Below are 144,179 nucleotides of genomic sequence, written 5' to 3' on the forward strand. Positions count from 1 at the left end.
ATTGTAAAGTGTCCATTTCAGCTATGCTTGCAAAGAACCATACAGTACAAAAATTATTATTATTGATAACAGGCAGGCTTGCAGATAAGGTCCTGTTTTTTTAAAAAACCTGCCTCAACTGATAACACCTCAGAAATGTTTCATGACCCTGGTTGCAATTTTTACAACTGGGAAGATTTCAGGAATGTTTATCTTGCTGGAGAAGTTACTGGATTCCAAGAGGATAATAAAATTGCAAGTGTCCAAAATTTTATGCTGTTGCTACAGTCCTCTGCTGTTCAAAATGGGCAATTAGCCATGTTAGCAATATTGCACCTTCATGTTTAAAGACAGTATACCTCTGAATACTTGGGGAGCGGATGGCACTGTGGTCTAAACCACTGAGCCTCTTGGGCTTGCTGATCAGAAGGTCAGCAGTTTGAATCCCTGTGATGGAGTGAGCTCCCTTTGCTCTGTCCCAGCTTCTGCCAACCTAGCAGTTCAAAAGCATACCAGCGCAAGTAGATAAATAGGTACTGCTGCGGTGGGAAGGTAAATGGCGTTTCCATGCACTCTGGTTTCCGTCACAGTGTTCCGTTGTGCCAGAAGCAGTTTAGTTATGCTGGCCACATGATCTGGAAAGCTGTCTGTGGACAAACACCAGTTCCCTTGGCCTGAAAGCGAGATGAGCGCCACAACCCCATAGTCGCCTTTGACTGGACTTAACTGTCCAGGGCTCCTTTACCTTTTACCTTTACCTCTTAATACTACATGCTACGTAGCAATAGCACTAGGACGACTCCAGCCTTCACATGCTCCTTGTAGGCTTCCTGGCTGGTAACAGTGGGAAGCAAAATCCTGGACTAGATGGAAGTTGAGAGTTATAAGATTGCTTTAGCTACTAGTGTTGGAATCCACCATCTTAATAGTTGTTGGCAATCCACACAATTAACAAAAAACTAATCAAAACAATGGCATGGGAATGTATGTATGTATGTAAGGTAAAGTAAAGTAAAGGTAAAGGGACCCCTGACCATTAGGTCCAGTCGTGACCGACTCTGGGGTTGTGGTGCTCATCTCACTTTATTGGCTGAGGGAGCCGGCGTACAGCTTCCGGGTCATGTGGCCAGCATGACTAAGCCGCTTCTGGCGAACCAGAGCAGCACACAGAAACGCCATTTACCTTCCTTCCAGAGCGGTACCTATTTATCTACTTGCACTTTGACATGCTTTCGAACTGCTAGGTTGGCAGGAGCAGGGACCGAACAACAGGAGCTCACCCTGTTGTGGGGATTCGAACCGCCGACCTTCTGATCGGCAAGTCCTAGGCTCTGTGGTTTAACCCATTGTGCCACCCGGGTCCCTTATGTATGTATGTATGTGTGTATGTCAAATAGTTATCCTTTATTAGGCATAGCAAACCACACATTATCAAACAGATACTGTATACAAATTGTGCAAAATATGAGCTCAACATAACAAGGTATGTATGTATGTATGTATGTATGTATGTATGTATGTATATTTACTTGAAAGTAGTCCTCTTTTATTTAATGGAACATCTGAGCAACAATGCTTAGGATCACAGGCTAAGTGGCAATGGCAAGTCATGACAGATTATTCCACCAAGGATTAATCTTGCCAATCAGAATGAAGTACCTTTGGATTCTTTCAAAACTCTCTCATGTTTCGCAAGTCAGAAAACGAATCCTTGACAAACTCGTTTACTGACACTGTCATTCACTGGGAGTCTGCTTGGCCATCCTCTCCTTCAAAGCAACTGTGACGCCCTGCAGCATCTAAACCAGAACAAACAGCTTTGCTAGGCAATCTAAAAATATCTTGACAAGTTCAACCATCCTACTTTAAACCCTTGAGCACTTGCCACATTAACGGATCCTGCAACTGTGAATTTTGCTGCAGTGCATTAGGTCATATGCTTGCATATCCCAAACTAAGCAAGCTGCTGTGGACACCTCACCATGAAAACAAAGGCCTGAGCACCATGGGTCTGAAACCCTTGATGATGGATGAAGTTCAACTAATGATGGCATTTAAGTGGGTCAAGACGGTAAATAATGTGAGTTATGGATGGTACGCAGCATTTTTTTCCATCTGTTGTATAAATTTTAGATCCAAATGTGAGAGGTCTCCCAGCAATTGCCATTGTTCAGTGACAGCATATCAGAAACATGATATGCAAAAAAAGGAAAGAGCACTACCTCCTTCACTCCTCCCACCTCTCTCTCACCCCAAGCTCACGATGCCTGTGATAGCAGTGAGCTATCTGCATCCCTTTCATTCAAACCCAACAGGTGTGCTTGAAAGGGATGCAGATTTACCAGTGGTCCTCCAACAGTCCTACTGTTGCCCAGCTGGGGTTTGGATTGTACCCTGAGTTCTGACCCACACATTCATCCTGGAAGTGTGAGTCAGGCCAGTTCATATTTGAATTTGCCACCGTCAGATTCCACAATCTGTCAGGGGACAGTTTAGGCTACCAGAATGGTGTAGTTAAAAGGACAGGACTACTGCACTTTGACAGTTGTGTAGAAGAGGACATTTCATCTTAAGGTGTGGCTCAGGAATCTAAGTAGAGTTCTGACCCATCTAGTTCAGCATCCTCACTATGGGAAGCTCCCTAGAAGGGCATGAGATCAATAGTCACTTGCTGAAATGCCCTCTTCTACACAACTGTTAAAGGTGCAAGGACCCTTTTCTGTTTTTTTTTTATTTGGCCACCCAATAAATATCCTTAGCACCCAGACTTTTCTTTGAAAGTGGGGAGAGACTGGAGTTGGAAGAGTGAACAGAGGTTATGCTGACAGTTCATGGGTAGTGTCACCACAAAACACCCTCAAAGCACTGACTAGTCACTAATATTTTAAGACTTAGGTGAGCAACTTCCTATCCAAAGTGACAATTGTTGTCGGATGGGAAAGAAACTCAACCTTCTAAAGTTCTGAAATGTTGCTGCTCGCCATGTCATTTGTCTTGCCTTGTCAGATGCAACGTGGCTTACTCTGAGGCAAAATGAAATCTGACTAATTTTTTATTTATATGGCAGATAGTTTAGCTAGGAAATTTGGGGAAAGAGTTGTTGCTAATAAAAAAAAAAGCACATTAACACTTGCAGACAGGGGAGATAATTTTTAAAAGTGTGCTGCATGTTTTTCTTCCTTTCTTCCAAAACATTTTTTTTTAAAAGGAAATATTTTTAAATCTGGTGGGAGAGGGGCAGAATAGGATGACATTTTCTGGCAAGATATTCCATTCCAAGAGCATGAATCCTGTCATACTTCAGAAAGATAGCCTCAATGTTTTCCCCACAAGGACAACTTCTACAATTTTGGGGTAGGTAAAAAAGGAATCTCCTTAGTGTTTGACTGAAAATTGCAGAGAAGTGTGATGGCCTGGGATTCGGACTCGGAGGCTGAACCTGAGGAATCCCAGCCTGCACAGGAGTCCCCGCCTCCAGAACCTGCTGAGCTGGGGCTGGGGCTTGAGCCTGAAGGGTCCTCACCTGTGCTGGATCCTCAGGTGCAGGCACCAGCTGAGTCTGCTCTGGTTCCTGAGGTGATGGAGGACCCATTGCCTGCAGGTGCTCCACTCTCAGCCCCGTCAGGGGAAGCTGAGATTGCCTCTGGGTCCGGTAACCCTCCAGCCTCTCCTGAGCTGCAGAGGCTCAGGGCAGAAAGGCGAAGAGAACTAAGTTCCCGCAGGAGGAGTGCTCGCCTCCAGGCCAGGAGAGGCGAGTCACCTGTGGACCGGGGCAGCTCTATGCCTTGGGGCAAATAAAAGCCAGCCAGCCCCAGTCCCAGGTTGCGGGAGCAACATTGTTGGTAGCCTGTTCCTGCCTGCACCCTGTCCTGCTCTTCTGCTAGAGTTCCTTTTTAAAATAAAAAATAAAAAATATTTATTACTTTTAAAACTTACAAGAAAAAAAGAGAGAAAAAAAAACGAGAAGAAAAAACAAAAGAGAGGAAAAAAAACAATACAATACAATATATAAACAATACAAAACGCAACCTTAACACATTAAACTAAACAAAACAAGACAACAACAATTTAAAAACATACATCATACCATTTCAATACTCTATCTTTCATTCCCTTGTTTCATCGACCTCCTCTCACCTTCCTTTTTGTATTCCACTTCTGTTAATTGTTTCAGCAATTCCTTTCCATCTTCCTCTATTCTTTGTCATATAGATGTCTTAACATATTTTTAACCTTATTTTCCATTAATGCTAAAGTACTTATTTATGCTTAACTCCTTATAACATTTTTACTAAAGCCATAAAATTTCATTCCAACATTTTTCTAACACTCATTAATTTTACAGTATTTCTATGTATAGACTTTAAACTTTTCCAATCTTCTTCCACCATCTCTTCTCCCTGGTCTCGGATTCTGCCAGTCATTTCCGTCAATTCCCTATAGTTCATCAACCTGGAGATCTTCTGTCCGAGGCTCTTAACTCTTCTCCAAGTCCCTTCTGCAGGTCTTCTTCATATTCTTTGATGCTGAAGAGCAGATCTCGGGGAGACTCCAACCTAACAATGCTTTTATTCCTTATCGATAGGTCAGCCAACTTTCCATAGTTAAAACTTAGGTCCATATAATATTTCAGGACATGTTTCAAAATTCCTCCAAATCCAAAGGCCCCCACAACTCCAATCACCTCCTGACCCAAATCCAGGTCCCAACGGTCAGTAAATCCCTGCATGAAGGGATCTATCCAACTTTCCTTCTCCAGTCCAAGCAGGGCTCCAATCCTCAAAATCTGACTTTTTCTATATTCAATCATAAAAGGCCTCAACTTATAGTCCACAATTTGCCTCTGTAAGGCTGGGGCTCCCACTTGTATTACTTTAGGTTCAACAACAACAACTTTCTCCTTCGTCTTCTCCCCAATTTGTCCTGTCGAAGTAGATTCCTGTGTCAAATCCTGAATAATTTCTGTATTGATGTTCACTTTTTGTCCCAAATTAATCACTTTTTGTCCCAAGTTATCAATTTTAGTAGTCATAACATCCGTCTTCTTGTGGAGCTGTTCCAGCGAATAGCTTATCTTACATAATGCAGTCACTAAGGCGTCTTCTGTCGACATTCTTAAATGGTCCAAGGTCAATCTCTGATTCTCACAGTTTCTTATCTTGCAGCTGGAGATTCCCCAGCTCCACTCTTGTAACAGTTTCAAAAGCTCCCTCTAGAGGGAAACAGTCTCCACTTGTATCAATCCTTTCAAGCACAGTTTAAGCAATAAAATTAGTTTCAATTTTCAGTTACTTTTCCTCCTTTTTAAACGCACAAGAGGACAATGGAAACAATATATTTCTCTTATTTAGCTAGCTGTCAACATACGTTCTGTTCACAGTCAATGAACTCTCCCAAGACGTCAATCTTACTGGCAGCCCGTTTCCAGGTTCAGAGCGGTGGTAATTTGATTTTCATCACTCTCTCCTGCAGGCTTACTAGGTCCAAAATTTCCCCCCTCTTCCCCTGCTTCCAAGGGGGGTTTAATGATTTTAACCGATGGAAATTTAATCCTTTACGAAAGGCTTTCCAAGACTTTAGCTTGCAGCGTCTTTGCTTCAATCTATTTACAAAAGAGGAAGGCGGACTTCCTGTTTGAAACCTTCCCGTTCGGTGCCAAATTAAGATGTTTAAAGATCCAATTTTCCGTTCTACTCACGGGTAGTTGTTTAAAGTCCAATTGTCCACAGGAAAAAGTCAGCGCTCTCCGGCAACAGCAATGCGGCTTCACTCCGTGAAAGAAGCAGTCAATTCGAAGTACCGCGCCACTCACCCCACTTCGCTCCGGATCCCTGAAACCAGGTTTCCCCGCGAGTAGGGGAGGCGCAAAAGGTGCCAGCCGAATCCCACGTCCACAGGCTTCTCCCGCCTGCGGTTTTTAGTGGGTCTCCGCCTTCGCCGTGGCGGCCAGACCCTGATTTCCATGGAGCGGATTCCTCCCGATCAGAGGAATTCCGCCATTGCCGGAGGCGCTAACCCGGAAGTCCTCCTTCTGCCAGAGTTCCTGACCTCACCCTGCCTTGGACCCGGCTTCAGCTTTGACGGACAGCCTCCTTACCGTACCCTCGACCTCGGACTGGACTCGGACCTTGCCACACAGTTAACCCTCGGGACCAGCACACCTTGGGTGCCAGGTGCTAACAACAACAACAACACCCCATCTTTCCCCCTGATTGGACTTAATGCAGCTTACAGATAAAAACAATAACTTTTCCCAACAAGGACCATGTCATCTGATACCTTGTGGTGGCAATTTGGCAGATGTGAGGAGCATCCAGCTTGTGTATTGCCCTTTAAGAAACCACAAGGACTCCAGTGGAATTAATTGGTATAACAGGGAGTAGATATATCAAAAGGCTGAAGTGCCCTTTTCCACCCTCCACATTCAATAAATTAAACTGCGTAGTGTTCCTAGTGCCAGGGCAGAGAGACTCTCAGCATACCATACCACGAGTGCCCTGCAATGAAATCGATACTGCTGGGAGTAATTAGTCATGCATGGTGCCATAGCAGGCAGTCTCTGAGCATACTCAGAGTTCCCTGCCAAAAGAAACGAGATATGTAATGATAGTGTAAGACAAGGCTTTTTGTCAGCAGGAGCTCACCGGACTCAGTTCTGGCACCTCTCAGGTGGGCGCTGTTGGCATTATAAGAGAGCAAGAGAGGCATTCATGGTGAGTTCTGGCACCTCTTTTTCTAGAAAAATAGCACTGGTGCAAGGGAAGGACTCCTGGCCTGGGCATTGACTGAGTGAAACATAACTAACTGTGCCTGAGTATTTTGTGCTACTGGACTATGGTATATTAATAAGCCTGCAAGACTTTCCCTTTTCTTTTTAAAGGAATGTGGTGGGTACTGAAAGGGGATGGAGGAAAAATAATAATGCGTGGTAGCTAAAGAGGAGATACCCTCCCTGTGTATAGATAGCAATGATTTAATAACTGCTCATGCTGTCTGTGTAGTGTGCTGGTATGGCAGGGTTGCCATATTTCAAACAGTGAAAATCCAGATAGAAAAAAATGCCGTTTTTGAGCTATTTTTATGGAAAATCGGCAAAAATGGCACTGCTGCCATGAGTTGCCATACGTCCGGATTTTCCTGGGCATGTAGCTGATTTCTGCCCAGACACTGCTGCCAAATGCAGTATTCCGGATACATCCAGGAAATTCTGGATGCATGGCAACCCTAGAATATGGACACTTGCAAAGCGACATCTGAAAAAGCGCTTTCAGAAAACTCCAAACCAAAAAAGAAAATAAAACTCCAAACCACAGCACTTCAAAGGCTGAAGTGTGCACGTAGCCCAAGTGTGGGAATTGGGGAAAGTGTAATGATGAGGCTTCATGGCACTTGTGACGAGCTCCATTGTGTTGACTGATCGAGTGGCTTTTTCAAACGCCTCAGTTGTCTCTGATATCCACCCGTAGCCGGTTGTAGCAGATGGGCGACGCAGTGCCTGTGGACAGGCTGATGAAACTACCTTAATTTGGATGCTTTGCTGCCCCTCTCTTGGGCTTGGCTGCCCCATCTGCCTCCGTTTAGAGCAGTCCCTGCATCTTTATTCCACTTGATGACTCCCTAATCGAAACAACACTCTAAATGAGTCAGTGGGAGTGTCAGGAGGACTGGGAATCAGGGAACAGTTTTGTTTTTGTTTGGTCTGTTGGGATCATCATTTACAAACTTCAGATGCACATTGACAAAAAAATGCCCTTGCTGTGTTGGTGGCAGTGCTTTTATCAATCTTCAAGGGACAGGCATCCATGCTTTACTTCTGCTGTTACAGCCGATTCAATTTTTACAGCAGCAATGCATGCTACAGAGATAAATCAAAAGCTACCATTTTTACTGAGTCACAAATACAACAGCATCTGATACTGTTTTTCTTTTAAAATGTTCTTAATGTTTCTACAGTAGAAAGGCCGGGGCTCCTGTTTGGTGGAGTCTGTTTACAAGCAGTTGCTCCAGGGTGTTCGGGAAGAGTCCTAGAGACTTAAGTAGGTCCTTGATAAGACCAGACTACTGCAGAGTGGGCAGCTTAGTGAGAATTTGCTGGTTGTCTCAGTTGCAGAAAAACAGATTACCAGCTTGATCCTGCACATGTCTGCCACGTTTCTGGCTCTCTTAGGAAAGCATCATACTCCTGGTATTTAACCAAGACGTAGGTTGTGTACGCATGTAACCTTTAAAACACACAGGACTTTTTTTCATAGTGTGCTTTTGACCATAGCAGGTTGCAATTGTACACACCTTTGCACAATGACGTCATCTCAAGCAGAAGCTCCTGGCAGTGTTGTCTGAACACACAAGTGGGTGTGTTTTCAAATTTTTCAAATTCTTTTCATAATATTTTGAAAGAGAAGGGCTGGACACTGGTCTGTATGTGTTGGTATTCAGAGGCAGCAGAGTTATTCTGCTGCTTCCTGGTTTGCTGATTTCATTAACAGGCAAGTGAAACATGGTGAAGGGGCAGGCCCTTCTTACCCACAGAGGCTAGTGGCACGGGGCGCCAGGGCGCCAAGTTCTGGTGGGTGCCAGGCAAGAGTCTGGGGAGCCCCGAACAAGCATGCTGAGTGAGCAAGGGTGTGCGCGCCGCTCCCGCCGAGCGCCGGCTCGTTTTTTCCCCTTTTAGCCTGCAGACACCGAATTCTGCGGGGCGCCAGAAGGCTAAAAGGGAAAAAACCAAGCCAACGCTTGGTGGGAGCAGCGCACACACCCTCGTTCACTCGGTGTGCTGCCTGCTGTGGCCACTGCAGCACGAAGCGGCCAGCTGAGCCGGGAGGCGCCATGTCCATCCTCCGCCTCTTCCCTGCTGGAGGAGCCACCCTCCAGCTGCTGTCCTCCTCCTCCAGCCCTAAAAAAAGGTCGAGAACTCTGGTAAATGGGAGGGAGCGCCAGAGGTATCTTTGCACAATGGCACTGGATATGCTTAAGACGGCCCTGTGAAGTGGAGTGGCACAGCCCTGACATGTCAGTCGGCCTGCCTAAGGTGAGGTGGCCTAAGAAAGTGCTTTCCGCGTATGATGTAGGAAGCAAGCACATGAGAAGTCCATTCCCAGCACAAAGTGGATTGTAGCCATCCCAGCAGAAGGTGCTTCATATTGACCAATAGGGTGGAGCAGGGATGACATCATGTGTACAAAGCCTTGCAAGGGTGCCTGCACACAGCCCCAAAATGGAAAGTGCTGGAGGTCCCTTGTAAGGAGGACTGACAACTTAAGAAGATAGAATATAGAATCTAACCTATAGAATAAGGTCTAACGTATAGAATAAGAGAGCAAGAAGGACATGCATTTAAAGAGGAGTGGAAAACTTTTCTTGTAACTTGAATGTATTGGTTTGGGTCCTAGCTTCCAGAGCAGGAGAAAACATCTTCCATGTGGCAGCCCTATAGATATTTGAAGATGCCTGTCTTATCTCCTCTTATCTCCTCTTTACTAGGCTAAACATACTCTACTCTCTCAACTGTTCCTCATAAGGCTTGGTTTCCAGATCCTTGATCATCTTGGTTGCCCTCCTCTGCACACATTCCAGTTTGTCAATATCCTTCTTAACTTGTGAGTCAAAACAGAGCTATTTAGAAAAATCAGATGAGCAAAACTAGGTCGTGCTCTATTATACCACTTAAAAGAGCAGCACTTTCTTGTTAACTCTACATTTTTTAAAAATAATGGATGTGCTGAACTCTAATTGATAGAAAATTGCTTCCCTGGGTCTCAACAAAGTAATTTTTAAAATATTTTGGTACAGTATGTTGAGTAAGATTGTGTGTGTGGATCAATTTGCCCCTCTTAATGTTTGATTGTAATGTTCCATACTCATATTTCATCCCTGTTCAGCTCTCTAACTTACCTTTTTCTTATTTCCCTCTCTTCATGCTTACCTTCAGCCTGTGGCACAGAAATTTGTTGCATCAAATTTGGGTTATGTTTCCTTAGGCAACAAGGTGCCTAAGTTTCAGTACACAGCTCATAACATCTAACAGCCTTAGCCTGGAGGCCTGAATCTCTCTCTCTCCCCCCCCCCTTCTCCAGCCCTTAGACCTCTGGCTTTCTGCCCCAGGAGAAGCACCAGCTGCATTTTAAAACAGTATAGCTTATAAAGCCTTGCTTTTCAGATTTGTAGCTTCTTTTTGTATTTTACAGCTTCATACTGCAAGCCAATTGAAGAAAAACATGTTTTCTTTATACCAGTAATTCCAGAATTCTTCCAGGTATCATAAAAGGAATCTATTTATTCTTTTCCAGACTTCTATACCTAGCATCTCTTTCCCCCCCTGTTTGCAGTAATTTCTTAGAGATGTTCTCACAATCAGCTCAGCCTTGGGCAACGGAGACTGCAAAAGCCAATCTGTACTGAGCCTGCCGTGTCTGTTTTTCTGTCATAGCGTTTAGCTATGGAAAAGCTATCAAGCTTTCAGCTCAGTATTGGCCCTCCCAATAGTGGACTCCTAACTCCTATCAGCCCCAGCCATCACAGGCAAACATTGGGAGGGCCACAGGCTCTCCATGTCTGGTTTAGCTAGTTGACACCATTAGCTGATCATGTGGTCAAAAACTGTACAGACAGCTGGAAGCAGATTTCATTTTGGAATGCTATCAGCTCCCTGATCAAAATTACCTTAAAATGAATGCTGTGTGTTAGGACTCCTAGCTATCTGGATACTTATTCCTTAACAGTGACTAAGGTTATGTACACATGAGTGTCTTAAAATGCAATGAGTGCCCTCCCCACCAGTACATTCCAAGTCACATGCTGTTGTATACACCAGAGAGCAGGTGGAGAAGTCTTCGCCTGACATGCATTACCCTGTTTGGTTCCCCTGCACATGCAACCTATTAATGAAGCTATAATCTGCACATGTGCCATTATCCATGCATGCTCAATGGCTGTCTCAAACACACACACACCTCTCAGATTTAACTGCAAAGTGAATGTGGATTAAGATTTCCTGATGCCAGCATTTCTCAAGGCTACGACTCTGTATCGAGGGGTAATGTGTGTACACAGATTCAGAAGCCGGCCATGAGAACACCGTGGAGCTAGAGTAAACAGCAATGTGTTTACAAATGGCTGGGCATTTGTATCTCTGGGCTAGATATTAACTTCTTGCCTATATATATATATATATATCCATTGTCTAGAAATTCTGAAAGAAACTTTAGCCAGAGTTGGTTGATCAGGTGACAATTATTGGCTCAAAATCATGGCTTTGCAGCTTATTTACAGATTATGATGCCAAGTCCCAAAAGACCAGAGACATTATGAGATTGTCTATTGTGTTTCTGCTTAAATGATGTTATTACTTTATCATAGAGGGTTCTGTTCATCCAAAATTATCTATGGTCTTTATACCAAGCATAGCTGCAGAAAGGATTGCTTTTTTGGCAATGTACCCTACTGCTTCATTCCTCAGAATTATAGTCAGGCTGTGAAAGTAGTTCATTCTTTGTGTCTATGTGTGTGGAAGCAGCTGAGTTGATCGGAGATCGGCGTTCACATGGAATGGTCTGCCGCAGGCTGATGAAAAGAAAAGGGTGGTTGTTACCAATGTTGCTATTATGAAAGTACATGGAAACATAGGAAGCTGCTGAGTCAGGTTGCTGGTCTATCTAACTCAGAATTGCCAACACTGACTGGTAGTGGCTCTCCAGGATTTCAGATAGGGGTCTCTCCCAGCCTGACTGAGGAAGGAGGCTGATGGGGATGGTCCCTCAGCAGAGCTGATGGAATGGTCCTTCATCCCCACCTCCCCCTTTGCTGTCACCTGATGGAATGGCTGCCGCTAGGTGACAACTGAGGGAGAGGAGCTTAATGGAGCCACCCAGGAAAAGAGAAGAAAAAATGAACGTGGCACATAAACAAGAATGGATGACAACCAGTTAAAAGGACCTTTTAGTCAGTACGTCCATTTGCAGTTGTTTGTGAATAATAATAATAATAAATCATCATAATCATAATAATTCAGAAGGTTTGTTTTTAAGCTCCGTTAACTATGAACCCCCAAATCCAGTCTCCTCAGAGGTGGGGACCTTCAGGCCTGGGGGCTGAATATTGTATGGCACTTGGGGCTCTCTCTGGGCCCCTCCCCAAGCCGTGTCCTTCAGATGCCCACACCTTCCTTCTGTCTAGCTGGAATGTGTCCTTGGATTGTGACAATGGCCCTTGCTCTGCTTTGGTGGAGAGCTGTGTACATGTGGGAGTGGGTATAGAAAGTCCTGTCTTCTGTGTAGGTGGGATGGAATGGACAGTCACATCCATTGCACTGCCCACTTCTTCTACTAGCCCTACTCACGGCAGACATAGGTAGCCCTCCAGCTGGAAAAAGAGTTCCTCATCCTTCTTATGGATACATACTACAGCTAACATGATCAGAGAAGGGGGTTTCTGCAATTGACACAGTCTTATGCCTGTTCTAAGAATCTTCTCGCCACCCACAGCCTGTGTAAGCAAGTCCTTGTATTTAAAATGAATAGGTATGGTAGGCAGCACCTTTGATCAAAACGTTTAAAATCTTTTGATTGAATCCATTCATTGGCTCCACGTTGCGGCCCTGTTGAAAATGATAGCATGCTCTGTTAGGTTACAATGGGAGGTTTGGTATTCACAAGGCAGCATTCAGAAATTAAAACATGAGATTTTATTTTGTTCAGAAATGAAAACACAGGATTTTAAAACGCATCATGTTCCATTATGAATCCCCAGAGCCAGCCAGTCTCCCATTTATGATGATTTATATTTTCTGCGGCTTCCGTAGGGAGCAGACCAACCTATCAATGTTTTCTCCCCTTAATTACTTCCACTCTTATTTAATACAAAAATAAGTAATGCTTTTGGAATATAGGGGTATTTTCTTTACAAAGGAATATGGTAAAAAAGAAGAAGAACCCCAGTCTTATTGTGTTTGTGTGTTTGTGTGTGTGTGTGTGTGTGTGTGTGTGTGCGAGAGAGAGAGAGAGAGAGAGAGAGAGAGAGAGAGAGAGAGAGAACTCTCTCACACATTCAAAATACATGTGAGAGAGCCACAGGGCTGACACAATTAACCAGTCTGGGGCAGGGTTGTGGGAGAATTCCACCAAAATGGAAACAGAAGAGGAAACTACCAATGTTTGCTGATTCTTCCCATGGCTGTAATGGAAATAAATCCAGTGAATGTGATTGGTAATAATTGCAGTTGTTTTCACTTCACAAAAAATATGTAATGATATGTAACTGATGACATGATATGAATGACATAGTTTTCTAGGAAGCCAAATTGCAGCAGAATGGAAACAGTGCTGCTTGCGACACATACAGGGCAAAATGGAGGCTGGTGCCTTCTTATATCCTGGCCAGCTGTCACACTTCCCCATCAACTGTGAGCTCAGCATACATGAGAAGGGACTGTATGCACATACCATTACCTTGGGTTCCATGAGGGAAGAAAAGGCATGGTATAAATGTAATAAACTAAGTACTGACCTCTAATATATATATGGCATATAAAATAACTCATCCACAAACGTGTAATTCTGATTAGCCCATGGGAACAGTCATCTTCCCCTCCCTGGACCATGATTTTGGGGGAAAACAACATATATTCATGTATGGTTGTCACTAACCCACCCAAAAGTCATTTGACTTTCTTTCTGCCCCCACAAAAAACTCCCACTTCCAGGAGAGTTTGCTTTGAACACTATTTAAATTACAGTAACTATTTCTAAATCTGCTTCTGTAAATATACATTAGCATATACCAGTACTATGGAAATCTGAATTCTTATTTGTCCCTATAGCAATGGCTGTGTTTGGTTTTAAATTATGTACCTCTTGTAACCTTTTACACCACAGGTGGAGACATGTTTTTTAGTTTGAGGACCCCTGAAAATGTCCCCCCCCAATATAATATTGAACCTCTGCCTTTGACAGAAGGTTTTGGCTTCCAGTGTGTGCAGGCTCACCCACTTATACTAAATGATAACTTTGTTACACATTGGGTGGTGTGTTCATGATAGCACAAACCAATGGAGGGAGTTTATGTGTGATAGGCTTGTAGGGAATGGACTAATTATAATTAAAACCTTGCATTATCACTACAATTACTTCAGTATCTATTGTTTCAAGCAATTTGAGTGTGTGGCTTTGCTGACTTTTCTTTGTTATGGTCATTTTTGCTTAGACAGTGGAATAATTTTTTTACTCCAGTCTCATACACACACACACACACACACACACACACACACACAAGAGTTCCATTGTCTCACAGATAAATTTGGATAGGTTTGTGATGTCTATCCATTTTCTGAGTGAGATTGGGGATTTTGAGCCTCTGTTTACATTTATGAACACTGGATGAGATTTCTGAGCTCCAATATATTGGGTGTTGTTGTTGTTGTTCTGTGTTAGTGCTTAGTGTTCCTTTTTATTGTGTGACAGAAAGAAAACATTGCATTGGACTATAATTGGAAACTTATATGGTTTTATTAATGATTGTTTTAAGTACTTTGGGTTTTCATTATTAATGCCGTTGCTATGACTACCCTGAGATTATTTCAGTACCTTATGTCGAGGTACAGTGATCCATGCCAAACCGGCTACAAGCACAGCACTTCATAGAGAAACATGCCGAACTCAGATGATTGAATCCATTCATTGGCTCCACGTTGCGGCCCTGTTGAAAATGATAGCATGCTCTGTTAGGTTACAATGGGAGGTTTGGTATTCACAAGGCAGCATTCAGAAATTAAAACATGAGATTTTATTTTGTTCAGAAATGAAAACACAGGATTTTAAAACGCATCATGTTCCATTATGAATCCCCAGAGCCAGCCAGTCTCCCATTTATGATGATTTATATTTTCTGCGGCTTCCGTAGGGAGCAGACCAACCTATCAATGTTTTCTCCCCTTAATTACTTCCACTCTTATTTAATACAAAAATAAGTAATGCTTTTGGAATATAGGGGTATTTTCTTTACAAAGGAATATGGTAAAAAAGAAGAAGAACCCCAGTCTTATTGTGTTTGTGTGTTTGTGTGTGTGTGTGTGTGTGTGTGTGTGTGCGAGAGAGAGAGAGAGAGAGAGAGAGAGAGAGAGAGAGAGAGAGAATCTGGCAAGCATACATTTGCATCAGTGTTGGCCAACCTGCCTCCCTCTGCTGTAGATGTTGAACTCCAACTCTCTTCAGCTCTCCAGCCAGCATGGTCAAGGGATGACAGGAGCTATCCAAGAGCCTATTCCTATGTATGCTTACTCATAAGTAAATCCTTCTAAATTCAATGGAGTTTGGCCTTGGCAACATAAGAATAGAATTGCAGTGAAATAGTCAATGACTGCAGAGTTCTGGGGGTTGTTTTGTTGTTGTTGTTGTCGTCGTCTTTATTATGTATTTTATCTTCTCCTTTTTATTTCTACGTTGTGAACCTCCCTGTGATCTTTGGATGAAGGGCGGTTTGCAAATTTAATAAAGAACAACAATAATAGCACCAGTTTATCTTGTAAATATCATACTAAATATTGTAAATATCATAAGGGTCTAGAAGGCAATTAGATATCACCAGTTTTATGTTACGTGAAGAGAAATAATAGCACGCTCCTGAACAGGAGTAAATAAAACCAGGTTTATCTACACAATCACTGAGATGCTATATTCTTCAGCGTATCAGTGACACAACGGCATAATGCAGAATTAAGACATTTCCAAAATGAATGACCATTTTGATATGGGTACTATACTATGCATTTTGGTGGTTCTGGATTTCAAGGGCTATCAAAAATTCAGGCTTGCTAGATACCAATGTGTATATTAAGATTCCTTGTGTAGAGATACTGCAGTAATTCCAACATTCACCAAAAGGTAATGTCTAAATTACCCTCATTGCTAGCTTCTACTTCCATTTAAATTCCTTCCTAGAACAACCTACCGCATCCTTTCATTATCCTTTACTTATGAGTTAAATTACATTGTCAACAATATCTATTCACCTCTATATGACCTTGGTGCCTTAAGTATAGCCCTAAGGAACACATAATTATATTCTTGTGTTAGTGAGACATAATAAAGACAATCTAGACCGCTAGTCTCAACCAACACATGATTTGATCCATGGGACTTTGCACCATGCATTTTGCACCTTTCTTTGCCATCATTCAACCTTTTTATAGGCACAAAACAAACAATACACGACGGCAGCAAGGACCATTGAAAAGGGTGGAAAGGGGCAATAACATCTTCACCACCGACATGCAGGGTACTTCGAGTCTGTTGCTAATTTGGAGTGCGGTTCAGTCACACACTAGCAAATTCAAGTTGCACAGCTATGCTTGATTGGGAGCTCTTGCACAACAAACCTTCTTTGTGCAAGAAGGAAAGTGAGAGGAAACTATTGGAAAGTGCGGGATAACACTTGCTTTGATGCAGTATCATCTACCTCCCGACAAACAAATCAGTATGAATGCAGATTAAATAGCCAACAACTCAGGATGAATGCAGAATAAACAGGACACCTGGAAGCAGCTAAATATAGCATTTATGCCAATGAAGTAGAAACATGACTGTGAAAATGTGTTGGCTACAAATTACAATGCCCCCCTTCCTTCCATACGTAGGATTATTTTGGAAGAGTCTTTAGGAAGAGTGACACTGGAGACATGCTGTGCAGTTTGCCTGCACCTTAAAGTTTTTCTTTTTTTTATTTATAGAAACTTGAGCAGGGATCTTTATATTGACAATATTCAAATCAGAAATATTCACTTGATGCAAAGACTGTAGGGCTGCTGGTTTCAGTCTGAATATACAGTGGTACCTCGGGTTACATACGCTTCAGGTTACAGACTCCGCTAACCCAGAAATAGTACCTCGGGTTAAGAACTTTGCTTCAGGATGAGAACAGAAATCGTGCAGCAGCAGAGCAGCAGCAGGAGGAGGCCCCATTAGCTAAAGTGGTGCTTCAGGTTAAGAACAGTTTCAGGTTAAGAACGGACCTCCGGAACGAATTAAGTACTTAACCCGAGGTACCACTGTATATGCTTGAAAAAGAAATTAATTATGGGTACAATCCAGTGCCTACTTTTCTGGAAGCAAGCACCACTGAATAGTAGGGCTGACTTCTAAGTAAACATGCACAGAACTAGACTACCTAGGTAACAGAACCCAAGCCATGAAGATCCTCTGCAGGCATAAAATACTGCTTTGATGATGTTTATATCCAAGATAACATGTTTGTTTCTGGCTCATTTTATTTGGCCTAAATGCTAGGGACAAATGGAGGCCCAGCACCACCATTGTTGGCTGCTTGTGAGCTTCCAGAGGCATCTGTCTGGTTCCTCTTGGAAACGTAACACTGGACCGGAAAGACCTTGGTCTAATCCGGCAGAACAGTTCTTATGTTCTTATGTTCTTTGCCTTGGGGGAGACGAAAACAACCCAACGATCTGTTAAATATTCAATCGAGACTTCTGTTTTTAACTTAGCCACATGGCTATGACTCAAAGGAAACAAGTCAATAACTAGTAATGTCTCTCGCGCTCACAAACACATTCACACACCCCATTTGCAAAAGTGAGAGCCATGTGATAATTTGCATCCTCAGGTGGCCTAGAGCACTTTACCAAACTCTGGTCCAAAAACTTCTCTCCTAAGAATTTCTTTTTTTACTGAATTCTTCCAACCACTGCACACATTCAACAGTTAGTCCCTGACAGAGGCAGGCTCTTGTTGCATTCAAATTCTCTCTTCTCCACCCCAACCCCAGCAAGAGATGTCAAAAGGTAAAAGATTGCAGTTGCCGATAGTGGCTTTTCATCTGTTCAAATTGCACAACTAAAGATTTCCAGTCAAGCTGCAGTTGGTTAGATCCATGAAAAATTAATAAATAACGGAAAAAATATTGAGGCACTGAATTTTTTTGAGGGGGTGGGAAGGTGCATTCCTCTACTAAATGAGCTGGAAGGAAATTTTCTGTGGGCATTCTATTTGGAGTTAGGAATAATATAATTAATAACTACAAAAAATACCAGTGACATTCCCATTGATATTACATTGCGGATAATGGGCTTCTTCCCTCTAGAGCAGGAGTGGACCAGGGCTTCATTCCTCCCTCCCAACAGAAAACTTTCCATTTCACAAGTTCATTAGTAAAAATAAATGGATGCCAGGGACAGATAAATATTAGGCAAGCTTGGCAGTTTCAGCGTGTTTAGCAGTTGTTTACTAAATACAAGAAAAATAAATATGCTAAATTAGATCGCTCTCTAGGGCATCACACAATTTTTAAAAAAATGAAAACCACCCTATGTAAACTACTCTAAGATATATAGGGGAAATTCCCAGTTCACCCCCCCCCCGAAAACCAGCATCCCTGAGAGCAGGTAGGTGCAACATTTTAAATGTTCCTACCTTCATCTACTCCCTGCTCCAAATATTCTGCCTGAAGAAGCCTGCTTTGTTTTCCTGACTAGTATGGGCTACTCCAAGACTCATCTTCTTGATTTGTCTACTCTTTCAATGCTATGTAAATCTGGAACTTCTCAGATGCCACAGCAAGTTCCTAGGCAGCATATTATGATGGTTACTGCAGAGACTGATGGGTGAGAGAAGGAGGGGGATAAGTGTGGTAGTTGATGTGAAGATACCAGCTGCCTTTGGGCCTGGTCCAGAGGTGGCAGCTGGTGCAAAATGCTGTGACTAGACTCTTGTTGGGGACAAACTATTGCTAACACATAACTCTAGTGCTCAGAAGTCTGTACTGGATGCTCATATGCTACTGGGCCAGGTTCATGGTTTTTTTTTGGCATCACTTCACAAGGCCCTTAACAATTTGGGTCCACCCAATCTCTTAGGTCTTCAGTGGAGTCACTGTTAATGGTCCCCCCATGGCTCAGATCCACTGGGAGCAATGCATTTAGCATTGTGGGCCCAATATTACACAGCTCCCTTCTAACTGAGGTCAGACAGGACTCTTCCCTACTGAACTTCTGGAACCTACTGAAGGCATTTTCTTTCCCCCCCCTTTTTTAGATCCATCAGACATTTTAATTGATGCTTGATTTTATAAGTCTAACTGACTTTTCATTTTTGTATCATATCTTTGTGAACTGCTTAGGGACTATTGTGGTTAAGTACGGCTGTCATATTTCAAAAAGTGAAAATCCGGACACAAAAGTTGCTGAGTATTTTTTTTTTTTTACATATGTAGGGATTTTCCAGGACATTTAAGCGATTTTCACCAAAGTGACTGAATCCTGTCTACGTCCAGGAAGTTCCAGGCGTATGGCAACATTGAGTTAAGTGGTATATAAATTGTTTCAATAAATGCCACCTGTCCCTTTTGGTCCAGGACTAGACCCTTTGGGCCAATGCTACATGCTACAGCAGGTGAGCAGTGAAGCCTATGACTGAATACTGTCAAACTTTTTTTGAGCCCAAACCAGGATGTGCGTCTTCTGGGACACACTCCCAAGAGAGCCACATGACCTGTACCTCACTCTCACCCTGAAAAAAGTGCTTTTTTCAGGGCAAGATCTTGCGTGGCACCCCAAAATGTGCCGAGTTCTTGTGGCTGCCGAGATCTCATTTGAAGGTATGTGACTGGTGTAGCTGATGTAGCAAGCTTTCTCATTCATAGTTTGCTCTCCTTCCTACGTCTTGAGTGTGCTTCAGAAATAACTTGGCCATTGCCTAGTCCACAAAACCCTAAGCAGCTCCTCTGAGTTTTAAAGAATTTGCACTGTGAGTGGGAGAGAGTTGCATAATGAGACTATTTTGTTTACATTATATATGAGCCTGGAAGTCTGCCATTGGAAAAGTCCTACACAACTCATGCTGCATTAGGGAAACACTAGGGTGTGTGTACATCAGATAAAGGAGATGGAGCCTTCGAGCAGAAGGCCAGAACTTGCCCAAACAAGAAAATTACATCTACCGTGTCCCATTTTCCCCAAAGAGAAAAAAGTACCGTAATTATAAAAGGAATACACTGTGTGTGTGTGTGTGTGTGTGTGCGCGCAATCTAGGGTTGGCCCCAGGCAGCACCTATTCATGCCTTCACTCTGGGATCTTGACACTCCCTTTCAGATTTCAGTTTCACGTACATAGGAAACGTTTTGTGCTATCCTTACGATGCAGCATTTCAGATAATGAGTAGAGCATACTGGTAATTTGCTTACACCCACCTGCTTTAATTTAAGGCTCCTTGCTCTTATGTAAATGGTTTTGGCATCAGTAACGCACACAAAAAAGTGTGGTTGGTTACAAAACAATACAAAGACAGTATAATTTTAGGGGCTATTTCCGGTTGTCTAGGCAGCCATTAACAAATATTTAGTGTTGGGCTGTACACTGCACAGAAAAACGCAGGCACCTGCAATTTTAATGCTCAGTTCATGCTGACAGCAATAAAACTCAAGTGCTGCAGATTTTGAGGAACATTAATATCTATATGGGTTATTCAGATGAACTTGAGAAAATCAAACTGGTATTGATAATCCAGAATGGACATGCATGTAATTACTGTGGCTTATCAGAAAAAAAGAAATAAGCCACCCCTATCACAGTTTATTGCTAATTTACAATTTGGTTGTTGAATGAGGTTGTAATTCAGCAAACACTTGGAACAGAGAGAATTGGTTGTATTTATACACATGAATTTTCTATGCTCCTGTTTCAGTGCTTGAGAGAAAACGAGGTCTCTTTAATTTCATTTATATAATTCTCAAGGCAGAACGTAACTTTCAAGTTTATCTCTCTCTTAGAAATAAGAGTGCACCATACCTTGCTGCTGCACCAGCAGCAGAAAGTGTGAACGGGGGAAATATTTGCACTTGCAACTATACACAGGTTAGGTTTGGATGTGCAGTTGGGAAGCCTGCACAATCTGGAGTCCCAATTGCACATGCCCAGAGTACATACAGATGAACAAACATGAAGTTCTGTTTACATACTTTCAGCTATATGTAGGAGGTTGGAAGACTGGGCAAGCCTTTGGATGCAATCCTCCATGCATTGAGTCAACACATTTTAGGAAGTGAGTATTTGGCTGTGTGTGCTTCAGTGGAATAAAACATAGCTAGGCCATTCATTCTACCTGTCCAGATCAAAGCTGGTTTCAGGGGAGAAATGGATCAATATTCAGTACAGTGGTACCTTGGTTGTCAAACGGCTTGGCTCCAGAACAAATTGGATCCCGAACGCCGCAAACTCGGAAGTGAGTGTTCCAGTTTGCAATTTTTTTTTGGAAGCCAACATCTGATGCAACTTCTGCGGCTTCCACTTGAGTGCAGGAAACTCCTGCAGCCAATCAGAAGCTGCGCCTTGGTTTTCGGATGTTTGCTGGGAGTCAAATGGACTCCTGGAGTGGATTAAGTTCAACAACCAAAGTGCCACTGTATTTCATAGGAAACGACAAGGTAGATAGAAATTGTGGCTAATGTGTGAACCAACCAACAGTGTGGGAGCCCACTGGATGCACAGCAAATGGGAGTATGTACACAGCCTAGGGCTTATAGCTGTACCTCCTCTACCTAGGGGTCCCTGGTCTCGGGAGTTGGCTCTGAGATTCATTTTCTTGCTGTTTATTTAACTTATTTAACTGTTTACAAAATATTTCAAGCTCATCAGATAATCCTGTATTATTACTTTTGAATCTTGGGTTCAGGGTTTTGTAGCAGTGAAACTGGCTGTAATGATTACAAAACACTACAGTCATATTTCATGTTACATTTGCTTCATGATACGTTTTTTCAGGTTGTGTCCTGTGGTGACCCGGAAGTACCGGAAAGGGTTACTTCCGGGTTACGCCACTCGCGCATGCTCAGAAGCGTTAAATCGCGCCACACACCTGTGCAGATACGGCACTTCAGGTTGGGGGCTTTTCATGTTGCGAACAGGCCTCTGGAAAGAGCCAAACATTGCATAAGTTCCCTCCTTTTTGGGGTCAATATTGATCTGGATTTTCCTATTCACACCTTTGAGGCCACTGCATCTCTCGCTTACTTTAGGGGCCCTGCCTTAGGTATTAGGTTCCTGCCAGGAAATATTTTGCAGGTGCATGACATAGCAAGACTCTTCCCCATAGCCCTCACAAGATCCCACCCCACAAGGTCACTCCACCCCACGCTAAGAATGTCAGGCTTGAGGATGCTGGAGACCTGGCGATCTTATTCCCAAGCCTTAAATAATGCTCATTTTCTCTCCCATCAACAGTAGCACTGATACTATTCAAAATCATATTTATGAGTTAGTTATTGAATCGGACTCAGTGGGACTTGATGAAAGGAAGTTGTTCCAGGACTGCAGCCAAAATTTGCTAAATGAAACCCTTCATTGGAGTGAGGCATGCCACTGAGAGCTCTGTAATATGTTTGAGACATGCGATATTAACACTGTGGCATAGCAAAAGCACTCACTAAGAGGGAAAGAACAGCATGTGGCTATGTCATCTGCCACAGTGTGCTGCGTGAGAGAGAAAAACAACAACCTGCAGGAAGGACAAGTTTTGCCGAATGCAAACACGAAAACGATCCCAGTATCAAAACGCGTAAGGATATCTTGAGTACATTTCAGAGTTACTTCCAAGCAAATGCATACAATTATAATTATATGCAACTATTAAAATAGATGAAACCATCCGGAATGTTAGGCCCACTGTTTCCAGAGGAGTGGGTGTCGACGACTTCGTCTTCTTCTTCTCCTTCTCCTTCTTCTTCTTCTTCTTCTGTGTGCCCCTTTGCTTCCCCCTGGAAAAACCTGCAATTTAGCCCCGAATTGGAGCAAATGGCAATTGGGATTGCCGTTTCTCCTGATTTATTGCTAAAAAGTGTGTTTACCGGCGGAAAGAGGCAGGGCAAAGGCAAAACCACTGAGACCTGTGCCTAGACAAGCGGGGAAACAGCAAATAGGAAAGTAGCTGTGCTCTGAAGTTCCTACCCTGCCCACCTGTCAAATAAGGCTGGCCAAGGGTTTGGGAGAGTGTTCTGGTTCAGTGGCCAGAAAACATTCCCTACCCCTGCTCTAACCATTGCAACTATATCTAGATCAGTAAGGTAACAGATGGGAATGTTTTTGAACACTTAAAAGATGCTATGTAAATGTTTCTATGATTAGATTTTGAAGGTTACTCCATTCTATTTGGTCATTGATTTGGGGGTAATCTTTATGCTCGCTTTGATTACATACTTGCTGATTCAGAGAGCATTGCATTTGGATCCAGGCCATCTTAATCCTCTGTTTTAAATGGATATTAGCCTCAGTCTGTGTATTTGGTCTATCCCAATTCCAGTCATTTAATTAATTAGCAAAGTTTGCATTGACTTTGACTGAAAGAACATTTCATCTTTAACAGCCGGGATTGTTAAATGCTAATAGATGACTTAAAATACAATATTTTGCTATTTTTTATTTATTAAATTATTATTTACCCACTGAAATTTTAAAAGTAAAGGACCCAATCCTTTTAAAGTCAAACACTTGTGCCCCCCATTGATTTGAACAGAAAAATTACGTAGAATTAAATAACTAAAGTAGATGTGAGTGAACACATAAGCTTCAATCTACTGAAATAAATGTGAAAAGTATCAAGTACATTGTGGACCAAGAAATCCTTTCATTTAGTCCTCAGATTTTATTTTATTTTCAGTCAAATCCAGCTTGTTAGCTCTCAATGCAAAGTCAGCATAATTTATCAACATACAACACTGCTGAAGAATGGTAGAATTCCATTAAACTGTAGATATTAGTTTTAGGACAAAATAATCCATCTTCAGGGTCTAAGGTAGGATGAAGATATCATTTTTTATTGGTTTGAAAAAAACATCACCTTAAAAAAAAAACACCCACAGAGCCTAATTTTTCAGAAAATACTGGCAGGAATGTGATTCACCAATTCAATCCTGAGACTGAGTGGTCAGTGATCAAATGCATCAGCAATAATTCATTTCCACCAAGAAATGGAAGATTAAATTTACATTAGTTTTACCAGGCATAGGCACACATCTATCTTTTGTTGTGCATTAGCTAAGTTTTTATCTATGTATGAGAAATGGAGAAAGTGAAAGGATAGGCAACGTGTTCAGCACTTTTGAAATCTATCGCGATGGAAGGTTGCAGATGATTGGCATATTTATGGTTGCGTAACTGCAATCTGCATATCATTTTAATGCATATAGGAGACACCAAACCAGAGAAGAAGAAGAAGAAGAAGAAGAAGAAGAAGAAGAAGAAGAAGAAGAAGAAGAAATGCCAATGAAATTGCAAGCCTAGGGTCTGGACTAAATGTTCTGATGTATCACAATGCCTGCTTCAAACATGAGGATCCTCAGAGTTTTCTTTGGCTCCAGTTTTAAAGCAAACCATAAAAGAACCCACCTCTAATGTCTCCCTCCATTTGAGCCTCCAAAACTTCATTCCAACTCCGATCCCCCAATTCCAATCTCCCAATATTTTAAATGTCACAAACTGAAGTACTAGAGCTCCAATGATAGTAAACCACTATGAGGGGGAAAGAGAAGATTCTCCTCCCTTTGGTAGTACAGTGGTACCTTGGTTTTCAAACTTAATCCGTTCTGGAAGTCCGTTCCAAAACCAAAGTGTTCCAAAACCAAGGTGCGCTTTCCCATAGAAAGTAATGCAAAATGGATTAATCTGTTCCAGACTTTTAAAAACAACCTCCAAAACAGCAATTTAACATGAATTTTACTATCTAACAAGACCATCGATCCATAAAATGAAAGCAATAATCAATGTACTGTACTATAAAATAAGATAGTATTATAGATGATAATTTTTTTTTAAAAAAAATTCTTTCTTAACTGCACTGATGATAGTCATTGTTTGGCTTTTACCCATTTCTGCAGTCACACAATCAATCAATCAGTAGCTGAACTGGGTTCCACACTCACAAAAACAAATTAACCCAAAAAGCCTCAAAAACAAAAATGCAAAATGAATAGAAAAAACAAAAGTGCCAAACTTAATTTGTTCCAGAAGTCTGTTTGACTTCCAAAATGTTCAAAAACCAAGACACAGCTTCTGATTGGTGCAGATGCCCCAGAAACAATAGCCGACAGCTGCATCGAATGTTCGGCTTCCGAAAAATGTTTGAAAACTGGAACACTTTTTCGGCGTTTGAGTACTAAGGCGTTTGAGAACCAAAGCACCACTATACATAGTATGCTGAGTTATAGTGTCTCCAGGCTGCTTGTGCCCCTGGGTAAAGCTAACTTTGCCAGGCCACTAGAGGGGAGAGCCCGTCCTGACTCAGAAGCCTGCTGATGCCAGAGTGCTGGCTGACCCACAATTAGATTTAAAGAATGGGGAAGGAGTTCAGGTCCCTGGTGGGAAAAAGGATTCAGACTGGCACAAAAATAAGCTACTTTATTTCCTGGTTTTAGAGAAATTGCTTGGCTTACTTTCAAGCCAATACAATGTTGGGCAGAAGGGTTTGCCCATCTCTGTTGGTATATAGCGTGCATAATAATGGTTTCCTTAAGTCTTGAAAGGACTTCATGTAACAAAAAACCCAACCCAAATCTGAACAACACTGCCTCCATTCGGGAGGCAGCATTCATATCTCTACTTGTTGAAAGCCTGTCAAACTTGATTGGCAGGTTGGAGAGTTCCAGTGCTTCCCCACTCACCAGCTCTCTTCTCCCTCGCACCCACTCATCATGCCCACTCCCAAAGTAGAGGTGCTGGTCTGACTCTGTCTCTTGCACATGGTTTGCATCAAAAGTCATCTCAGTTCTCTCAGGGCTGCATGAGCATCTTGACATGCCTCTGACTCACCTTGTCCACTGGGAACACATAAGATTGTTCCAAAGCATCACTTTTCTTTGACGTAGAATCCAAACAGCTTTGTCCCAGACTGGATCTGGGTGTATAGTACCGACACTTTGCATTGTTGCTGGATGCTGATCAAGGCATAGACTGAATCAAAATACCAAACCCATCACAGGGGCTAAAACTGTATTGAAGGTTCTGTGAGTCTGGAAGAACAGAAAGCCTGCATTCAGTTCCCCCAGCTCTGTTTCTCTCTATGATGCAGGTTAATTCATGCACTGGAGTACAAGCAGTAGCAGACCTTGGGCTCTCAAAATTCAAATTTCTCAAATTTCAGTGGTGTCCTGTGTGACGCTAACATTTGGTGCCTCTCACACTCCATTCTACAGCATTGTTGTGGTGCCCCTTGCAGAGCGGTGCCCAGTGCAGCCAAACCAAAAACTACCCCTGGAGGTGCAAATAACTTGCATGGCACACAAAAGAAAGGTTGGAAGAGGTTGTGAGAGACATGCACAGTCCTTGACATTCCCTGCTGGCTTTGTGTTGCCAGCACATGGGCATAAATAATAATGGAAAGGAGCAGGGCTTTGTTAAACCTTGCGAAAATCTTCTGCACATGGGCACTGTGTTGTATATGGACTGTGTTGTGGCTGCATTGTTGCCCATTCCTAATCTTAAAACCAAACATTTCAGTTGGCTTATAAATGGCTTGCATTGCAAATGTCTTCACTTTTATAGAGAAGTACATGCAGACTAAGCTCCAAAATCAATATAGTAAATTTTTGGGAGCATACCAAACTTTATTATGGCTTTTGACACATCTTCAGGTGAGACAAAGTGCCCGTTTCTTTCCATGCTTTACAAATCCCCTTAATCACATCAAGGTACATACGATTTCTAATAAACTGAATTTATAGTCCCCTTACTTTGTTTAATGAACAGCTTGTGGGGTAGTTTTCAATGAGAATCTTGGATTTCACTCCTTGTATTGGCCGTCTGATTGTACAAGGAACTTGGGGTTTCTGCATACCAAGCGGCTAGACTTGCAGTTAAGCTGTTGCAGCTGCAATTAACATGATGGCGCTTTCTTGCAAAATTCATAATGATCCGTTTTCATTTTATGCACGACACATGCACACACATTAGAAGTTTAGTGCAGAGGACCAAAGGATGTGGATTCCTAAGAGACAGCTTGTGTGTACCAGATGTGGGGGGCCTTTTCCAGCTCAATGGCTGCATCCCCGTCAGGTCAACATCCCAAGTGCTATATGCTAGTGGTGAGCAGAGCCACAGGGCAATGGATGTGAATTATACCTTTGTACAGTAGGCTACTCTGCAACTCCCCCCTCCCCACATTCTCCATCCTGGCAAGGAAGAATCATCAGCAGAGCTTAAGGACACATTCCAGCCAGGCAAAAATGCTAAGCAAAGCTGGTGAGGAAAGTGGTTTGACAGGGTTGCGTTTGAGGCGATAGAGAAGACTGGGAAGACATCCCTGATGTATACAGCTATGGCAGTTCAATTTCATTGCCATATTGCAGCAGCACAAAGATATGAAAAAGACACTACGAGGCTCATGAAAAAATGCAAGACAGATGATTTTGAATTCCTTCAGTCACACTGGTCAAGCAAATGGTGACAGTTGCTGGCCATGGGAGGCCCTTGCCCTGAATATGGGGTTGTATGACTTGTTCATGCATATTCTTGCTGGTGCAATCGGCTTTCCCCCCTTTTTAAAAAAGCTTGAGAACAAAAAATAGTGGTACCTGTTCCAGGTCTTAGTCCCTGGTGCTTTGCCAACTTAATGTGCTTTTGCAAGTTGCCAGTACCAGTCCTCCCTTACTCTCACATGATCACATCTAGGCATAAGGGATGCTAAGCTTTGCTCTGTATCTATCAGGCATGTGCAAGGAGGTCCATGCCTTGTAAGCAGAATAATAGGACCTTCTGTACTTCATCTCAACTCTGTTGCATGTACAGTGGTACCTCAGGTTAAGAACTTGGAGGTCTGTTCTTAACCTGAAACTGTTCTTAACCTGAAGCACCACTTTAGCTAATGGGGCCTCCTGCTGCCACCGCGCCGCCAGAGCACAATTTCTGTTCTCATCCTGAAGCAAAGTTCTTAACCCGAGGTACTATTTCTGGGTTAGTGGAGTCTGTAACCTGAAGCGTCTGTAACCTGAGGTACCACTGTAGAAGTGTGTGCATGAGCTTAGAGCAGTACACGCAAACTGAAAGGTGCTGTCAGGGGACTTCACTGGCACCTACATTCATTTTCCAATCTAGGTGGTTGCAAAGAAGGTGGTGCGTTGAGAAGCACGCCCCCCCCCCGCCCATTACATTCTAGTTTCCTGGCCAGAAGAAGAAAGAAAAATATTCCCTCACCTAATCGGCAACAAAAATCCAAATGACTGGCAGCTCATTTTTATTACCCTTGTATCTTTTCCATCTATTCATTTTGTGTCTATTGTGCTCTCTGTGGGCGAGCGCTGCTGGGTATAAATGGAACTGAATAAGGGTTTAAAAGAGTCAAAAGGCCATCCAGCCCAGCCTCCAACCTAAAAAGAAAGGAACATCTGGCTAGACTAACCCATGAGACAAGCAAGAGCAAGCTTTCTACATATTGTACCCAATGCTTCATGCAAGAAAGCAGGGAATGAATGACAACGTATTTCACTCTTTAACCTTTTAGTTGGATTCCCCCCCCCCCTTCAAATTTCTATCCCACCCATAATACAGGAAATCTTGCAAGCATTGAGTTGTTCCTGGAATTCTGGACCATGTGCTGTCTTTAAAGTATGAATAAACATTCTTTTAAAATCATGCTGGGAAATACTTGCATTTGGGGAGAAGCACATGGGAGCAGCCAGTCTCTTGGAAGAAGGAAAAGAGGCAGTCACAACTCCTGCTCTCTATTTCCTCCAGGCCACCCACCTCCTTCAGTGGAGACTGGTCGTTTAGTGCAAATGGAGCACTTCTCCACCAACCTCAGTCTGTCCTCAAGCCAGCCCTCACCTCCCTGCCTTCTTACTTACAGCCAGTTCAGGGGGTAGTTCTGCCTGCCAAATTCTTCCTCCCTAGTCTCAGGCTGCATACACACCATACATTTATTCACATGACTTCCCCAAAGAATCAAAGAGTGCATGCACTGGTTATCGCCTGCTTGGACTACTGCAATGCGCTCTATTCACCTTTGAAGGTGAATTGGAAACTACAACTAATCCAGAATGCAGCAGCTAGACTGGTGACTGGGAGCGGCTGCTGGGACCATATAACACTGGCCCTAAAGGATCATCACTGGCTCTCAGTACGTTTCTGAGCCCAATTCAAAGTGTTGATGCTGAGCTTTAAAGCCCAGTATACCTGAAGGAGCATCTCCACCCCCATCGCCCAGCTGGAACACTGAGGTCCTCCTCCAAGGGTCTTCTGCTGGTTCCCTCACTGCAAGAAATGAAGTTACAGGGAAGCAAGCAGAGGGCCTTTTTGGTGGTGGCACCCTCCCTGTGGAATGCCCTCCCTTCAGATGTCAATGAAATAAACAACTATCTGACTTTTAAAAGACATCTGAAGGCAGCTCTGTTTTGGGAAATTTTAAAGGATTGATGTTTTTATTATGTTTTCAGATATGTTGTAAGCCACCCAGAGTGGGCGGGGTAGAAATAACAACAACAACAACAACAACAACAACAACAACAACAACAACAACAACAACAACAACAACAACAAGAAGCATTAGCAGCATTGGTAGGGTATTTGTTTTGCTCAGCATTTTCCATTGTTAACATTTCCTTCCTCTGAAACTGCCCTATAGTGTTGATTTAACCACATTCTTCCAAATGCACTGGAAGATTCTTTTTTGCTTAGCTGAACAAGACTTTGATGCTTGAAATCCAAATTGGCTCCTAGTCATGTGTCATCAAATGATGCCTGTTCAGTAGAAGGAAAGTTTTCACTAGAGGGTTGGCACACAGTATGCTTGGCAAGATAATAGAGAGAACAAACAGAATATCTAGGCAGAAGAAGGCTTGAACTGTGCACCACGATCTGAAGGAGGTGATCATTTTGACGGAAGTAGCACCTGCTCACACTTTCTCCTAGGAGCTGTTCCCATAATAACATTCTGAATGCAGCAGAATCTTTCTTTACAGATCCAAAGGGTTTGCAAGCTGACCTGACTTCCTAGTTTGTTTCAGATTCATGATTTCCAGCCATTTCACGGACAGTATCTGCTCACAACCTACTTCTGACATAACACAGAGAGATTGTGAAGACCTCTGAAAGGACCTCTCCAAACTGACTGAATGGGCAATGGGAAAATGGTGAATGCAATTCAGTGTAAACAAGGGCATGTTGGGGGCGGGATCTTAATTTCACATATACTCTCATTAAGTGTCTGACCAGGAACAGAATATTGGAGTCATAGTAGTCATAGATAGCTCAAAGAGGCTGTCAATCCAGTGTGATGCAGCTACGAAGAACGCCATGCTAAGGATCATTAGGAAATGAATTGAAAATAAGAACTGCTGATATCACAATGCCACTAGACAAATCTAAAGTGCGATCACATCTGGAATGCTGTGTGAAGTTCTGCTTGCCTCACTTTGAAATGTATATATTACAGAGGTGGAAAAGGTTCAGAAAAGGGCAACCAAAAAGGCCAAGGGGCTGGATGAGGAAAAGCTGCAGCTATTGGGACTTTTTTGGTCAGAGTCAAGGCAATTAAGAGGTGACATGACAGAAGTTTATAAAACTATGCGTGGCATAACACTAGAACTCCAATGAGGCCGAATGTTGGAAAATTCAGACAGCTTTTTTTTAAAAAAGGTTTTTCTTCCTATAGTGCATAGTTGAATTATGGAACTGGCTCCCATAGGAGGCAGTGATGGCCGCCAATTTGGATGACTTTAAAAGAGGCTTAGGATAATTCATGGAGGACAAGGCTACCAATGGCTACTACTCACAGTCTCAATCTTCCACGAAATCAAAGAATTGTAGAGTCGGAAGGGACCCTGAGGGCTATCTAGTCCAATCCCCTGCAATGTAGGAATCTAGTTCATTTGGGAGTGAGGTATACGACTCACAACAGTTTTCACTGCCAGTTTTACCGTTTATAGCAATGCTTCACAACAGAATGGAGTGCCTTTTTCACTGGTGTTCCTGTTGGGTCTGACGTTATCCTTTTTAAAGAGCAGCTCAGGCTACTTATTCCCACAAACACACGTTGCGTAATTCTAAATCTCTGCTGAAAACTCGGAGTCGTCTTTCCAGAAGCGCTAGGTATCTTAGATCTCAGATGCACCCTCCTTGAACAGTGTTGCCCAGTTCCCATGTTCTGATCAGCCTCGTCCATCAGCCTGTGGTGAAGGGGAAAATGGAAGTTCTCCTGCACCAACAGATGCTCCAATTCCAGCTTTCGTTATTCCCCCAGGCTAACAAATATGATGGCACCATGTGGGCTGCTGAACAGGCAGTAATCATTGCTAAATGCCATATTGAAAGGAGACATGGTGGCGGAATGCAGTGAGTGATGTAGCAAAGAAAGGTTCACTGGGAAAAAAATGAAGAAAGGAGCTTGGGAGGCAGGCCAGGGGGTGCCTCTGAATGATGCTTGCTGGCAATCACAGGTGGGCAGAGTGGCTAAATCCCACAGGCATCTGGTTGGCCCTTCTGAGAACAGGATGCTAGATTAACATGGGCCATTGGCCTGATCCAGAAGCCTCATCTTATGCTCTTATGTTTCACTGCAGGCGTGCATATACACTGAAGCATTTAAACTTGTACTTGAAGGAGGTGAGGAAGAGCAGTGGGCAACAATAGCTACTTCTGTAAGACAAGAACTAGGACTATATTAGTGGGGATGAAGTGGGTGCGAGTGGGGTGCGGAAGCATACCTCATGGCATTTAAATCGTTTCTGCAAATGTCAAGTGACCTTTCAGAGAAAGATGTTGAGGACATTTTTGGAGCCGAGAGAAAAAGTGAATGTTAGCCAGGACTCCAAATTCTCAACAAAGGATGCCACTTGATGGAGTCTAGCTGGCATATTCATCTAGCTCTCGTTCCACTTTCTTTTCAAAGACTCCAGTGCAATCTTTTTCAGGACTGAGAATCTTAAAGAACCACTATTGGGACATGAAGCAGATGAAAAAGTGTAAATGGCTCTCTTGTAAAGAACTGTAATATCTGCAGTTGAGGAATAAAGTGTAAGGGTACTGCTACAGCTTCTCCTTCTTGTAAGATGAATGACATCATTTTGTAAAGTCATGACAAGCGTCTAAGGATAAGCTTTTAAAAGCATGGTGTTGGCTAAACAAACACTATTCCTCAAACAATCTTTCAGTAGCATTTTCTGGCGTGATATAATCATGCAGCAGACTGTGGTGTTCTCAGGCAGCAGAGTGCCTTCAATACTTCAACCTGCAGGTAAAGGATCACATTTTAAAATGTTTCTTTGCACTAATAAAGCTACCTGCGAGATGAAAACTAAAATAGGGGGCAAAGGGCTGAGCTAGGACTTCCCCCCTTGGTATGTTAGTTTTTTTTTTACTTGCAGGACTCCTTTTAAACATATGACAGCATTCAGACTGCAGGCAAGATACTATTTTTGCTTTAACATCTCAGGTTTCTACTCCCACCAAGTCTACTGGATGTGTAGACCAACCCAGTAGCTCAGAAATGTTTTTAGAGCCGTTGTCCTTTTTGGAATGGAGGCTGTTCATGCTGTTCAAACTCAAATACTTCTGCTATTCTCTTTCTGACCTCCACACCTCTTTACTCCTTCCTGTAAGCCTTCCTGCTTGGTTTCCTGCTCAGCTGACATTCCCACATTTGGGTAAGGCCACCCAGTGGTCCAAGAAGCCACAGCTGCACGTTGAGTGGCTGACTTCATTCAGACATCTGTCTTGTTTATGAAGTTATGGATGAGCACCAGGGTCACATATTCTCGTCTTCTTCCCACCACATACCAGCTTTAACATGGAGACCCTGGTTTGCAATAATCCAGGCTTTCCAGACTTAACAAACCAGGATAATCAGCTTAGAACCATGGTACATGAAGCTGTGAATGTCATAGAATCATAGAATTGTAGAGCTGGAAGTCCAAAGCTTTCAGCACCCATGCAACATGCATACTAGTGAAGGCAGCCCTCAAGGACAGTGCTTTAAATTGGGCTTCTGGAAATGGACTTTGAGATGAAGGAAGAAGGCAGTCTAACCCCTCTGGGAATCCCTCCATGTGCAGTCATTCCACTCTCATGCATGGAGGGATCATGCCCTGTGTCAACTGTCCCTCCCTCCATTTGCCATAAATCAACATTTTCAATAACCTGTAAAGAATTTTGATTTCCCATCTCACTCCTGGTTTAAATTTCCCTTCAGGGGGGTATGTAGCTAGCTTGAAATAAGGCAGAATTTTGTACAGCAGGTTACCCCCCATCCATGGCAATAAAAACACTGAGACACATTCTCTACTCTTTATACAGGTTTGTTTATATTACATTGTGGGGAAGGGGTAATAAAACCTTCATCAATAAAAAAATCTTTATACGATCTCACCATAATGTGAACAGAGCTTGCACCTGCAGGCTGGATTGTACATGTCTGATTTGTTTTCTGGCCTGGATCTCATTTTTTGCCATGGTAAGTTTAACATTAATGAAAGAAATAGGGGGAAAATGCTCTTATGTACCACAAAGAAATGCAAAAGGAATGCTAATGAGCTGCAGGTACACACTTGCAACTTCATTTCTAACCGGCTTGATCTGTAATCTCTTGATAACTTTATAGACACCAGTGGGCCTCAAGTCATGTACAGCACAGGGTATTTCCCCCTTACAATATTCTGAATTTCCTTTGACCAGAATCTGACCAACAATGTAGGAAAACAAAAGCTGAGGTTAATTGAGGCCATGATTCCTTTGAAAATCAGACCTGCAGCATATAACCCACAGAAATACCTAATCTAGTACTAATAGGTTTTGGTGTCACCTGAGATGAGGTGTTCAGAAATCCTCTTCCACAGCTAGGGCTAAACATTTGAAGTGTAAGTGGAACTCTCTCTGACAGCACCTGCTTTCCCCAGAGCCCCTGTATTCAGCCCAGGTCTCACAATTGCCTATGCATGACCAACCAAATGTAAGTAGGCACCTTTCTGCTGGTGTTTGTGCTCAGCACCATGCTCAATGCATGGTGGGCGCCAGTAGGGTGCTGCTGGAGGTCTATTCAGGAGGCATGGCCCCGTTGCCCTTCCATGAATTCAGCCTTCTGTGTATCAGGACTCATCAGACCAAGTACATCAAGAAAATGGAGGTTGGCAGTTCTTCCTGTCATAATATGTGTCCCAAGGCTACAGCATTACCTGGCTTGTAGTTCTGTATCGTTCAAAACTGGGATGATTGGGGGATGAGTTTTGTTTTGTTTTGCTAAACTAGGACACTTGGATGGAATGGTTTATAGTGTTCAGGAATCTTCCAGCATTTATTTTGAAGGGTTGGTTTTTTGGGGGGACGGGGGCACATTCATATTGTTTTACACTTCCAGACTGCGAGCCATTTCTGCATCCTAAACTCTAAGCTGCTCTTCATTAAGAGCAGTCCACCCCTTTGTGTACGATCAGTAAAGCCCAGTTGCGTCCACGCGTCTGTCATCACTCCTCTCTGATTGCAACCTCAAATGCTCTTAAAATAGAGCAGATGTGAATGCCAACATACTAATAAATAGTGGAGACAGGGAAGAATGCATAAGGACAATGTTTAGGACTTTGGAGGAATTCTGGATTTTCAAAAATGTTTGTAATCAATTATTTTTTTTTCTGATGTGAATAAAAATATTCCCAGTAAACAGAAAAGCAGGGGACACAGTTGGAAGAACTTGTCTTCTTTTAGTTCAATATGTTTAAAGCAGTACCACTTTAAACATGTCTTCCCCAAAAGAATCCTGGGAAATTTAGTTTGTTAAGGGTGCTGAGAGTTGTTCGGCAATCCCTATTGCCCTCCCTGTGCTATAATTCTCAGAGTGGCATAGCAGCCAATCTCTCTTCTCAGGAAACTCTGGAAGTTGCAGCTATCTGAGAGGAATAGGAATAGGGGTCCACAGTCCCCAAGATACTTGCAGCCCCACGGAAGCTATGACGGGGACGTAATTTTCACGGATGCCAGTGGGATGTATGCCCAAGAAACTGCTTGTGAGAGAGACAGAGTGAATGGGGGATTTGCATCAATGCAGCCAAGACTGAAAATTTACTGTTGATGCCATTTTGACTCTACATTATGATAATAGGTAGTCTTTCCTTATACCTCTGATCAGGGGGCAACTTGAATAAAATATTGTGGGGGCCTAGGTCAGTCCCGCCCCATGTAATCGATCACATGATGTGGCACACACACACCATTTGAATGTCAATGCCTATTTGCTTTGAGGGGCCTCCCTCCCTCAAATCTTTTATTGGGGTGAGGATCTGAAGGGACCTCAGTCCCCTGGAGTTTATTCACTTCCATGGTGACGTTCAGACATCACTGTGATAAACCATAGCCTTTTGTGAATACACAGCCCATTGTGGAATTGTTCTCCCTGCGCTACACCCATAGAGCAATCAACAAACCAAAAGTCTTAGTTTACCATGATATCTGAACCAGTGCTCATAATTTGTTTGTATGTCACAGTAAGCCAAGGCTTATGGTTTGTTGCATGTGCTAGTGGGTACAATTTGTCATGGTGCACTAGCACGCTGCTTGTTCATGGTAAGCCATACTTTACGGCTTGCTATGTCATCCAAATGTGGCAATCATTCTCAAAAAGCTCCTATATTGGCAGTACACATATTAATTTAAATGCAACGAAGTACAGTTGTACCTTGGTTGCCGAACGCCTTGTAACTTGTATGTTTCGGCTCCCGAACGATCAAAAACCGGAAGTGAGTGTTCGGGTTTTCAATGATTTTTGGAAGCCAAACGTCTGGCGCGGCTTCTGCGGCTTCCGATTGGCTGCAGGACACTCCTGCAGCCAATCGGAAGCTGTGTCTTGGTTTTTGAACAGTTCCAGAAGTCGAACGGACTCCCGGGATGCATTCTGTTCGAGAACCAAGATTCGACTGTACTGCTTTTTCATTAACTTCGAGCCAGATGATCAATAATTCATTTATTGTCCAGTTTGTCGTTTTTAAAATAATAATGTAGATGATGTTTTGAACATACTCTACAGCTACATCTCTTTCTGATATGGCTCAGCTGGTTGCTACCCATGTTTTGACATTTTTTGTTTTATATAAATATCAGTGCGTTAATACTGAGAAGGAAAGAGAGAGTGAAAGAGACCTACACAGTTGACTTGGAAAAGCAAAGCAAACACATGTCTGTGAATATCCTACTGAAATCACTTGTGACTGTCTTTATTTTAGGCCCCAGGCAAGTTGAAATTGAGACAATAAATGAGAGCGCCTCATTCTGCAAGAATGAGAGAGCTGGCAGCTCTGCTGAAAACTTTCTGCCTCTCTCTCCGTGTGTGTTTGTGTGTGTGTGTGGAATTGGAGGAAAGGCAAGAATGCCAAGAGCCCATGCTTCCTTCCAGAAAGAACAGATGACATTATGCATACATCAGATAGGCGCGTGTTTGCTTTTGTCATGTGTTTGCCTTTGTTTTTGTTTTTGTAAAAAAAAGAACTCAGCTTTGTTGCTTTAAACATCAGTTGTCTTTGGGATCAGACAAAAGAACTCTCTGAGTTCATACTAGGGAGAAAAACGTAACCCTTTTATAATGTTGCTTTTTGGTGCAATGTACCGATACCTCAAGGAAAACAATTGCACTGAATCTATAAGGCACAGCAAGCTTAGATGTTCATTTTTTAAAACACAGTCACAAAAATGTTTTCAATAAGTTAGAAGTGCCAAGTTTTAATTTCCATCTATATATATATATATATATATTGTCTCAAGGCAGCTTGTCTGACTAACGTATATTTCTTCTTGTCTAATCTGATCTAACAGTTAATATATCCAAAGTCCCAGCAAAGTCCCAGCTGACATCTTCTAGGCTAATAGAAAATGACACAGTACTTAGTTTCTTACTTTTGCCACCCTGTGATATTTGTAAAGGGAGCACCGACCACCACACTAGTTTTTTCCCCCCTTTCAAGAAGCAATTATAATGAACAATATTTAAAGCTGTGAACAGATGGAAGCATTCAGAGACTAGCACCAGTTTTGCCATCTATATGATCTCTCTGTTATTGCCGTTTGATGTTCTGCTAGTACCATTAGTGGAATTTGTTTGGTATGAACTGGAAATCTAAATAGCTGTACAAACACAATGACAGATGGCAAAGTCCCAGATGGAACGTATGGCCAGAAAACTGGCTGCTATTTGTTTTCACTCCAGGGTAGACAGCAGACATACTGTGTCTGAGAACAGCTGTGACAAATATTTAATTCCAGAACTTTCTAAGACAGAGGGGATATTTCCAACAAGTGGGGGATTGGATGGCTGGAAGCCTGGGAAGTCAGGAGTTTACCTGGATAGTGTTGATGTCGCAGAGTGAGAGAAAGAGAAGATCTGACTCTTCTAAAGACTTTAAGAAGATGAAATCCCAAGGAAGTGAGAACCAGCAAAGAAATATTTAAACTTGGTGCAAACTGTCACACATTTTATGAAGGATGTGATGCTGATGTCATTCGTAGCTGGTCTTATAATGAAAGATAGTTTCAAAGTGAAGGAGAGGTGATTTGGGTCATCTGACTCCCCCCCCCCCCAATGTAGAAACAACAATGACTTTTCTTAAGGCATCTTGTCATTTAGTAGATGAGAGTTGGAAAATAAAATGCTCTTAAGCTGAGCCAAATCTGAAGCGTGTGGAGTCACAGAGAAGTTTGAAAGCACACGCTTTAGAAATAGAAGAATGTTGTATCACTAACTTCTCAATTCTATGTGTACTTACCTGAGAGTAAGCCCCATCAAACTCAGTAGGTCTTATTTCAAAGAAGACATGCTAATACTTAGTTTGTCAGGAGGATCAACTTAAATATAGAAAACTTGGCACTGACATAGTCTTGTAAAGCTGGATCCCATTGAAAATTGATGGTACAAGTTACAAAACACAGGAGGCTGCCTTTTACTGAATCAGACCATTGATCCACCTAGCTCAGGGTTAGGGAACCTCCAGCTCAGAGCAAATGTGGCCTGCCAGACCACTTTTAGGAAACCACGCTCACTCCCCCACATGTGACATCATACATAATGGTTGGCCCGGCCCTGCAAGGAACCTTTTTTTTACCCTTTGCGAGGAACCTAAGACTTCCCACTTTAGAAATTATCCTACAACACCTGAGGGGCCCGTGCTACACTCCTCCCTCAGCTATCAGGTCCTGCTCAGGACAAACTTGTTCAACACAAATTTATAGTGCGCAGCCTGGGAGTCATTTTGGACTCAAAGCTGTCCATGGAGGCGCAGGTCAATTCTGTGTCCAGGGAAGCTGTTTACCAGCTCCATTTGGTACGCAGGCTGAGACCCTACCTGTCTACAGACTGTCTCGTCAGAGTGGTGCATGCTCTGGTTATCTCCCGCTTGGACTACTGCAATGTGCTCTACGTGGGGCTACCTTTGAAGGTGACCTGGAAACTACAACTAATCCAGAATGTGGCAGCTAGACTGGTGACTGGGGGCGGCAGCCGAGACCACATAACACCGGTCTTGAAATACCTACATTGGCTCCCAGTACGTTTCCGAGCAGAATTCAAAGTGTTGGTGCTGACCTTTAAAGCCCTAAACGGCCGCGGCCCAGTATACCTGAAGGAAACGTCTCCACCCGCATCGTTCTGCCTGGACACTGAGGTCCAGCGCCGAGGGCCTTCTGGTGGTTCCCTCACTGCGAGAAGCCAGGTTACAGGGAACCAGGCAGAGGGCCTTCTTGGTAGTGGCACCCGCTCTGTGGAATGCCCTCCCACCAGATGTCAAAGAGAAGAACAACTACCAGACTTTTAGAAGACATCTGAAGGCAGCCCTCTTTAGGGAAGTTTTAAACGTTTAACAGACTACTGTATTTTAATACTTTGTTGGAAGCTGCCCAGAGTGGCTGGGGAAACCCAGCCAGATGGGCGGGGTATAAATAATAAATTGTTGTTGTTGCTGTTGTTGTTGTTGTTAGGAGAATAGAACAGAGGGCTTGTGTATTTGTGTGGCCCTTTGCAATAAGTAACACTTGAAGAGCAATAATATTATATTCTGAGCCAGGGGAGGACTTGCTTCAGTGATTGATGCAGAACACAGCCAAGAATTAGGAGCTGGACAAATTTGTAATTACAAACTTTGGCTACATCACTAATCTGCTCATTCTGTGTAGAGTCAAACAAATCTGACTCCCATTATTGTGTCTAAGGGATTCCCCCCCCCCTTCATCTGGAGATCTAGGAGTTGTTATCTGTAGCAGGGGTAGTAGTTTGCCTTTTTTCAGTGCACAGTTGGGTTTGTTGTAATGAATAAATGGGAACAATTATTTATTCAGGCATCCGTGGATAGCAGAAAGCTTTAGTAGCAAAGAAACCAACCAACCAGAATTGATGTGTTATTTTGGTATCATACTATAACTTCATAAAAATAATTATGCTTCTTTGTTTTGTTTTGTTTTGTTTTACAGAATATTTAGATATATGATCTAATTTAAAGTTGCTCTTTTTCATAATATTATATCTTATGAAAAGGAATATTTTGTCAAAATAAAAATGTATCTTCAAAAAAATAGTAGTTTATGCACTTGTTTAGTACAATCCTACTTCAAGATTTGTGACGTCCAAACAAAAGGGACAGGAAAATTGTATTAATAAATGATAAATGCATCAAAACTAAATGCTGCAGAATGCATAGAAAATCCTACTACAGTGTAGGGGCCAGGTGAGTTTCCCTAGGGAGAGAGATCTCTAGCCTTGGGGGACCCTGCTGAAAATACCCTTTCTCTTGTGGCAGGGCTCTAAACTTCAGATTGAGGAGGTACATGGAGATGACATGAAGCTCTGGGTAAGTGTATAGTAGAGAATGTGTTTTGTTAGGTACTGAGGCCCTAAGCTAAGTATTTCAGCTTTATAGACCAAAAAACCAGTCACAAAACAAAGCATCGTTGATGGGCAAAATAAGAGTAAGAAACTCCAAGTGTTTGGAATGAGATTTATTCCAGGCTTGTTTGACACATTTCAGAACAAATCCTTCGTACAGGAGTTATAAAGTGTCTTGTGCTTTGGTAAGAACTGCTGCTAAAATATGCCCCTGAGAAGCGTTTGTTCTGAAACACGTTGGGCACATGGAGTCTTTCTCTTTCTTTCTCTCTCCCTCTCCCTCTCTATAGGTCAAAGACAGCACCTTGAATGGGCCTGGAAACAAAATGGAAACCAGTGCAGATAAAGGGCTCTTGATCCCTGGTGCCAGTTAATGTTCTCACTGCCATATTTTGAAATAGAGATTGTTAAGTTGTGGGTGAACATATCAGACGACACAGCGATTCTTCAAACAGCTCTTGTTTATTCACAGGCCAGAACAGAACTGAACTGAAGGGTTCAGCCAGCCCTTATATAGAGCTCCACTAGAACGCAACAGTAACCATTTTCTGTAACTATCCAATCACTGAACGTCACTTTCAACCCCTTATTTGCATATGTGGACCTGAGTGAAAACTATCTATAGTATCCCCCTGCTGGCCCAGGGTGAGAACTTCAGTACATAACAGAGAAAAAAGAAAATGTGCCCCCCCAATCTGTTGTCCATCTCATAGGTGTTACCTCCCTGGGGCCCTGGGTGCCTGAGCACCCACAAAATTCCCCATGAATGGGCCAGGCACCCACAAATTTCAGTGCCAGGGCTATGCATGCTGCATGGCACCCAAAGCCCCGAGCACCCATGGTCGCAGAGCCTAGTTGGCACTCCTGGTCCATCTCATCTGTTGCCAGGGGCAAAGCATTGAATCTGGAGTGACATCTCAATACTCCAGTCTATGGTAAAACCATGGGCTTGATGAATAGAGTTCTTGGAATGCACATAATACAATTCTTTCCCATGAATGAATTGTTGACATAGTGGGAGACAGCGAGGCCCCATTTTATCAGGACCTTGCTTGCAATATTTTACCATTTTAAAGAACATGTATAGCAATACAAATATATAAAAGAAATAAAAGTGGTGGCTGGTGCCCACCAGACTAGGTGGAGCTGCTAGGACATCACTGGGGCACGGCAAATCAGCAGGCAGGAAGGGTATCCCTGTTCACCTCCCTTGCAAAGATATTTTGGACGTATAGGCATTGCAGCTGTAAAAATACTTAACACCTAGGTAAACTGAAAAATATCTTGCATTGGTATAGAAGGGGTCCCTGCTGTCACAGCTGCTTCTCTGCTGAGAGAAAAATATTCTCCCCCTATCCTCCTCCTTTGCAAAGAAACAGTGGACATTTAAACATGGCAGCTTTGTTAATAAAGGTAAAGGGTAAAGGGACCCCTGACCATTAGGTCCAGTCGTGACTGACTCTGGGGTTGCGGCGCTCATCTCGCTTTATTGGCCGAGGGAGCCGGCGTACAGCTTCCGGGTCATGTGGCCAGCATGACTAAGCCGCTTCTGGTGAACCAGAGCAGTGCATGGAAACGCCGTTTACCTTCCCGCTGGAGCGGTTCCTATTTATCTACTTGTACTTTGACATGCTTTTGAACTGTTAGGTTGGCAGGAGCAGGGACCGAGCAACGAGAGCTCACCCCGTCACAAGGATACAAACCGCCGATGTTTTGATCGGCAAGTCCTAGGCTCTGTGGTTTAACTCACAGCACCACCCGTGTCCCTCAGTTTAAGCGTCTTATCTTGGTTCTGAAGGCGTCCTTGCTTTCAGAATTTTCAGTGTACATACTCAGAAATAATTTGATGGAAATTGGTCCTTGATAAAAACCACTGCCTGGATCCAGAAAATCTAAGTAATTACTGGCCAGTTGGCAATCTTTTCTTCTTGGGCTGGGTTCTTGTATGGCCTAGTCGCACACCAGATCCAGGTGCTCTTGGAAGAAACTGATTTTCTGGATCCCTTTCAGTTGGGGTGTAGGCCTGGTTAGCACAAAAACTGCCACCCTAGCTCATAATCCACACTAATATATCTGCCTCCTCTTCCTGAAGTACAAATTCAGCCCCAAATAACTGAAATGGGAACAGGCACATAAATATTGGTCTTTAAGCTATAGTATAGCCAATAGATATATGCATATATGACCCCTCTCCCTTTCCTTTGTGTTTACGTGTGAGGAAATATTTGGAAATTTCATACTCTCCAGACTGATTATTCCCAACTACATACTTTTTTTTGTGTGCTTGTGGTACACTGATAATCCAGACTTTGTACATGTTCAGAGGCATTTTCTGTGTCAAACCTTGCAATCTGTGAGTCCTTTTATCTATATGTGATTCAAGCTGAGGCAAGACCAAACTCTTTGAAAGTCTTGAATAAATGTTATCTATTTATTTATTTGTCTTAGCCAGGATGTGTGTTGTTATGGAGTTGCTATGGGGTTTGATGCAATTGGCTATTTAGGTTGCCATGGCACCTAGAATTTAAAAAGAAATATTTTAAATGTTCATCAAGTCTTCTCCTTCATCTTGTCCCCCCCCCCTCATTATCCTGCTGTTTTTTTCCCCCTTGATGGGATCTGGTGTTTTTCAGAGATTGTTCCCATACTTTCTGGCAGCCACTCTGTTCAGACCAGACACCACCAGTGACAGAAATTATTATTCATAATAACATCACTTTCCCTCAATGTTGCATAACAGGCAGTGCTCAAAGACTCTGCAGATATCATCTCTCAAAAGTGCAAGATGAAAAATCTGCAAAGAAATGGGAGCAAAAAAAGAGAGAAAAGAGAAGCCGTAAAAAAAGAGAACACTATGCTTCTTGGAGAATTGGAAGATCTCATCCTGTCACAACTGATGCGTCTGTCAAAACCTGAGAAGTATAATAGGCCTGTGCAAGACATGTTACTGGGCTCCAAAGCAAATATAGATTAGATGCATTTGCTGACCCGAACCTGCCCCATCTTGTTTTTTAAAAAGCTCCGCAGCCCACTAAGAAGAACTTTACCTGAGAAGGAAGCAATTCTAAATATTCTGAAAGAAAAACTACTGTGCAATTCAGTTCAAAAAGCGGCCTAGCAAGTGTCCATAGGCTGACCTTTCCAGCCCATTGTTGGAATCCAACCTCTATCAGCCCCAGTCAGCAAGGCCAATGATCAAGAATGACAGGACTTGTAGTCCAAAACACCAGGAGGGCGCTAGGTTGGGGAAGGCTGCCTTAGAATTTTGACCTTGCAGCACAATCCTGCACATGCCTACTTAGAAAATAAGTCCTATTGGGTTCCATGGTGCTTAAAGGTAAAGGTAAAGGGACCCCTGTCCATTAGGTCCAGTCGTGGCCGACTCTGGGGTTGTGGCGCTCATCTCGCTTTATTGGCCGAGGGAGCCGGTGTACAGCTTCCGGGTCATGTGGCCAGCATGACTAAGCCGCTTCTGGCAAACCAGAGCAGCGCACGGAAACACCGTTTACCTTCCCGCCGGAGCGGTACCTATTTATCTACTTGCACTCTGACATGCTTTCGAACTGCTAGGTTGGCAGGAGCAGGGATCGAGCAATGGGAGCTCACCCCGTTGCGGCGATTCGAACCGCCGACCTTCTGATCGGCAAGTCCTAGGCTCTTTGGTTTAACCCACAGCGTCACCCGCGGCCCTTCCATGGTGCTTACGTCCTGGATTCATCAAGCAAATGTAATAGGGCCAAAGCGCCTGGCACAATGGGTCATGCCAGGGCCAGCTCACCTATGAGGCAAGGTGAGGCAAGTGCAGGGGCAGCAGATCCGGTTTCCAAGGAATGCCTCACCCGCTGCTGCCATGGTGGCAGCAACAGCTGCAGAGTGGAGGCTAGATCTGCCACTTCCTTGGCAATCCCCACAATGCTACCTCTGCAGCAGCCTCTTGGTCAACAGGAGGGGCTGCCAGTTTCCTCCCACCCCTAGGGAGGAAATGACAGGGGCTGCCCTCTGGGGTCTCCTGGGCAACCCCATACTGCTTCTGACGACGGCCTTTTTGACATCCTAGCTGGTTATGGATCACATACTGAATATGATGACATCACAACCTCCTATAGCCAACCAGACAAAGCTCAGGCAACTACACTGTGTACCAGTCTGGTGTCCTTAGCAATGGGAACACACTCTTTCCCTCCACCCATGAGCATTTTTACATCCTTTTGATTCATGCTCCCCAATTCCTAAAAGGGGGACTTTACTTGTCAGGGGGGCATGAAAATGTTGACAAAACCAAATGGTACTTTGTTTCAGTGCTCATTTGATGAACACTTCACCTTATCCTCCTAGAAGTATAGAAAGGACCAGTAGCATTCAAGGTAACCTTTCCTATGTGCATAAATAAATGGCTACATTTTTTTAAAAAGCAACTGGTTTTTGTAAGAATCTGCACAGTTGATAATTGTTTGATGGCTTGAGCTCGTGAAAAACCAGCCAGACCTTTAACCAGACAGCAGCATATGCTCAAGTCAGCTCCGCTTTGGGGCTCAGTTCGCCCGTTGGGTTGTAATTTCAGAATAAATTGTTGTGCTTATCAAACTGTGACAAACCACTGTGTCTGTGTTGACAAGAGAAGCCAGCACAGCACAGTTTGTACATTTGGAACCTTATCTCGAAAAGACATTGGAACAATTCTGCCATCCTCTCGACTGCCAAATGAGTATTCCAATCAGGAGAAGCATAGCAATTTAGATCAATTGCAGCTTTTACCAGCTTCAAAGAATCTAACCAAATATTAGAGCAGATTAATCAAAATAAAGTTCTGCAGGTACCAAGGTGGGTAAAATATTGATTGCAGGTGTATGCGATATGCTAGAGGTTTGGAGATGGAAGGGATGAGGTATATGTAGCAAATTACTTCTCATGGTTTTCTCCCGTTGGAAATCTAGAGAAATGCTACCATTTTTGCTTCACAAAGGCATGCATATGGAGGGGGAACCAACTGAAAGGAGCATATGGGAACGAAAATTTCTATGTAATTATTACAAAGAAAGGCAGAGTTGGAGGTGGTCTTGTGGCAGGCCTGGCCCACCAATGAGGCCAAGTGAGGTGACTGCCTCAGGCAGCAGAGTCCCCAGGGGCAGCAGATCCCAATGATGATCTTTCTCCCTCTGCTCCTTGTTCCTGATTTTGAATTTTGCTCACCCCCTTCTTCCCTGGCAGGTGGGGACATCCCATTTTGGGGTTCCCCTTAGGTGCTGGAATGTGTCAGTCAGTCAGTTAAGTTAAGAGCTATAGCTTGGTGGAAGAGCACACCCCCTTTGCATGCAGATGAAGGTCCCAGTTTCAATTCTTGGGATTTCTAGGTAGGAAGGATCCTTGTCAAAAACTCTGCAGTGCCCCTTCCTCTCAGTGTAGGCCTTACTGAGCCAGACAGAATAAATATGTGACTCAGTATATGGCAGCTTCCTATGCAGGAAACTCAGAGCTACATCACCCACAACAGATGGCTATCTAGCTTCTGCTTGGAGACCTCCAGCCAGGGAAAGCTGACGGCCTCTTAAGCAATTAGCTACATTGTCAAGCCACTTTTACCATTTAGAAATGTCTCCTAATCTTCGATTCGCAGTAAATTTACTCTCCTGTAACTTAATCCTGTTAGATCTCTGAACTTAGTTACGATGAAACTCATTCACTCCGCTTTTTTTTGTTTGTTTTTTTGCATATTCACCCTATCTGGAGAAATCTTTAAGTTCTTCACAGTTTGCAGGTTATTTCAGTATCCTGAGTAATCTGCCATTTGCTCATTTGGTTTCCTCACCATCCACCCCCCCAACTACCCACATCCTTCTTTTTAAAAAAGAGGTTGCATTGGCTATGTGCTAATCTTCTGATAGAGAGCCTGATTTTAATTATAGGTTACATATTTTGGTTTCACATTTATGAAGGAGACTTAGGTGAGTGTGACCTGGCCTTGGTGACATTTTAATTTGCCATTTTAAACTTCATCACCTCTTTCTGACATAGCGTTTCAGTGGTTCATATATGAGCTTTCCTCCAAGATCTTTCCAAATTGTACATCAGTACAAAGAAAAGGATTAGTTCAGGTCACATGCAACCTCCCCAGTACTCCTTTTCTACCTTTGTCTAATGGTTCTTCTTTGGCTGATTTCTTGTATCTGAAATATTTAAAGGAAAAAAAGTTAATTTTAAATGGTTTAAGAAATTAACTTTGCAAATTATCTTCTTCATTAGGACAGTCTCTCTCTCTCTCTCTCTCTCTCTCTCTCTCTCTCTCTCTGTATGTGTGTGTGTTAAGGAAGTCATCTTGTCTTTTTATGGTTTCTTTGATACTGCAATTTAACCATACTGTCATTTTTTATCAGATTGATCAGTAGATGTTTATTGCTTGTTACCTCTCACTGAAATATCAAACTCACTCAAAAATCATAGAGTTGATTTCAATGAGATTGTACCAGGAAAGGCTTCACACTTGTTTTTCTTTAATTCTGGCCAATAGACCAGCCACACTGATATCTTACGTTCAGTGTGCTTATTATATACACTTAGACACACAGTATCACTCACCCATGCACATGCCTTTCATCACAGTTTTTTTTCATGGATTGGTTCAAAGCATTTCTTATTTCATGGACTGATTCAAAGGAGTTCCCCTCCTCCTCTTCAGTGCCTGCCTTGACGCCTCTGCAGGAGACTCTTCAGTAGCAATCTTAGTCTAACTCAGGAAATCAGTATCAACAATATGGTGGTGACTATTGGTGGTGCACTGCCCAAAACACATCCTGGAAAACAGCCCGGTGAACAAGGGCTTAAGAGACAAGCAAAGACGGGGGCAGGTAAAAGCCATAAGACTCAAGTCCTGATGCTACTGTTGCAAGAATCCAGCTCATCACTATCCACATCGCTTCGCTGGAGAATAATTGATTGAGATGAACAATATATCTGATTGCTTCTGAGCAATACGCTTATGGGATGAAATGGATGCTTTCATTTTTGTAAGTCACTTTGGTCCTGATGTAGCTGCGCTGCATGCTCAGTAATCACAATGATCAACAAAGGAGGGGGATGGCAGGGGATCTGTAGATACGAATCCAGTTTTCACTTGTCCCAAGAAATGAAAGGGAGATTTCTGGTTTTTGAAGTGGTATCTGCACATAGCACACAACCGCCCATTGTGGCTGGTGCAACCCACTCAGATGGGTGGGGTACAAAAAAATACTATTATTTGCACCAAAGACTGCTTCCCCATGTATACAGCTGTGTCAGTGTACAGTGTACAGAAACAAACAATTAAAACATTATTTCATCCAGATTCAGAAATTCGAGACAAGGATGGCAAATGAGCTTTCGTATAATGACTTTTCCTTCAATAAACATTTTGAGTTATTCTGTATTGTCTAACTATTACCATTGTTTATGAGCACTAAATTCTTCTATTACAAAATGTAATAGTAGAAAGAAATTAAAAAGGCAGTGGCCTGGTTTGGATAGTGTATGCAACTAGCAATGATGCTCCCTTTCTCATTTGTGTATGAAAGAGAAGAGGAAAAGCTTGTTTTCACTTTAGGAACAAATCACAGTTCCACATTACATTGATTTCAGGGAACAGTGGTTAAATTATTAAGACAAACCAGGTTCAAGACAAAGCTTCAGGTCCTGGTTTGTTAGGTAATTCAAGTTAGAACAAGCCACAGTTCCTTGAGCTGGATGTAACAGAGTACCATGGTTTCTCTTCAAATGAAAATGGAAACTTAGAGCCTCCTTCTTCACATGCAAAGGCAAAGATGAGAGAGAAAGCATGCAAGCTCAGAGGTTTACCATGGCTTGTTCCCCATCATATAAACCATGATTTGAATCAGGTAATTTGAACCAGGCCTGTTTTCATATATTATATTCTAGCTTTGTTCCTCCATTGAAAAACTAAACACAAAACAAACAGGGACAATAGATTCTACTTGGTTTCCCAATCTGTTATTTACTTTAAAAACAAACAAACTAATGTGTCTTCAGTGAGGTTGTATAAGGATAAAAGAGGACCATCTGGTGCCTTGTGCTTCTAATTTAATTAAAACAGTCAAAAGTTAAAGAACAGTTTTATTATCATTGATCTCTACATGAATTTTGCATGTCTGAACAAATAAATGTACAAGATGAAGCTCTTAAGAAAATAACATTAAACTCTCAAAGTAACTCCTTAGGCACAGGAGAATTAGTTACACCATCTTTCTCTTCACCTATCCCTGTACCACAAAACAGCCCTAGGCTCAGTGGTTTAGACCACATAGCTTTGCACAAGTCTTTATTTTCCACCCTAAAACCACCTAACTTGTACAATGGGCCTTCCCCCTCTCCTCCCCACACCCCATGCCTCAAATTCACCCAGCATACAGAGGAAGGCAAGGGGAGATTGTTCCATCTGGCAAGCCAAAATGTTTGCATTGGTGGAAAAATCAGAAAAATGCACCACTGAATTCCACTTACTTTATGTATCTAATGAATAACCATACAAGTAAAACCAGATCAAATTCAATGGTGGTATCTCTATGGACTATATTCCAGCGGCCATCCAGATGTTGTTGGACTCCCATCTCCCATCAGAGTGAGATAACATGGCCAATGATCAGGGATGATGGGACCTGAAACATTCTTCTGATTTCACTTCTATGGATGAAATCCAATGCTGCTGTTCCTTTCCTGGAAGGTCTTTTGATCCCATGGAAGCACCTGCTAAAATAAGAGAAGTGGTTTTCTCCCTTTTCCTCTTCCCCCTGCAACCACCAATCCCAAACCACCTCTCACACCATTCTGTAGTGTCCTCCAAATATTCCAAGGGTCAACGGGGCTCCTCTTTTACATTGGCAAATACTTCCACAGGGTCAATATTGGATGTCACCTTATGTTCACAGCTACAATTTGCATAGGAGCTCCCAGGGACTCTTTGGGTATGTAGATATTCAAAGGTTAAAATTTCTAACATGACTTTTTATTCTCTTGGTGTACTTCTTAGCTTCACAGAGAACCCAGTAGAGATTTTCTTTCAACTACTGTTGAAGAGATGGTGACTGATTGCCTGTCAAAGGTATGGATTGGCACGGCGACAGTATTCCAGAGATGCCTCCCAGAGGATCACATTTGTTTCAGTGAAATCAGACTTTGAACTTTTTTTTGTTAAGGAAGTTACAAAACGGCTGAGTAACTTCTAAAGCGGAAAAATAATTCTGTATCAGATCAAGTCTTCTGATAGGCTGATTGTATGACTTTTGTGGTAATAATATGTCTGTTAACATTGAGTGGTGTGGCACAGATGTTGTGAAACCTTATGAAACCTCAGAAATGCTTTTTGTGAAGCAGTCTTCTTTGTCAGTGAATTCACAGTGTTCAGGTTTCCCCAGCTTTGTAGAATTTTATCCTAGAGCCAATTTGGGCAGGAACCATTGCTGATTCTAGACTGGTCACTTATTGAAAAGAATGTTGCCTGAAACTCACTCATTTACTCCTAAGTACTCTTAATTTAGGGGACGCGGGTGGCACTGTGGGTAAAAGCTCAGCGCCTAGGACTTGCCGATCGCATGGTCGGCGGTTCGAATCCCCGCGGCGGGGTGCGCTCCCTTCGTTCGGTCCCAGCGCCTGCCAACCTAGCAGTTCGAAAGCACCCCCGGGTGCAAGTAGATAAATAGGGACCGCTTACCAGCAGGAAGGTAAACGGCGTTCCGTGAGCTGCGCTGGCTCACCAGAAGCAGCTTGTCACGCTGGCCACGTGACCCGGAAGTGTCTGCGGACAGCGCTGGCTCCCGGCCTCTAGAGTGAGATGAGCGCACAACCCTAGAGTCTGTCAAGACTGGCCCGTACGGGCAGGGGTACCTTTACCTTTACTACTCTTGATTTAGCATCCTTAAGTTTTTCCCCCTTGAGGTTGCATCCTATCAACACTTCCTTCAATAACTTCCCGAAAAGCTTGAGGTGTGACCAAGTCTTCCTGAATTACTTGTTAACTGCATACATTTCTCTACCCAACTTTCCTATCCAGCAAGACTCTCTAAGTGGCTATTTTGCTTCCTCCACTCCACTCATCCCTTTTGGCGAAGGCTGCATCATCTGCTAAACTCAGCCACCGTGTGTGTGTGTGTGTGTGTGTGTGTGTGTGTAGCTCTGTGGATTAGACACTGTTTCCAGGTTGCATGGGAGATCTTTCTCTTGCTCCTTCCCCCTCTTTGGAAACCTGGAACTAAGTTACACACACACACACACACACACACACACACACCCTATTTATTTCAAAATAGTATAATTAAATTGGTGTGCGCATCATGATGCCAGCTTGGTATTTTATGCAGTATGTAGATTTCTGGTGTGTTTTTTTTAAAAAAAAGGTTTCTACTTTATTCTAATTTTAATACTTAGCAAAAGCTTTTAGCATAGTGTATGCCATATGTTTTTATGTATATTACAGTGAAGTACCTATGGTTTTTCTTTTAAAAAAAACATAGTGAAGTACATTTGTAGCAAATTTAGTATTCTCCTAGGTGAGCTAAGCTTTTTTTTTTAATGAATATTTAATTTAGGATGGGTTAAGCTGAAATGGAGAGCCAGCGTGATATAGAGCAGAATGTGGTGGACTTGGGCTGTGATCTGGGTTCAATCTCTGTTGTAAACCACAATTGCTTGGCCTAACCTAACTCACAGGGTTGGAGTGAGAATGAAAAGAATTTCAATGATCCCTGGAAAAAGCGGCAAATATATATTTTATGCTTGAAAATCCCAGCTTTAAAAGGAACCACTTTAGGAGTCAATTCAGTCTTAATTCTGTTGATGACTACTTCAATCTCTTATTTGTAATATAAGGGTCATAAGGCCAGGCCACTAATTAGGCAAGGATTAACGAAGTGAATGTGGAACCTTCAGCTATGGACTGTAGTCAGCCCAGTGTTTTTGGGGGGTATGAAATTCTTCTTCAGTGTTGACTCTCTACATAATTCTTTCACAGCATGATATTTCTTCTGGCATTTCCCAGATTGCCTTCTCTAATTCTTTCTCTCTCTAGCCCCCTCTCTCTTGGTGTTCTGCTCCCTCCCACTCTCATTCTCTTCTAAGTTCAATGGAGACCAAATGGATCATTATCAAACGCTATCAGTCCCCCTGGAAATGGAGTGATGCATTATTGAAAGCTAATAAAAAACACTTGAGGTCCTCCATTAGCATTTTTTGTTTTGCAGAAGCAAATGAAACAAGTCCCCTTTCAAACACCTTATGGTTTCCCAATTGCTTGTTTTGCCTAACTCTGGCATTTACTTAGCACAAGGAGGCTCATGTCTCCGACAAAGCCTTTTCTGCAGCGCTGACCTTATCACTAGAGCAATTCCATTATTGCTTCGGCACCTTTTCCACATGTTAAGTGAAACATTCTCAAATCCACTTCACAAAGATTAAAAAACAACAACAATAACAAGCTTTTTATTCTGACAGCATAAATGGTAAACAGCAAGATAAATGGCACAATTGCTGGCTGGCCTCATGTAACGGATACAGATTCTTTGGAGCTGTTGGCAGAGCTGTCTGTCACAATGGATCCTGTTTACAGTTTCTGCAAAAAATGAATGATTTGTCTTCCATTTGATGCTGAGCACACTTAGTAGGACGGTAGCAGTTCATTGTAGAGGCTCTCCTAAATGTTGCTATCATGTTGCCTAGGTTCAAAGCAAGCAGATATAATCTTTGCAGCAAAGACTATATCATAAAACAGTGTTTTGGAATAATATACTCGGAAACACTCATGTTCCTCAAAAGCTCAATTGGTTTTTTTAAAATGTGAAGCTCATTATTTGTTATGGGTTCTAGGTGTCACTCTTACTTCAGATGGGCAATGCTTAGCATTGCAATGCCCCAGCTCTTCCATAATTCACCGTACTTCCATTACAGCTGTGCAGGGTGTCATGAGGCATGCATTGGTATCTCAGAGGACATGCTTTCTCAGAGGGAGAACCTTCAGTATCTTATTTGAAGCCCTCCTGTGCAGGGAACACAGCCTCATCACCATCCTCATCACCCTCCAGTACCTCTATTTCCCCATCCTTGCAGAAGTCAAAGCTGGCAGAAGAAGCCAAGGGCTCTTTAACTATCTAGGCAGCTCCTTCAGGAAGCTTACCACACTCCAGGTTTTCTCAACTTACATAAGGCTCTCATTGACTCCAGCTCTGTGCAGAGACAACATTATACTTGCCTCAGGAGGAGAACGCTTCAGGCGGCTCTTGGAGCTATCCAAGGTACTGTTCTTGCCTGTTCTCTGACCTTATTAATTTGCATTCACCAGACACTGTGTGCTTCCCTTGCAGGCCTCAAGCTCCCACAGAACTGGACACCGACATCCCTCAGCTGATGAGTCAATGTGTAAAGGAGTATCCCAAAGTTTGAAGACTGCCATCCCCAAATTCTGCTTTTGATTATTATCCTCGACCCGTATTCCGAATGTATTTGCAAGGCTAGGATGAAAGGAAATGCTTTGCTAATCAATTTAATTATTACATTCACAAAGCACATATTGGATTACGTGCCCGTATTCCAGTTTTGGCACAGCACCAGCTATGCCAATCCTTTTGCCTTTGATTGTGTCATTCATATGATTGAAGCCTAAAAATAATAAATGCCCCTTTGCACCTTGAAAATTTGCTACACTTTTTCACCCTAATTGAGACAACTGGTCATTTTCACTACTGGGGATAGATTCAGCTTTATTTGGATGGTCAGGGCAGCTCTCCGTCTACTGCGGCAGCAGACTGTTTGGCAACCACCAACTTTGCTGCCTTTGAGTTCAAAAGTCACACAGCTGGGCTTTATCCAGTTGACGCCAAGAACAGACTTGGAATGCTATTTCATCTATTCTTGAGTTTCTAATTGGCAATCGAGTTGTAAGTGTCCATGAATTCCCTGCAAGGAAGACCTCAGTTTAAAGCCAGTCACAGGAGATAGTGTGGGATAAGCCAAGACAGTTTGTATGACTGACTGACTGACTGACTGACTGACTTGACTGACTGACTGACTGACTGACTGACTGTTTCTTTCCTTTAAAATAGTCCTATATTGTTCAAAATAACCCAAAGGGATTTGTAGGGCTGGGCTGAATTTCTCCTCTCCACACTTTGACATAGCACCATCATTCCCCTGGTGCATTCAGGAATATCACCATCATCCAGCAGTATCATTGGTCTTGCTACTTAAAGAGGTGGTGAGGATTCATTCTAAAGTACAAAAAAGAAGCCTTGCCCCCCCCCCCCCGTATTTAGTAGACTTGTATTTTTTTTAAAAAATGACCCTCCTCTCATGAAAGCTTTTAGAATTTCCCCTCTTGATTTAATTTTTAAGGGATATTTTCCACCCATCCCCATGAAACGCTTTACAAAACTGAACTGAATACTTCAGGCCAGTACTAGTGATTTACAGTAACTCATAAAACACAATAAAATGGTTTACGACTGAAAAAGGCAGTGCTAAAACTAATCACAGGAGAAATTTTTAAAAGCCGACTAAGAAAACATATATCAGAGGTTAAAAGCCTGGGGAAATTAAAAAAAAAATGCCTTTGCCTGATGTCTAAAAGACATTAATGCAACCATTTCTGATAAATTATTTCTGAATTATTATGAGTTTGTATTGAACTGCATTGATTGTTTATTGAATTGCATGTTTATTTCCTATTATGTGTTCTTCATATTATTACATTTATGGAAATGTTTCCTAATTTTTAATGCTGTGTTATTATTGTGAGCTGCATGGATCTCAAAATTGTTGTTGGAGAGGCAGAATGCAAATAATAAATCCAATCAAATTAATGGAGGCATCAGGTGAGCTTTTCTGGGGAAAGACTTCCACAAGTAAGGTACCATGACCGAAAAGTCCATATTTCTGGTAGCTTCTACCCCACTTCAGATGGCAGGGGCATCAGGGTGAGGGCCTTTGAGGAAGGTCTTATTATACAAACTGGTTGCTGTAGGAGATGTTCTCTCGTGTCCAGATCCCAATCCATACAGCAGGGATAGGGAACCTTGTGGCCCTCCAGATATTTTGGCACTACAACCTCCATCACCCGCAGCCAGTGTAAACCAATGATGCTGAATGATGGGAACTGTCCAACCTTTTGGAAGGTCACAGGTTTCCCCACCCCTGCCCTGATATTGTGTCACGTAGGCCACCAAACAAAGCAAGCTGCTAGGTTTCATGAAAAGGAGGAAAAAACACTCCTAGCACTCCCACCTCATTGAGTAGAACCAGGAAAACAGCAATGAATTCTCAAAATGCAACAGAATTAGGTACGACAAGTTCACAGAAATGTTGTTATTAAAATTAGACACCCCCCCTCAAGTTCACAAACTTTAAGTGATTCTAATTCTCTCCAGCCCTTATCTGGTCAAATTTGTTGCAAGCAGCCAAGTTGTAATGATAATGAGTGAATGGGGTGTTGTGAAAGGGTTGTGAAAGGCTGGATGGCCAGAGCCATCCCTTTCATGGTTGCACAGCTGCTGATAGCGCCAATCTTTAACATAGGCAAGATTGGCTTGCCCACTGGAGCAGAGCCACAGCAATAGCCTCCCCAAAGCAGCACCACTGATGCTTACTGGAAGGAGAGGGGCTGTGTGAGGGCACCAACAGAGCCAATCCAGTTCTCCTGCTGATGTGCCTGTACAACCTTGACCTTGCTGCTGCCTTGTTCCTTCCACTAAGTGGCAGTGACACAGTAATAGGACTCTAGAATGGTAAGTATCAGTAGATATCTTTCATTCTGAGACATGCATTATTTTTATCATCTTGTGTTTTTGCTACTCTCTTCTGGAAATACTACTTTGACTTTTTGATTACTCATTTTCACAGGTAATGCATGGGTCTCTTCTAAGAGCTTCTTCCTGTTCTTCTTGGTTTAATAAAATATTTTTGAAAAGAAGTGAGGCTTATTGATGATCTTTCAAGTTGGCTCTAAAATTTCATTTTAAAACGCAGTTTTGACGTACACTTACATGGAAAGTAATTTTCTTGCCCAGTCACTTTTGAAGGTCAGCAAGTCTCTAGCTTCTAATTACCATTATTTTCTCATTTCCACCCCATATGTGCTCTTGGAGATTCTGCTGATGCTTTGAAGAAAGTGAAATCTTCAGTTTTGTTCTTCCTCTCCCCCCTCTCCTTCACAGAGGGTTCATTTTCCTTGACTTCCTTCAGTTGAACATAAGAAGAACTCTGCTGGATCTGGCCAAAGGCTCATTTACTCCAGCATCCTGTTCTCACAATGTTTAACCAGATGCCTTCAGGAAGTCTGCAAGCAGGGCATGAGTGTAAGATTAGCCTCCCCATTTGTGATTCCCAGGAAATGGCATTCAGAGGCATAGTGCCTCTAACTGTAGAGGTAGACTACAGGCAGCATGGAATTACAAAAGATGCTTACTTTATATCATTTGTTCTGACAGACTTGCAGACCTCATTTAATTTATGCTAAAATAAAGTAATATATAGGAATAGTTTTACATTGAAAAGGTAAAGGTAAAGGGACCCCTGACCATTAGGTCCAGTCGTGACCGACTCTGGGGTTGCGGCGCTCATCTCACTTTATTGGCCGAGGGAGCCGACGTACAGCTTCTGGGTCATGTGGCCAGCATGACTAAGCCGCTTCTGGCGAACCAGAGCAGTGCACTGAAACACCGTTTACCTTCCCGCTGGAGCGGTACCTATTTATCTACTTGCACTTTGACGTGCTTTCGAACTGCTAGGTTGGCAGGAGCAGGAACCGAGCAACGGGAGCTCACCCTGTCGCGGGGATTCGAACCACCGACCTTCTGATCAGCAAATCCTAGGCTCTGTGGTTTAACCCACAGCACCACCCGCGTCCCTTTTACATTGAAAGCAAACATGCAAATAATGCAAAGGTCTTAAAATATGAGAACTTGATGCTGCAGAGTCACACACACATCCAGACAATGATGAAGCAGTGTTCAATATTTGCTCTTCAATTTAAGCTGAAAGTAGAATAACAACTGTCTTTCCAGACTTCTCAGTGGGGCAATGGGAAAATCCCCCCCTTTTAAAGGAAGGAACAGGGTACGGGGGAACCCTAAAAGGCTGCTTAGAACTCCTTATAGAATTCATTTGTAGTACAGATTCTGAAGTGAACTACATGCTGATCCACACAACAGTTCAGGAGGTACGGATTAGGTATGTTTGCTTAGGAATTGGAGCCAATGGATGCCTCCCCCAACCCCTACTCTAAACTCAGGAGGACTTACTGCTTAGGAACAGGTTGTAAAAGTGTCTTTTCTTAAACCCTTTGAGTAAGTAATATGCTGCTGATAGTTAGAAATACCACCTTGTCCACACCATTTGTTGTGTGGGCGAAGCCATTCTGAGATTGTGCTCTAAAGTACAAAACAAAATTATAATTCAGAAAACTTTATGTAACACTTGCATTGCATTCAACTGATGTGCTTTGGAGTAATAGACTTTCAACTCAAGTCACAACCAGAACTAATACAACACTTATTCTGTGCATCACAGGGCAATGCTTCTTGACAACCTTATCTGTTACAAAAAGCAAGCTTCTGGTCACTGTAGGGGCAGTAAAATTATTTACAGGACTTGGCTAGCAAATGGAGACTTGGGCAGAGTCTCCTGAGGTGTAAATCCAGTCCTGTCCTGGTGCTTTGCCAGGAGAGTAATTCTCAGTTAGGAAGAGGACTTCAGAACTGAGCCTCAGCTGAATCCATATAAGATACACGATTCACAACACAGCCATGTCTTAGGTAGATTAGTGCATTAGTTGCTCTATCAAAAGTCCCTGATGGCAACATTTGATAAAACCCCAACAAAATGTATGACAATGGTTGGAGAGGCTGAATCCAAGCTGTGGAGGCTACCCATGGCCACTAAGTCATGATGACTTTATTACTTCCAGTAAGAGATAGTTTGCCTCTGACTACCAGTTGTTTGGGATCTCAAGTGGGGAGAATCATTGTGTAGGGTTGCCATATTTCAAGAAGTAAAAATCCCGAGACCTCAAAAGTTGAGGTGTTTTTTAAATGCAAAACCCCCAAACTGCTGAGCTTTGTTGAGCTTTATTCACGATTTTTCAGTTCACTTGCCAGAGATCCACCAACAAACAACCACCTTCCAGAAATTCACCCTGAAGTATGGCAGCCCTATCCTTGTCAACTTCCCATTGGCACCTAGCTCAGCACTGGGCACCACCTAGATAGGCCTTTCGCAACAGGGTTCTTCAGGAGGAGATTATATTCTTCAGGAGGAAATTATATGGAGATGGAGCCATTGCTTGGTGGACTCTCTGATACATGTAAATAGTGCATTTGATAGTGTTCAATCTTCCACCGGAGATTCAGGTTACAGTAGTGTTTGTGAGTGCTTCCTCCAAGGTATACTTGAGGAAAAAAATGCTTCAGCCTCTCCATTCCCTGTTGAAACATGGTGATTGTGATTAGACTTCAGAAGCATCTAGAGCTACTTACTACCACAGCTTGCCTACCCCAGAGCTGGGTTACTGAGATCAAAGCAAAATTAGCATTTTCTCTCTGGATCTTTTATTTTCCTCTGCACTCCTACTTCAGATCAGTTGGGTAAAATGACCTTGATTGTACATATAGGTGATGCAATACAGGTAGCAGGGGAAACAGGGCTATACTTTCGTTCCTGCTTTTCCTGATGTTCTGTCAGGGCCAGCCCTACCATTAGCCAAAGAGAGGCAGCTGCCTTAGGCTGGAGTGGTAAGATCAAGTGAGGCTTTGGAGGGCAACACAGTGTATGCTGCCTGCTTCTTCTAAGCTAGTTTGCTGCCTTCAGGTGTGGTGGAAGATGCAGGTAAAGGAATACTGATGAAGACAGATTCAAATACCAGTCTATTTGGATTCCTTATGCGGAATGGAGGGAGGCATCTTGCCCTTTGCCTCAGGCAGCAGAATGTCTTGTGCTTGTGTCAGTCATCTGGGTTTGTTCTTTGCTTCATGGGAGCAGAGCATCCATGCCATGTGTTCTGCCAAGGCCTTTGCCTGATGGGGCTATCCAGTTTGCAACAATTCAGAAGAAAAAGAAGCACAAATACTGAAACTATTTGATTTCAATGTTACTAGGCTATAAATCCTACCTTTGTAAAAAAAAAAATAATGTAAAAAATTGTCAGAGCTCAAAGCCCCAAACTGTAGTTTGAGAGAGAGGAAAGCAAAAAGAGAGATTAAACTTGTCTTTGCAGCAGGGATCAGTTTAGTCACATATTCAGTGACTAGCATACTTAATCAGTGATTTATCCTGCTCTTCATTCATCATGGCAGGGATGAAATGGTATGCAAGGACAGGATATAATCCGTTCACACTCTGCAGGCAGTGGCACAGAGTGATGCTGGCACCACATTAGGCTTCATTAACCCTGGAACATGTTGCACATTCAGGCTTGGCACTCTTATACAGCAGGCAGGCAGTAACCCATGAGTAATCGCATTACCTACAACCAACTGTATCCACATGGAATTGGGGAACACAATTACATCCTTTTGAGATTCAATTAGGAAGCTATGGGCATACTCATTTTCATAACTCCAATGTAGGCTTCAACAGCCCCTTTGAAGCAGACTATTTCATTAGGAGAAGGAGTAAATAATGAACATAATGGACAGCTCTTATTTCACCCTCCCCCCTTGTGCTTCAGTTTGTGCCTTAAAGGACTTCCCAACATATTTGTGCTTCCTATACATGGGGAGAAAATGCGGCATTCTTATTTGTCCACAACACACATGGATTTCAGACTGAATTGCATCAGAGATGCATATACAAGCACTCACAATCATCAAAAGTTGATTTTGGGGGCTGGTTGATTTAATCCTGCCCCCCGTGGCAGCATATGTCCTGGGGTCAAATACTTTAAAAAGCTCTTTGAAAAAAGTTTGGGCACATCTGCCACAGAGGAACATAGAAAACATGGGAAGTTGCTTTATGCTAAGACAGACCATTAGTCAATCTAGCTCAGCATCGGACATTCTAATGAATCTAAGCCCTTTTTGGAAATTCTGGGGGTTGAAATGGGAACCTTTCATAGGCAAACAAGATACCAGGCTGCTGAGCTACAGCCCATAGCCCTACTGGTTGGTGTTTCCCAGTGACTGTGGGATCAAGATTGACATGTGTGGGCAATGTCAGCCATTGCAAAATAACATAGAAAAGAGGCATTTCTTGTGAAATAATAGTACTGCACAGATGCATTTAGAAGCAGAGCAGACCATCATATTTTCATGCATTTTTGTAAGAGGAATGAATTATACACATATGGACAGAGGAGAGGTGTTTTCTCGTCTTGACTTATTTTATGCTAAAAATGGGCCCCAAAGTGTCAAATGATCTGGCTCCTCAAGATTGTGTCCTTTTGGCAAGGGGAAACGTCTGGATACCCAAAATGACTGTACCCTCAGACAGTTGGCCATGGAACTGACCAGGGCCGTCTTTAGCAATTGCGCCGCTGGGGTGCAAAGATCCACCAGGCACCTTTTTTGGGGGGTGGGGGTGAACTCATTGTTGAGCTTTTTTTGGGAGGGAGGAAACAATGACGTAGTGGAAAAAACTGCTTTTGTTTTGTTTCCTGACTCATCGGGAATATTTGATGCTATGGAGTGACAGTGATGGAGGAGGGGGAAAAGCTCCATTGCTTTTCACTTCCGCCGATTGAGAGAGACTGGTATACAGTAGGTATAAATTTGGCACCCCCCAGTATTTGGCGCCCAGGTGCTCCGCACCCCTTGCACCCCTGGGTAAAGACGGCCCTGGAACCAACCAGAGGGACAGTGATTGTGGATTTAGTCTTGAGTGGCACCCAGGACCTGGTGTGAGATGCTAGTGTGGTTGTGCCAGTTGGGAGCAGTGACTATAAACTAAACATATGTATAAATGGAGAGTTGCCAAGAAAGTCCAGCAGAGCTGGAGTTCCACCTTACTCGTTTTCCCCTTTCCAAATGTATGTGGCACAGCAGGATAATATAAGTGCGGTAAGGCGCATTTAAATGCTAGAACTGTGCAAATGCTCAGGGCAGAATATGCATTCATTCCCGTCCTTTATTCTCCAGGCTCTGCAGATACTATTGTTGGAAGTGTTGAATATTTAAAAATAATGCTGGTTAATATTGAAGAAGCATGACAGAGGAAAATAATCTCATTCCCTTGATCCTGCTGATTAATTTGCATATCGCAGATCACCACTGACAGAGCTTCTATATGGCGTGATCTGGCTCTTTTGCAATTGCATATTGTGTAAGTGTGGTGTGTGTGTGTCATGTCAAACTTTTCATCATGACCATGTCAGCTGCGGTAATCACACTAATAATTTAATCAGATTCACATTTACTTTGGGTTTCAGTTTTGTCTTCCAATTCTGCACCCCCCCGCTTTATCATTAGTTTTAATTAATCCCTACATGCCAGGGAAACTGGTCAAATTCAGCAGTCATTATTAGTCATCGAGGTTTCAGAAAACTGGCAGCGAATCTCTTGCATGAGTTCTGCTCCTCTAATTGACTGCAGCTGTGGCCCTTTATTAAGACAATAAAAAGGGAGCCACGCAATCAGGAATCGAAGCACCTCAATGAAATGATGAAATGGTGACCAAAGGACACGAAGGCATTGCAAAAGAAATTCCAGGACTTTGGGCTCTGCAAAGAGATCTTTTTCTTTGGACTGCCAGAACATGCAGGGAAAGACATAAATTATGTCTCCAGTGATTACATGACCTTTAATCATATACATGAGATCAGCAAACTGCGCACAGTTATGCCGCTAATTAAGGTTCCCAAAAAACTCAGCTTGGGGCATTTCATTACATCTGAAACTTTATTTTACAGATTTAATAGGTCTAAGACTATGGCTGCTTTACTGGGAAGCAAATGCCATTGATATTGGTGAGATTTACTTGGCTGCAAATGGAAGAAAGGTGTAAGAACAATTTCATCCAAGCTCTACATAGAATCAGAGAGATGGAAGGGACCACGAAGGGCATCTAGTCCAGCCGCCTGCAATGCAAGAATCTTTTGCCCAACGTGGAGCACAAAATCCATGGCCCTGAGATTAAGAGTCTCGTGCTCTACCAAGTGAGCTATTCCAGCAGTCCAAATAAGGATTGAAATTTTGTGTCCATTTCACTCATTCATAGCTCTGTTACACCCAAGTGGCTCTGCAGCCAATACAACCCTCCTTCCTCACTTTGTCCTTTAAGTTTCAAGGGGATCTCCTCCTCCAAAGCTTCATAGAATCATAGAATTGTAGAGCTGGAAGGAACCGCGAGGGTCTTCAACCCCCTGCAATGCAAGGATCTTTTGCCCAGTGTGGGGCTCAAACCCACGACCCTGAGATGAAAAGTCTCATGCTCTGCCAACTGAGCTATCCCATTATTCAACCTGAAGAATCCTTTCGGCAGCTTTGTTGGGCTCAGAGGACAAGCTGACTGGGTGGTCTTGGGTCAGTTGCTATCTGTCAGCGTAACCAACCTCACAGGGTTGTTGTGAGGATCAAGTGGGAAGCAGGAGAACCATGCATGCCACCTTGAACTCCTTGGTGGAATATAAACAAAAAGCCTGCGTGACAAATGAAAAATAAATGTATGCGAGTTGTCTGTATCTCTGCCTTTAGAAAAGAAAGATTTTTTCCCCATATTTTGGATATGTGCCTTTTCCTGTTATGTTTGCTTTGACTAATGTTTGTTTTTTTATTTTTGGAACGCCAAATTATTGTTTCCTGGCAGTACAGAATTTTATTTTATTGCTAGCGATTTGAACTTCAGCAAACAAACACCACAAAGACTGCTTTGGAAAGTCCATTATCTTGCTGGCATTTCCCTGTTATGCTTGGAATAAAAGAGAAGCAAAATGATGCCAGCAGCATCTCTATGGTATACTGGTGCTCAGAGATTTCTTCATCTTGTGCTGGAAAGCAAAACCACCATGAGGAGAGAGATTGCGTGCCTGGGAGGAGAAGAAGCCAGGAAAACTCTGTCAAAGTTAAGAAACAGCCTTCCCTTTGCCCATCTTTGAGAGCTCTGGTTTCAATAAAGAATTCTCAAGGCTCCCTCACACTTTTTTGCCAGATGCAATCTGTTGAAAGAAACGTACAATTATGGCACCCTGCCAGAGACTTAACAAACATCCTGTTTTTGCTGCCTGAGCTTGCAAAAACAGGAGCTTTGCCATGTAACTAGATGGCCACAATTACTCGTTAAGACATCTTACCAGTCTGTGGCTTGCGCTAACCATAGTTCAGAACCCAGAACTTGGTCCGAGTTTCCAGACTCTTAGGCAAACCATGGTTTATCACTGGTGGTCTGCTTTCATTCAGTATTCCTGAACTCTTCACTCCAGTTTCTTTGGTGCAGACAGGGCCCCCAGAGCAGCAGCCACGGCTGCCTATCAATTCACCTGTAGTACAAGCCATGGCTAGCAAAGCTACTGCAAGCCATGGTTTCTTATTCTGATTTGTCAATCACACCTGACCATATTTAAGCTTCCTTGAATGTAGCTAGTGAGATATGTTTGGCTTGTTGAATTGGAAACGCTGCTTATGCAGGCTTGATCTACTAAAACATCGCTTTGATTAATCCATCCATGTGCAAAGGTAAGACATCAAAGGACAGTTGTTTTCTATGCAACACCTTATCTTTGAAAACATACCCAAAGCAAAAGCTGCCTTTCCTCTGAGAACACTCTGAAACATTATCATTTAAAATCTGGACTAGCTTATGGTGGCTAGGATGAAACTTTCCAATAGATGAGATTATTAAGTTTTACTGTTGTTTCACTTTATTTCAATTTTATGTGACAACTGAAAATGTTCTCAGGTGATCATTCTAAAAGTTAAAATGCTTCAATTAGCCTTTTGTTGCATCCATTTTAAAGGCCTTTTAAAACTTGCCAGGAATGTTAGACTACATCCAGGATGAGAAACTGACCACTAGGTCCTGTTATACTTTCTTCTAGCTGTATGCCAGAAACCATGATGAGCTTATACAGAGAGGCATTCTCTCCAGCTAACCAGCAGCAAGGAAATGGGTGTTTCTTTTGGCCAGCCACTGCAGTAGCTATTGGAGGAACGACATTCTTCCTAGGACACTGCGCCCATGTTCCTGATATGCTACTATGACGCATGCTAGGGCACCAAAGATGGTGGGTAGGGTGGAGGGAATGGTAGCCTTGTCTTCCTTTCCTTTCAGGGCATGCTATTGCTGCTGTTCCTTGTGCTCCTTCCTGAAAAAGAATGGAGGTGAGGCATTAATTACAGAAGATGAGACTGCTGGATAGGCCAATGGCCCACCTAGTCTGACATCCTGTTCTCACCATGGCCAACTAAATGGCTATGGGAAGCCCAAAAGCATGGGAGAGAGACAGGGATTGAGGAGGGCTGGGGGCAAGTGAATTCCAAATGTTGGATCAGCTCAGAAAATAAGCCAAGTTGTTTTTCATTTTATGTTGTGAACCATGCTATGCTCTTCGGATGAAGGGTGGCATTCTTCTTCTTCTTCTTCTTCTTCTTCTTCTTCTTCTTCTTCTTCTTCTTCTGGGACATAGCTCTGATGATTTTCATGCAAGCTAGCTGATCTATTAATTGAGCCTTCTTCTGGAGGACTGGAATCTTGCCTCACATCATCTACACCTTTGTAGCTCCCAGAAGATAAATGTCTGATCGACACTCTGTGCAGGATTCTATGGGCAGCTGGAGCTGGAGCAGACTTCTAATCTACCTTCTGTCAGGTGGAGATGAGAGAACACATTTTGTACTAGCTGCATTAGCTCCCAGTTGCTTCTTGGCTCAGTTCAGTATGCTGATTCTCTAATAGCCTTAAACAGAAGAAATTGACAATCCAGGTCATATATATCCTGTTTTATAGATGTAGTACAATTTGTGTTTTTAGCTCTCTCTCTCTGCATTTTTTAAAAAACCTTTTATATTGTTGCAAACTACCTTAAGCACACAGAGAGATGGGAATAAATGTTTTACATAAATAAACATTTCAACCAAACAAAACGACTCACTGAAAATATCCAGTAATAGATTCTTGGTCTAAACAGATTCTACAAAAGTTTCAAGAGTTTGAGTGGTAGTGCTCTGCCCTGAAGGGAAAACACAGTTGTCTTGTCTGTTTTAAATGGCAGGAGAAAATAGGATTTCTCAATATTATGCCCTAAATAGAGTTCAGAGAGCCCGGGATTACCAGTGCAGTGTTCAGATTTGTCGAGCTGACAGTTCTGACCGCTAAATCCTATTGGGTCAGTCAAATCCATGATGGCGTTGAAAGGTTTACTAGACTTTGCACTGGGGATTTGCAACAACAACAACAACAACAACACAACACTCAGTGACAACAGCACATGCCGCAGCAGCACACCCCGATTTGCAGAAGGCAGTTCATCATACCAAAATACCTGCCCAAAAGTTGCACACAAAGACACTACTTAAAGTTAGAAAATAACTGAAAGAGTGGCTGGAGAAACCCAGCCAGATGGGAGGCATAGACTTCATTCATTCATTCATCCATTCATTCATTCATACTTTGCATGTATACAAACTTATACCAAAAGCATTGATTGTGGGAGGGGAGAAAGAGCAGACTCTGGAGCAACCACAATAAAAAGGGTGTGGGAAATGTGCTTTCTCAAAGAAGCTAGATATACGACCACCACTTTTTAAAGAGCCTGTCTTATGCATAAGGTGGGGACAGGTTTGTTTGGTTTGGTGTTTTCTTAATGGAAAGATGCTTTAATGTGTCCATGTGCACATGCAGTCAAAGTGTGTGAAGGGTCATTATTTTCCCCCAGTAGCCATTTGAGCACAGGGACTGAGTGTGTAGCATCACTGGGATGCTGCCATTGCTCACAGGGCTGGCATCAAGGGTTAGCATCATTGATCAACTGCTGAGGTCCACAACCTCAGAACCTCCAAGTCCTGTTTCTCCACTTTCCTGCTGTTGCTGCCTATATTTACCTCTCCTCTTAAAGGACCCCTGACCATTAGGTCCAGTCGTGACCGACTCTGGGGTTGCGGCACTCATCTCGCTTTATTGGCCAAGGGAGCCGGCGTTTGTCCGCAGACAGCTTCCAGGTCATGTGGCCAGCATGACTAAGCCGCTTCTGGCAAACCAGAGCAGTGCACGGAAATGCCGTTTACCTCCCCCCCCGGAGCGGTACCTATTTATCTACTTGCACTTTGATGTGCTTTTGAACTGCTAGGTTGGCAGGAGCAGGGACCGAACAATGGGAGCTCACCCCATTGCAGGGATTCGAACCGCCGACCTTCTGATCAGCAAGTCCTAGGCTCTGTGGTTTAACCCACAGCGCCACCCGCGTCCCCTACCTCTCTTCTTACAGGCATGCAAACAAATGACTGAAGTGAAGAAATGGGGTATCTTTCTCTTACCTTGGATACTGATTCCGGATGGCTCTGTGGATGGTGTGCAGAGAAAGAAGGCACTTGAATGGGCAGTTATGGCAGCGATAAGGAGGAGATGTTCTGATCCTGAGGTCAGTTTTCCCTTCTTTGGAGGATGAGGACTCCAAATCAGAAGGGGAATTGCACCCTCAGAAGCACTGCCATCAAGATGAGCTTCTGGTGGCAGTGCTCTTCTGTCCAAAGGATGCTACATTGCCAACCTCTAACTAGGAGTACTTCATGACAGAAGTCCTATCACAACCAGAATCTCCTCTGCTGCACCGGAATAAAAGACTGCTGGAGACACCTGGGCCCCTTTAAATGAAAAGGCATCTTCCATTGAAAGTAGAGTTTGCAACTGAAGATGAATTGCTGCACCTAAAGTCTAAAGGAACTGTTGTTGCAGAAACAAAAGGGTTCTGCTGCCCATGCCCATATTTTGGAAGAATGAAAGAGAATGGAGGTGAGGCATTAATAACAGAAGAGGAGACTGCTGGATAGCCCATCTAGTCAATAGCCCATCTAGCCTGATATTCTGTTCTCACCATGACCAACTAAATGGCCATGGGAAGCCCAAAAGCATGGAAGAGAGACAGGGATTGAGGAGGGCTGGGGGCAAGTGAATTCCAAATGTTGGATCGGCTCAGAAAATAAGCCAAGTTATTTATCATTATATGTTGTGAAACCACCCTATGCTCTTTGGATGAAGGTTGGTCTTTTTCTTCCAACCCGACACTACATAGGTAACATGTAGTATGACCGAGACATGTATGGCAAATGCTCAATTGTCCAGTAGTCTTTATTGCTGAATATATAGGGATGAAGATAAAATTTGATTCCGTACACATTTGAAGTCAACTTTATCAAATTCACAAGGGACGCGGGTGGCGCTGTGGGTTAAACCACAGAGCCTAGGACTTGCCGATCAAAAGGTCGGCGGTTTGAATCCCCGCAACGGGGTGAGCTCCCGTGGCTCGGTCCCTGCTCCTGCCAACCTAGCAGTTCGAAAGCACATCAAAGTGCAAGTAGATAAATAGGTACCGCTCCAACGGGAAGGTAAACGGCATTTCTGTGCACTGCTCTGGTTCGCCAGAAGCGGCTTAGTCATGCTGGCCACATGACCCAGAAGCTGGCTCCCTTGGCCAATAAAGTGAGATGAGCGCCGCAACCCCAGAGTTGGTCACGAGTGGACCTAATGGTCAGGGGTCCCTTTACCTATCAAATTCACACTTGGCAAAAGAATATGCCAACCAAAGCCAAGCTGTCCTTTGAAATCAACACTTCTCTGAATTGTGCAAACCATTTCTTCAGTAATAACCAAAGGGTACAAATTGCACATATAACAATGCCTATATTTGCTAAAACAACACGTACAAACATGCTACACAAATGCTTGCAAACATGTTATTTTTGTCAAAACCTCATACAACATGTGTATGAGGAGCAATTTGGACTGAAATGCTGAGAAATTTTCTGAAGGTTTTCCTTTTCAAATCACAAATCACACAGAAGTGTAAAGAATTGAGTTTAAGAATAGGAGAAATGAGAAACAAGGAGACCCAAAATCGACCAGTTCACCCATCTCTACTTCTGGAGTCACATGTCCTTAGGTATGTATCATGCCTTAAAGGTCCTGTTAAGGGCACACTTCACATTTATGATTTTCGCCAAACAAGGATCTCAGATCTTTTCACCAGAACTTTCCACATCTTCCTGATAAAACAGGAGTGTCATGTGTCACATAAATAGTGATGCTGCGTCTTGCTGCTTCAGCCCACCGGCGCAAAGGTGTCCCTCATCATTGAACATTTGGGAGCTGCGCCGCCGAGACATTGCCAGACAAATGGTGAAAGAAGCCTACTCAGCCAGCTGGAGAAAGAGAGAGAGAAAAAGCCTCTGGTAATGACAGACAAACTAGATTACTGGGCGACAGGAATGTCATGCATGATCAGCTCCTTCAGATAAAGCATGGAGGATTCCTCCCCCGCCCCACCCCCTCCCTCTCCCTCTGCCTGCCTCCAAGTCTTTTGGGAAGGTGAGTTCAGCAGCTCAAGAAAAGAGATGCTACACTTTCTGACAAGTTAATTAAGCCTTCACTTCTGTTATATGTATGGCAAAAAAGTAATTGTCTTTGCACAGTTTGAACAGCCCCCCTCCCGCCATTGCCTGCATATTTCCCCCAGATTTATCGCTGGTTTTTAATCCCTATTCAGTGTGAGCATTATATTTTAGGAGTGATAATTAAAGAAAACACACACACTACCGGAGTAAGATCCAGAGAAAGTTAAATACTTCAAAGTCCCGTAGTGTCTAGAGTTTGCAGCACACTGTTTTTCTATCAACGTCAGTGGGACTTGAATGCATTTGTTTACCAAAATATTTCTTCTGCCACCTTTTATACAGAAGAACATGGTGGTGGGCGAAAATGCAAACATGCATGAAACTAAATAGATTGGCAGCAGTTTCAGGGCTGAAAATAATTTGTTCCTTACACCATACATGATAAAATGGGCACCACAAGATGTGATGGTGGTTGATAGCTTGGGTGGCTTTAAAAAGACAAATTCATACTGAACAGATCTAATACTGGCTATATGGCATCTCCAGTTTCAAAGACAATATGCCCATAAATACCCCTTGCTGGAAAACAAAGTCGGGAGAGAGCTGTTGTCTTGAAACCCTACTTATAGGCTTCAAGGAAGAGTGGGGAACCCTTGGCCCTCCATATTCTGCTAAACTACAGTTCCCATCAGCCCAGCAAGCCTGGCCAATTGCCAGGGATGATGGGAGTTGTATTTCAATAATATTCGTAGGGCTGAAGGTTCTCCACTCTTGTTGTAGACCTCTGTGAGAAGCAGGATGTTGGACTAGAAAAGGGATGGCTAAGTTATGGCCTACCAGATGTCGCTGGACTCCAAATCCCATCACCCCAGATCATTTGCCATGCCGGATATGGCTGATGGGTATTGGAGCCCAACAACACATGGAGGACTACAGGATCCACATTTCTACCTAGATGGGCTTTTTGCCTGATCCAGCAGCACTCTTCTGATGCCCTTGTTTCATTGGATCATACAGTGGTGGAGCTGCCCAATTATTTTTTGTGCTAATCCTGCCAATTTTTTAGACCAGGCTTCCTCAACCTTGGCCCTCCAGATGTTTTTGGCCTACAACTCCCACGATCCCTAGCTAGCAGGACCTGTGGTCAGGGATGCTGGGAATTGTAGTCTCAAAACATCTGGAGGGCCAAGGTTGAGGAAGTCTGTTTTAGACTAAAGATGTACGTTTATGCAGATTGACTTTCTGTGTCCGCATGCAGGGTTGCATGCTTCTAACTCTGGGTAAGATGCGTTATAGTTGCTTAGCCAGCAAAAATATTGCTTAACCCTTGTCAAGGGATTTAGAAGTCATTGAACAAAAGTTTGAAACAATGCTGGTCTTCTGGGTTATTATTTTCAAATTTCAGGTTTCCTGTTTCTGGGAAACGCTTGGTACTGTACTATGTTTTCTGGCAAGCATTACTGCTCCCCATGTAACCTTTAGCGAAGTTTCATGATCCTTGTAGCAATTGTTGTTTTCTGCAAAAAAGATACAGACAGACAGACATACATCAGCTAATCAGCTTCATATGTTAGATGAGACGGCACATCACTTCTGCTGTTTACCGCTGAATCAGAACAAACATCAGCTGGGTTTTCTGCAGATTAATGTTTGTTCTGATTCAGCGGTAAACGGAGGTCTTTCCTAGGGAAAGCAGTGGGAAGAAAGAAAAACCTCTTGGACTCATGTCTAGAAATCAGAAGACAAACAAAAGAAAACACAGGATGAGTGCAAGTGTAGATGAACCCTAATTTACTGAATTATGAGATCTCTGATTATCATGTTTTCTTCTTTTGTCCCAATGTGTTATTGCCCTCTCACCCTCTTTTAAACAAATTTGAATTTTCCTTGTGAATTTCAGTTAGAAAATTGGGTTAGAAATGTTAGGAAGCAATTTAGCAATCAGATAATAATCGAATAAGATCGTAGGCACATTTTATTATTCTGAAAGCATGAACAATCCTCTCCTATTATTCTATTTGCTGTTTCAATCTTTATGCTGCATCCTCACGTTTTCACCGTACTATTAACAATATACCATTCTATGTCAAACAAGCTGGTTTCATTATGTAGTCTTTTGATAATTTTTGGTAATAAGAGAAATGAAATTATCTATCATGCCTCACAATCACTCAATCAATTTCATCCCCAAATGAAAAATATATATAACTTCTTCTTAGAAAGGGATCCAGTAAGGAAAGGAAGATAAGGCTGCATTACTTTTGGCTTTCTTTATGTATTATGTAGGGACGCGGGTGGCGCTGTGGGTAAAACCTCAGTGCCTAGGACTTGCCGATCGCATGGTCGGCGGTTTGAATCCCCGCGGCAGGGTGCGCTCCTGTCATTCGGTCCCAGCGCCTGCCAACCTAGCAGTTTGAAAGCACCTCCGGGTGCAAGTAGATAAACAGGGACCGCTTACCAGTAGGAAGGTAAACGGCATTCCATGTGCTGCGCTGACTCACCAGATGCAGCTTGTCACGCTGGCCACGTGACCTGGAAGTGTCTGCGGACAGCGCTGGCTCCCGGCCTATAGAGTGAGATGAGCGCACAACCCTAGAGTCTGGAAAGACTGGCCCGTAAGGGCAGGGGTACCTTTACCTTTTACCTTTATGTATTATGTAATAAATTAAGTCCTATGTAGTTACTTGAGAGGCAGCTCACTGGGCTTTGCTGACTCCCAGTTTCAAGAAGTGTAAAAGAGGCACATTATGATTGTCTTCTTGCGTGTAGCTGTACTACAGCTGCTGTAGGGATTTTATGCCTTTTTAATTGGATTTTGCTGATACAGTCAAACCTTGGTTGTTAAACGAAATCTGTTTTGGAAGACCGTTTGACTTCCGAAACGTTCGACAACCAAAAACTCAAAATGGAAGCTGGGTAGCATGTTCAGCATCTGAAAGTTGTTCAAAAACCAGAGCAGTTCCTTCCGGGTTTTCAGCGTTCAGGAACTGAGGCTTCACTGTATCTACACACACAAATGGACAGGCTCTTCTCTGGGAAAGACTCCAAAAGCTGTCAATTCCAGACCCCCATTTAGGAGGTGTCATCAAGTGCTGCAGCTTTTGTTATCATGCAGCAAGGGAAAAAGTCTCTGCTGATGCAGTGATGCTAGACATAGGACCTAGAGACTCTTTCCAAATTGGAATTCTGTTCATTCATTATTAAAACTACCCAAGCAGTCACACCCACCAATATTCTTTACCATTGGATCAGTAAGCTCTCTGCAGCTCTCAGAAGTGCAACAACACAGCAAAAGTGAAAAGGCCCACTTTGTCAAGGAGTCTGTAGAGCAAGGTGACCTCAAGCAAGTATGCCAAACAGCAGGCTGTGTCAGGGGTGGGAGATCATGTTGCTCTCCAGATGTTGCTGAACTCTAACTCCTATAATTCCTGACCATTGATTATGATGGTTGGGGGTCTGATTGAAATCCAACAACCTCTGAAGGCCACAGTTTCTCTATGCCCCTAGATAAACTTTTCGCTCAAAAGTTGTCAACGTCTCCAAATTTTAAATGTCTGGAAATTAAGTGGGACTTGGAAATGTAAAGGTGGGATCCCAAAGTGTCTGTCCATTAATGGAAGGAATCTGTCAATGAAGCAGGGGAGGGAAGCAAATTTTGACAAGCCCCCCCTTTCTTCTGTGCCTCCCTATGTCTGTTCCGGAGGGTACCCCAATGCTCTGGAGCAGATTTAGGGTAGAACAGGGAGACTATAGGTCAGAGGGGAGAATCACCAGAAATCACCTCCTTTCCCCATTCTGCCAACATATTCCTTCTATTAGCAGGCAGATGCTACTGGATGCCATCCTACATATCTGTGCATTTATCAAACTCTGTTCTTGAAGACATGCAACATATAAAAATTAATAAGCTCAAATTAGGCATTTGTTTAATCCATTGTGTTTCGTTGAGAAACATGTTGCATATCTAGCAGTTCACTGATGATGAAAACAGATACATGCATGCACACGTACCCAACCACACACACACACACACAGTTTTCTTCTCTGCTGCTTTTCTTGATATCTTCTGTTTCAAGCACCATCTAATGGATGCAGAGCAAATTGCAACTTGGTCTTTTGCTGTTCGAACAGCTGCAAGGCATTCATCACTACTGCCCATCTCCGACTAGGACAAAGCTTTAGCTCTGAAAAGATTAACTCCCCATTAAAAAAAAAAATGTCATCACATCGGGGAGTCGTCTTTCACTCTTGGAGCATAATGCCACCCCAATTGCCTAGCGTTTTATGATTTGGCTGCACAAATGTGCTATTCTACAAAGGCAAGCATTCATAGTAGAAGATATCACACATGGTTTAAATAATTTGCCAAACAGAAACTGGGAGGGGGGCGGATTTCACTTTATTAAGTTACAATATTTGAAAGGAAATATTAGAATGCTATGTTTTGCCAAGTCCTTTTCTCTGCTTTCACAATGGAGCTTGTGATGGTATTAACTGTGATTTGTATTAGGAATGTGTCTACCCTTCCCACAGCAGAGATATTGTAGCAAAGAACCAGACTGCATGGTTTCTTCATAATTCTTCCTATACATGCAGGCCAATTGGGTAGCAATCCTATGCATGCTTAGCTGGAGAAGTAAGACCTATTCAACACAGTAGGACTTTGAATAAAGATGCCCAGAATTGCAGAGTAAGTCTTGTAAACTTTCTCAAAACTTTCAGTAGTTTGCAATATGGTTACATGCCACTCCAATCTCTGAGCGGCGAGAGATTCCAGGGGTCTCATCACTTATCCAGGATTTGGTTTCTTTGGAATGAAGGTCAGCAGAGACTGTGGTGTCTTTAGGATATATTGTTTATTTACACATAAATAAAACCTGAGCCTAAGATGGAGGGCTTACAGCATTAACACCCCAACACTCCCTTAGCCACAGCCTTGGATTGCAGCCCAAATCAAGCATGTCTCTGTCTCTTAGCTTCCTAGCCTCCTTTTTAGCTCAGTTCACACACAACACATTCTGGCTATCGTCCTTTTAACTACCAGCCGGGTGAATGGGGCGGGAAGGCTACCACTTTGCCCTATGGTGTAGAACAACTTTTTTTTGTTTTGTTATGTTGATCGTGGTGCTTAAGTAGCCCTACAATTGCCCCCCCAAGCCCTGCAACAATACCATTAGGCACCCCCACCTTTTCAGACTAGCAGTATTGCAAACTGTTGGAAGTCTACAATACTGAAGATTATAATTTGCGTTTAGGCTCGTGCAGCACAGTTCTCTGTGTGTTTACTCAAAAGTAAGTCCCACTATTATGGTATTGGAGGAGACTCTTGAGAGTCCCATGGACTGCAAGAAGATCAAACCTATCCATTCTGAAAGAAATCAGCCCTGAGTGCTCATTGGAAGGTCAGATCGTGAAGCTGAGGCTCCAATACTTTGGCCACCTCATGAGAAGAGAAGACTCCCTGGAAAAGACCCTGATGTTGGGAAAGATGGAGGGCACAAGGAGAAGGGGACGACAGAAGACGAGATGGTTGGACAGTGTTCTCGAAGCTACCAGCATGAGTTTGACCAAACTGCGGGAGGCAGTGGAAGACAGGAGTGCCTGGTGTGCTCTGGTCCATGGGGTCACAAAGAGTCAGACATGACTAAACGACTAAACAACAACAAGTCCCACTAAGTACCACAGGGCCCAATTCAGCTAATGCTGGGTGTGTCTAACTCCCACTGACTTGTCTTGTTGACCTCAACGGGACTGAGGCACACATAATTTTTAGCTGGATCGGGATCAAAAAACATTTGTGTAAAAGTGAGTTCATGTGTGCCATTTTCAAATGGAAAGCGATGCCATTTTGAGTTGAAATATAGTGCAGCGGGTTTAAACAAGGCACGATTCTGTAGCCCTGTTCAGGCACTAAAATAACACATGCAGGAATAAAGTGTGAAGGTGTAGGATTGTGTATATGAGACCACCTCCAACATTCCTGTCTCTGCTGGCTCCACTCGCAACTTTTGCTGAATGGGAATGGTCTGAAGGCGGGGTTCTTTCTGTTGTCGTTGCGCAGTTGACTAAATATGCTAGGCCTGGGCAGGCTGGGTCGTCCTCTTATATACTTGCTGGGATTGACAAACCATCTGACCCTCACCTGAATCTCATAACTCTCCTATAGTTGCCTCTGATTAGTTATCATTTAACTCTTGGGGAAAATAATTAGCATCACATGTCACGTGCATGGAAGTTGCTGAACCAATGAACCAACTAGAAGGATTACTGTTAATAGCACCAGTTTTCCTATAACTTGATATTGCTGGATAGTTTTGATGAACTGTAAAAGCATTTTTAGTTTGCTTTCTGTTGTCACCCTGGAACTTTATTAGTGTCACTTTGTTTTGTACAATTCCTTGCAAATGAAGGAAAACAACTTTTCTCCTTGTATATGTTGATAATATAATTTTGGTTACTGAGGACAAACAAGATTGTACAGAAACAAGGTTGAGTGCAGGCCTGGCCAGGACATAGGCGTCCTGACTGTGGCAAAGGTGACCTGCTTGCTTGCTTGCTTGCTTAACAGCTGTTGGGAACTTCAAGGTCCCTGCTCTCCCTTCTTATGGTCTTTGTACTGGACCTGGAGACTCCAATAGAGAGCATTCCATGTCAAGAAGGAGGGCAAGTGGGCACTCTATCAAATGACAGGGCAGGAGTTACATGGAGCAGGGCCTTTTCACTGGTGGTGCTCATTGTATGCCTCGCTCTTCCCAGACCTGCTCTCTTTTGGCCTATATTTTGGGACTTTATAATTTAGGAAGACTTTGGAAGAACTGGTTGACAAGTCATATCAGTTGCTGACATATGAGCGGATTTTATTTGCTGCTATTCTGTTCTTCTTGTGCACCAGGGTTTGCACCAGCATAATAGAGTTGGCCAGGATGCCAGAAGGGATACAATTTACGAGCTTTCTCCATTATCTGCCCGGCAGGGGGTGTTCAGCCAACAGTGCAAAGGCTGAGATGAAGCGTTTCCTGCTGGTTACCTGCTTTCAGCAATAGGGGTCAGTGCTTGGTAGTACCCGATTGGTTAGCTGTCAGATTCTAGAGCTCCCTATTGGTGGCTCTTAGGTAATTCCAAAAATACAGAGTCTATTAATAAAACACAGTCTTCATTCATAAAGCAGTAACATAAATCTCCATTGCTACATATTGGGTGTATATTTCAGCGGTTGAACATACAAGTTTATGGCCATGCTGTAGTGTAGTGCTTATGCGACTTTGAATAAAAGGTGGCTGGGCTCATTGTCTTGGGGTTTAGGGGGGGGGAGAGGTGACAAAACTGATTTCCAATAAGTGCCCCCTTTTATTTCCATAACAAGTCCTTGAGTGACACCAGGGACCTAGAAGGTGCAGGGCTTGTCAGTCCAACCCCTGCACAGACCCATCAGGGCTGACCTTAAGGCAACTGGAGCCTTAGGCAATTGGACCCTAGACTTAGAGGCCTGAGTTGCCCTGCCCTCGCATGAAGTCTTGCGTTTGCAATTTTGGGAGAGGGGAGACTGCCCGCTAAGGAACAGGCAGGCTGACGAGGCCCCCTAGATTTAGAGGCCCTAAGCTTTAGCCTACTTAGCCTATGCATAAATCCGGCACTGGAGAAGCCACACATACCCAGATTGCCACCAGCCCATGCCGCAGTGCTTCCAAGAGTCCAGCAACTCTCTCTTTGGGTGGGCCAGCAGGTGGGCTGGGCCTGGGATCATTGAGCTGATGGGCTGCCTGAGAGGTTGGTCTTGTGTTTATGCCATGCCAAATTCTTATATGTCTGTGCAACCAATAAAGTTATGGCCAGATTTCACCCACACACTGGTCTCATGTGCCTTCAGTACTTCAAAGTGACAAGCAAGACAGGTGTGCCTGGGCCATAAAGGTTTCCTGAATGCAGATAACTGCAAAATTGATTTACCAATATATAGCACCTACCAAATATAAAATGGTCACTGACTCTGCTGCTGCTGTTCTGTGTTCAAACTGTGCTGTTGATTTTTTAAAATTATTGCTCTGTCATCATAGTTATTTCCTTTTACATTGTTAGCTGTTCTGTGATCCTTTGGGAGAAAGGGTGGGATATAAAGCTGACGAAATAAATAAACAAATAAGGCGGCTCATTTCACTTTGGAAAATGTGATATATTTCACTGCTGGTGTGTGAGAAAGCAGCTGAAATATTTGTGTCTTAGTTATCTTTTCACTCACTTTTTGAAGTATTCTGTTAGGAGATACTGGAGGTACACAATGCACACACATTATTTTTCTGTCTGTGAAATCACACTTTCTTCTTAATTATTTTACCTCAGTAGGAGGAAAAAAATTGTAGACACAATTAAACTTTATTCCAAACAACTCATCATGTGCAACTTTTTTTTTGGTGCTGTGAATTATCAAATAATAAAAGGAAACCCATAACTGTCTGTGAATACAACAGTTTCCTCACAACAAAAGCATTATTTCCCAGACTAGTCTTCTTTTCCCATCATTTCAGACTTTTGTTTGCCCTTTGACCCCAATTTGTGTTACCTTGCCACTGATTTGGGTAGAACTTAGATGCATTAAGATAACGAAGGAGTGGCACAAAACTGAAGCAAGCATGGCAGATTTTTGGCTTGCTCGAGTAAAAATTACCACAGATAGCAACAGCATCTTGAGAGTAAAAGTGAGAAAACATCAGTATTAAATTCTAATTGCAAGGATGTACTAATTGAATTCAGTAATACTTGCCTTTCTCCCCCCGCTAGCAGAATTTAAAACTTCATAGACTTCGCACTAAAAAGCAAGCTGTTATGTTCTAGGAAAGTTTAGATATTCTAGCAAGGACATTTTTCCCTAATGTTTTTTCTTGTTAGTAGTCAAACTTTAAGGTCTTGGGCATATAAACATGGTTTCAAATATATACTATGCACTCTCTGGATTGTTTCAAATACATGATGCCCAGTCCAGTTCAGACTGCAAATGAGAGGGTTGTAATTCTGACAGCTCCCCCATGTGAAAAATGTCTTGTCTGTGGTAAACGAAGGGAGTTCATTTGCTTTGAAATGAATGAAAAACTGAACCAAATTGTGCCAAGTCAATTGTTCAATTCCCATTCATTCTGAAGCAAATGTGCAGAGGAACAAAAGAAACAAATGGGTATCGTTTTCATTGCTTCCACTTACTCTACACCTCAAGCATACTCTTTGGGGAGGGGGCAGTTTACATTTCATGACAAAGCAGCAGGAGAGCAGATTTCAGTCACTGTTCCTTGTGGCCATAATTTAATCCCAGAATGCCCTAGAAGTTGTGATGTTCTTGGAAATCCCAGAAACAAAATGGCCGCCACTGAAGAGGGTGCCATTTCTCTCAGAATTCCCTGGGATGACACAACAGAGGGCATTCTGATAAAATTGGCTACCGCCAAGAATGATCCATTGATGGCAGCTCTACTGCTGCTACTATCATTAAAGGTAAAGGGACCCCTGACCATTAGGTCCAGTTGTGGCTGACTCTGGGGTTGCGGCGCTCATCTTGCTTTATTGGCTGAGGGAGCCGGCGTACAACTTCTGGGTCATGTGGCCAGCACGACAAAGCCACTTCTGGCGAACCAGAGCAGTGCAAGGAAACGCCGTTTACCTTCCCGCCGGAGTGGTACCTATTTATCTACTTGCACTTTGATGTGCTTTCCAACTGCTAGGTGGGCAGGAGTGGGGACCGAGCAACGGGAGCTCACCCCGTCACGGGGATTCGAACCGCTGACCTTCTGATCGGCAAGTCCTAGGCACTGTGGTTTAGCACACAGCGCCACCCGTGTTCCACTACTATCATTAGCAGGAAGCAAAAACAAAAGGTGCACAATTTTTTTTTAAAAAAGAAACCTTTGTTATGTATACAGGAGAGAACACATGTAACAGCTGTAAGAGCTGAGTGCTGTAGCAAAGTGCACATGAACAAGGCTTCCGACAAACTCCAGAAATGTGGTCAAAGAGAATGGCTAATGCATTGGTTTCTGTTTTTGGAGACAAGACCAGGACCGCAATACCTCAAGGACTGCCTATTTCCATATGAGCCTACCCAGACCCTGAGATCATCTTCCGAGGCCCTCCATTGTGTGTCTTCTCCTTGAGAGGTCTGGAATGTGACAACACAAGAACAGACCTTCTCTGCAGTGGCTCCCTGTCTGTGCTCTCTCCGAGCAAGTTCACCTGGCCCCTTCATTATGCACCTTTAGGCACCAGGCAAAAACGTTCCTTTTTAACCATGCCTTGGGTTGATTTGACTAACATCCTATGCTCTCTAAAAATGTGTGGGGGGGGGGGTTGGTGGCAGGGGGGAGGGTTATTGGGTTGTTTATATTTTGATTATGTATTTTGTGGTTTTGTATTTTGATTTTGTGGGAGTAAATCAAAATTCTAACCATGTTTTCCTATAACAGAATGTGCTGTCACTGTAATTGTATGCTTAACAAAAAGGAAAAAGAAAAAGAAAAGAAAAGAAAAAAAAGCTACGTATATGTACAAAGTTTTCTACACCATATTGCTGATCTTAGGAAAACTGGAAAATACTAGCAAATGGAGCACAATAAGCAGCAAAAGATACACGATGAACACAAAGGTGTTAACACTCTTTAACACAGCATAATAATCAAGTGTTGTTTTATGAAAAAGAAAGAAAGAAAGAAAGATTCTATTGCTAGCAATATATCATCACCTGGGTTTATTTTCCAAAAGACAGAACATGAAGGCAGGTTGAAACAAATCCATCCATCTGTTAGAGCCCAAGGATGCATTCTGAATTCAACACGTTTCTACATGTCACATGAGCAGTTGTTGTTTCTGCAAACTTCATGTTCTGTTGAAAGGCCAGAGTCTGATCTTTTTTTTGGTTTTTGTTTGCTATCAGAAACTGTTTTCAAGAGAATTCTGTGCTGTTTTCCTTTTAAAAGGGTTGTCAACAACCTACCAGTTCATTAATTCAGGAAGGAACCCAACTCAAAAAGTCCAAATACAACTAGTTGTACTTAAGTCTTACTGAAATGAATGGGGCTTATATTTGTCAGTGAGATTTAAACGTGGGCTCATTCACACTAGAATTTAATGTGGATTTGAAACTGCTTGCATTTCTCTCTCTCTCTCTCTCTCTCTCTCTCTCTCTCTCTCTCTCTCTCTCATCTCCCCCATCCCCACTAAATTTATATTCTCCTAATCCGATAAAAAGGACGTGGGTGGCTCTGTGGGTTAAACCACAGAGCCTAGGACTTGCCGATCAGAAGGTCAGCAGTTTGAATCCCCGCGACAGGGTGAGCTCCCGTTGCTCGGTCCCAGCTCCTGCCAACCTAGCAATTCGAAAGCACGTCAAAGTGCAAGTAGATAAATAGGTACCGCTCCAGTGGGATACACTGACTGAAGCAATGCTATTTTTCTAGAAAAATAGATGCTGGAATTCACCATGAACACCTCCCTCATTCTCTTAGAATAGCAATGGCACCCATCCGAGAGTTGCTGGAACTGAGTTCCAGCAAGTTCCAGCTGACAAAAAGCCCTGTGAATGTGCCCCCCCCATTTTTTTTAACATCAGCTCAAAGGTAAGGATGCAGCCTGTCTTTTGCCACCAGTTGCTGAAAACAGGCAGAGTGTATCCCTACTAATCATCCTTTAATTTGATGGTGATTGGTGTTTTTTTTTAGGGGGGGGGGAATCTATGCCACACAAAATTATGCAAAGTCAAGAGGACCACATTAATTCTCCTGGAGCCAAGGGTTACCCAAACCTTTTGAAAGATGAAGTGTGTATGTGTGTGTGTGTATATATTTTATGTCTATCTGGAGGCAGGGAGCAGGACACTGATCTGGGGAAAGTAAGAGAAGACACCACAGCACTGTTAAAATTCTAAATGACCCCACAGGCCCCCAAAGACTTCTGTCTTTTCACCTGCCTGCCTTACATAATCTAATAACTGCTTGGGCTAGTTTAACCATAGTGGTAATGGGTGGAAAGAGGGAGTCATTTCCATCACTCCAGAGAAAGAAAATCAGCCATGCAGCTACTAACTGTGATAATTCACAGTGATTCAGCAAAGTAAATAAATCAAAATCACACAAAGAAAGTGTATGAATCATACATTCTGGGGGAGGAAATGAAGACAATTCCAAGACAGAGCGCATTTTCTTACAGGGATCAGGCTAGGAAAAGGGGGAAAAAACACACACAATACTCTTGTCCAAACATAGTTAAATTCAACCGTACTGAATGAAGCCACATGCAGAGGCAGTGACTCGAATGCGTTGCTGCACAGTGCCAAAATTGTGGTAAATAAACAGCTCACCCTGTGAGAAGTGGTGTTAATACAGTGATCTCTTACACAGAAAGAGCAAGGCAAAACTTGGATGTCAGTTTGGCAGACGCTGCAAGTGTCATCTGTAAAATGATATCATCTGCCAGAAAGCCTGGTGCCAGTGCATACATTTTTCCGAAATTGCAAGTTACAAAAGCACAGCTGTGAGGCTACTGAATTTCATGACTGTACATTCACAGCTTGTGGATTTGTCACTTGTCATTCCATCTTTGTTGAGAGCTGGAGATGCCCTTTTGCCCTCCATCTTGCATGTTCGTGGTCCAGTCTGTAAAGGATCTCTATTGGAGAAGCCGCAATGAGCAATGGCAGATCACGTCGTCTTGCTATTTACTCATTACAGAGGGTTGAATCCACAAGGCCTGCAACTCTAACCTGACTTACTTGGGAGTAAGTCCCATTGAGTTCAGTGGGGCTTACCTCTGAGTTGATTTAGCTAGGATTAGCAGCCTAAGTCATCTTCAGAGTCCAGCAACTGAAATAAATGAACAAGTTAGTCATTATCAACCACAATGCATTGATTTCAATGGGTCTACTCTAAATATGACTTTGCTAGTTTATTATTGTTATTTGATGTGCATGCATTTACAGAACTGGAAACACTAACACTGTCAGGGATTATCAATCATTTATTATTATCCCATCTTCACATATATATGTGATCTTCCAAGGTTCTTAAAAAAAATGTTGTTCAGATTGCTACAAAAAGTCATAAACTTTTACATTATTACCACCCAATAGCTTAGGTGCATCTTTGCCCAGCTGTTTGAAAAGTCTTGACTGAGGGCTGACCTCTTGTAAGACTTTTCTTGCTTATCTTACTTGCAGGTGACCAAAGATCTTGGGAGATGTTTGACTCTGACAGAGCAGCTTAGTTGGTCCATATCAAACTTTAATTAATGTATACTTTGCTTTGATGCCAATTGCAATCTTACTTCCTGCAGATTCCTACTGATGAGCCTTTAAGGACAGACAAATATAATGCCTTGATGCTTTCAATTATAGGAAACATTTGCATGTGAACTTTTTGAGATGGTTGAACCTCAAATGTTCTGATTTAAGTTCCTTTGGATGTAACCAATTATTTTCTGTGGCCATCCAGTTTGTTTTCCTGGATTTGTTCTAACACCGTCACTGTCATGTGAGAAAATAATATAGTCTGGATTTTTGGCACGTGTAGTGGCACTTCATTTTTGGTGTCTAAGAGCAGTTTTGCAGCTACAGATTTTTGCTGGGTATTGTAATTGACTTGTTTGAAAACGGTATTATTTCAGTGTTTGGAACAGAAATATGGATGGCTTGTCAACACCAGCAACAAAAGTAAAATGTGGAAGACATGCACCCTTATATACATGCCTGGGCATCCCAGCCCATTTAGGCTTCCCGGGTGGATGTACACATGTGTTTAAAGATGTTTTCATGTGTGCACGTGTATGTCATCCATACCTCATATAGTGGGATGTGGGCGACAGGAGGGAGAACACATTCTTCCATGTATATTCCTGTAAGGCAAGTCCCAACAGGTTGAAGGCTAGACTGTGGTTTTATTTCCAGATGTCTAAGCCTAAGGGGTGTATGGCTCTGTAAGCAATGAGGTGGAAACCTGGCTGTTTCATAAGGAATTCCCCTTGGAATTTCTCAGCAACATATATTGCAGTGGGATGTTTGCCAGGACCCTGCTTGTGAAATCAAAATGGAAGTGAAAGTTTGGTTGATTGAAAGAGAGGGGGGGGGGAGGCTCATTAGGAACATTCCTTAACTTTTTATAAGTACTTTGATTTACAACCGCCCCACCCCCAACCCACCAGTTGCCGACCCTGTGCTTGTTCAACCAAGTGTCAGAAAAATGACACCAAAACCCCAATAAATAAAAAACCATGCAAACAGAATTTCCTCTTTTTGTTTGTTTGTTTACTCTTTTAACTGAGTTAAAGAAGGAAAGATAAGATCTTGAAGGTAGATGTGAATGTGGCCACCTTAGCTCAAACTGTCTGTATATTCAGGGTTGCTAATCACCTAGTATTTATCGGTCCAACCTCAAAAGCTAATCCATGTCATCCATGATCACCCACCAGATTCTGTTAGGCCCCACTCATATCCAAGCTACCCCACTACCTGACTTTTGGGAATTGTCTGGGAGATTATTTGGGATAAAGGTAAAGGGACACCTGACCATAAGGTCCAGTAGTGACGGACTCTGGGGTTGCTGCGCTCATCTCGCTTTATTGGCCGAGGGAGTCAGTGTACAGCTTCCAGGTCATGTGGCCAGAATGCCGAAGCTGCTTCTGGCGAACCAGAGCAGCGCACGGAAACGCCGTTTACTTTCCCGCCGGAGCGGTACCTATTTATCTACTTGCACTTTGACATGCTTTCAAACTGCTAGGTTGGCAGGAGCAGGGACCGAGCAACGGGAGTTCATCCCGTCACGGGGATTCAAACCGCCAACCTTCTGATCGGCAAGTCCTAGGCTCTGTGGTCTAACCCACAGTACCACCTGCGTCCCTATCCCTTATTTGGGATAAGGCATAATAAAAATGCAAAGGTGCTAAAATGCCTATGAATGACAGTCTCTGAGGTTACAACCTATTTGTTGTAAACATAGCATGAGACACTTAATCTCAGGGTGTGGGTTCAAGCCCCACATTGGACAAAAGATTCCTGCCTTGCAGGGATCCTTGTGGTTCCTTCTGTCTCTCTATCTATCTATCTATCTATCTATCTATCATCTGTCTATCTATCGATCTATCATCTATCTATCTATCTATCTATCTATCTAATCTATCTATCTATCTATCTATCTATCATCTATCTATCTATCTATCATCTATCTATCTATCTATCTATCTATCATCTGTCTATCTATCTATCATCTATCTATCTATCTATCATCTATCTATCTATCTATCTATCTATCTATATCTATCTATCTATCATCTATCTATCATCTATCTATCATCTATCTATCTATCTATCATCTATCTATCTATCTATCATCTATCATCTATCATCTATCATCTATCTATATCTATCTATCTATCTATCTATCTATCTATCTATCATCTATCTATCATCTATCTATCTATCTATCATCCATCTATCTATCATCTATCTATCATCTATCATCTCATATTTTCAGTATGGCTGCCAGAATTTTCAGGACACTAACTATTTGGAGGTGTGTAAAGTATAAAGTTTGATTCAAATTGCACTGTTTTTGAATTTTTAAGATATGTTCACTTGCTGGTTTATTGCATGTGTATCCCACCTTTCGTCCAAGGAGCTCAAGGTGGCATACATGCCCCCCACCCACTGTCTTAACTGGACTTTGACAATCAAAATGGACACTTCTCCCATCCCTTGTTGCGATATAAGAGGAGAAACAGACAGGGAAGGGAAGGCCCTCAGCATTGGGGCACAGCCATCCACCACCATTCAGCGCCTGAAACCTGCATGCTCCCTTCCTTGCAGCAAAGAGAAGTGGGAGGGGGGAAAGTTCTTCAGCCACTGCTTAGCAGAGCACACAAAGTCCTACTTTGCTCTTGAGCAAAGGTGCTTGTCTCCAGGTGGCCAGCAGGGAGTAGGAACCTTATGTTAACAAGCTTTGACCTTTCCTAGGAAGGCCAGCCAAACACTGCACACCACTCTTCTTAAGGGTCACCAAAGCAGTCACAAATCTGTAAACTTCAATGTAATCTGATCTAATAGGATTATATCTGTGATGAAACATTTATTCAAGGCCCACAGTGTGCTTGGCACCAATGCTTCACTAATGCGTGCCAACACATATGATGCAAGAAGAGTTTCTTCTTCTTCTTCAGAGCTGATACTTAATGCAGTATCAGGTACAGGCTTTGTTCATGATGTGCCATTTTATTGATTAATAGTCCCCCACTCCCCTTTTTGGGATCTACTCACCAAGCAGCCTGACAATATTTTTTTGCTCAGTTTGTGCTTGTTAAGAACATAGCTGCTCAAGTGTTGACTGCTTTATTTTTTTAAAAAAAGCCTGAACCTGACGAGAACTGAACATATTACACCATCTATTCATTGGCAGTGAATCAAGACAGAGTTGAATTTAGCATTTTATTATTCCTTGGTGGTTTGAAGCCAATGCTAGGATTTGACACCATCTTTTGATATGAACTGACACTGGGTAACATTTAGCATATAGGGAGAGATATGCATATTCCAAACTCTGTTGACCAATGTCTAATTAATGTCTACATTCATTGACATATGCAAGGCCTATATGGATTTCTGAATATTCCCAGTTTTCTATTATTCTGGATCATACAAAGATGGGGTGTTACATAAGGCAGTGTGTGTGTGTGTGAGAGAGAGAGAGAGAGAGAGAGAACTCTCTCACACATTCAAAATACATGTGAGAGAGCCACAGGGCTGACACAATTAGCCAGTCTGGGGCAGGGTTGTGGGAGAATTCCACCAAAATGGAAACAGAAGAGGAAACTACCAATGTTTGCTGATTCTTCCCATGGCTGTAATGGAAATAAATCCAGTGAATGTGATTGGTAATAATTGCTGTTGTTTTCACTTCACAAAAAATATGTAATGATATGTAACTGATGACATGATATGAATGACATAGTTTTCTAGGAAGCCAAATTGCAGCAGAATGGAAACAGTGCTGCTTGCGACACATACAGGGCAAAATGGAGGCTGGTGCCTTCTTATATCCTGGCCAGCTGTCACACTTCCCCATCAACTGTGAGCTCAGCATACATGAGAAGGGACTGTATGCACATACCATTACCTTGGGTTCCATGAGGGAAGAAAAGGCATGGTATAAATGTAATAAACTAAGTACTGACCTCTAATATATATATATGGCATATAAAATAACTCATCCACAAACGTGTAATTCTGATTAGCCCATGGGAACAGTCATCTTCCCCTCCCTGGACCATGATTTTGGGGGAAAACAACATATATTCATGTATGGTTGTCACTAACCCACCCAAAAGTCATTTGACTTTCTTTCTGCCCCCACAAAAAACTTCCACTTCCAGAAGAGTTTGCTTTGAACACTATTTAAATTACAGTAACTATTTCTAAATCTGCTTCTGTAAATATAAATTAGCATATACCAGTACTATGGAAATCTGAATTCTTATTTGTCCCTATTGCAATGGCTGTGTTTGGTTTTAAATTATGTACCTCTTGTAACCTTTTACACCACAGGTGGAGACATGTTTTTTAGTTTGAGGACCCCTGAAAATGTCCCCCCCCCCAAATAATATTGAACCTCTGCCTTTGACAGAAGGTTTTGGCTTCCAGTGTGTGCAGGCTCACCCACTTATACTAAATGATAACTTTGTTACACATTGGGTGGTGTGTTCATGATAGCACAAACCAATGGAGGAAGTTTATGTGTGATAGGCTTGTAGGGAATGGACTAATTATAATTAAAACCTTGCATTATCACTACAATTACTTCAGTATCTATTGTTTCAAGCAATTTGAGTGTGTGGCTTTGCTGACTTTTCTTTGTTATAGTCATTTTTGCTTAGACAGTGGAATAATTTTTTTACTCCAGTCTCATACACACACACACACACACACACACACACACACAAGAGTTTCATTGACTCACAGATAAATTTGGATAGGTTTGTGATGTCTATCCATTTTCTGAGTGAGATTGGGGATTTTGAGCCTCTGTTTACATTTATGAACACTGGATGAGATTTCTGAGCTCCAATATATTGGGTGTTGTTGTTGTTGTTCTGTGTTAGTGCTTAGTGTTCCTTTTTATTGTGTGACAGAAAGAAAACATTGCATTGGACTATAATTGGAAACTTATATGGTTTTATTAATGATTGTTTTAAGTACTTTGGGTTTTCATTATTAATGCCGTTGCTATGACTACCCTGAGATTATTTCAGTACCTTATGTCGAGGTACAGTGATCCATGCCAAACCGGCTACAAGCACAGCACTTCATAGAGAAACATGCCGAACTCGGATATCAGTATAGGCAGTACAATCATTGGTTAAAAATGTGGCCTTTGTGGCAAGGGTGTGTGCCAATTTAGGAAACACAAAGGCTCTTAAAGCAATCATAACAGAAAACATTCCGATTTTAATGAGAGTCATGCACAGATCCTGTAATATGTTCACCACCCACAGACTCAGCTCAGCTATGTATATGAGCTACTTGGTGCACTCCAGATATTTTGGACTGCAACTGCCCTCAGTCGGTCATCACGGGATGATGAGAGTTGTATTAGGGGATCTGGAGGATACTAGGCTGAGGAAGGTTGATTTACTGGGATCTTCGCCCTTTTGCTATTCTACTGATTTATCAAGTACTACAACAGTGGTGTGCAGTCAGGGGACTAAGGGGACTAGACTGGTCCCCTAAATGTTTCCAGTAAATTAGCCTGGTGCCTCCTTCCCCAAACCAGGGAAGCTTCTGCCTGGCTTAGGGAGGGAGGCGTGATGCTCTGGCAGGGTCCAAGAGCTGTTCCGCCACCTTCCCAAAGACTACGTGGCAACAGGGCTCCAGCATCCTGTCAGAGACCTGGCACCTCCTTCTCATGGTGACATCATGACATTGTGATGTCATGTGTGCAACTCCCCCCACCCCCATCACCCTGGTGCCTCTGGCCCTAGCTGTTCCCCTACAAAAAAATCACTGCACGCCACTGTACAACAATAAGGCCTTATAGAGTGGTAGACTTGGCAGCTGCCCCACAGCTCTGGAACATCTGTCCCATGAAACCCAGACCTTCGGGAACATTTGTCACTCTGCCCACATTTACCCCTGCTTGCCGCAGGTATCCGAATCCTGGAAGGCTGCCCCTAGGGGAATATGGCCCTTTTGTCTGAAAAGGTTTTCCAGCCCCTGCTCTGTGAAGTGAATTGTTCTCACAGAAGCATGGATACAGCACATACAGTTTCTAAAGGCCCTTCTATGTTTTAAACCTGCAGGCTGTTACCGATTATCAATATTGACTTCAGAGCACATTGTAGGAGTGAACAGGCCAGAGCTTTTTGACTAAAACCCCTTGAAATTGCCTGGTGAATTATTAATCATAGTAATACTACGTGGAAATCTAAAAAAGATATGTTAAAAGAGGGCAATAGAATCTATCAAAGCTATCCTGGATTCCTTTAAAAATGGAATTCTAGTGATTGGGGTAGTGTACATTTTATTATTATTATTATTAATTATAAAAAGGAGATCTGAAATAAACTGGGAGAGAGATTCAACAAACCTGATTGGAAATGTAATTACTTTTTCAGTAAAGGAAATGATATTATTGCAGGACTGGAATACTTTTCAATTAATCAGTCAATCAATCATAGAGGTGATGTGGCGAAAACCTTCCAGCATAAGCATGTGTTTCTCATATTGCAGACTTGATTTAACAGCTTGATTTTGTCTTATTACACGAAGCACATATAAGTACTTAGGATATTAAGTACTATTCCAAGTGTCAACATGACAACACCATGTAACAGTTTGCTGGTATTCCATCAGTGTGTTGTTGCTGTCATAGACTGTTGCACCTCATTTGCACAATCAGATTAGAATACTTAAATATTAAAGGGATACTTAATGTAGACCAATTACAAACGATGGACTAGCTTAAGCCTCTTGCTTTCAATAGGCCAATTCTGAGTATGACTTAAGTGGACACACTCCTCCATCCACTAATCTGAGAATAAGTCCCATTGAACTCAGTGGGACTTAATTTTGAATAAACATACATAGGATTGTGCTGTAAAGTACCATGGACAGTCCATAAAATGAACCATGACTCTGGAGTATTATATGGAAGGAATGTAGCTCAGTGTCACAGCATCTGTTTTGCATGAAAAATATCCAAGTTTCAATCCTCAGCATCTCCCCAGGTAGAGCTGGGAATGTTTCCTGTTTGAAACCCTGGAGAACCATAGTGCCAACAATACTGAGCTAGACGGAGCAATGTTCTGACTAGGGACTAATCTACACTGGTCAGTTATAACGATAAAAATGCGTTATAAAAATGTGACACCAGAGGGCGTTGTAGAGCACCGATCCGTTGTCAATGGAAAATTGCATTGAGAGCTATATTACGTTTTTGAAAATAGTGTTTTTATAGATCACTGTCAATCCAGTCTAGGAATCCTGATGTCAGCTTTACTAGGTTTTACTGTTTATAGCTTCCTTTTGAATTAACAGCAAGTCCAACTGAATTTAGTGGGGCTTACTTGTGAGTTGGCATGTATAGGATTGTACATTTAGCATGGAGACCTTGAATTAATTCTGATGGAAAACAAGCTAGGGATTCTGTTTGGGTTCAACTAGCTCAGATGGTTCTGATAACAGCAAGGTTGCAGTTTCGATCTCTGTATGGAACAGCTCCATATTCCTGCACTGCAGAGGGTTGGACTAGATGATCCTCAGAGTCCCTTCCAACTCTACAATTCTTTGATCCTATGATTCTATGACCCATACACATATAAGATACTGTGTTTCAGGTATGCTACTGCAGTGAATGCAAGTGCCATCTGCTTCTTCAATTAAAGAGGTGTAATGCCAGCAAAGCAAATGTTAAATTTAGCTTTTCCGTTTCCTGAAGGCATGTGCTGCATTACGACAGGTTATAGAACTGAATGAGTCTCCTTTTTATTTAATAGATATCTGTTGTTGGTGATAGCAAATGTTTCAAGCAGGGATGTGGAGCCTTTGAACCTTCAGGTGCTTCTGGACTAAAGCTCCCACCATCTTGGACTTTTGAGCAGCTGGCTGAGGCTGATAGGAACTGGAGTCCAATGACTTCTGGAAGTTGCATTCTCCATCCATCCTTAAGAACTCCTTTTCTTGAAATGTAGTCCTGTAACTAAAATGTATTGGTGTGTCTACATTGTGCCTCTTATTCTGTAGAGTCAGCGCCCACAACACTCGCTCCCCAAACAAATCTTAGCATTTTATTACCAGTGAAAATTTGAAACCCAAATTCACTAGCAGCTTCTTTAATATCTTTTTGTTAAAGGCACATTGTCTGCATTTTGCTTGGACTAGCAGCCAGAAACTTTATTGCTCAAATTAACTTAAATGGTAAAGTAAGATTTCCACATTGTTAATTCATAAAGAGTGCCTTGGGATTTATGAAGCATATGAATGTTTTAAAATTGCTGAAACATCTGATGTGAAAATGAGCTATGGCGTATGCTTCTGCCTTGATTGTATAACCATTTGCATTCTCCACTAGACTTATGTGATGAGAACCGGCTGTATATATTAAAAAAAATTGGTAATACGTCTTCTGCAAACTCATGCACAGCACAATTTTGTGCATGGTTTCATGGAAGAAGTTCCTGTGGTGTTGAGTGGGGCTTAGTCCCATGTAAATATGCATTAAATTAAAGCCACAATTAATTTTTCAGCAGAAATGTTGGGTAGGATGCAGAGATCCATAAGTGGAAGAAATCCTGGGAGCGTTGCTGTTCTGTGACTTAGGGTGCAAGAGTTCTCAGAATTCTAGTTAATCTTAACTATGGTTTAAGCAAGCAAGCAACAATCAGAAACCATGGTTTCAAAATCATAGATTGGAGAGTTAAAATTAAAAGTCTCATGCTCTACTGACTGGTAAGAACCAAAGCTGGTTTGTTTTTTCTAGTTAAGGCTAACTACGTCTTGCCTAAGGGACGTGGGTAGCGCTGTGGGTTAAACCACAGAGCCTCTTGGGCTTGCTGATCAGAAGGTTGGTGGTTCGAATCCCCGCAACAGGGTGAGCTCCCATTCCTCGGTCCCTGCTCCTGCCAACCTAGCAGTTCGAAAGCATGTCAAAGTGCAAGTAGATAAATAGGTACCGCCCCGGCGTGAAGGTAAACGGCGTTTCCGTGCGCTGCTCTGGTTCGGCAAAAGCAGCTTAGTCGTGCTGGCCACATGACCTGGAAGTTGTCTGCGGACAAACGCCGGCTCCCTCGGCCTATAGAGCGAGATGAGCGCCGCAACCCCAGAGTCGGCCATGACTGGACCTAATGGTCAGGGGCCCCTTTACCTTTACCTTCCAATCTCCTCTTTCTGGCTCTGCTGGAGGAGGAAAGAAGAGTGTGGAGCACATGAAGCTGAAACTCAATTCACATTGGTTGTTCCAATGCAAACTGTTCTCATACATAATGTTTGTTCCAATGCAAGCTGAATGTATGCCCCTGAAACCCTTTTCAACAGGGGTAGGAAACCTCAGCATCAGGGCCAAAGTAACCATCCAGGCCTCTCTATCTGGCCTTTGGAACTCTCCCCAGGACACGCCCCCTCTAGGCCGCACCCTTCACAATGAGTCCACCCTCCCACCCCAAAAGGTAGCAGTAAGGCAGGAGAAGAGTTCCTTCTCCTTCAGTTAGAACGTTAACTCATTTCAATGAAAGAAGACTGAGGTGATTTCTAAAACAACTGAATTTTGTATTACAGTGGTACCTTGGTTCCCAAATGGCTTGGTTGTCAAACAAATTGGCTCCTGAACGCGCAAACCTGGAAGTAAGTGTTCCGGTTTGCAAACAATTTTTGGAAGCCGAATGTCCAACATGGCTTCCACGGCTTCCGAATGAGTGCAAGGAAGCTCCTGCAGCCCATCGGAAGCAGCGCCTTGCTTTTTGAATGGTTCCAGGAGTCGAACGGACTCTCGAAAGGGATTAAATTCGAGAACCAAGGTACCACTGTATAGCTTTGCAAACCACTTTGGACAACAGAAAAACAATACAGTGGGAGCTCGGGTTACATACACTTCAGGTAACCCAGAAATAGTGCTTCAGGTTAAAAAATTTGCTTCAGGATGAGAACAGAAATCGTGCTCCGGCGGTGCGGCGGCAGCAGGAGGCCCCATTAGCTAAAGTGGTGCTTCAGGTTAAGAACAGTTTCAGGTTAAGAACGGACCTCCGGAACAAATTAAGTACTTAACCCGAGGTACCACTGTATACAAATATCTAAATAACAGGGACTGAAGCTTGAAAAGGCTTTACAGGTGGTGTTCAAAAATTTTTAATCAGAGTGGACCGACTAAATTTAATGGGGCCAACAACGTCAGGTTTGTCAATTTCAAAGTGTCTTCTCTGAGTAAAACTTAAATACCACCTCCACATTCTAGACAGTGCCTAGTATAACTCTAGTATAGTATATTACTAGCAAGAGTAGGAAAATGAGAGCTGCTTTGACCTTACATAGTATTGCCAAATCCTTTCCAGGAAGAGGTATAAATGTTGGAAGTGTTTCAGTCAAGAAGAGCTGAAATAAAACAGCAATCTTTTCCGCAAATGTCTTAATAATCCCTGCTACCAGAATTCCCTGGCCTTGGCAGGCTTCAGAGTTTAGAGCCTGCTGGAACTAATGAAAACAATCTCAGTAGTTTGCTGCTTAGTTGGGCATAGTCTCTTCTGCACACTTATAAAAAAAATTCCTCCGTTTCTCCAGTACAACTAAGCTTCTCCTATCGCTGAATTGATGGCTGGGGGAAAACACACACACACCTTGCTTGAGTTTGTTTCAGGACAGTCTATGTTGGAGGAAGAATCACTCAGCAGTGTGTAATTCAATGCATCTTCCCATCCTTGATTAGGCTGCAAGCGGGGGGAGGGGGACCATGCTGAGACTGTAATGTAACGGTTTCCAGCATAGAGAATAAATTCTGACTGTGCCATGTCAGCTCAGTTAATAATAAAGCTTTAAATGACTGAAGAAATTGGGATGCATAAACCTCCCACACACGCTGCCTAGAATTGCTTTCAAGGAAGGATGCCAGGAGAAGTTGTTTAGGTTCCAGATGCACCTGCATATAAATTGTGCTTGTTCCATAAGGCTTTTGATTAAAATGCTGGTTTCTAGGACATTTTATTTTAAATGAAAGATCAAGCGCCATCAACACCCCAATATTCAAAAGCAAATTCTTTGCATGTGATGTCCCCCTTGCTGACTGAATCAAAAATCCAATCGAACCTGAGTTCTGGTCTATCAGTAGCCCAGACTGAACTTTTTTTTAGCCCAAGGTCCACATTACCTCGTGTAACTTTCCAGGGGCTACATACCTGTGGAGGTGGGAACTGATGTAAAAAAGTGAATGGCTCTTAACTTTGCCAGCACTTGGACAGTTAATTTGAAAAAGGAACTAGCACCAGTTCATCCTGTCCAAAAAGGATTATTTAACTTCTAGTTTCTTCTGCCAACCTAGCAGTTTGAAAGCACGTGAAAGTGCAAGTAGATAAATAGTAGTAGATAAATAGGTACCACTGAGGCGGGAAGGTAAACGGCATTTCCATGAGCTGCTCTGGTTCGCCAGAAGCCGCTTAGTCATGCTGGCCACATGACCTGGAAGCTGTACGCCGGCACCCTTGGCCAATAAAGCAAGATGAGCGCCACAACCCCAGAGTCGGCCACGAATGGACCTAATGGTCAGGGGTCCCTTTACCTTTACCGTTACCTTGTCCTTATTTTAGAACATAGTAGTTCAGTTCAAGTTCATCCAAATGAACTTTTTAGTTCATTTTACAAAATCAAAAACAAGAAAAATAGCATTCAGAATGTTATATGCTGCTATGCTGAAGTATAGGACACAATAGTAACTCAGGGGCCACACACAGGTAATATAATGTCTGACAGAAAGAATGTCAACAGGTGAAGCTTTCCCCATTATTGCACTACCATACTAGAAAAGGCTTGCCCTGTTTTATTTGTGCCTGCTGTTAAAAGCACAAGGCATCCATCACTTTGTTCCTATACATGTACTATTTACTGTTGGTTTTTTTTGGAAGAGATCAAATCTCTTCAGCAGGGAAGATATAGGAAATGCTTCATATTCCTTCCTTCGGGTTGCTCAGCAGCAGTGCCTCTGTATCTGCCTAAGAAGCCTATTGTCTCCACAGTTTGCTTTCTAACTTTCTTTAAGGGTGTTAAATTGACTTAACGGTTTTTTTAAAAAAAATGAGAGCTAAGAGTCCAGGCCTCTTGCTGGCAGTGGGAAATGAATGAATGTGAAGATGAACTAGAAATCATTCAACGTTCTACCCCCAAATTAAGTTAATTCATCTTTAGCTTGCCTGGTATTTACATGAACTACTTTGAGGTGGAGTTCAAAGATTTTTTAACGCAGTTTAAAGATAGCAACTGAGCATAGCTATCATACACACACCCTTCATTTCAATGCCATTCCTTATTTTAAAGAACTTTATTTCAAAGTGCTATTCCATATTACAGATCCTTGTGGCTACGCAAAATTGTATAGGAAAGACACCACGCCTCCACTTTGCCACCTATTTATTGAAGCTGCATTTTGTAACATGTGTCCTAGAGAAACTGGCCTCTTTGAAACATCAAGTCAGGAGAGAATTTATGAAGGAGATATACAATTCTTCCGAAGTAATGGCCCTCTCAAGAAAGAAAATTAAAGTGCACTTAACCAGCGAATAGATAACTTTATTAACTACCCTGTATCATGTTTTAAATGACACAGAGAAAACAAATGGGCAAGCCTGTAACCATAATTAAAATTGTGCTATGTTTACTTTGCAGTAGTGTGACTTGCAGGCCTGTTAGATGGAAATTGACCCAATTTATCACTTTACTCCTTTGACATTGGGCTTATTATGAAGCTGCTTTGCCCTACCCAAGAAAAAGAAAGGCTTTATTTTCTTCATGCAGCACCTGCTGATTTCACAAACAGAATTTCTCTCTGAAACCTTTTCTGCCTGGAGATGCTGGAAATTGACCATGAGCTGCAGGCAAAGCTTGTGTTCATTACATCACTGAGCTAATGCATTTTCCATTACGAAGATAAGATGCTCACTGAAGAAAAATGGAGCCATAACCACCACCACCACCACCACCACCATCATCATCATCATCATCGTCGTCGTCATCATCATCATTATACTTTACCCTGCCCTTCTGACTGGGTTACCCCAGCCACTCTGGGTTGATTCCAACATATATAAAAACATAATAAATCATTAAACAATAAAAAAATTCACTACACTAGGCTGCCTTCTGATGGCTCGGAGGTCGGATAACTCCATACCCTCCAATATTTCTCTGATAAAAATAGTAAAGGTAAAGGGACCCCTGACCATTAGGTCCAGTCGTGACCGACTCTGGGGTTGCGGTGCTCATCTCACATTATTGGCCGGGGGAGCCAGCATTTGTCCACAGACAGCTTCCGGGTCATGTGGCCAGCATGACTAAGCTGCTTCTGGTGAACCAGAGCAGCGCACGGAAACACCGTTTACCTTCCTGCTGAAGTGGTACCTATTTATCTACTTGCACTTTGATGTGCTTTTGAACTGCTAGGTTGGCAAGAGCAGGGACCGAGGAATGGGAGCTCACCCCGTCACGGGGATTCGAACCACCAACCTTCTGATCGGTAAGTCCTAGGCTCTGTGGTTTAACCTACAGCACCACCCGCGTCCCTCTGATAAAAATAGGGATGTCCTAAAGAAAAATGAGACATTCCAGGGTCAAATCAGAAACCAGGATGGCTTCTGTACATCTGGGACTGCCCCTGGAAAACAGGACACTTGTAGGGTCTCTACACACATCTTTCAGATGTTTCCTAAACCACAAAGAATGCTTAAGTACTGACTAAAATACAGCATCACCCCATCCCCACTGTCAGCCCACCTTCCCAAAAGCAATTGCTCTAGTTAATATTGAATGAATAGGTCTGCTATGAATAGACATTCCAAAGATGCCCCTGCTGCTACTATTTATTAAGCAATAAAACACACCAGGCACTGGATTTCTAGGTGATTATAGCACACCTCAAGTGGTATTAGGAGGCACCAAGCTAAAGCTGGAGTGCCTTTAATCACCTGAGAATTGCAGTCATCTTCCAGAAATGCACCCCCCCCCCGCCGCCTTATATTACGAAACAGAGCTATGGGTAAATTGGGAAAAGCGGGCCGACCTAGATGGATTCAATTGACACTATTGACATGGGTATAAAGTAAGAAATCCCTGTTTATTTAAGAATTCTATTATTATTTATAGGGCAATAACAGAGCACGTTAAAGCCATTTCATAACCATATGGTATAGTTAAGAGGGGGTTTTATTGCTTCATACGCATATTTCATAGCACATGTGAAATAAAGGACATTCCAAGAACACCAGATGAGTCCAAGGGAAAGCGTTTTGCATTACTGAAACCATCGTTTTTTGTTTTCTCCCCCCCCCCAAAAAATGATTGTAATCTCAGCTAGTAGTATAGCAACAGTAAAAGCAATCTTCCTCAAAAGTGCAGGTGCTCTTAAAAAAACAAAAAACAAATGCCAGTGGCTGGAAAGTTGAAGAAAGGTGAATTCAGTTCCTCCAAGTGCCCTCATTTTCCACGAACGGTCCTGGATTTACAGAAGCCATCCTGCTTTCTGTTTTGACCCTGGAATGTCCCACTTTTCCTTAGGATGAACATATTTTCATTGGAGGGTTTGGAGTTAGGCAACTCCTGAGCCAAGGAACTGTGTAACTATGCAACCTTTAGAAGACATCTGGAGGTGGCCCTGGATAGGGAAGTTTTTTAAAAAATGTTAATGCTTTGTTATGTTTTTATATATGTTGGAAGTTGCCTTGTGTAGTTATAGTTATAGTTATAGTTATAGTTATAGTTATAGTTATAGTTATAGTTATAGTTATAGTTATAGTTATTAAATAGGACGTTCCTATTTTCATTGGAGAACTGTTGGAGGGTACGTGAATTTTGTTTGAAACTGACTAGTTCGCCCTGTAAGAAGAGAAGTACCGTATTTTTTGCTCTATAAGACTCACTTTTTCTCTCCTAAAAAGTAAGGAGAAATGTGTGTGCGTCTTATGGAGCGAATGTAGGCTGCGCAGCTATCCCAGAAGCCAGAACAGCAAGAGGGATTGCTGCTTTCACTGCGTAGTGATCCCTCTTGCTGTTCTGGCTTCTGAGATTCAGAATTTTTTTTTCTTGTTTTCCTCCTCCAAAAACTAGGTGCGTCTTGTGGTCTGGTGCGTCTTATAGAGCGAAAAATACGGTATAGCAACTATCTTAGAAGATAGAAAATGAAAGAAATGTTTTATAATACTGAGGAGATTTGTGTGTCTTTGTGTGTTAAGAGATAAATTTTGCGTGTTGAGGTCCCCAAGACACCCCTCAATAAAACACAATTGAACACATGATTTTAGTTTAAGGTTTTTGGCATAATTTTGGCCACAACTTTATTAAAATTACAAGCAATGTGAGTGGTTGCTTAGGCATTGGTTGCGACTATCTGACCCCGCACGGGGACAGACTGACATTCGCACGCATGCGAAGTCAGAAAGGGAAAACATTTTGGGGAGAGAGACGGAACTGGGTACCATGCCTCACCTCTCCCCAAATGCTCCCAGGGTCTTGCGTGGCCCTAGCCCCTTGACAGGGGTTCAGACAAAAGCATGGCGAGCCCCTGGGTTCCTTTAATGGAAAACCCTTGCAGCAGCAGCATTTTGGAGGGGCAGGCACAGCCAATCCATACCCCTCCACCAACCAATTCCTAACCAATGCCTAACCGCAACCTTACAAGATGTGATGATTTGCTACGCAGTAGGCAAAAACCAAATGGCACCAGACAAAATTCCTACCGGGTCCCTGCCCCAAAAGCAGACAACCCCATGACAGGCATAGGAAGGTCAAGCGAACAACCTGAAAGTAGGGAGGGAGGGCGGGTGATCCAATGTGCAGTGAAAAGAGGAAGCTCAACGCTGCGCACAGGTTATTTAAAGGCTATGGCTGTCAATCACGAAATGGCAACATATAAATCTCCCCAGCAACAGGAAGCTCCAAGATAATGGTGGCCAAACTCTTTCCCCGCCCAGCAACAGTGGGTGTCTTGCTAGCCCCCACCACAACACGTGCTCTCCATGAAGAAGAACACGCTTTAAAGTAGCCTTTTCACTGTAGTCCAGCAATGTAAGAGGGTGCCTAGGGAGACTGCAATTTGTTCTCCTTTAGATATTTATTATTATTATTATTATTTTTAAGCGTAGACCTGAATCTGACAGTGCTGACGGTCTTCTTCTGCTCTGCACTTTGGGGAAGCGATGCAAAGGCAGGCTCAGCAGGTTTGTAAGTCAGTGTGAGGTTCAGGAAGGACATATGGGAAGGCAGGCGTAGTGGAAATTATAGGATGTGCTTGGATAGGTAGGCTGCATGTGAAGAGATGTAAAAACTGCAAAACAGAGTGTGAAAGTCTATTGTTAGGAGAATCTGCTTACTCAAACTGTGTTAAAGAATGTGTCCAGAATGTTTCTGCAGGAAAAACTCAGGCTTCAGTTAGCCTGATAGAAAGTAGGCACCCTGTTCTTCTCACTGAATCAGGCATCCCGCTCTGATAATTTAGGTATGTTCCCCCCCCCCGAACATGATTTATACACGTATATAAAGGAACTGCAGGGGAATATGTCTAATATATAAGCCTGTGTAATTTATAGGCCTGTGCATTACACTTTTGTGCATTTCCCAGCAGCCACTGCCATGACAAAACAAAGTTGCCTTAAACATCACAGTAGTATTGAAGAAATCCGCTACACAAGATTCAGGCTACATAGAAATATATTATTATTTTTTGTATCTTTGTTTTTAGCTCTTATGATTGAATGTGGAAATTTGGTTGTGTATTTTTTGATGTATTTTTATTTATTGTTTATGATTCTTTTGGTTATATTTGTGATTATGTAATTTATTTTCTGATTGCAAGCTGCCTTGAACATGGCTTTAACTATGGAAAGGCGGCATACAAATAAAACACTGTATGCATGTGTTTAACAGGAAACTAACTAATATCCAGATGGTTCTAATTTTGGAGATAGGGTGACCTATTCAACTGATTTGATCGCTTAGTGTCCAGATGTTCTGAATACAAAGTCTCTGCACATCTTCATGTTTGGACCTTCCTCTTGACCACAGTAGTCCACTAAGCACTGCTTCTGTGTAATCCCTCCATTTCATTTTAACATGTAGTGAATTGGGCTCTTAAAATCTGCAATATCAATATAACAAATTCACAAGACAACAGTCCTATTCATGCAATAAATCTGTGGCTATAAATACATGGTAGTGGAAGGGAGATTGTTCCCACTGCCACTACCCCCCTCCAACCTCCACATGTCCACCTAAAATTCTAGCACTTCTCATGTATTATGTTGGTCTTATAGCTAGTCATATATCAAACATGTGACCTATCGTGAACTTGTTGTCCTCTAGATGTTGTTGGACCCCAATGGTCATCACCTTCAGCTAGCAGAGCCAATGGTCCAGGGGATGGGAATCATAGTGCAACCACATCTGCAGGACCACAGGTTCCCCAACCCTGGGTTAGGCATTCTCTATTCAGATACCAGCCATGCTATGACAGCATACACACATACATTTAAAGAGTCCTGGGAGCTGTAGTTTGCCCCTTAGCCACCCTTAACAAACTGCAGTTCCCAGCCTCTATTGAAAACATGACAGGAGCAGTGTGCTGCCCCCACTCTTGACCTCATTCATTCAGCTCAACGTACATAGCTGTCAACTTTCAGATTTGAAAATAAGTGATCAGCAGCCTCACCTGTCCCGGGGACAGTCTGTGGGATATCTAACAATCCGGGATAGAAGCAGGAAGCAGTGGGAAACGGCTCTGGAATAAGGGAATTTCCCGCAAAAAAAGGGAAGGTTGACAGCTATGTCAATGTATCCCTTTCTGAACACATAGTACTGTTTTCCATATGATGAGGACACCAGGGGAAGCAAAGGTCCCAATGATCTAAGAACACATCATCTATGAACACTTTAAGCAGCATGCATAGCAGTTAGAAGTGAGAATAGTGCATGGAATCCCATTCTCCCATCTCTGTTTCCATGTAACATGGTGGAACGGACTTCTGAGCAGAGACTACATGCTTGGATGAATGGAGGTCAAGGTTGGGCCCAGCAGGGTCAACCTCCTGCCCCCTGTACATGCATGTGTTCACACCTACCTCCTGTTATCTTTGCTTAATTCATCACCTCTGTTAACCTCCCTTGCTCCTTCTAATTCAGTTTCATATTCATTGATGCAAAATTAAATCTGTGACAAAGATTCCCTCGTCATAACTATAAAAATGACAGGCTCCCCCCCCGCTTGTAATCTCCATATTTGATGCATGAAAGAAGACTTAATTTTGTTTGAATAAACAACATAATAAGGTTATTGAGAAGAGAGACCATTACTATATAAAATTATGTTTAAGTGGCAAATATAATTAACATTGGATTGTAATTACACTAATTACAAGTCACATTAAGATACTCCAGTAATGACAAAGTGAGCACCCTATAATTGAATGGAATAAGTAGGGAAACATGCTGCTCACACTAATTACCTAAATGAGATAATACGTCTTCACAGTGACAGTCATGCTCAGTGTTATTACATAGGCATGGCAGTTTTGTGTGTGTATGGGGTTTTTAAAATACAAAAATCTAATTTCCTTTCTTCTCTTCATGACCTACTTTGACTCATCAGCACTTTAAAAGTTTCTCCCTTGAGCCAAAAATAGAGCTATCCAACAGTAAAGTCCTCTAATTTTATCCAGTAAAGCACTATCGTTGCCATTATTAAGCTTTAATTCTGCAGAAGTCCTACTGTTTTTGTCAAATAACATTGTGCCTGCTCTTGGCCTGTTCATAATATTCCATTTTACCAGCTGAACTAGTTTTCCTTAAGACACCAAAGGCAGAATTAGTTACTATAGCGGATACTGAGCTGTTGCCAAAAATGACATCCTCATGTCTTGTTCTCCCCTATAATACCTACAGAAATGTACCATGTGATGTGGCATCACCATGCTGTGAGTTTCTCATTGCCACCAGTGGCAACCAGTGATGCAGAAGTGGTTTATGTTACACCATGAGTTTTGCTAGTTAATTATACACTGGAACGCCATGCTCATTAAAAGCCTCTATCTCCCATAGCATATACCGTATTTTTTGCTCTATAAGACTCACTTTTTCCCTCCTAAAAAGTAAGGGGAAATGTATGTGCGTCTTATGGAGAGAATGCAGGCTGCGCAGCTATCCCAGAAGCCAGAACAGAAAGAGGGATTGCTGCTTTCACTGCACAGCGATCCCTCTTGCTGTTCTGGCTTCTGAGATTCAGAATTTTTCTTCTTCTTGTTTTCCTCTTCCAAAAACTAGGCGTTTTTGGTGGTCTTGTGGTCTGGTGCGTCTTATAGAGTGAAAAATATGGAAGTTTGGGGGGAATTGCAATTGAATATATGGAGATGACCTTAACTCTTGAGGTTCATGGATGAAATAGATTATCTAGATCACCCTTTCCCCAAAACTGTGTCCTCCAAATGTTGATAGATTGCAACTCCCATCAGTGGTCAGTAATGATGGGAGTTGTAGTTCATCAGCTAGTTTAAGAAAGACTGATCTAGGCATCATGCACTAGATCAGTATCATCCCACTTTAGACAGTCATGGCTTTCCTACATCATGGGCAAATGTGAAGAATAGAAATCACTGAATATATTTTCCATGATCAGAAATTGATGTCCACAGGGAGGTGTGTCCCCTGTGTGTGTGTTTTTTTAAATAAACATTTTGTTTATTTTGAAATGCCAAGCTAAACCTAGCTGCAAGCCAAATAGACTCATGAGTAGCTTGTGCCATGTAGAATCAAACAGCAAAATTTGGAGGAATTAGAATTTTGAAGGAGAGCTGTGTTTCGGTTTATGCATTGGCTCAGGAAATGCAACTTTGGTAGATTCACATTCACATTTAAGCTAAATGGTGTTTTCCAAAGTCCAGTTCCATATGGATTTGGTGGTGGCCCACATCCCTTTATGTGGATCTGCTGCAATCACATGCAGTTAGCTCCTGAGCAGGCCACTTAAATTTTGATTGCCATGTATGTGCATATTATGTGTACACACACACATATGCACAAACATACATACAGTATATACATGTACAATTTACACCCTAGTCATATGCCACTCATGTGAAGAGAATTTCTGTACTTCCTTCTACATGATGTGTTTAGGATTCGGATGTAAAAACTTATTTTCTGCTTCAAGCTCTCACCTTTTAAAAAGTCAATGAGTGACTGGACGCAATGTTTTCCACTTTCCTATTAAAAATGCATACAAAATTGAGATTTGGGTTAGCAGAATTATCAAAGGAATAATTTTAGCAGATTCTCAGTACCGAGGCTGTGTGTACTTGTACTTGAATGTCTGATAGATGAAAGAGACAAAATGTTCTACTTTTCAGCACATTTTAATCCACAGATGCTGCACAGACTGGTGTAGAATGTGTTAGCTTTAGCTGTGATTTTCCCCCACCCTCAATATGAGGTTTGCTATATTTAGCTTCGGAGATATGTAGTACTGCCAGGAGTAAATATTTTAAATTTGATAAATAATGGTCGAAAATGTATAATGAAAACCTACAGTAAAACTGCATGGTAATATTATGCAGATAATAATTAATGTGACCTGAATGCTACATTTACTGTAAGGTAGGTAAAGGTAAAGGAATCATGAATAGTTAAGTCCAGTCAAAAGTGATTATTGGGTGCGACACTCAACTCACTTTCAGACCAAGGGAGCAGGCGTTTGTCCACAGACAGCTTTCTGGGTCATGTGGCCAGCATGACTAAACCGCTACTGGCGCATGGAGGACTGTGACACGGGCCAGAACACACAGAAATGCTGTTTACCTTCCCACCACAGTGGTACCTATTTATCTACTTGCACTGGTGTGCTTTCAAACTGCTAGGGTGACAGAAGCTGGGACAGAGCAATGTGAGCTTACCCCATTGTGCAGATTCAAAGTGCTGACCTTCTACCCACAAGTCCAAGAGGCTCAGTGGTTTAGACCACGGTGCCATCCACGTCCCTTCTAAGTAACATACCGCATAACTCACATACTACCTTCACACCTGTTACTTGCATCCTTAAAGAACTTCATTAGATGGTACTGTCCCATGATTGTCACATCTACCAATTTTCAGGTATGAGCAGAAATCAGGAAAAGTGAATAACTGAAACATGGCTTCCCTTCACTGTTTGGGAAGGAAAGTCACTCAGTGGTAGAGCATCTGCTTGGCACTTGTCGGTTCCCAGTTTCAATCTTCAACATCTCTGGGCAGGGCTGGAAGAGACTCCCTACCTTAAACAGCTCAGGACCGCAATACCTCAAGGACTGCCTGTTTCCATATGAACCTACCCTGAGATCATCTTCTGAGGCCCTCCTCCAGAGGTCTTGAGGGTGGCAACATGAGAACGGGTCTTCTTTGCAGTGGCTCCCCATCTGTGGAATGCTCTCTCCAGGGAAGTTCGCCTGGCGCCTTCACTATACACCTTTAGGTGCCAGGCAAAAACATTCCTTTTTAACCAGGCCTTTCGTTGACCTGATCAACATTCTATATCTTTTTAAAATGTGGCTGTGTTTTTTTTTGGGGGGGGGTATTATTGGGTTATTGTTTTATGCTGATCTGATATATTGTGAACTTTTTTGTGAACCACCCCAAGACCTCAGAGTATAGGGCGGAATAGAAATTCAATAAATGATGATGATGATGATGATGATACCTGAAACATTAGAGAGCTGCTGCCCGTCAGTACAGACCGCACCAAGCTAGATGGACCATGGTCTGTCCTGGATCCAAGGCAGCTCCCTATATTCCTTCCTATAGGAAGATGCTTTAGTACCATCTAGCCCAATGGTGTGGAGGATGAAGCAGACTATTTATCCATTTTAGCCCAGGGGCCACATTCCCTTCAGGTGGAGCAACAAATGCAAATTTTACCATTGCATAGTGTGGAAGTGTCTACACTTACTCACCCAACGCTGTCCTCTGTCCTTGCTGGAAGTCAGTTGGAGACATCAGTGTATCAAAGGGCTAAGTGGTGTCCAAACTTTTTTCTAAAATGGCCAGATTTGATGAAGTGAAGGGCCATGAGGGCTGACCAAAGGGCCGATCATAGTTTGTTGACCTTTTTCTAGGGTTGAAGTTTTTGGGGTTTGTTTAGTATTGAAGTTGTTGAGGATTTTTAAGGATTTTATCCCAGGAAATAAACTGCCACAAAGGCCGGATTAAACCGACAGGTGGGCCAGATTAGGTCCCCGAACTGGACTTTGGACATGCCTGATAAATGAATAATCTAGGCAAGCAAGGGGCATTAACAGTGTTTAAGGAAACATTCCAGCAAGGCAAGAACCCTCCTGGAGGGTGCAAAGCAAAGCCAGAGAAGGATGTGGCCTAGAGAAGAGGGTGTGTTGCTGGGGAAGGTGTGTGCTGTGAGGAGAGTCCCAATTGCTGGCCAGAGAGGCTTAGAGGACCACATATGGCTCCAGATCCTGAGGTTCCCCAGCCCTGATCTAGCCCAGGATTGTCTGCTCTGATGGGTGTGGCTCTCTAGGAACTCAGGCCAAGCCCTTCACACACCCTGCTATCTTGTTCTCAACCACTGTCCCCAGCTGGTTTTCCCAGCCAGCCAGGTTGTGATCTAGTCCCAGGGTAGCCAACATGGTAAATTACAGTAGAGTGCCCCTGTTCATACACAGTGATGGGGAATCACCTTGAGGGTTGAGCTAGTTCATGAGACCAGATCAGGGGTAGCCATCATGGTGAGGCTATAGCTCCCATCATGCCTGGTAACTGGCTATGCTGGCTGGGGATGGTGGAAGTTGGACCAGGAGTTCCCTACCCCTAATTTAAAACACGGGGTCTTTCTGAACTAGATGGCCCAGAAAAGTTGGGCAGAATTGTTATGGGAACAGATCAATTCAAATCAATCCCTTGTTTTTAGTTCATGTTTCTAATGCTGTATTCTGTCACCTGGTGGCGCTGTGGTGCTGTTGGCTGCCCTTTCAGTTCAGGACATCTTCAGCCTTCACCCTCACAGCTAAGAGATGGCAAACAACAGCACTGCAGCAACACCTAGTGACAGACCCAGCATTGCAACAGAATATTAGCTCTCGTAGAAAAGAAATATATCACTGAGCACTTGCTCCTGCTCCTTCATTCATTCATTATCTGTGGCTGGATAAGGCAAGACTTTCAAGGCCCAGATGGCTAGTTTGTACATTGTGTCACGTGTTTCCCACTTCCCCCAAAGTGTGAGGTTTTAGGAAGAGTGCTTATCAGGTAGAGTTTCTTTTTGATTGAGAAAGCACCAGGGACACACACACACACACACACACACACACACATACAATATTCAGGCACAGCATAAGCAGAGAGAAATAGCAGACATTCCTACAAGGTGGTAGGTCCACTACAGCACATCAGATCCCCAGCAGGGTACTCTTAACCCCTAAGATGTCCTCAGCGTAGTTGTAATTCTCTCTCACTCTCTGCATCAGGGCCACCCCAAGATACATTGCTATCTATGGCAGAGGAAAAGATGCTACCACCTGTTACAGAAGCAGTTGTGTGGCAGTTGAATCTTTCTTCAGCACTGGTGAAGGGACAGTGTCCTTCATCACACCTGAACACAGCAGGGCTCTACAAGCATGGGGAGATATTAAAATTATATTATTACAGTGGTACCTCTGGTTGTGAACGGGATCTGTTCCGGAGGTCCGTTCACAACATAAAAAGAGCGCAACCCGCAGTGGCGCATCTGTGCACACATGGGTTGCGATTCGCCACTTCTGCGCATGCGCGTGACATCATTTTGTGCTCCTGCGCATGCACGAGCGGTGAAACCCGGAAGTAACCCTCTCCAGTACTTCCGGGTCGCTGCAGGACGTAACCTGAAAGAACGTAACATGAAGCGGACGTAACATGAGGTATGACTGTATAAGCAAAGCTGTGGAGACTTAACATTTCTTTTTTAAAAAAATCTTGTGAAATAAAAATGCCCTGGGCTGTCTCTACGCTAATCAAAATACCCAAGTTAATTTAGTTGCTGTTATTTAGAACAGTTATTCACTCACTCTGGTATAAATGTAGCTTGCAGCCATTCCATACAAAATAGTTTTTTCCGTAAAACAGAGTAGTTTGTTTCAATTTGATTGTGGACCAGGACTTTGTGGCATTTTCTGTTTAACTATTTCAGCCTCTTTGAAATGCCAACAGTTGAGAATGCAAGAACATAAGAAGAGCCCTGCAGGATCAGGCCAATGGCCCATTGAGTCCAGCATCCTGTTATCACAGCAGTCAACCCAGATACCTATAGGAAGCCTGCAAGGAGGATTTGTGTGCAACAGAACTCTTCCCACTTGAGATTCCTAGCAACTGGCTTTCAGCGGCATACTGACTCCAACAGTGCAGGTAGAACGTAGCCATCATGGCTGGTAGTCCTTCTAAAGCTGTGTTTCAGACCTCTGCACTATATACAGTACCGTTTAAGGTACTATGAGTGCTCCTGCAATTTGCCAAATGCAGGAGACCACCCCCAGGATTATCCCTGACCGCTGACACTCTAGATTTCTTTGTTTACTTATGTCTTCTCCTCCAAGGAGCTCAAGGTGGCATACATGATTCTCCCCTTCCCCATCTTATTCTCATAACAACTCTGCCATGTAGGTTATGCTAAGAGAGTGACTGGGCCAAGGCCACCCAATGTTTCATGCCTGAGTGGAGATTTGAACCCTGTTCTCCCAGGCCCTAATCCAGCACTCTAGGGGTAACCCTGGGGTAACCTTGAAGTCAGGGAAGAGATGCAATCAAAACAGGGTTTCTCAAACCTGAGTCTCCAGCTGTTGTTGGACTACAACTCCCATTATCCCTAGCTAGCAGGGCCAGTGGTCAGGGACAATGGGAGCTGTAGTCCAAAAACATCCGGAGACCCAAGTTTGGGGAACCCTGCAATAAAATATAGCCATCCTATGCATGGAGTGCGGTGTCTGGACCATCGCAGTGCCTCCTGCCCCATCCATTGGCCTGGGGCTTCTGCGGACATGAGAACCCAAGTGGGAACATCAGGGATATGGTAGCCCCTTCTCTTCTGTATCACCTGTCCACCTCTCAGTAAACCCCACAAGGTTGACACCTTCTTCATCCAAGTCACAGATAATTGCTGTTTTGTCAGCGACGACTTGGTATCACCAACAAGCATCAACAGATGTCTACTTCCGGTCCCCAGTCTTCACAAAGTTGTAAACTGTGCAGAAACCATTTTGGTATACAAGTAGTGTATAATAACAACAACAAGAAATAACATTGCTGGAATGCTATTCTAGAAAGGTATCCTTCCTCATAACAGAGAGTGGGAGAGATGTAGACTCATAGCCAGTCAGACAATACTTTTCTCCATTGGATGGAAATGGGAGATGGACCCTAGTTAGCGGCACACATGGCAGGAACAGTTTGGAGGGAGCAGAGAGAAAAAGGCATGCAAACAGATCCAGGCATGGAAGGGAACCCTGAACACACATATTCTGAATCAGGTGCTTGAGAATTAAATGAACCTATACTTGCGTATATAATAATTAGACCATTATTCCAATGGAGTTTAGTTCCGAAAACAATTATAAGATTTAACGATCTTTTGCTTGGCACACATCAAAAAATAAAATAAAATAATGCACATACAGATTTGGAATTTATTGTAGTGTGAAGTTTGTTTTCAAATTATATTCCTCAATATATACCGGTATATTTGAAGAGAAACCAGAACTGTTGCTATTGTTGTCACCACTGTGCCATTCCTTAATTGATGTGTTTTATTCAAACTTGAAGGTGCCTGTAGAGATACAGGAACTGTTTTCTTTTCCTTTCTGAGCAAGCTACCTTCAAATGGTTCTATCAAAGTTATTTGCTTCTGAGTCTAGTTAAACAGAATAATAAATTATGTCATTTATGGACTAAAACACTTAGAAGCTTCTGTCTGAAGTAGCAGAGCCACCAACTGCCTCTCTGCTCCATTATAGTCTCTTAATTACAGCCACAGCAGATATGACTGGTGTATGGAAACTGGAATGAGATCATATAAGCACTTACATTATCAAGAAATAAAAATAGTTCATTTATTCATAGGACTTTTACAGTGTTCCTAATACAGTTTTTTTTTTAATTGATGGACACTTAAGCTATATCAATCCACTTAAAATTCAAAACAAGAATCAAGATGTACCTTGCTGTTGTTGCTGCCAGTCTGGTGGGAACAAGAAGTTAGGCCCTGCTGACCGCAAAAGCAGGGGACACCCACACCCACACACCATATAATTTAATTTCATACAGTGCTTAAAAATGTTTGTTTTGCAAATAAACATTTTATACGTTGTGTTTAATTAAAATAAAAGTGATCCAGGAAAACAAAACGGGCTCAAGTCCCATGTGTTTATGAAGTGCAGCAATACTGGCATGAAACCACTTATCTTGTTTATGAGATGTGCTTGCTATTACTTGTACAGATTGTGGAGCATTTTATTGCAGAGCTTTGTGTGGTTTACAATGCAACAAATGTAATGAAACTGTCGCTATGAAAATAAGCTCTTAAAAGTAAAGGCTGCCCTTCCCTTTCATTGTTGGCGAGTGCCGTGGAGCCATTCATTGCATATTGATTGGCCACAGGAAGGGAAGAAGGCTTGTTTTTATTCATTTATAATTACATTTTAATCCTGTCCTCCTTCAAAAAACAAAATCATCCACCTTTCATCTTCACAGCAACCCTATGAGGGTGGTAGGATTTGCTGAACACTTCCAGGCCCTCACTAGATGTTGTTTGCATTCGACATTCATGATGATGTGTTCATTCCTGATAGTGTTGGAGTACTTGTACACTTTCCTGCTTTCAATACTCTTTGCACCGGCAAAGGTTTTGGGGTGGATATACTGCTTCATTTCCAACTCATGCCTTACCCCATAACCCCTTGCTGAAAGCCTGTAGCTTGCATACCCTCCAACATTTCTCCGATGAAAATAGGGACACCCATAATAATTATAATTATACCCCACCCATCTGACTGGGTTGCCACAGCCACTCTGGGCGGCTTCCCACATGTGTAAAAACATAAGGTAAAGGGACCCCTGACCATTAGGTCCAGTCGTGGCCGACTCTGGGGTTGCGGCGCTCATCTCGCTTTAGTGGCCGAGGGAGCCGGCGTACAGCTTCCGGGTCATGTGGCCAGCATGACTAAGATGCTTCTGGCGAACCAGAGCAGCACACGGAAACGCTGTTTACCTTCCCACCGGAGCAGTACTTATTTATCTACTTGCACTTTGACGTGCTTTTGAACTGCTAGGTTGGCAGGAGCAGGGACCGAGCAACGGGAGCTCACCCCGTCGTGGAGCTTTGAACCGCTGATCTTCTGATCGGCAAGTCCTAGGCTCTGTGGTTTAACCCACAGCGCCACCCGCGTCCCATGTAAAAACATAGTAAAACATTATTTCCCTATACAGATATAGGGATATAGCCTTCAGATGTCTTCTAAAGGTTCTATAGTTACTTATCTCCTTGGTTCAGGGTCAGATAACTCCATACCCTCCAACATTTCTTTGATGAAAATAAGGATGTCCTAAGGAAAAGTGGAACATTCCGGGAACAAATCATAAATGGGGATGGCCTCTATAAACCTGGGACTGTCCCTGGAAAATAGGGACACCAGGAGGGTGTGTCATATCACAAACCATGAAATTCACCCTAACAAGAGGTAGTGATGGCCAACACTTTGGATGCCTTTAAAAGAGGATTATATAAATTAATGGAGGATATCCACAGCTAAAAGCCATGAAAGCCATGTACTACCGCCTCTGTCAGCGGTGGTATGCCTCTGAATACCAGTTGCTGGGAAACACAAGCAGGAAAATAAAATAAAATACGTAGGCACAAATTAAGACCGGTGCATTTATTAGCTGAAGAGCCCTATTTATCAGAGTGCCAACAATTTCTCGTCAAAGTGGTTAACTTGTTTTGTTTTTGTTTTTCTTCTGCTACTGACTGCATCCCATGCCCAATTTGAAGTGCAAGGCACAACAGCAGAAAGTCCAACATGGAAACACTTCAATTTCCATTCCAATCCTTTCCCAAATGCATTCTCTCATGACCTTCTCCTTTATCACCGCCTACACCAGTGAATGCTGACCAGATAACATGCCTATGTTCACTTGCAGGAGTACAGATGGCATGCAAATCAAGAATTACTGGGTGAGACCACAGTCTACCCGCCCCCAAAGCATTATTTTATCAAACTTAATCTTCCACATGGAATGAGCAGACAATTCGGCAGCGACTCAGCTTGTTAAAATTCATCTGCTAACAGGCCTAGCAACAGACATATCAAAACACTGGGGATTATTGATGATGAACAATCTGCCTATTAATCAGATGGAAGGATGCATCAGATATCGAATTTTTATATTATTATTATTCTTTTAGTGCCGCCCGACCAGAATTTCTGAATAGCTTAAAAGGGCAATCAATAATAACTCCCCCAGAGCTCCGAAAATACTGCAAAGAGCAAAGGAATAATATCAAATGAAAGGTGGGGAACCTGTGGCCTTACAAGTGACGCTGGACTCCTACTTATCAGCTCCAGCCATCATGGCTGATATCAGGGATGATGAGAGCTGTAGTCCAATAACTTCTGCAGGGCCACAGGTAACCCCACTCTTGGTTTTAAAGACTTAGCTGTATTTAGTTATGGAAATACTGTACAGTGGTACCTCAGTTTTCTAATGTAATCCATTCCAGAAGAAAGTTTGAGTTCTGAAACGTTCGAAACCGAAAACTCAATAGCCAACAGCTAGGCCTCATGATCTTGCACTCAGCAGAAGCTGTGTGGCATGTTTGATTTCTGAGGCGTCTTCGAAAACCGATGCATTTACTTCTGGGTTTACAGCATTCGAAAACCAAAATGTTCGTCAATGGAGACATTTGAAAACCAAGGTACCACTGTATACGTTTTCATTTTGTTGATGCTTGAATCAAAGTGGAGCCAGAGGAGGCCTGGTATCCTCAACCTTTTGCCATGGCCCCACTAGTAACTCTTTCTTCACTACAGGGGTAGCCAAATTTGGCTAAAAGTGGGGGCAATTAGACGATCTAGTTTCTAAATTTCATTAGTAGTCCTCCCTGCCACACTCTAATAATTCAAACGCTGTATCTGCTATCTTTCTAGGAATCAGTTCTAGTTTTGACAGCAGTACCCAGAACCAACCTCTAGGTAGTGAATGTTTGGGGACTTGTGTACTATGGAAACGCATGCGCAGTTTGTTGCCACCATCAGTCACCACTTTTGCCCAAACCAAGTTTTCTCAACTCTTTAGCAAACAGTCTGAAGAATATTCCTCAAGATACAACGGCTTCTTGTTTCTCTAGAGAAAAAAAGGTCAAAATCTCATGCAAAAGATCTCTCTGAATGTTTCAGACGAGTACTTGCAAAGGGAAATAATGTACCAGGAATGCCAAATCTGTTTTGTACTATGAAAAGTACCCATACATTGTAGCAGCCATTCTGTCAACAGAGGGAGGGAGATGAGAGGGCAGCGTTTTCCACTGGCTCAGCTGAGTCTTGAATTCTTTCCATTTCTTCTGGTCATTACAAGAACTTCTGTGCTCCAGCCCGCCATCTTAATGCTGATATTTGCAAGCTGCTCTGGTAAACTTTTTTCAGTTAAAGAGTAGGGTAAAAGGCTATAAACTTCTGGTGCCTGAGGGCAGCTCTGCTGTAATTGACCGCCTGCATCCCAGAATAAACACTGGGCTGGATTCAACTAATGGGGCCTGCTAGCTGAAGCCACACAAAGACTTCCACTAGTGCAGGCATGTCCAAACTCCAGCCTGGGAGCCAGTTGCGGCCTGTGGGCTGGTTTCAAATGGCGACACAGGCCATTTTGAAAAAGCAATCTGTTGCGGGCCCCGAGTACCTGCCCGCCAAAGCCATTTCTCTTTTGCAGGCTCATCACGAGCTCTCCCCTGTAGCTATCCCCGCACCATTAGGGGGACCCCGGCTATGTCACTCCTTGGGTCAACCAATGTGGTCGGCCAGGGGCATGGCTTAACCCCATTTATGCAGTGTGCGACGGGAACTCTCCCCTTTCTTCTTCCTGCTGGAGCAGTTTTCTTCTCTGCAGTTTTTCTCCATTCCAGTTTTCTCTCCAGCATTGGACCATCTGGATGTCATGGAGTGGCTTCTCTAGCTGCACGGTGTCTCCTTTCTCACTGGAGTTTTGGCAGACAGTGCACGCTCCTGATCCCTTGGTATTGTGTGTGTGTGAGAGAGAGAGGGAGAGAGGTGTGTGTGTGTGTGTGTGTGTGTGTGAGAGAGAGAGAGAGAGAGAGAGGTGTAGGAGGGAAGAGCTGACGGGCAGGAAGATCGCGCGCTGGTTGGTGTGAGATAGGAAGGTTGAGTGCAGGGAGGTAAGAATGTGTGTGAGTGGGGTGGTTGGGTTCTGTGAAGCCACATTTGACTGCAATTTTGGGGAGGATCTGTGTGAGGTTTGATTGTGTGGCGTGTGTGCAGAAAGACCCCGAGTCCCCTTCCCCTTAGCAGTGGGTGCTTTTAAAATGAGTGGCAGTAGGGGGTGGGATGATTGGGTCCTCCACACAAATTAGCTCAGAGTGTGTGTGTGTCAGGAGAACGCCCAGAACGCAGGAGGCAGAGAGGGGGAGAATTGTCTCATCAAGCAAGCAGAAATGTTGCGCTTCCAGTGCAATTTTCAGGGACTGGCTGGATGAGGAACAGTGGTGGGCACTGCCTGCCCAAGACACTCCCCCCCCCCGGGATGAGAAGAAGGAGACTTAGATACCACCTCAGTGGTGGTGGGACACAGAGGACCAGTCTGAGGTGGGGGTGGTAGAGGCTGGAGGCTTGAGTGAACACATAGAGTCAGAAGAAGGAAGCTGTTCAAGAACAGGGTGGGTTGCTGAAGGTCTCACTTTGAGGGCAGACTCTGACTGAGAGGAGCTAGATGCTGCCTCAGTTTTGCAGCAGCGGGCAAATCCTTCTACAGTGGGCTCTCCTTCTCCACTGACACCAAGAGAACGAAGAGCATTGCACATTGCTATTGACAGAACCGGAGGGGGATCCCTCCTCCTTGCTGCAGTTTACATTTGCTTCCTAGAAGTCCAGCGACAGAGGGCTAGATAGGGGAGGAGGGGTCAGACAGCAGTCTCAGCAATGTCTTCAGTTAGGGCACTTGAGCCTTGGAGAACTTTGCTGTGTTTTCTTTTCTGAATAAGAAGCTGACTTCACAATGAGTCTTGAGTCTTCATTTTGTGGATGTTCCTGCCTGCCTGAGAGAAATCTCCTTAACACTATGTTGAATTGCTGTCCCTCGCCCTGACAGTTTTTTTGGCATTCATCTAACTTTTAGGCCCGTTGATTTCTGTCGACCTACTCTGAGTAGCAGTTGAATACTTAGCAGTTCTCCGTGCCTCTCCTCTGATGTAATGACCACTCCCCACATTAAATGGGGGGCGACCTTTGCGTGGTCGTGCACAGCCCTCTGGACCCTATGCGGCACCATTAACGCAGGCTTGGCTTCGCCTTCCCCAGGTGGGATACCTGGAGGTCTCCGCCTACCTCAGCCAGTTGCCCAATCCCGCCTGAGGAGGCGTTGCCAAGGTGATCAGGCCAGGTAGGGGGAGGGACCACCCTGCCCACACAACAGGGGGGAAAGTTACAAGATAAGCTTTGTTCAAAACAACTGCTTTGGTTGTTAGTAGTGCTCAGGTGGAATTAAAAGTATACATTATGATGGGGGATTTGGAGTACACTTTCTTTAAAAATAGAGCTGCTTGGTGTGCTGTGTGATGACGTTCATTGTACAAAATTTCTTTTCACATAAAGATTTGAATAGCTTTCTTGCAAACTCTGCTCATTGTACTGCAAAATTTGACATTTTTGAGTGTGTCTTAATTACGGAAGGTTATAATAAAATAGAACGGAGGCCTCAGTGCTCAACTGGATGTTAGCTGCCTCGGTGCTTTTATGGAGTATCTAGCCTATCCAGAATTTAAAATGTCAGTAGTTTAATTTTCACTCCAGGATAATGCTTAAATGTGAAGAACACTCTGTTCTTAGCTAGATGTTTTTGAAATATGTGAAGCAAGCAACTAGTGATGTTCTATCACTCTTTTACCAGAAGATATTCACACAGGCACTTAACAAAAAATGTAATGAGAGTCCTCGACCTAGTTGAATAACTTCTTTGCACAACAAACCAACCACCCAAGTTTCAATTGGCTTTTGAAAGGTCCTCTACAATGTAGTCGGTGTGTGTTTTCAACTACTCATTGGCTGTGAATATTAGAAGTGGACTTCATCTCTAACCTAGTACTATTGGTTCCAACCAGATGACAGCAAACCCCCCACAGAGAGCTTTCCACAATCTAATGAAGTCCTTTAAGGATGCAAGAACCAGGTATGATGGTAGCATGTGAGTTATGTTGTATGTTGCTTAGAAGGGATATGGGTGGTGCTGTAGTCTAAATCACTGAGTCTCTTGGGCTTGCCGGTCGGAAGGTTGGCAGTTCGAATCTGTGCGACGGGGTGAGCTCCTGTTGCTCTGTCCCAGCTTCTGCCAACCTAGCTGTTCAAAAGCTTGTCAGTGCAAGTAGATAAATAGGATCACTGCAGTGGGAAGGTAAACGACGTTTCCGTATGCTCTGGCCCTCGTCACAGTCCTCCGTGTGCCAGTAGTGGTTTAGTCATGCTGGCCACATGACCCAGAAAACTGTTTGTGGACCATCGCTGGCTCCCTTGGCCTGAAAAAGTGAGATGAGCGCCATACTCATAGTTGCCTTTGACTGGACTTAACTGTCCAGGGGTCCTTTACCTTTTACCTTACCTTATGTTGTTGAGAAGCTTCAGCATAGGTGACACATACATTTAACAATAAATAAGCATCACAATGGCCTGTCCAAGACTCCACCTGCCATGTCATGAAGGTCCACTGACCGAGCATCCCCTCCCAACCCACGACAGTGTGTCCTTCTTTAGTTAACTCCATTTTTTGTAGATTCCGGCAAGTCACTCCACTTCCCCTCTCTGGGCACAACAACAATTGCCCCAGAAACACCCATCTCTGTGTTGGGTATAAGCAACCTTGCATGCCTCCAGCCAGCAGAGGGCAGCACTGATGGTCAAGGGGAAACACACTTTTGTGGTTTCCTGCCAAACTGCACCTGTGAGTAGGTGGCTGCTGGTGGTGATGTGATCTACAACCCTTTGTGTGTTTTAAGAAACACTGAAACATGAGTTCATCAAGTAAGATGCATTTTCTCTTTTCACACTTTTGTGATTTCTCAGAAAACTGCATTACTCTCAGGTTAGACGTATATATTCCCAATCCATGGGCTGAGGCATATTGTGATGTGCACATTATGAATTACATAACTGCCCCCTTTAAGAGAAACAGCTAGGATCCTGAAGAGCTGATTCATCAGCTAAAAGGCAACTGAAGATGTGCTATTCTTCCCTGAAAGCAAGTGAGGAACCTTGCAGTATCCAGGCTTTTAGCTTGTACATAAGCTCCATTGAATACAGCCTTACTTCATTGTAAAAGTGCTTAGCCTTGGATTGAAAGTTAGCTACAACCAGCCTGGAGTTCCTGGTGCACCACTCTTTTTTTGCCTGATTACTGTCATCAATCATAAGAAGATTTTGGTCAGGAAAAATGGTATTATTCTGAAGTTTAGAGGTTGATAGCTATGGCTTGAATATTGATTATTCTAGAGAGGGGGTGGCAATAAAAGAACAATAAATAAATAAATTAAAATTTGATACTGGCATGATAATTCATAAAGAATACAACCTGTAGGAAAACTTCTCTGTATCTCTTGAAGTGATAGGTTGCTGTGATCTGTGGGTTTGGACAAGATAGTATGTGCGGGGTTTTTTTGTTTTTTGTTTTTACTTTGGGGGCAGAATGACTGCTTAAAATTCCTTAATAGTCATTGGCCAAGTATGTTAGTCACATCTCTTGTTGGAGAAATTGCAGATAAACGGCTCACAATATCTAAGAAGTAGCTGGAGACAACTCTGGAAGCTGAGGGCCATTTTTGACAAAAGTTACTCATCATCCGTCAAGGCAAAGGAAGGGAAAAGCTAAGTGTGTGTGTGTGTGTGTGTGTGTGTGTAAGAAAGGGAGGGTGGGGGAGAGACCTTGGCATAGTGGATAGCACAATGAAGATGCCAATCCAGTTTGCAGCAGCTGTGAAAAAAACAAATTCCAAAATTCCATGCTAGGGATCAGGAGGAAAGGAACTGAAAATTGAACTGCTAATATTTTAATGCCATTATACAAACAAATGGTGTGAATTGATCTGGAATATGATGTACAGTGCTGGTCATCTCACCTCAAAAAGGATATTGTAGAGTTGGAAAAGGGCACTAAAAATGATCAAAGGGATGGAGATATTCCCCTATGAGAAAAGATTGTAGCCTTTGGGGCTTTTGAGTTTAGAGGAAATGCAAGCAAGAAGGGTACATGACAGAAGTGTATATAATTGCACATGGCCTGGAGAAGTTGCATAGAGAATTTTTTCTCTCCTTATTACATGACACTAGAACATCCATTCATGCTGAATGTGGGAAGATTCAGGACAGCATAATTATGGAAGACACTTCCACAAAAGGCAGTGATGGCCACCATCTTAGATGACTTTAAAAGAGGATTAGATAAATTCATGAAGAATGTTATCAATGGCTAGTAGCCATAATGGCTATACCGTGTCTCCATGTTTGGAGATAGTATGGTTCTCAATGCTAGTAGCTGGAAACCACAGGAGAGGACTTCCTGTGAGCATCTGGTTGGCCACTATGAGAACAGGAAGCTGGAGTAGATGGGCCACTGGCCTGATTCGGCAGGTTCTTGTTATGTTCTTATAGGTTGGTTTCCTCTTGTGTTTATTTAGTATTCTCTTGTTAATTATTATTATTATTGTTTAGCAAATTCTTTGGGAAAATATTTGGGAGTGAGTACAGAGAAACAAGGAAAGAGCAGAATTGCAATTATATTTCATTCCAGCCATCTAAGAGCAGCTCCACGAATGATTTTAGGGTCACCTTCCCTCAAAGAGACTGCTAAGTAAAACAAAGTTACAGAGTGCTCTTCAGAGTGTTCTTATAAATCATGATTGTAAAGATATCTTCAAAAGCGAGTCAAATGTCGCTCGACAGATTTATGACTTTTGCTCCGTGTCACAAAACTGAAGGAAAGTTTCACGTGCCTTTCCAGCACTGGCTTCTACTCTTTTAAGTTGTTGATGCTGCTGACCATTTTCTTTTTGCTAGACAAAATATTTTATAGGTGACATTCCTTTCAGAACAAGCACAACTCTGCATTATTCTCCATGGGGTGGAGTCCAATGACAGTGGTATGAGAAGGAACCTAACCATGCACTTCCTCCCTCATGAATGTTAATGGGACAGCGTGGGATTCAGCTACATGGAAGCCTGTCCCACACTTCTCTGGTACCATTTGAATCCAGGTCTGAGATAAAGGACCACTATCTCGAATGGTTTCAGAGGCTACTAGACAAAGTTATGAAGGATAAGGCTGTTAATGACTGCTTACGATGCTGCCTATGTGCTACTTCCTACATCTGAGGTAGTATGTCTCTAAATACCCATTGCTGGGGCTCAATGAGCTGGAGAGGCCTACTGTGCTCATGACCTGTTTGTGGGCTTCCCATAAACCTCTGGCAATGGCAAATTATCATTTGAACACATTTCAGAATCTCATTCCGTCTTTCACGCTAACAGCGCATAGACCTAAAGCGGAGCTGGCACAGTTGGGAATGTTGGTGGTGGGGTTTCCATTCATGCCCTCGCCTCCATCCCCTTTGTGTGTTCAGGCTTAGCTTTAAGCAAGCCCATGCAGAACTTGTCTGATGCCTGGGACAGGAGTCTTGTTAGAATAAAGTTATAAACTCAAACAAAAACACAGCCAGTCCCTGGTGAGCCCCCACCCACCCAGCTTAGCCCTCCGAGGCCAAGGCAAGTGTACCTGGCTGTGACCTGCTCTCCACAGGCCTGACTCTAGCAACCAACTGATAGGCAGTCACCACATGTTTCACAGTTCAACCAAGTACAAACATGTACAGTGGTACCTCTGATTATGAACTTAATTCGTTCTGGAGGTCTGTTCTGGAGGTCTGAAACCATTCTTAACCTGAGGTACCACTTTAGCTAATGGGGCTTCTTGCTGCCACCATGCCGCTGGCGAACAATTTCTGTTCTCATCCTGAGGTAAAGTTCTTAACCCAAGGTACTACTTCCAGGTTAGCGGAGTCTGTAACCCCAAGTGTTTGTAACCCGAGGTACCACTGTACCACTCTCAGCAAAGGCTATCCATAAGGGCGACCAAGGCCAACTTATTTCTGTGGTGAGGCCTGAACCAAGCTTGGAATGGATCTAAAAAATCCCTGTCCTTCAACAATGCTTGCAGCTGCCCAGCCCACAAAACATCCTTGATCATAATAGTAGCCTCTCCCCTGATGGACCCTGTGTAAGTGGCCTTGGTTACAGAGCCTTCGAGAATAAGAAAGCTCCTACATGCCTCATTCATATCATTTTTGCATCTAACTAGAGCCTTTCTCTTTATATGATGGAGTGGTAAACATATTTTCTTTGAAGTATTTCCTGTTGTTTCCTTCAACTTACTTCCAAGTAAATGAACTGAGGATTGTGGATGTTTTGCAATATGTATCGATTTGATGAGAGAACTCTCCTGATGTGTGAACTATTAAGCAACATTACAAGACATTTTGTGAATGGCATTATTATAAAATAAAGATTGATATGATGACTGCTAATTATTTGGCTGTTCCTAAGAGAACTTCTGCTCTTGAAGGAAATGTCAACTAATATGAATATGCAAACATCACACCCACCTACACATATGCTGTTGCTCAGTTATTCTTGGCAGTGCCAGTACTGTCAATCCCAAATGTTCAAAAATGGGAGTTTAAAAAATGCAAGGTAAATTTTAATACATAAATATCAAGGCTCAGGACTGCAATACCTTAAGGACTGCCTCTCCCCATACAAACTGACCTGGACCCTGTGCTTGTCACCTGAGGCCCTTCTCTATGTCCCCTGTCCCACAGCAGTTAGTAGGGTGGCAACAAAAGAACGAGCCTTTTCTGTGGTGGCTCCCTGGTTGTGGAATGCTCTCCCCAAAGGCTCCCATGGTACCATCATTGAATGTCTTTAGACACCAGGCCATAACCTTCCTCTTAACCCACGCTTATGGCTATTAAATAATTATGGCTTGTGAAAGTGTGGGGGAGAAGACTGCTATTATGATGATTATTTTACTATTAGGCTGTCTGTCAGTAAGCTTTCTGCTATGTTTTTATTATATTTTTATCATTGATGTTTTGTAATGTGCATCTAATACTGTACACTGCCCTGAGATCTTTTGATAAAGGGTGGTATATAAATTGAAACAACAACAACAACAACAATGTTCTTTGTTTGTTTACTCAGGCATTTCTGTATCAGTTGTTAATTAACATAAAGCATTGTAACTTTTCTATGCCTTAATTGATAATTTTGCTAGTCATTGTTTTATTTTTATTGTAGCAGAGCCTGTGGTTTTTAACCTGAATTATTTTAAATAGAGGGTATTGTTTGCTTTAGATTTGGGATCAATTTTCTTTGAATGTTCTTTGTTGGACAGCCTAAACTCCTCAATATACTTTGAAACCATAATGAATAATATCCTGCGTTCTGTTCCTGTTCTCTTTTTGTCACTAATAGCTGAAATTATTATATATATATATATATATATATATATATATATATATATATATATATAAACATGAATTCATTTTATTCACACTTTTCTACACTGCCCTGGGTGGTTAAGAAATATTTTAAGTAAATAAAGCGGTCACCTAAAGAAGGTGCTCTCTGCATTCTCTCAGGCGGGACATTCTGAAAAAGGCACGACTTTTTAAAAAAAACATTAAGGGTTGCACAACACTATAGTCATCAGTTGTGTGCCTTAGCACTAGTGATGGCAGTGAATTTTGGAATGAAAGGGTGGGGCATTAATTTCTCCAGTTTCAAATTGCTAACCTCCTTCCAGTATTGAGTTGCAGCTCATCATAGACTCACTGCTAATACACTATCCCATCATCCATCCATCCCCTTTCCTACACAAACCTTGGATGACGAAGAATGGATGACTCATGGAGGAGAGGGCATGTCGGCAACAGAGGTGTTCTACGTCTTATCCTTAAGGCTTGGAGTACTGAGCATGGAGTACTGATTAGCACTAGGATGACTGACACCATATTTATATAGACTTCATATATAAGCTTGATGTAGAACTCTCAAACTGTATCTATAGAGCAATAAGGTTGGATGGGGGGGGAACGGACATATTGCTCCCCAACTCATGCATTAATTCCCAATAGCAATGGATGCTCTTTCCCACTGGAGTCTTGCAGCAACTGGTCATGTTTAGAAGCATTCCAGAACAGTATTGCCAACAGCCCTTCCTAGGTTTGTTAGAGATTCCTCTAAGTTTGTTAGAGATTAGGGTGCGTGTGTGTGTGTGTGCATGTGTGTAATTTCTACTGGACTTTGTTTTCAGAAGCCTTATCTGAATATCTTCAAGCTTTCTTGGAGGGTTCTCATGAAGCTTGGAAAAATCTTTTTTTTTTTAAAATACATATTTATTAAGATTTTACAAAACAAAGAATTTCATCATTTCAAAATGCATCATTTCCATACATAAAGCTCAAGAAAAACAAAAATATATGACAGAAAAAAAAGAAAAGAAAAAAAAATAGAAAAACAGAAAAAAAAGAAAAACACTCTTTCTTAAATTTATAAAGTTCCATGCCCCTCTGTCTTGACCTCCTCACATCCCCCTTTTTTGTGTTCTACTTTACTCCAATCAGATTCAGCAAATTCAAAACCTTGTTTCCACCATACTTAATGTTATATTCTAATTATTATGTCCCCATTTTCCATTTTTTTAATCCGTACCTCATCTTATAAAATATGACATAATATTGTTCTGTTCAAAACCCCTTATCCTTTTTTTCTTAGATTCTTCTTTTCACACACCTTTGACCAAAGTCACACAAACCCTGTTGCTTTTACTTCCCACATCCTATTAACACTCAAAGATTTTACAGTATTTTTGTAGATAGTCCTTAAACTTTTTCCAGTCCTGTTCCATCGATTCTTCTCCCTGGTCACGGATTCTGCCAGTCATTTCAGCCATCTCCATGTAGTCTATCACTTGCGTCTGCCATTCCTCCACGGTGGGTAGATCCTGTGTCTTCCAATATTTAGCTAGAAGTATTCTTGCTGCTGTTGTTGCATACATAAAGAATGTTCTATCTTTCTTTGGCACCCATTGGCCAACTATGCCCAGGAGAAAGGCCTCTGGTTTCTTAGGGAAGGTACTTTTAAATACTTTCTTAAGTTCATTATATATCATTTCCCAGTAAGCCTTAACTCTTGGGCAAGTCCACCAGAGGTGAAAGAATGTTCCCTCAGCTTCTTTACATTTCCAACATTTATTGTCAGGCAGGTGATAAATTTTAGCAAGCTTGACTGGGGTCATGTACCACCTGTAAATCATTTTCATAATGTTCTCCTTTAAGGCAATACATGCCGTAAATTTCATACCGGTGGTCCACAACTGTTCCCAATCAGCAAACATAATATTATGACCTAGATCCTGCGCCCATTTGATCATTGCTGATTTGACCGTTTCATCCTGCGTGTTCCATTTCAACAGCAAGTTATACATCTTTGACAAAATCTTAGTTTTTGGTTCTAACAGTTCTGTTTCCAATTTCGATTTATCCACCTGGAAGCCAATTTTTCTATCCAAATTATAGGCCTCTCTTATTTGATAATAATGAAGCCAATCTCGCACTTTGTCTTTTAATTTTTCAAAACTCTGCAGTTTCAATCTGTCACCTTCTTGTTCCAAAATTTCCCAATATTTTGGCCATTTAGCCTCCATATTGAGCTTTTTCTGAGCCTTAGCTTCCATAGGTGACAACCACCTTGGGGTTTTACTTTCCAGCAAGTCTTTATATCTTATCCAGACATTAAACAAAGATTTTCTGACAATATGGTTTTTGAATGCCTTATGAGCTTTAACCTTGTCGTACCAAAGATATGCATGCCACCCAAAAACATTATTAAAACCTTCCAAATCCAAAATGTCTGTATTTTCAAGAAGCAGCCAGTCTTTCAGCCAGCAGAATGCTGCTGATTCATAGTACAATTTAAGATCTGGCAGGGCAAATCCACCTCTTTCTTTTGCATCAGTTAAAATTTTAAACTTAATTCTAGGTTTCTTGCCCTGCCAGACAAATCTAGAGATGTCTCTCTGCCACTTCTTGAAACAATCCATCTTGTCCAAAATTTGCAAGGATTGAAATAAAAATAGCATTTTAGGCAATACATTCATTTTTATAGCTGCAATTCGACCCAACAAGGAAAGCTTCAAGTTAGACCAGATTTCTAAATCTTTTTTAACTTCTGCCCAACATTTCTCATAGTTCTCTTTAAATAAATTCAAATTTTTCGCCGTCATATTAATCCCTAGGTATTTCACTTTCTTAACCACCATTAAACCTGTTTCATTCTGAAACCTATCCTTTTCCATTGGAGTTAAATTCTTCTCTAATACTTTAGTTTTTACCCTGTTTAATCTAAATCCCGCCACATGACCAAATTCTTTAATCAATTCCAAAGCTCTTTTCATACTGGATTCCGGCTCCTGTAAAGTTAGAACCAAATCATCTGCAAAGGCTTTCAATTTATATTGTTTGGCTCCGACCTGAATACCTTTTACAAATCGGTCCCCTCTTATCATGTTTAGCAGCACCTCCAGGACCGAGATAAATAATAATGGAGAGATAGGGCAGCCCTGACGTGTTCCTTTTTCTATCCTAAAATCTTCAGTCACCACATTGTTTACAATCAATTTCGCTTTTTGTTCTGAATATATTGCTCCTATACCATTTTCGAACCCCTGACCCACTCCCATCCCTTTCAAATTTTTCTTCATAAAACTCCAAGAGATGTTATCAAAGGCTTTCTCCGCATCAATAAAAACTAAAACAGCTTTCGTGTTGATATTCCTTTGCAACAGCTCCAGAATGTCAATTATATTCCTTGTGTTATCAGACAAGTGTCTGCCTGGGAGAAAGCCTGCCTGGTCCTTATGTATTACTTCCATTAATACTTTTTTAAGTCTGCTAGCTAAAATGTCTGCAAAGATTTTGTAATCCACGTTCAAAAGGGAGATGGGACGGTAGTTCTTTAGTTGTGTCTTCTCAGCTTCTGTCTTGGGTATCAATGTGATGTATGCTTCTTTCCACGATTCAGGCGCCTTTTTCCCTTCCAAAATCTCATTGCACACCTCCTTTAATGGTTGAATTAAAAGATCTTTCAAAGTTCTGTAGTATTTGGAGGTTAGTCCGTCCGGTCCTGGAGATTTGCCCAGTTGCATATTCTGAATGGCACCTTCGATTTCTTGTTCTGTGATTTGCTGGTTCAATACTAATTTATTTTCTAAAGATATTTTTTGTAATCCATTGGTTCTTAAAAATTGGTCTATCTCAGTTTCTTTCTGCGGCCCTTGCGTATAGAGTTGTTTAAAATATCTCTGAAAGCACCTTCTAATCTCCTCCGGGTTCTGTATGTTTTTTCCATTGATCTCAAGATTTGTGATCGTATTTAACTTCTGTCTTTTTTTCAGTTGCCACGCCAATAATTTCCCACATTTATTAGCTGACTCAAAAGTCTTTTGTCTCATTTGTTTAATTTTCCACTCTATTTCTTCATTAATCAATTTCATATATTGCACCTGATATAACTTAATCTCTCTTAAAATCTCTTTTGAGTTTGGTTTAACTCTTAGCTTCTTCTCCCCTTGTTTTATTTTTTCCAAAATTTTCGTTTTCTTCTCATTTTGAGATCTCTTTTTTATTGCATTCTGTTGAATCAAGAACCCTCTCATGACCGCTTTGCTTGCGTCCCAAACCGTTCTTTTTTCAACCGTAGTTCTCATATTAATTTCAAAATAGTCTTTCAGAGTCTTTTGGGCCTTCCTTACGATATCTTGGTTTCTTAGTAAGGTGTCATTCATCCTCCATCTGAAGGAACCGATAGGTGTTAGTTTCATTTCCATCTTTACCGCGTTATGGTCGGAGCAGGTTTTTGGGCAGATTTCCACCTTTTTTATTTTAGGTGCCAGGCCTCTAGTTGTCCAAATTTGGTCGATCCTTGTCCATGTCATTTTGGCTTCAGAAAAGAATGTTCCCTCTCTACCTAGGGGATTTTTGGTCCTCCAAATATCAATTAAGTCCATATTGTCAGTCAGTTCAAAAAAGGTTTTTGGTAGTCTGCCCTCTTTCGTTATGGTCTGTCTTTGTGCTTTATCCATGTTCGTAGACACCACTCCATTCATGTCTCCCATCATAATAATATTATTATAGTCAATAAAGTCCATCAACGTCTCATGCAATTTCTTGTAAAACTCTGATTTCCCCTCATTTGGTGCATAAACTCCTAAGATCAGAAATTTCTCTCCTTGTGTTTGGATTTCTATTGCCAATATTCTTCCTTGTTCATCTTTAAAAAGAAGCTTTGGTGATAGGCTTTCTTTTGCATAAATTGCCACGCCTCTCTTTTTAACCTTGTCTGATGAGATAAATTCTTGGCCTAATTTTTTATTAATTAACACCTTTCTGTGCAGCCTAATCACATGTGTTTCCTGCAAGCAAATTATGTCCAATTGTTCCTTTTTTAATAAATGAAAAACCTTCTTCCTCTTTTCCGGGGAGTTTAGACCGTTGGTATTCCAACTTAGTAGTTGCAGAGACATGTTGAGATGGTGTTATTTTCCTCCTGTTGCTCCCAGGAGTGGCGTGTCTTTAGGATCTTTCAATTCCCCAGGTGCAGGTATTAGACTTGATGATCCCGATCCTGGATCGCTTGGCTCTTCAATCCCTTTCTGAAGGTCTTCTCCGTAGTCGTTCAAAAATTTGTCTTTATCTTCCACCGATTTGATTTTAACTTTTTTCCCTCTGAAGGTAAAGGAAATCCCTTGGGGGAATTCCCATCTGAAGATAATCCTGTTGCTTCTCAGAAGTTGCACCAGATCACCGTAATTCACTCTGAGCTCCAACAAATGCTTAGGAATATCCTTATAAATTTCCAACCTTGATTCTTGGATCTCTAATGGCGTCTTGAAGTGCGCACTCAGGATTTTGTCTCTTTCCTCCCTCGTTCTGAGGGAGATTAGACAGTCTCTCGACTTAATCTTCCTCCCTCCCTTTCCCAATCTGAATGCGCTCACAATTTTAAAGTCCTTTTCTTCTTCCAAGGGCCAAAATTGTGTAAATTCCTTCGTGAGGTACTCAGTTAGATTTTCATTATCAATTTCCGGTACAGATCTGATCCTTAAATTGTTTTCCTTATTTTTCAGTTCGATCATAGACAGCAGTGCCTGGTGTTCTCCTATCTGTTTGCGCATAGGTTTGATTTCTCCCTGAACTTCTTCAACTTTCTGCTTTGCCTCTTCAGCAATTTTACGGTTTACAGTAGTGTCTTCCACCAGCTTTCCAATAGTTTGTGCATTTAAGTTTACTTGTTGAGTCAGGTTATTAATGCTTGCGGTGTTTTGGTCTATCTTATCTGACTGATCAGAAACTTGTTTACTTAAACCTTCCAACTTTTCAAATATTTTATTTAACACTGAAGTAAAGTCCCCACCTGAGGCCATTCCTTCCGGCCTAGGTTGTTCTATATCTTCCACTTGTGCCACAGGAATTGTGGGGACAGAGGATCTGCGCAGCTGAGAAGTTAAAGTAGTTTGCAGTGTTTTGGCTTTAGCTGATCTTGTCCTTCCGCTCATAACCCTTCTTATCTATGCGTCAAGGTCGGTCTCACAGTCTGTCTTTCTCATGGAAATCCCCAAATCAACAGATGGAAAATTCCCCCAGTAGGTTGCCAAACCAAATTATTCCACTAGAGGGATACTGTAGTCAGGAAAGCTCAAAAATGACGCAGTTCATAAAAGTTAAAGGTTCCCTCTAGACGTTAAACAATATCCAATTTGTAAAAGACCTTCAGACTCCTCTTAAATTCCTTAAATTTCCACAGAGTTACTCTTTAGCAAAGATGAGTTGTCTCAGCAAAGTGCAAGATATAAAGTAACAGTTCCAAAGTAGCCTTCAAATTCCAAACCCTGGCAGCTCAGTAGCCAGGGATTCAATGTTCTACAGTCCCGAAGTTCAAAGGAATCGGCTGGAAAAAGCTGATTTTTCACCCCTCCACCCCTCAATAAAATTGAGAGGGGGTCTTCAAAGCTTGATGTGAGAGTTTGCAACTTATTTATCCCAAAGTCTGAGGCTTGGGTTTTTAAAGAGTCTTTGCTTTGTTCTTCCGGGGGCGGCGGACTTCCGGGGGCGGCGCGAACGGTAATGGCGGTCCCCTTCCACTCGTGAAGGGGAAGCTCCGCAGAAACGGGTCGTCCGCTACGGCAAAGCGGAGACCCCTGCTAGAAACCCACAGGTGGGGATAGCCTGTGGTCGTGGGACTCGGCGGGCGCCTGTAGCGCTCCTCCGCGACGTGAAGGGACCCCGTAAGGAGCTCCGGATCGTGTCGGGGGTGGCGCGGCGTTGTGAGTCGATCGCTCTTTTTGCGGAGTGATGCCGCTAAGCTGCTGCCGGTGAGCGCTGACCCTTTTCCTGGGACTATTCGGCTACAAACTTCAACCCGTAAGTGGAGGACTTTATTTGATTTATGAAGATAAATTTAAGAATTTGGCACACAAGCGGGAGACGCAACCAGGAAGTCCGTCTCCCGGGTTTTGTTTGAAGCTTGGAAAAATCAAGCTAGCTGACTCGGGGAAGGACACCCACTAAACAAGTGCATGCCTTTAATTTCCATGAATTCTCCTTCTAAGTAAGCATAATTAGGTGGTAAAACCAATTCACAACACCAGATGATGTGTTGCAAATGTGGTGGTGATAAGGATCAAACTGGAAGTGATCTGGGAATTGCATGATCCTTAGTCTTCAGAAAAACTCAGACATGTAATCTGCATCAGGACTGTGGTTCAGGGGACCCCCTGTGCTATTTTACTGCCAATAATTACCCACCCAAAATACAATGGTACCTCGGGTTAAGTACTCAATTCGTTCCGGAGGTCCGTTCTTAACCTGAAACTGTTCTTAATCTGAAGCACCACTTTAGCTAATGGGGCCTCCTGCTGCCACTATGCTGCTGGAGCACGATTTCTGTTCTCATCCTGAAGCAAAGTTCTTAACATGAGGCACTATTTCTGGGTTAGAGGAGTCTGTAACCTGAAGCGTATGTAACCTGAAGCGTATGTAACCTGAGGTACCACTGTTGCTATTTGTCTCAGTTGAAAAATAAAAATCTATGGACACAGTCCTGTGTCCTCATAAGTCCTCACTCCCGCTTCTTGCAGCTTGGATGGGAAGGTGAATTTTAGAAGTGAAAATGGCACTAGTGGGAAAAGGTTAACCATCTTCCCTGTGCTACAGTCCTGATCCATATAAGGCCTTTTTGCTTCAGAGTTCAGGACACCAAATTTCCATCTAGTTTAACCCTTATTGGAGTCAACCATTGTCACAAGGGTAAATAATTCTATGACTGAACACCACCTACTCATAACTCAGTCCATGTTTACTACACCACTATTCAAACCACCTGAGGTGGCATTATGATTATCTTGAAAATATATGCTGATTAACATACTGGGTACTTGATGGAAGAAAGTGCACGATGACTTCAAAACAGGCAGAATTTGGTAAATTGGAATGGAGGGCAAAAAGATGTTTTGATGCACCCCTTCCAGGAATGTAACTGAGCACTTCAGTCGGGTCAAGATTTCAAAGCTAAGGGATGCTGTGGTGAATCTTATACTGAATGCTACGAAAAGGAAGGATGCTAACATAAGGCCCATTCATTGTGTTTAGTGGAGCTGCTGCATGGAGATAACACAGAGGTAAACAAATATCCATATTAGTCATGCTACAGCAACAGTGAGAACTCCCGACGTTTATCTGAGCTCATTCACTGCTCATGATGCTACTCATGATGATGTTTACTAGGTACTCAAAGCCTTTATAACATGATATGATAAAGATAATATGCAACAGCTGCACTTCATTACATATTGTGCTGACTGATGCAGAAGGAACTGCCTTATGCTTCCTATTAATGATCACGACAGTTCCTGTTAAGTATAGGGAAGTAACTTAAAACGTGAGCGATACAATGTGAGTACAATGCAATGAGCAGTTATCTTTTTTCCAGAAGCATAAGCCAGCATATTCTTATACAGGAGAAAAGGCACCTTGTGGGATTTATTGTTGTATTATCCATCAATTGCACATACTTCCGCATTATGAATTGTTCAACTTGCCAGCTACACAAAAAAGCTAACACGTTTCATCTATTCTTAAGTGTCAGTGGGTGCAAAGTCTGGAGAACTAGAATGATGGTGACATAAAATCTGCATGAAATGCACCAATGCCTACTGGCTTAAATAAGATTGATATTAGTCAAAGGCTAGTCTCTATCAGCCACTGCCAGTATGGCCAATAGTCAGGCATGGTGGGAGTTGCAGTCAGACCAACATTTGGAGGGCCATTCACATCCTTGCTCTATGCTTAATGGTAGTCGTATCTCATGCAAGTGCCTTCTGTGTAGTTGCTTCAGACAGCAAGCTATCTGGCAAGGTGGACAATTGTTTTACCCACCCGGTTGATGTACAGGAGTTGTGTGGCAAGCTATAAGTTCAGCTACCTTCCATTTTCACATTGCATGGACTCATTTGTAGAGGAACATGTTGGAAGTTACTGTTCCCTCTTGATTTCAGACTAGAGCAGCAACAGTTGAACTTGTCTCTTGGTAAATTAGCAAGGACTGGATGTTTGTCTCTTGGTAACTCAGCAGGTAACTCAGCTTCTGCTAGTGGTTTGTTTGATCTTCCTGGTAGCAAAAGTAAGTGCTACTAGGTTTGTGTTTTTTTTCTTCCCCTGGGAGATTTTTGTGTGTGAGTGTTCTTCAGGTGGAAAACACAATATTTATAACTGGAAGGAATAATCCTGATGATCCCTGTAGAACAGTAATATCTTGCAAAGGCAAGTTGCCAATTACTGAGGGCATCTGTGGAAATGCATTAATAACTTGCTTCACATGGTCTCCAGCTGCGCTTCAGTAATAGAAACAAGAGTGGCACTGGTTCTAATTAATCTAGGGATGGCACCAAATATTGGAATTGGATGGCTTGGAAGCAAGTCCTCCCAGTTCAGAAAACCTGTGCCATTTGTAAGCTGAGAAATAATTAATTATCGTAATTAGATTGCTTCAGCACCAGAAATCCCTACCCCAGTAGTCTCTTCCTCTTCCTCTGTTTGCCAGATGTACTGGGGGGTTGGCAGAAGAGAAGGAGAAAGAGACATTAGTAGCACTGGAGGCATTCAAAATCACCAAAATGCTAAAACCATTTTGAAGCATGCAACAGCTTCTGCATGTCTGGATAGGGTTACCTGAACAATAAATGTTTTTAGCGCATTCAGAAAATAGTACAGTGAAGGTGCCAAAGTAGGAACAAGCTTCAGAGACATAAGTATGCTAAGTTCAATATCAGAATATTATCAACGCGTACATTATCTATGAAGGATAATTGAGCTGGAAATTACTTCTGAGTTATCTTAAGATATAAGAAAATGAAGATAAAAAAATGGAAAACCTTAAATGTGTCTATGGGGTCATGAATGTTATATGACTTTATTCAGGTATGTTACATTCCCATGATGATTTGTGGTGGACGTAGACACATATTCAAGGGATCAGAAATAACTGTAAATGTAGCAGGCTTGCAAAAATATTATTGCATTTTCTTCTTCTTAGATCTAGAAGCATTCATTAAAACAAACAGACCTAACACGTCCAGTCAAGGATTTGCTTTAAAGTGACACTATAGCATGCTTTGTTATGTTCTAATCCTGTTTTCAAGTGTATGTTGTTTCTTAATAGACACCTTTGTTTGCATTTGTGAAGAGCACCTGTGGAATCCTAGAACATTTACAGGCATGTCCTTAAAAGCCCATTATTGTAATAAAGATTTAATCTCCCAAAGAGTAATAAATTATATAGACATAGCTTTAGGTGTCACAATTGCCCACAGGTAGAAAGCACTATAGTGCTTCTTTGTTGTTGTTTTTAAAAGAGTAAAACATTGACAGGGCTCTGAACAATCCATGAATTATAATCTTCCAATTCGTTATTACTTGGCTATTAATAACATGCTAAACTTTTCAAAATGGAAAGGTTTCTGGGATTCTGCCAAAGCTGAAGATATAAGCAATAAAAACAAAATAGCATTTTAAAAGTGGCAAAAATTTACAAGTTGCAAATAAACCTCATTTTGAGAATCAGAGAAATTGCCAGCAACTGAGGAAAAGCTGATTTATGCCACACATTTGTTTTGTCTTTTAATTGTCTTTAGGCAATGCCTTTTAGTATCGCACTGTTTGATCCTTTTGCCTGTTCAGGCACAAGATGGATATGCAAGAAAGCACAGTGTTGTATAAGCATGGTGTAGCAAACTGCCTGAGTTGCATTATGCACTGTGTGGGTTCGTGGTGAAGTTGCACAGCACAAAGATTTGCAACATTCCCACCAAGGGCAATATTAAGTCCCAGGGCTCATGGTGCTTCCTCCACAGTACTGATGTTTCACAAAAAGCATGACTACCAAATGCAGGGCAAGCACAAGATATCCCCCCCGCTGAGACAGAACTCTTGCTACCCTGCGCCAAGCCCCATGCACTGACATCTGGCTCGTTTTGATTTTGCCCTTTCAAAGTGAAGCTTAAAACAGGGGTCAGCAAACTTTTTCCAGCAGAGGGCCGGTCCACTGTCCCTCAGACCTTGTGGGGGACCAGACTATATTTTTTTGGGGGGGTGAACGAATTCCTATGCCCCACAAATAACGCAGAGATGCATTTTAAATAAAAGGACACATTCTACGCATGTAAAAACACGCTGATTCCCGGACCGTCTGCGGGCCGGATTTAGAAAGCGATTGGGCCAGATCTGGCCCCTGGGCATTAGTTTGCCTACCCCTGTCTTAAAACAACATTGATCATGGTGAAGTGGCAGCAGGGCAAGAGGTCTCTGTGGCAAGGCTTGGGCAACCCAGTGATATCAGACTGCTGATCACTTTGCTGAAGCAGCAAAGCAGTGGCAGATCTTCTAAATGGCTCAGTGGCAGAGGGTGATGAGAAGCTGGCTTGGGGGAGGGCATGCAAATCTGCCATTCTTCCTGATCCACCAGAGGGAAATAGGTAAGCTGGGGCTGGCCAAAGACCATTAACCAAACCGGCCACAGGAATCCTATGAGAAATATAATGCAGTCTACCTTGTATAATGTTGAGGCAGCTGAATACATTTGTGCACACCTGTAGGTTTAGTCTTCCTCCGATTGACTTCAATTATATAAGAAGCAAGTAAAAAGAAACCTTTTAAAAACAAACCTCAAACATCTAATGTCACAAAGCCTGCCTCCTTCTTGTCCCTTCCTGTTGTAATTTGAAAACGATATTAAATTGCCTTTACATATGAAATTGTTTTTAAATTGTATGTATATGTGGTGTTGTTTGCATATAGGGGATTGTTTTTTAATTGTTTCTCTTATTCATGTTTTGCTGTGAAATATCTTTGAGCTACTTTATGGGACGCAGTTAATAAATGGAAACAAACTGTGTGTGTTTTGTTTTGAAAACCCAAAATATGTAGTGAGAGAATGGGGGAGGTCAAGAGGATTGCCAGGACTTGTATCTTTAGGAACTACTGCAAGCTTCTTCCTCTCTTCTCTTCTCTTCTCTTCTCTTCTCTTCTCTCCTCTTCTTTTTTCTCTTTGTAAAGTTTGCAAAAGCAATGGAGGATGGGAACTGTTCAGGGGCCAGTTCATTTTAGCCATGTGGGCCCTTGACAGTAGGGCTGCTACTGGGGTACCAGTTAAAGGGAAAGTCTGCATTATACAGATCATAACAGAGATGCTGGATGAAATTGTTATGAAAATGATAGTTCATCATCATGTGATAGGTAAGATTCACGGGGCATGCAGGGTCAATCATGTCAAATTGATGAGCTGGGCTTGAATGACAAAGAATTCAAGATGTCCCTGTTACATCATCAGATTAAGCACTGTAAAGCCCATTCATTTCAATGGGATATATGTACATGAACATAGCTGCCTGCAACTGAAATCAGTGGGCTTTTAAACTGTGGTTGGATCAGGCTCAATATTTGAACAATGGATTCACCCACCTACACAAACTGGGTTGAAAAAGACTGAAGAAAGGAAACCTAACAGCGCACAGGTAGAAATATCTAAAGCATTGTTTGTCTCTTGTGCTCTTTTCATATTATCCTCCAAGTTAAAAAAAAAAGAAGTATCAAAACACTCTTTGTATTTTCTCTCCCCCCCCACTCCCATGCTGCTCCCGAGCCAACTATTTTATCTTTTTAATATTTCCTGTTCTGGGCTTCACAGTACCTTCTGTCTCTCTCTTTTTCCTGCTGTTTCTCTAATATGTCCACCTTCTGCTGTTGGGTGTTTTTTTTTTTATTAAAGAAATGTAAATTATTTTTATGTCATGTTTTTCATCCTTTCCTTACACTTTCCTTTTCCTTCCTATTTAATCTATACCAATTTACCATCTGTCATTTCCTTCAATCCCATTACACACACACACTTTTCTTTCCTCCTGAAGTTAATGTTTCTTAACTTTGCTTTTCACCAAGTCCCATCAAGTCAGTTGGTGCACCACCCTTTCCTACTTTAAAGCCCGGATAGCTCAGTTGGTTAGAGCATGGAGCTGAAAACGCCAAAATTGCAGCTTCGATCCCTGTATAGGACACTTGCATATTCCTGAATTGCAGGGAGTTGGACTAGATGATCCTCAGGGTCCCTTCCAACTCTACAATTCTTTGATTCTATGATTCTACCAGCCTGCAGGGTTCCAGCAACAGCCTTTTGCACCACAGATTGTTTGGAGGCAAGGCTGCATAGTGTGTGGGCTGGAATGCAGAGATCCATTATCTCAGGGGGCCCAATAGCATTGGCATATCCACACCTTTTGCCTTGCTCTTTCCAGGCACAGGTCCACACTTTAAAGTTCCATATCTGAGCGCTCGGGTCTTCTGCATTTTGCTGTTTGCTCCGATTCATCTTTAAAGAGCGAGTTTCCACAGGGAAAGCTTGGGATGGGGAAGGGGAAGGGCACTTAGGCACAGAGCTCTAAAGCAAGGACTGTGTGGAGGAAAGGTTAGTATGGATAAGTCCCAAAATACCATGCATGTCTCAGGTGTTTTTTTCTGGGGAGATGTAGGGGTACATGTACCCCTAAACGTTTTGTGAATCTAACAGAAGAAGAAACTTTTTTTAAAAAAAATTGGTTTCTTCTCTAGCACGGTGAATCGCCAGTTCCATTGCTACCCTGATGGCGGCCTCATTTCCTGTCATATTGTTTTCCGAGTCTCAGATGGAAGTGAGCATTTAATGTGTGAAGTAGGAGTTGGAAGTAGGAGGGGAGATGTTAGTGCACACAACCTCATGCCAATGTGGAAGTTACTGTGAGCTGTCAGCTGTGTAATGTGAGGTAATGCATGGTATTTGTACTTTTATCCATTTACCATATTTATTTTTCCCGTTTTGAACTATAAAATGGTGATTTTTCTTGAGTCAAAATGAGAGTCGCCCTAAACATTTTTTTAAAAGAAAAAAGCACTGCATGTGTCAATTCTGTTCATACAGCATGCACAGATCTGTTTCTGCTGTGTGATATCACATGCTTGCATTTATTGTTCATGTGGACAAAGTTCATGAGAAGGAAGGGAGGGAGAGACGCTCCCTTCAAGTCTTCCTTTCTCCATGTAATTAACTTTGTGAGACTGGAGAATGGATGCTCACAGTGGGCATCAGTTGTGAACCCTTGCTCTCTGCTTCCTTCCCAGCTGGAGGCAGAAGGACCCAGGTTCAGCTGGTGGCATCTGCATTTGAAACTCTGGAAAGCCTCTGCAAGTCAGTGAAGAAGACAATACTGAGCTAGAAGGATCAGCTTGCTCTGAGTCAGTATGGGGCAGTTTCCTATGTTCCCATGTCTGTATATCTGGAAGTGATAAGTATAAAATCCGGGGGGGGGGGGAAGTATCCGTAACTTTATTTTAGGGGTTTTAACAAGGCTTTACCAGATGTCAACAGAGTTTCTGGATGGGTCCCCCCCTTCTTATCCTAAAAAAGGCTTGTTCCAAGTCTTTCCTAACAAGCATGCTTTTAAATATATTTGTACACATCACAGCAATTCCCAACCTCTTTCCTTCCAATTTGAAAACGGATAGTTCAAACAAAGCTTACAGAAAATGATTTTCAGCCTAGAGCAAATCCATCAAACATGTGCTCCCCCAACATATATCATCTTTCAAGCCAGTCGCTCGAAAATATGCATTTCATGATTTGTACTCATCAAAATGTGGCAAAGGATCAGAAACTGCCAATGCACAGAATAGTTTAAATGTCAAATGTTCAGCAAAAGGTCCCTGCAAATTTGCTGGGAGCTTTGAATTATTTTTTAAAACAGAGCCTTGTGTTGGGTTCTTTATCAATGATGGCCCTTATGTTGGTCATAGATACCTACTGTGCTGGGGGGCAAATTGCTTCTGCTTCCTGCATCCTAAGGGCAGTGGTGAGTAGTGCTTATTGGGACTGGCAGGGTGGAAGACAGGGAGAGCAACAGCAGAGGTGAAACAAGAGCCAACGATAGGCACAGCCAATTATCTCCAACTTTTCTCACCACTCTCTTCCTCCCTACTGAGTTCTACAAGGGCAGCATGAAGACTACAGAGCTGGCAGGGAGCTGGCAGGGACTGCCACCCATTGGACTGGTTGCTAGTAAGAAGACAGGCAGGTGAGGCTGGCTGAAGGCCAGTTAAGGTTGGTGGGGCCCAATTTGCTCTAATGTCTCAGCCTCCACTGCCTAAGGGCCATAACAATTTGTACCAAAGCACAAAGTGCAGAGGGTATTGTACTGCCTGCTGTGAGAGGTTGTGAAGCTCTCTGAGGGCAAACTCTTTGCCAAACATGTTGCCGCAATCAGAGGAGGCCCATTGGAGGCACCTTGATAGATAGATAGATAATACTTTATTCGGCTATAAGCCCACAAGCATCACTCAGTTGCAGCCTGTGGAATCACTTTTGGTTTCTGCAGCCTGAGGATGTGGGCAGGATGATGCTCTCTCGTAGGCTGAAAAGAGCCAGCTGGTCAGCAGGAGCTTGCCAAATGTTTCATCAGTAGGAACTGCTAGGCAGAACTGGTGGGGCACTCCACAGAGCGGGAATAACTCCTGTCCTCATCAGAAAGCAATGTAAGATGGCGGGGGAGTTTCAGTCAACACTTTGAAAGCATGGAATTGTCAACTGGCTAGCCATCCTTATGTTAGTTGAACACGGCTACAGAAAGGCAACTAGTTAGGAAGAAACAACAAAGTTGCCTTGTACTGAGTCAAACCACTGGTTGATCTATCTCAGTACAGTGGTACCTCGGGTTAAGTACTTAATTCGTTCTGGAGGTCCATTCTTAACCTGAAACTGTTCTTAACCTGAAACACCACTTTAGCTAATGGGGCCTCCTGCTGCTGCCGCACTGCCGGAGCACGATTTCTGTTCTCATCCTGAAGCAAAGTTCTTAACCTGAAGCACTATTTCTGGGTTAGGGGAGTCTGTAACCTGAAGTGTATGTAACCTGAAGCGTATGTAACCTGAGGTACCACTGTATTGTTAATACTGACTAGCAGCAGTTTTCCAGGGTTTCAGACAGCGGCCATTTTGAGCCCTATCTAGAGATGCTTTTTTTTTAACATAATTTTTATTAACAGGCCAATCAAATCACATTGTTTCAAATCACATTAATTCCAAATTATACAGCCAAATTTTTAAATTTTGTTGGGGGTACCATACATCAAGCTCTGAACGAGGATCCAAACATCACTTCTATTACTGCTTTAATTAAACAGTTCTATCCAGTTCTGTCCAGATAGTCTCTTTATTACTTTCTTCATCTTCTTGTTGTTGTCATATATTCCTTTCTTTGCGATCTCTGATAATCTTCACAAGCAGGTTGGAAGCAAACATCGTCTGTGTGGGGTTTTTTTTACACACTCCACAAGTCATATCTCATAGGGACAGCCGCCATTGCCCTCCTCCTTCAAAAGTTTATCTTCGGTCTGCCCTTTAGTTTTCCCAGGCTTGTCAGATATCTCAAAGAGGGCTCTGCCAGGATAAGATCGCATTCCAATCATCATTCACATTCCAATAATCCTGGTCCTCCTCCCCCCGTCTTTCTTAGACAAGCCTGTCTTGCGAGACGCCATTAAAAACTGCGTCATAGAATTTTTCCATTCTCCGATATTTACCAATCCTCTCTTTGATCTTTAATCCCCCCCCACAGTTTTTAATTCCTGTGATAAATAAAATACAGTGATTCTTCTTTCTTTGGGGTGGAGGGTTATTAATACTCACATAAGGCAAAGAAAAGAAAAGTTTTTTCCTCCACCCCCCTTCTTCACTCCAGACATACCAGTCTTTTAATGGCGTTTCATCACTTGATTTATTTGTCCCGCACCGCTGCTCCGATCCCAGAGATCCATTAATCAGCAGTCTTACCTCCCGAACTTTGCTTGATGTATGTGCTTTAGCTTCTTCCAAATTATATATTTCCAATTATATTTTCGAGCTAAAGCAAACCAGCACACGCAGATTGGAGACAGTGTCAGGAAGCGCCGACTTCACCGAGGGCTGTGCCAAGTGACCGGCACCCCCTTCTTTCGAATCTGGGGGTGCATTATGGACACCGCTGGCAAGGCAGTCCCCCCCATCTCCTTGGGGGGTCGGGAAGACTGTATTCTTCCCATAGCAGCCTCTTAATTACCTCGTGTGGGTCGGAGAGATGTTATTGTCGGCCATCTTCCAATGCGCCACCTGGTGGCCCCCCCCCATCTGGAGATGCTAAGGGTTGACCCTGGGGCATTCTGCATGCAAGGCAGGTTCTGTAACACTGAACTAGTTTAGTTTTTTATTTGTCCCTGTTGGTTTATTTAAATTATCTATATCCTGCCTTTCCTCAATGCAGCTAAAGGCAACAGCACAATACATCAAACAGCACATCAAGACAATTATAGTGTACAATATACCTAAAAATATCCTATGAGCTTAGATGTAAAAGGGCGGAGCATATTCTCTTGTCATGGGAACATAAGATGAAATTCATGTTTGGAATGAAACAGCAAGGGGGAAAGACAGTTTTCTTGCCCACACAAGCTCATGCACCGATAAATGAGTTAGGGGGCTATCCAGTATGTTCGCTAATGGAGAATAAAGGTCAGGCTTGTTGCAGCTCATGAGGGTTCAGCAACATCTGAAGGGCCAAAGGTTCTCCAAGCCTAATGTCAGTCCAATCAGAGCCAGGTGTGGAGACAATGGGAGTCCTTCTGTGGGCCTCCCTGAGTGATAGGTGATGTTACAGCCTCTGCCAACTACTTTCCTGCCTGAGCTGGGGAGCTCAGAGAGAAGAAACCTGGGAAAGCAAAGTTCTTGGGCTTCCTGGGTCTTAGAGTAGCTGGATCCAGGATGGCCCCCACAGCACAGTGCTCTTGAGAGCAGCTTCCTCCTCTTCTTCCCTCCCAGCTCTCTAGCCCAACATGGGGCTCACTTAGGATCTAGCAGCCACTCTGGAAAAACTTGTGTGGTGCTTCCCCATCACACTTGTTAAGTGGGGCTGAGCACAGCCAAAATGTATTAGAAAAACAAGATCTTACAATTCTCCTTCTATAATAGAAAATCTGGTTTGAGAAAATCTGGTATGTTGTGACAGTGATTAACTTATTCATTCTCTCATGCATGCACACACGCAAAATCTGGGCATGCCCTCAGCATGCAGTGATAAGTAGAAATGGGTCTCTTTCACTCATTTTTGGAGGCAACCAGAGGCAAAATATCGTGCCCAAGGCTGAGGAAGAAATAGAAGTAATGGTGCAGTAATGAAGACCACCGGAAGAGATGACTGCACGTGTATAACAGGTTAATTTTTACTTATTAGGTTTTCTGTAGCAAGGGAAAAATCTGGATTAAATATTAAGAAAGCAAGAGCCAGCATTTTGATGACACTGACATTGTGTAGGCACTGGGATGCTGGCGGTAGGGACATGGAACTTGTATGGCTGAACCGCAACCCTGAGCCCCATGCAGAAGCACCTACAGATTAAGAGAAATAAAACTGAAAAGGTAGAGACTGGCTCATTTCTAAGTGTCTATGGCTTTCTCCCATTTATTATTACTTTAGATCTCTGCCTTTTTCTTTCTTTTTTGGTCTTTATTATTGATGTTGCCGAGGTCCCTACATGCTCCTATCAAGATCAATGGCCTTTTGTTTCAAATACAGAACAAACACATATATCAATGACATTCTCAAGAACATATAAACTGAATATAAAAATTAGGCAAAAGACTAAAAGGGACAGTTTGATAAGAAGAGGCAGGAAGGTCTGGGCTGAAACAGCAGTGGTGGGGAAGCATTTGGCGAACATGGTTGCTCCCCATAAAATCAGCCTGTGCTTCAGTTTGTGGTGTCTCTTGGTGAAGTGGTGAAGCCCCGATTGCAAGTGGGGCAGGCAGAGGGAGAAGGTGGAAAATGTCCTTGTTGCTGGGGCAACTGGGCTAATGCAAACAAGCAAACATCATACTGAAAGTAATGCCATGAAGAAGGAGGACATCCACACCTACACCTGAACACAGGGTTTATTAAGATACAGATGTTGTTCCTGCTCATACTTTACTTTCAGTGGGTTGAATCCCATTCTGCATCCCAATGTGTGGGATAAACTACAGTTTGTCTACTAGGCAAACCGGTTTTTTGTTTTTTGCTTGCCTCTTGCAGTCCCCCTGAGGAATCAGACCGGCAGCCTGACGTCACTAACTGATCCCGATTTGTTGCAACCTAAGTGAATCTGTTGTGTCTGCTGCAGTGCCTCCTAGTAAAGTCCAGTGTGGTGGGATGGTGGTGATCACCTGAGTCACTCACTGCTACTTACCAGGAAGGATGGAGGAGGCGTTGAAGAGGTCAGCGTGGTGCAAATACATTGGCAGGAGTGTGCCATTGTAACCTTGAGACTAGACTCTTGCCATTCACTGTGTCAGGATGCCTTTGGTGTTAGTGGTTTATAACATCACTAACCAGTGCTTTTCCCCAAGAAAAAGGGGTGCTGAAGTAAGTCACCGGGTAACTCGGGGTAGCCCTGAGCAGATGCCAGTTTGTCAACAGCTGTCTTCACTGCCTGCGGAGGTGTTTAAAACTATGGCAAGCTGGAGGCAGACTGAAGAAAAGGAAATACAGATTGCCACGCCCTGTTGCTTGACCATTCGTGGCTGGGGAGAGGCTAAGAGCTAGGTGGAGTCATAGATCTTCAAAAAAGTGTAGACTTGCACACGTTGGCCAGCTTCTGTTTTGGCTTGCAATGCTCATTTTGGGCTTCTCAAAAGCACATAAAGGCAAGAAGCAAGCAGGGGGAGCACCAGCGCACAATGGTGCCCACCTGAGAGGTGCCGGAACTGTGCTCTGGTGCACTCCAGCTGAAAAGAAAGCACTGCCACTAACCAAAACTGATCAAGGAGAATCTCACTGACCACTTTAGAACAGCACCCACTGGCTGTCTATACAGTTTGGGAGCTAGAGATCTGAAAGCAGTCTGTATGCTAAAGTCATATTTAGAGGACCTTCGTCAGATGTTCCCACTTTCAAAGGTCAGGTGAGCTTCTGGTTGCTTTGTCCTACCTTTGGAATGTCCTCTGCAAGGAGGCTCACCTGGCACAAACTCTCATGTGTTTAAGATGAATCTTTTGTATTCCCGTGGGTTTCTTAACTTTTGTTGAAACTTTTTTTGTATGCTGGTGCTGAACGGTGTTCTATTTTATTTGCTGTTGATAGCAAGAGATTGCAAATGGACTAGTGGTGGCAGTCGCATTAGTGACATAAATCTGTTTGTTAAAAAGAGACCCATTTATTTATTCACAGTGTTTATATCCCACTTTTCAATCAAACCCTCATTAAACATTTTACCAAAAATAAATAAATATTTGTTCAATTAGGAAACAGACACAATAAAATCAAAAAAAAAAAAATCTTTTGAGCGTGTGTGAAAAGCTTAATGAAGATTTGATTGAAACGTGGGATAGAAACACGGCAAACAAATACATAAATAAATGGGGCTCTCCCCCCCCAACTTATTTTGTGTCATTCACGTGACTGCTACCTCTAGAGGAACAGCCACTTTGCAACCGCTTGCTATTACATCAAAATAAAACAAAAACAAGTTGCAGGAAGTGTGAAGCAGAATCTAGGGCACAGCGAGTAAGTCTGTCGTTCTCTTTTCTAGCTTGGGTCTTCAATCACACCCTCAGTTATCTTAGCATCCTTTTGCCCAATAAAATCATTGTTGTACACCACCCCAACCTCTGAGTGGTGTGAGATTCCAGCGGTTGCAGTCATACAAAATTGTCTAAAAGGTAAGGTCATTGAATCACAGAATTGTAGGGTTGGAAGGACCCATGAGGGTCATCTAGTCCAAACCCCTGCAATGCAGGAATCCTCTGCCCAATATGGTGTTCAAACCCATTGGCTCTAGCTCCACCTGCTATTGGTCTTCCTGACTTCCTCCCCATCATTCCCAATGGGTACCAGGCACTACTGATTCCCCACTTTTCTAATATTTTACTCAGAGATACCGTATTTTTCTGTGCATAAGACGAGGCTTTTTATTTTTAAAAATGTTTAAAATTGGGGGTCGTCTTATACACTGATAGTGCAGAGGGGGGACAGGCGATTGGTGGCAGCCATGAGCAGGAGATTAGCGGCGATTGGGCGTGTGATTGGTGGCTGCGGCAAGGCCTGCTGGTGATTGGCTGCTGTGGCAATTGGGCGTGCGATTGGCAGCAGCTGGAGGCCAGCGGGCAGGTGATTGGTGGCTTCATCGAGGCGTGCGATTGGCAGCAGCAGTCAGGTGCGTGAGCAATTGGTGGCAATCCCCCCCTGCCAAAGCTGAACAACTCTGTGCAATCTCCCCCCCATTTCCTTAATTTGGAGTCCAAAAAAATAGGGATTGTCTTATACACGGGGGAGTGTTATACACTGAAAAATACGGTATCTCACAAATGTTAACACATAATTTACCATCCTCCCTCTCTGTCTCTCCTTTGGGTGGTGGTGTTATTGGTTAACAGTATAAGAAAGTGGATAATATTTTAAGAAGCTAAAACTGCAATCTGATGCACATTTGCCTAGATATGCATAGGATTAAGAATATATACATTTCTGTAACTGCTACTGCAGGCTCCAGTGAGGGGAATAATATTCTTGCATTGTCTGCTACAGAAGTAGGACCTTTCTTATTACTTTTGGCACAACATCACATGCAGATCTAAACGGAAATGAAAAACCCTTTTGGAAAAGGGGGGGAAAGACCAGGGAGGCAAATGTTTTCATCAGAAGCTTCAAGCTCCATAATAAGTTTTGATCAAAGTGATCTGCACTTTGAAATGGCTTCATTGGGTCTGGCAAGCTCTTCAAAAGCCAACCAGATACTAGTTTGGGTTTAATCGTCTCTGGATATTCTACTTAAACATTTCTGTGTAAGAGAAGCCCCCACCCTCTTCACTTTGGGGGAAAAAATGAAATTATTAAAAGTTCTACAGGGCTTTCTGATTAATAAAGTTTCAAGTGACAGCTTTACAGTGAACTGCCTCCCACACAGAAAAATATTCCAGAAGCCTTTCAAGTTTTTATGTAAGTTTGCATTGAGGAGAAAATGTCTTTATTTTATTTTTTTAAAAAATACTAAGTAGCCAATACTTTTAATGATATTGCAGAAATGGTGAAGAATCCAGTTAACAATATCTTATGTAAACAATAATTATCTTACATAACACAGCAGAAATGCAGGTGTATTTAAAATGACTATCTACATTTTCTATACACCACCCTCCACATTTCACAGATGGAAATAAGTTTTAACATTCCAATTCTCACCATTGTTGACCAGCAAGGTTGCTTTCTGATGACGTGATTTGTTTGTAACAAACTTTTCAGGAAGACTAGATGATGTCAATTATCTTCTTCTTCTTCTTCTTCTTCTTCTTCTTCTTCTTCTTCTTCTTCTTCTTCTTCTTCCTCCTCCTCCTCCTCCTCCTCCTCCTCCTCCTCTTCTTCTTCTTCTTCTTCTTCTTCTTCTTCTTCTTCTTCTTCCACCTTTCATCCAAAGATCTTAGGGAAGTTCACAACAGAAAAATATACAATGAGAATACAAAATAGATAACAATAACAATAACTCCCCACCCACAAACACATTTGAAACACCACAGAATGTTAGCTGAATGCCTGGTTGAAGAGAAACATTTCTGCTTGGTGCCTAAAGATATGTAATAAAGGTGCCAGGAGTGAGCTAGCAGTAAATCAAACAAAGTAAGTTGAGTTAACTCTTTATTAGAAAAAAGGGATCTGCACAGGGGTGTCAGGCCTAAGGAGTACAGCAACTCTTCTTCAATAGGTCTTGCGCCCATGAAGCAGTTGCAGAGACTGAAGGTCCCAGCCTTCCCACAGCTGTCTAAGTCCACTCTTCACTAGGGTTTCCTCCAAGCAATCCAAGACTTCACCTGCATGACAGTAATGTCTCCTTTGCCTTCTTCGTGCCTCTCCGGGGGGGGGGGGAGGCTGCAGCAACAGCAGCAGCAGCAGGAGACACCTGTGCGTATTCCCCAGCCCCCTCATCTCTGCCTCTTGGCTTCCCTCCTCTGCTTCAGCGTCTACCGCTCCGCTTTACAGCTATTCAAAGCCTCAAATGCCAATTCTGAAAATTGCATGCATGCATTTGCAAGATGCATGGGTACTTTGTGCACATTTGATAGGTACACAAGTCTACATCTCTGCTGAGCCATTTCCCCTCTGCTATGGCCTTTTAGTAGTGCATCTTACAGAGACAGGAGCTGCAAATTGCATACTTTGCAGAACGTCAAAGCCCTCTCCTATTTCAGCTCTCCCCCACTGACTAGCTGATGGATAGGAAAGGGCCTAGAGGACTGGATGAAATCTAGTTGCAGATTATATCATGCCCATGGGCCAGGAGTTCACCATCATTGCCCTATCACCTTATGGTATCCCACAGGAAGATGGTATCTCAGACCTCATTAACATGGGATGCAAAATACTGCTCTCTCTTCTTTCTGACATATTTCATGAGCTATTTTGAAAATGGGCACCATAATTTCCCCTACAAATTCAGTGAACTATGCTAATGAAGGAGGCATGCTATGCAGTAAGAACAACTTACCTGCCAAAGATCAACAATCAATGGAGAGATTTACCTGAACCTTTTATTCATCATACTTACAACAAGTAGTTGTGAAATAGCTTCACAATGTCTTATTGTACAATTCACCGTTGTAATTTGAAACACCAACAGTTCACTGGAGCTCACAAACACAACATAGCTTTGCAGTAATTCACCGTCACCTTGAATACATAATCATTTTCATTTCCAATGATAAAAGGGGGCAGGGAATCTAGATTCCAAAAAAGAACAGCAACTCTTGAGTAATAGATGGTTCTACCCTGTGGGTTTTCTTCATGGTATTTAGAGTCAATATGCTAACTGCTTTAAATGGCACAATCTTGTCAAACATGTACAGAGAAATCTACTTACATTTATTCATCAGGGAAAGCTGAACGAGCTTCCAACAATATGTCTCTTTGAGATGAAAAATGACACAAAGTACTCCCTGATGTCTCCTAACACAAAGTCACTCGAATGCCCTTCAGCTCTCAGAACAATAAAAGCGAGATAATAATAAATAAAATGCAATGTCCCAGTTTCATCTTCTAAAAGGAAAACTTTCAATGCTCCTTAAATAACTTCCACTTTTTCATCCTATGTAGGCACCCACTCATAATGAATTGCTTTAGTATTTCATCTGAGTTCAGGGGGAAATAGCCTTGGAATATCGAGCCTTTATACCACTGTGTAAATACACAGGTGTTACTATGGGGCCAGCCCCCCTCTTTCATTCCAAATACTGTAATTGCATTGGCACAAGTTGGCCATTCATAATGGATGAATGCAAGGGATGGGAATGAAGGAAGATCACCTCTGTCACTCGAATGGTCTGCACACAGAATCATAGAATAGTAGAGTTGGAAGGCACACCACCAAGGGTCCTCTACTCCAGGGGTCAGCAAACTTTTTCAGCAGGGGGCTGGTCCAATGTCCCTCAGACCTTGTGGGGGGCCAGACTATATTTTGAAGGGGAAAAAATGAACGAATTCCTATGCCCCACAAATAACCCAGAGATGCATTTTAAATAAAAGGACACATTCTATTCATGTAAAAACATGCTGATTCCCGGACAGTCCGTGGGCCCAATTTAGAAAGCGATTGGGCCGGATCTGGCACCTGGGCCTTAGTTTGTCTGCCCATGCTCTACTCCAACCCCCTGCAATCCAGGAATCTCAGCTAAAGCATCCATGACAGATAACCATCCAACATGGCTAACCGCGGGGCAGGAAGAGCATGGGAAACACATTTTCCTGTTTTTCGTTTGGGAAGAAGCGAGTCTAGGGACATCAAGCAGTACACACACACACAAAACCACAACTTTCCAAGGAAACTGATAATCTAGAGCTGCTCTGGGACTTCCTGCTGCTTGGGGAAGTGCTGAACACGAAACAACATATGCTAAGACACCTCTCTATATCAACAGTGAAGAACCTATGGCCTTCCAGATGATATTGGAGTCCAATTCCCACCAGTCCCTGCCTGCATAGCCAATGATCATGTACGGTAGGTGTTGTATTCCAATAACATCCAGAGAACAACAGGTTCCCCATCCCTGCTAAGTACACTGCAGAACTCTGAGGGCATTGATTTATATTGCAGTTGTGTCCCCCACTTTTCTTGCCACAGAATTGTTTGCTCATTTTGGTGTGTCTCCATGGATGCCCTATGAAATAGGTAAAGGTAAAGGGACCCCTGACCATTAGGTCCAGTCATGACCGACTCTGGGGTTGCGGCGCTCATCTCGCTTTATTGGCCAAAGGAGCCGGCGTACAGCTTCCGGTCATGTGGCCAGCATGGCTAAGCCGCTTCTGGCGAACCAGAGCAGCGCACGGAAACGCCGTTTACCTTCCCGCTGGAGCAGTACCTATTTATCTACTTGCACTTTGAGGTGCTTTTGAACTGCTAGGTTGGCAGAAGCAGGGACCGAGCAATGGGAGCTCACCCCATCGCGGGGATTCGAACTGCTGACCTTCTGATCGGCAAGTCCTAGGCTCTGTGGTTTAACCCACAGTGCCACCTGCGTCCCTCGCCCTATGAAATAGCATGGCATAGATTCAGAAAAATGGACAAAACTCCTGTTCAGATGATGCGTGTTACTTAGGTTAGCATCTCTTAACATGGTATCCAGTATCCATTGGTTTGCCCTTTTAAGCATTTGCCCATTTCAGAGTACAATCAAGTGGAGTTTCACACTTTT

Source organism: Podarcis filfolensis (assembly GCF_964270895.1).
Source record: "Podarcis filfolensis genome assembly, chromosome: 1".
Lineage (NCBI taxonomy): Eukaryota > Metazoa > Chordata > Lepidosauria > Squamata > Lacertidae > Podarcis > Podarcis filfolensis.